The sequence below is a fragment of the Neoarius graeffei genome, chromosome 13, assembly GCF_027579695.1.
Source record: "Neoarius graeffei isolate fNeoGra1 chromosome 13, fNeoGra1.pri, whole genome shotgun sequence".
Classification (NCBI taxonomy): Eukaryota; Metazoa; Chordata; class Actinopteri; order Siluriformes; family Ariidae; genus Neoarius; species Neoarius graeffei.
The window spans coordinates 73,446,584-73,590,762 of NC_083581.1; the positions used below are offsets into that span (position 1 = coordinate 73,446,584).

At 42.8% G+C, this 144,179-nt stretch overlaps 4 protein-coding genes across 4 annotated transcripts in view; 3 read left to right on the forward strand and 1 right to left on the reverse strand.

The window, feature by feature from the left end:
- Positions 1–6,817: 6,817 nt before the first annotated feature.
- Positions 6,818–49,303, forward strand: masp2 (MBL associated serine protease 2). Its single transcript, XM_060936688.1, has 11 exons — positions 6,818–6,828; positions 6,915–7,131; positions 10,048–10,225; positions 19,896–20,027; positions 24,177–24,373; positions 36,801–36,948; positions 40,099–40,217; positions 40,317–40,395; positions 40,608–40,730; positions 44,481–44,555; positions 48,525–49,303. Exons 1-11 carry the CDS (start codon positions 6,818–6,820, stop codon positions 49,301–49,303), a joined length of 2,058 nt encoding a protein of 685 aa, XP_060792671.1.
- A 9,446-nt stretch (positions 49,304–58,749) lies between these two features.
- dffa (DNA fragmentation factor, alpha polypeptide) lies at positions 58,750–89,584 on the reverse strand. The gene is made up of 7 exons (XM_060938507.1): positions 89,570–89,584; positions 88,924–89,201; positions 71,810–71,968; positions 71,573–71,727; positions 64,452–64,635; positions 63,034–63,161; positions 58,750–59,468 (listed from the first exon to the last, which is right to left on the reverse strand). The coding sequence occupies exons 2-7, from the start codon at positions 89,015–89,017 to the stop codon at positions 59,253–59,255; spliced, it is 936 nt and encodes a 311-aa protein (XP_060794490.1). The 5' UTR covers positions 89,018–89,201; positions 89,570–89,584; the 3' UTR covers positions 58,750–59,252.
- An 18,298-nt stretch (positions 89,585–107,882) lies between these two features.
- Positions 107,883–110,800, forward strand: LOC132896273 (uncharacterized). The gene is made up of 7 exons (XM_060937006.1): positions 107,883–107,978; positions 108,086–108,391; positions 108,503–108,829; positions 108,986–109,042; positions 109,356–109,466; positions 109,582–109,613; positions 110,514–110,800. The coding sequence occupies exons 1-7, from the start codon at positions 107,936–107,938 to the stop codon at positions 110,778–110,780; spliced, it is 1,143 nt and encodes a 380-aa protein (XP_060792989.1). The 5' UTR covers positions 107,883–107,935; the 3' UTR covers positions 110,781–110,800.
- Positions 110,801–133,923: 23,123 nt separating this feature from the next.
- Positions 133,924–144,179, forward strand: part of LOC132896274 (uncharacterized) — an 18,391-nt gene continuing 8,135 nt past the window's right edge. The window contains exons 1-5 of the mRNA XM_060937007.1: positions 133,924–133,999; positions 134,106–134,405; positions 134,518–134,844; positions 138,599–138,706; positions 138,822–138,853. Of these exons, the coding sequence (XP_060792990.1) occupies positions 133,957–133,999; positions 134,106–134,405; positions 134,518–134,844; positions 138,599–138,706; positions 138,822–138,853 (810 nt within the window). The 5' untranslated portion in view covers positions 133,924–133,956. The remainder of the gene's footprint in view (positions 134,000–134,105; positions 134,406–134,517; positions 134,845–138,598; positions 138,707–138,821; positions 138,854–144,179) is intronic.

Here is a 144,179-nt window from a genome sequence, read left to right on the forward strand (position 1 = left end):
CACCAGCTACAGCACAGAGAGGAGGCACACACACACCTGGACCACCCAACACCCCCCACCAACAGTCTTATCAGGCCAAGTACACAAAGCTCTGAGGAGGATCAACCCCAAGAAGGCAGCAGGACCAGACAACATCCCTGGGCGGGCCCTCAGAGTATGTGCCAATGAGCTGGCTGATGTTTTCACCACCATCTTCAACCTTTCCTCAGCCAGAGCACTGTTCCCTCCTGCTTCAAGAAAACAACCATCGTCCCTCTTCTCAAGACGAGCCCACCCACCTGCCTGAATGATTACAGGCCAATAGCACTCACTCCAATCATCTCAAAGTGCTTTGAGAGAGTGGTACTTGCCCACATTCAGAACAGCATACCAGAAAACCTGGACCCCCTGCAGTATGCCTACAGGCCCAACAGGTCCACCTCAGATGCCATCACTGCTGCCCTCCATTATGCCCTCTCCCACCTGGAAAACAAAGACTCTTACATCAGGATGCTCTTTGTTGACTACAGCTCTGCCTTCAACACGGTCATCCCCCACAAACTCATCCATAAATTGTCCACACTTGGTTTGCACCCCACCCTCTGTGACTGGCTCATCGACTTCCTGACTGGCAGGCCCCAGACTGTCAGGATTGGTAATATGACTTCATCCAGCATCATCACAAACATTGGCACCCCATAGGGATGCATCCTCAGCCCCATCCTCTACACTCTGTTCACCCATGACTGTGTTGCCTCCCACAAGGACATCATCATGCTGAAGCTCTCGGACGACACTGCAGTGATAGGATGCATCACTGGCAGTGACGAAATGGCCTACAGGAGGGAGGTGGCCAGTCTGGTGTCATGGTGTGAGGACAACAACCTCACCCTCAACACAGACAAGACGAAGGAGATGATAGTGGACATGAGGAAGGAGAGGAGACCTCATCAGCCACTGTTCATCCGGGAGCTTGAGGTGGAGAGGGTGAGCAGCTTCAAATACCTGGGTGTTCACATCAGTGAGGACCTCACATGGACACAACACCACACAGCTGGTTAGGAAGGCTCAACAGCAGCTGTACTTTCTGAGGAGGCTGAGGAAGTTTGGTATGTCACCCAAGATCCTCAGCAACTTCTACAGCTGCGTGATTGAGAGCATCCCGACCAACTGCATCACTGTGTGGTATGGCAGCACTACAGCTATGGACCGCAAACGCCTGCAGAGGGTGGTGAAGACTGCTGAGAGGATCACCAAAACTCCACTGCCCTCTCTGTAGAGCATCTACCACTGCAGAGTCCACAGGAGAGCTGCCTCCATCCTCAAAGACCCCACCCACCCCCAGCACGGACTGTTCACAGTCCTATCCTCAGGCCGGAGGTACAGAAGTGTGAAATGTAAGACTGTCAGACTAAAGAACTCTTTCTTTCCCATTGCCATCAGACTCCTGAACAGCTGACAGGAGTCTATAACCATGGACTACCTCCCTGTAAACTGTCCTTGACTGTTTACATCTGTTTACATTTGTTTGTACATTACTGTCCTTTTTGCTGCTGTTCCTTGACCGTTTACATCTGATTACATTGTTTGCACATATTTGCACATTACTGCCATTTTGCTGCTGTTTCCTTGACTGTTTATGTCTGGTTACGTTGTTTGCACATTTGCACATTACTGCCCTTCTGCTGCTATATCTGATCATTGCCTTATTTTTGTATTACACTACCTATTTTGCACTACATTTAACCTTTATTTTGTACTACACTGGGTGTTTTTGTTGCTTTTGCTTTTCTTTGCTTTTATTTTTGCACTATATTGCCTTACTTTGTATTACTTCTTCCACCTATTTATTTATTTATTTGTAATTGGCATTCATGGTGGACAGCAAATTAAGAATTTCACTGTGCAAGTGGACATGTCCTTACTGTGTATATGCCAATAAACATTTTGAACTTGAACTTGTAAACCAACAACCTGTGATCACTCGAGCCAACAAGAAGTGTGAGGTCGCCACATTATAGCACATGCACAATCATCTAGGGTTTTTGGAACTGGAAATTACGATTGCCATTTATGAGGATAATTATTATAATTCGTCACTTACATCAAACCATTACCAGTGTAGTGTATCGGAAATAAGGGCTCCATTAAAAGCTTGCTTGTAGAACATTTATTGCATTCACTCACTCTCATGCTCACTCTCTGAGAGCTTCCACCTTTTTTAAATAACTAAAACAACCACTTACTTCTACGGCAATATGTAGATATGAATGAGACGGGGACATGACAAAAGCCTCAAATCAATTTTGCTCTTAGGATAATTGGCACATGGTGATGCAATCTGGTCTCATTCAACGCAGACGTAGAGCTTGATTATCAGGCAGACACGCCACTCCGCTTGGATCTCTTTTTTGTCTAACAACTAGGTGGGAAAAAGTTGTACATGAGCATTTTGAATTCTTTTACACTTCAGTTTCAATATTCTATAATTATTATAGATTACCAAAGCCTTATCAGTGGCTAAGGCCCTTGAGCTGTGATGGTCTCTTAAGTTTCAAACTGCTTAGATGAATAGTTGGATTGTATTCTGGTTAAATTATTTTAATCAAATGAAACAGGAGTTAACAGTGACCTAAGAGACCCAAGTATGTCTTATAAGTCCTTTTGTATGCTTGATGGTCTGAAATCAAGCTATAAGGCTACAAGATGAAGATTTTTCTTACAGAAGTCTGTACATGCTCATTTTGTGCTGTTCGTTACTTGGATTATTATGGTTCATTGCTAATAAATCAGTCAACAATTTAATAAAAGATATTGCAAGTTTTATATAATACTTGTTACATCTAAGAACACAACTTAGAATCAAGTTAATATTTATGTGGTAGTCTGGGAAAACACATTAGATGTTGCTGTGGTTGAATCAGGTTTTGCCCAAATCTTTTCTCTTTTATGTGGATATAGTAAAAGATAAGCAAAGTACAAAGACATAAAGGATGCACACCATTAGTTGCTGACAGCCTGTCTTTCATTACCGTGTCTTGCAAAAATATTCATCCCCCTTGGTGTTTGTCCTGTTTGTTGCATTACAAGCTGGAATTAAAATGGATTTTTGGGAGGTTAGCACCATTTGATTTACACAACATGCTGACCACTTTAAAGGTGAAAGTTGTTCAAGTTAGATGGGTTGCGTTGGTGTACAGCAATCTTCAAGTCATGCCACAGATTCTCAATTGGATTGAGGTCTGGGCTTTGATTAGGCCATTCCAAGACATTTAAATGTTTCCCTTTAAACCACTCCAGTCTAGCTTTAGCAGTATGTTTAGGGTCATTGTCCTGCAGGAGCATGAACCTTCGTCCCAGTCTCAAACCTCTGGCTGACTCAAACAGGTTTTCCTCCAGAATTGCCCTGTATTTAGTGCCATCCATCTTTCCTTCAGTCCTGACCGGCTTTCCTGTCCCTGCAGATGAAAAACATCCCCACAGCATGATGCTGCCACCACCATGCTTCACTGTAGGAATGGTGTTCTCAGAGAGATGGGAAGTGTTGGATTTGCGCCACACATGGCATTTCCCATGATGGTCAAAATGTTCAATTTTAGTCTCATTTGACCAGAGAATCTTCTTCCATGTGTTTGGGGAGTCTGCCACATGCTGTTGGGCAAACTCCAAACATGTTCTCTTAATTTTTTCTTTAAGCAATGGCTTTTTTCTAACCACTCTTCCATAAAGCTCCGGCCACTCTGTGGAGTGTACAGCTTAAAGTGGTCCTATGGACAGATACTCCCATCTCTGCTGTGGATCTTTGCAGCTCCTTCAGTGTTATCTTTGGTGTCTTTGTTGCATCTCTGATTAATGCCCTCCTTGTCTGTGAGTTTTGGTGGGTGGGGCCTGCTCTTGTCAGGTTTGTAGTAGTGCCATATTCTTTCCATTTTGCTATAATGGATTTAATGGTGCTCCGTAGGATATTCAAAGTTTGGGATATTTTTTATAACCCAACCCTGATCTATACTTCTCCACAACTTTGTCTCTGGCCTGCTTGGAGGCTCCTTGGTTTTCATGTTGCTTGCTTAGTCATGTTGCAGAGTCAGGGTCCTTCCAGAACAGGTCGATTTATACAGACATCATGTGACAGATCATGTGACACTTTGATTGCACACAGGTGGATCTTAACCTTCATCCTACCAAGTGGGGTCCATCTGGACCCCGCACCTATATGTTTGTTTGCCATTTTAAAAATATGTGACATACTGCCTCACCGTTTTATGAATTTGTCGGAATTTATGTCTTAATTAAAACACTAAAGCACCGGAAGATCAGCTTTTTGCATTGTGAAGGTATAATTAATTTGTTACTGGGGTCCAACCGGACCCCAGAGTAAAGTTTATCTGTCTTTCATTTTATAATTGAATAGCACACTGAAAGTTAACTTCTTTTATTTCTTTTATGTTCCATAATGAAACTACCAAGGCATTCCTTCTTGGGGTCCGTGTGGACCCCACTGCTGCAATAAGCACAGGCTGCAAAACAAAAGCCCTAAATTATTTTACAATTACTTTTTTGTTTTAAATTCTGTAAGAAAAGACCTAAGTTGTAATCCAGAATGTTTTACAGCTGCATGAGCTGCAAAAATCATGTATATAATGCCAATTTTTTTTTGTGGCGCTATAATTTGCTACATGTATGCTAGTTATTGCAATATTATTGCAATGTTATTGCATTTATAATACATCATTGATATTCAGCCATAGTGGATTTTGTTCTTCAATAAAGTTATGTCTGTTTGCTGTATTGAATTGGTTCTTACTGCATTGATTTCAAGGTATTCCCTCCTGGGGTCCATACGGACCCCGCCTGGTAGTTTGTGTATGTAAAATTGGCTGGTAGGATGAAGGTTAAGTGTGTTCTTTATGCCTTGGGCCCTTTAGTGTATTGCTGTTATTAATACAAGATGTTCTGAACAAAACTTATCTGGTGATTTTGTCTTTATAAGCTTTAATTTTAAAGAAAAGTATTGGGGTCCAAACGGACCCCACATGGTAAGATTAAGGTGTAAAATAGCATGGTAGGATGAGGGTTAATCAACTAATTATGTGACTTATGAAGTGAATTAGTTGGAGCAGCTCTTATTTAGGGGTTTCATACGAAAGGGGGTGAATACCTATGCACACTCCAGATTTCTGTTTTTTCATCTTAATTATTTTTTGTGTCACAGTTAAAATTAACAAAATTGGTAGGCATGTTGCGTAAATCAAATGGTGCGAACCCTCCAACAATCCATTTTAATTCCAGCTCGTAATATGACAAAACAGGACAAACACTGAGGGGGATGCATACTTTTGCAAGACACTGTAGTATACACTCACCGGCCACTTTATTAGGTACACCTGTCCAACTGCTCGTTAACACTTAATTTCTAATCAGCCAATCACATGGCGGCAACTCAGTGCATTTAGGCATGTAGACATGGTCAAGACAGTTCAAACCGAGCATCAGTATGGGGAAGAAAGGTGATTTGAGTGACTTTGAACGTGGCATGGTTGTTGGTGCCAGAAGGGCTGGTCTGAGTATTTCAGAAACTGCTGATCTACTGGGATTTTCACGCACAACCATCTCTAGGGTTTACAGAGAATGGTCCGAAAAAGAAAAAATATCCAGTGAGCGGCAGTTCTGTGGGCGGAAATGCCTTGTTGATGCCAGAGGTCAGAGGAGAATGGCCAGACTGGTTCGAGCTGATAGAAAGGCAACAGTGACTCAAATAACCACCCGTTACAACCAAGGTAGGCAGAAGAGCATCTCTGAACGCACAGTACGTCGAACTTTGAGGCAGATGGGCTACAGCAGCAGAAGACCATGCCGGGTGCCACTCCTTTCAGCTAAGAACAGGAAACTGAGGCTACAATTTGCACAAGCTCATCGAAATTGGACAATAGAAGATTGGAAAAACGTTGCCTGGTCTGATGAGTCTCGATTTCTGCTGCGACATTCGAATGGTAGGGTCAGAATTTGGCGTCAACAACATGAAAGCATGGATCCATCCTGCCTTGTATCAACGGTTCAGGCTGGTGGTGGTGGTGTAATGGTGTGGGGAATATTTTCTTGGCACTCTTTGGGCCCCTTGGTACCAATTGAGCATCGTTGCAACGCCACAGCCTACCTGAGTATTGTTGCTGACCATGTCCATCCCTTTATGACCACAATGTACCCAACTTCTGATGGCTACTTTCAGCAGGATAATGCGCCATGTCATAAAGCTGGAATCATCTCAGACTGGTTTCTTGAACATGACAATGAGTTCACTGTACTCAAATGGCCTCCACAGTCACCAGATCTCAATCCAATAGAGCATCTTTGGGATGTGGTGGAACGGGAGATTCGCATCATGGATGTGCAGCCGACAAATCTGCGCCAACTGTGTGATGCCATCATGTCAATATGGACCAAACTCTCTGAGGAATGCTTCCAGCACCTTGTTGAATCTATGCCACGAAGAATTGAGGCAGTTCTGAAGGCAAAAGGGGGTCCAACCCATTACTAGCATGGTGTACCTAATAAAGTGGCCGGTGAGTGTATAAATTAATGTATCTCCTTTTTTGCTTGTCATGTAAAGCAGGCTAATGCTAACTAAAAATACCACACAGACTCGGAGATATTCCTAAACCTGAACAGCACTCACACTGTCAACATTTGGGAAAGTCAACTCTTTCACTCGTCACTATTTGCACAGACCTTGTTACTGGATTGCTGGTTCAGTAACCTGAAGTGCACGATGTGGTCATCAGTGTCGTTTGACCAAATGTGAAAAGAAGTTGGTTATCTTCAGTGAATGACAAGGTGAAAAATGATAAAAGGGTAAGCAAAGTCAAAGAAGAACTTGATTTTTTTTATTGAATTTGTTTTTTTATTGAAATGTATGTGTTTTGAATGTGTGGCTACAGTTTGTTAGCAGCTGTGGTTGGCCTGCTGCCTCTGTCTTTGAGCCTGGAGTTAACAGGATTGTTTGGAAGCTTCACTTCTCCCAACTTTCCAAATGTGTATCCTAATAACCAACTCATCATCTGGAACATCACAGGCCCAGTGGGTCACAGACTTCGGCTGTACTTCACCCATTTCGGCCTGGAGCCCTCTCTTCACTGTGAATATGACTACCTACAGGTAATCTACTAAAACATGACCTCAGTGATATAGAACACTTATAACTGTGGTAAATGTATGCTGAAAACCAATGAACAATGACTCTGGTTCCAATGCAAAACTATTACCTCGTATGAATACTATTCATTTGTGATCTTGATGTGAACATGTGAGCATTAGCACTGCACATACAGAGTTATAATCACTAAAATTGCATTAGGTCCAATAGACATAATCTTGATGGGGTGAATGAAAGAACCTAATTCCATGCTTGCAAACCTAAACATGTGTAATCAAGTTTTTAGAAAAACAACTACTTCACAATATGTGTTTATGTTCTATATAGCTGTACAACCGCAAACGTTTACACCCTTAGGAAAAAAATAATATTTAATTTAAAGGTTCTGACTGCAAAGTTGAATTCTGGGCAAAATGTTCTATTACTATTGCTGTTGGAGTTTCGAGATGTTCTGCTGCTGCACGCACACACCGTGTATCCTGTGTGTAAATGTTTCGCCAAGATAAAAAGTAGCCCGCATTTTACGATTCTGGAGATTGCCGAAGTAAGTGAGCAACAATATCACGTGACCACTGTGGGGCATGTTTGACCTACTTTTAACCAAAACAAGTCGGTGTGGGCAAACATGGCAGACTCGGCTCTCCTGCCAGTGGAAAAGAAATGGAAAGCTTATCTTGCCTAGTGAGTGCAACTGCAAGATAGAGCAAGGTTAGATGATGTCAGTTTTCTGGACAGTTAACTAAATCATTCTAGCTAGCGCTTAGCTATCTTAGCCTTAGAATGCATAGACTTGACTCCACAGTAGCAAGTATGGAGTTATACACCGAATGTTTTGATCTGGGTGGCACGGTGGTGTAGTGGTTAGCGCTGTCGCCTCACAGCAAGAAGGTCCGGATTCGAGCCCCGTGGCCGGTGAGGGCCTTTCTGTGCGGAGTTTGCATGTTGTCCGCATGGGTTTCCTCCGGGTGCTCCGGTTTCCCCCACAGTCCAAAGACATGCAGGTTAGGTTAACTGGTGACTCTAAATTGAGCGTAGGTGTGAATGTGAGTGTGAATGGTTGTCTGTGTGTATGTGTCAGCCCTGTGATGACCTGGCGACTTGTCCAGGGTGTACCCTGCCTTTCGCCCGTAGTCAGCTGGGATAGGCTCCAGCTTGCCTGTGACCCTGTAGAACAGGATAAAGCGGCTAGAGTTAATGAATGAGATGTTTTGATCTTACAGAGAAAGAAATGATAACACAAAAGCAGTAACAGAGAAAAGATATAAATATTTGTCTTTTGTTTCACGGATCTATTTGCAAATCTCAACCACAAATTACATCCCTGCAACTCAACACTCTCTGAGGGCGATACAGAGTCACGATGTTTTCCACGTGTCATCATCTTGGTGCGACGCAGTTCCATAGTTATGCTAATTAGTTAAAGCTCCTCACGTCCGGCTGTTTCCGTAGGGCCAAAGTGTTTACCTCAAGAGGTAGGAAAACGGTCCCAAAATGGAGAAAAGTGACCCTCAGGACATCAAAATGATCACATCCCGTTCGTCTGCATGATATTGTTCTTGCGAGACATAGGAAAATGCCATGCACAAAAAAAAAAAGTGTGAAAATTTCAGATGACTTTGCAGTCAGCACCTTTAAAGGTAGACTGCTTTCAGATTTTTCAAGTTTATGTAAGCTATTTCCCCGAGACCCAGTTATTTTTGTTTAGTGGACTGAAAGCTACTGAATTTGAATCACAGACTTCCAATTTTATTAGGTTTTTTAAAAATAGAACAATTAATGAATTTGGGGCCATGTGGCCCTAAATTCTCCGCTATTTTTTTTTCTGCTTCTCCATGACCCAATTCAAGATACTACGTTGTGCATCATGTGGTGGGTTTTCCCCGTTTGCGCAAGGCATTGTGGGATACAAATTTGAAACAGGAAAGAAAACTGGAGGACGTGAGTGTGCGAATGAAATGTCAAAGACCAACTACAGTAATGGAAAGTGAGAAGAAAAGACGTTATGTTATATACAAAGGAAAGGAAATGCAGGACCAAACTAATAAATATCGGCGCTCAGCGAGCACCTCGGTGTGATCAGCAGTTCGTTTAGCGACAGAATGATGGAACTGTCAGTGCACGCTCAAAGGTAAACCTGTAGATGGCAGTAATGCAACACTGTGGATGCCAGCTGCTGTAAAACCCAAAAGAAGAAGAAGGTGGTAAACGTGCGCATGCACACATGGACTTCCTCTGTCTGCTTGACTGCACGAAATGAGCAGTTTTTTGCACATTATTTACTTTAATCCTCAAATTAAATAACTTCCCAGCCACAGAATGTCCTGATATTTTGTGAGATATTACAGAAATAAACATATATGACCACATTTCAGACGGAACTAAATTTCACTGATTTTATGAAATTGAAAGGCCGTCTAGCTTTAAAGCAAGAAAGAGAGAGAGAATTATAATTGTCATGTTCTTTTATCAGCACAAATAAAATATAGTGCAGGAGTTCTCAAAGTTTTTGTAGCCAGGAACCCCTTTAACTGTAAAATAAATTCCATAGACCCCCTCAGTACAGATTCATTTCATGAACCTTATTTAAATGTGTACAATAATATCTTATTTATTTCAGTCCTTGAGCTTTTTCTCTATTCCTGAATCTTCCATCAACAGAACACGAGGTCTAAACGGAGATTATTTACAGGCCAACCTGTTTTTTTTTTTAGCTCTTGAGATTTGGAGATTTACTGACGTTTTTGTAACCCATTCAAGTTAAGTGAACAGGCTAATAACTATAAGAATTCAGTAATAAATATAATAGGTTTGTTCATGGTGGGTTGTGATTTCCATCACTGTAACCAAATTAAAAATCATGAATGAATCTGAATGCTATATAAACTCATTTATCTGTCTTTTTCTTTCTGGTGTTACAGGTGATTTTAGAGGGCAATGATACAGTCAGATTCTGTGGCGAGGATGAGAAAAATTATGATGATTCGCCAAAGGGCACCAATCTCTACTCTTCCACCAACAAAATGTCTGTGATTTTCAGATCAGATTACTCCAATGAGGATCGATTTACAGGCTTCCAAGCTTATTACACTGCAGAAGGTGAATAACTTATTGCTACATTGCTATGGGGAAGCTGTGGCCTAATGGCTTTAGAAGGAGCTTTGGGACCAAAAGGTCACTGGTTCGGTTCAGCAAGAATGGCTGAAGTGCCCTTGAGCAAGGCACTGAGCCCCCAACTGCTACCCAGGCTGCTCTGGGTATGTTGTATGTTGTTCTGAATAAGAGCATCTGCTAAATGCCATTAATGTAATTTACATCTGGGGTTTTGTAACTGTACTATGCAACCTAGTCTACAGATCTATATACATATATATAGTCTACAGATCAGAAGCACAAGAAGGAAGATGTAGCCATGGTTCTTGGCAAACAAGAATGATATTAAATTAAGACAATATTAGTGTGTGCTGCTGCAGCCTTACAGCATGTTCCTCAGTTCAATCCTGAGCTCGGATTACTGTCTGTGTGGACTCATGCATGTGTCTGACTGGCGGCCCATTCACACTCGCTGAAAACTATACATTTTCCGCTACTATGCTAAAATGGTATTGTGTGGGAATGGGAGAAAAACGGTAATGTTGCAACAATATTGTCTCCCCTGGTGACATTGTAACATGGAAATCTTTTGCCATGGGGTCCAGTAGGAATTGGAACCACTGGATTTACATGTTGTGATTGGTTGTGATGTTGCTGGTGCTGACATAAATGATGTAGTAATATTATTGCTATGGGTGGCATGGTGGTGTAGTGGTTAGCACTGTCGCGTCACAGCAAGAACATTCTGGGTTTGAACCTCACAGCTGACAATTTTCCTTTCTGTGTGGAGTTTACATGTTCTCTCTGTGTCTGCGTGGATTTCCTCTGGGTGCTCCGGTTTCCCCCACAGTTCAAAGGTACAGTGGTGCTTGAAAGTTTGTGAACCCTTTAGAATTTTCTATATTTCTGCATAAATATGACCTAAAACATCATCAGATTTTCACACAAGTCCTAAAAGTAGATAAAGAGAACCCAGTTAAACAAATGAGACAAAAATATTATACTTGGTCATTTATTTATTGAGAGAAATGATCTAATATTGCATATCTGTGAGTGGCAAAAGTATGTGAACCTCTAGGATTAGCAGTTAATTTGAAGGTGAAATTAGAGTCAGGTGTTTTCAATCAATGGGACGACAATCAGGTGTGAGTGGGCACCCTGTTTTATTTAAAGAACAGGAATCTATCAAAGTCTGATCTTCACAACACATGCTTGTGGAAGTGTATCATGGCACGAACAAAGGAGATTTCTGAGGACCTCAGAAAAAGCGTTGGTGATGCTCATCAGGCTGGAAAAGGTTACAAAACTATCTCTAAAGAGTTTGGACTCCACCAATCGACAGTCAGACAGATTGTGTACAAATGGAGGAAATTCAAGACCATTGTTACCCTCCCTAGGAGTGGTCGACCAACAAAGATCACTCCAAGAGCAAGGCATGTAATAGTCAGCGAAGCCACAAAGGACCCCAGGGTAACTTCTAAGCAACTGAAGGCCTCTCTCACATTGGCTAATGTTAATGTTCATGAGTCCACCATCAGGAGAACACTGAACAACAATGGTGTGCATGGCAGGGTTGCAAGGAGAAAGCCACTGCTCTCCAAAAAGAACATTGCTGCTCATCTGCAGTTTGCTAAAGATCACGTGGACAAGCCAGAAGGCTATTGGAAAAATGTTTTGTGGACAGATGAGACCAAAATAGGACTTTTTGGTTCAAATGAGAAGCGTTATGTTTGGAGAAAGGAAAACGCTGCATTCCAGCATAAGAACCTTATCCCATTATGTGAAACATGGTGGTGGTAGTATCATGGTTTGGGCCTGTTTTGCTGCATCTGGGCCAGGACGGCTTGCCATCATTGATGAAACAATGAACTCTAAATTATACCAGTGAATTCTAAAGGAAAATGTCAGGACATCTGTCCATGAACTGAATCTCAAGAGAAGGTGGGTCATGCAGCAAGACAACGACCCTAACTACACAAGTCGTTCTACCAAAGAATGATTAAAGAAGAATAAAGTTAATGTTTTGGAATGGCCAAGTCAAAGTCCTGACCTTAATCCAATCAAAATGTTGTGGAAGGACCTGAAGCGAGCAGTTCATGTGAGGAAACCCACCAACATCCCAGAGTTGAAGCTGTTCTGTATGGAGGAATGGGCTAAAATTCCTCCAAGCCGGTGTGCAGGACTGATCAACAATTACCGGAAACATTTATTTGCAGTTATTGCTGCACAAGGGGGTCACACCAGATACTGAAAGTAAAGGTTCACATACTTTTGCCACTCACAGATATGTAATATTGGATCATTTTCCTCAATAAATAAATGACCAAGTATAATATTTTTGTCTCATTTGTTTAACTGGGTTCTCTTTATCTACTTTTAGGACTTGTGTGAAAATCTGATGATGTTTTAGGCCATATTTATGCAGAAATATAGAACATTCTAAAGGGTTCACAAACTTTCAAGCACCACTGTATGTAGTTAGGCTAATTGGCTACTCTAAATTGTCCATGACCAAAAACAGTGCAGCAGAGGAGTGGCTAGCTGGTTGTACTTACTTAGTCAAGAATCTCTAGGGAAGGTACCCAACCCAGAACACACTGGGTGGGTAAAGAAGAAGAGAATATTGCTATGTATCTTGTTAGCGTAGTGTAGCTGAAGGATTTGCAGGTGAGAACACCTGACAGGGACCGCAACATGAACGCTCCTTCAGTGGCCCCCTACCAAATCCCTGCACTCAAGAAGACCTGGAAGCATTGTCCTCCTGTGCGAAATAATGCATCCAACACCTGATAGGGACAGTTTAATATAAAGCTGTTGCGTAGTGACTCGAGAAGATGATGATGATTGCTATGTATTGCCTGAATATAAAGCAACTGGTGGCAAACTCAAAACAACAAGCAAAGAACACATTGGCAATTATAAGCAAAAATCTTATAAATAGCCTTTGCTTGAACAAAACAAATGTTCAGAAACTGGAAGAGAACTCTCTCAACAGAGACATGGTGCAGCTCGACTGGTGCCATGTTGCTAACTAGTTAATGTGCCAGCTTGGGCTCATCACAACAATGGACTTGCTGCCTTGTGAATTATATGTCGTATCTGGTAGCATTCTGTTAAAACAGTCAGGTGGGAACTGGGAATACACAATATCCATTACTTTTCCATTATGGAAGATAGAGTGGGAATGAAAATTTGTTATCTATCCTGAGTTGTTTTTACCTCATACACTAACAGGTTTTGTACATGAAAAGGGCTTGGGTTTTCTCTCATCATCCTAAATACTTATGTGCTAAATTACCTCTAGGTGGAAACGTGTGTGCATGATACCATGCAATGTCCTGGTGTCCCATCCAGAATGTATTTCCAACTCACACCTTGTGTTCTTGAGATAGGCTCCAGATATGGAGCAGAGATGAAGCAATGCTGAACCTGACACTATGTTTTCCATCCCTTTGACAGCCAGCACAGTATTGCTAATGAATCATATCTTCCATTGAACAATGTGTTAATGACCTTTGCTACAAAGTTCCTGGGCAATCTTCACAGCAAGAAATCTGCAGTTTACAGCCAGTATTGAAAACATCTCATTTTGAAGAAAGGAAAGCCAATTAAAATGGTTAGGTGATGTCCTGGGAACTTTACAATAAAAAAATTGCATCAAGTTGCAAGATTAATGTCAGAGGGTGGGGAAATGCCTCCACCAAAGGAAGCATTGTAGCAATTAACAACTGTAAGGTTACATTAGATGGATAACATCCTGGCTGTTAAACATCCAGCTTGAAAACTGGACTATTAAAGACTAGGTGATGTTTTTCCAAACTTCAGCATCCAGTTTGTACCCAGTATTGCCTCAGATTCCTATTCTTGGCAGCCAGGAGTGGAACCTGATGTGCTGTTCTGCTGTTTTACTAGCAATCTGATGTCTTATGCATTCTGAGATGCTTTTCAGTTCACCACAGTTGTAAAGATTGATTGATTGTTTTTTGTTACGAGTAATGACAGTGCACTGCTGGGTTGATGAACTTTTCAAAAGTTTGCATGGGAGAACAGCATATTTTCGTTTGGCCTTTAAAGACATTTAAAAGTGTTTAACCTACATAAAACTAGTGTCAATTCAAGAATAAACAAAAAGACAGAGTCATCTATATCCCCCGCCCTATATACCAAGTTTCAAGATATTATGTGTCACATTTTTCAAGTTCTGCTGCAGGAAACCAACCCGACCTCTTTACACTGACCTCAGCAGCCCATGATATAAACCCACTGGACCTTTGGTCCAGGTGAGCTAAAAATTAACATTTCTCACATTTCTTAGTATCAAAAGACACATATACATTAATCAACACATATACCAACTTTCAAGACCATACCAGTTTTCAAGTTCTGCTCCAGAAACAAAACCTACCCCTAAGACTAACCTGATAGACTAAGTCTGAAATTGTTTCCATGGAAACATGAAAAATTAAAATTTCTCAAATTATGCATGCATGCATGTATGTATGTATGTATGTATGTATGTATGTATGTATGTATGTAAAGGCACATCTACATCACCTTGTTAACATCTCACCCCCTACATGAGGCTGTGGGGGTTTTAAGCAGCTCTTTTAGGCCAAGTTTACATTAGACCGTATCTGTCTCGTTTTCTTCGCGGATGCACTGTCCGTTTACATTAAACCGCCTGGAAACGCCGGGAAATGGGAATCCGCCAGGGTCCACGTATTCAATCCAGATCGTGTCTGGTCCGGTGCTGTGTAAACATTGAGAATACGCAGATACGCGGATACGCTGTGCTGAGCTCTAGCTGGCGTCGTCATTGGACAACGTCACTGTGACATCCACCTTCCTGATTCGCTGGCGTTGGTCATGTGACGCGACTGCTGAAAAACGGCGCGGACTTCCGCCTTGTATCACCTTTCATTAAAGAGTATAAAAGTATGAAAATACTGCAAATACTGATGCAAATACTGCCCATTGTGTAGTTATGATTGTCTTTAGGCTTGCCATCCTTCCACTTGCAAGTGGTAAGTGATATGCACTGGGATCACACACACAGCGGCTCAGTCCCGAATCACTGCTCGTGCGCTATACTCGCGCGCTCTGTGAGCTGCGCAGGGCCGGAGTGCGCACCCTCCAGAGGGCACTCGCTGTTCAGGGCGGAGTGATTTGGAGCGCAGGATGCCTGCGGAGCCGAGCGTATTCGTGTATTGGTGTTGCTGTGTGCACGCGAATCGTGTATTGGCGTTGCTGTGTGCACACTAATCGTTTTAAAAACGTTAATCTGATGATCCGCTGATACGGTCTAATGTAAACCCCACCTTAGTAGTAGACTGCTACACCCACGGTGTAAGAAGGAGAGATACCTGCTGCTGTCAGACTGTATAACACCCACAACTTGTAATGTAACATCAAGAACCTGTTTGTCATTATATTTGCACTACTTCACCACTACTACCTCTGCCATCTGTCATCGATGCAATTATTATGTGCAATAATATAGGCCTTTTAAACTATATATATATAAATTTTGGAAAAATTGCACATTACAGGTTGACTCTCTCTCTCTCTCTCTCTCTCTCTCTCTCTCTATATATATATATATATATATATATATATATACACACACACACACACACACACACACACACACACACACACACACAGTCTACCTGTAATGTGCAATTTTTCCGAGCCTCTCAATAAGGCAATATTTCTATACTTTTTCCATGGTAGATAATGCAAATGGCCCTCTGTATTAATCTTTCATTTGTCTAATTTTTATTTTTTATTTCAGTTTTATTTGTTATCTGTATGACATTTTCTTGCTACTGTAACACGTGAATTTCCCTGATGTGGGATGAATAAAGTGAATCTAATCTAATGTAATCTAATCTAACATGTATACCAAGTTTCAAATCCATATCATGAATAGTTTTGGATATATGCTTTGGAAACGAACATTGCTCTTAGAAACTAAGTCAAAATCTATTTTTTATGTAAAAATTTGAAAAATAAATTTTTTTTTCAAAAATCCAAAATAGCAAACAGCACCAGTTCAGATGTTGCTTGATATGTATACAAAGTTTCACAACGATATCTTCAGTAGTGTTAAAGATATGGACTGGAAACGAAAATGTGACCGGATGGCCAGATGGAACCCGTTTCTATAACCCCCGCCAAACTTTGTTTGGGCAGGGGTTAATAACATATTTATGGAATATATTGTTCATTTTGTGTGGCGTTGTGATGAGCTTTTACTTTAAGCATTTTTTAACATTGTGTAATGCAATACACCAAACTCACGGGCACCGCCATCTTGGGTTTTTTAGTGATCTTCGTCACCGGTCCGTGTGTTTTGTTGTTGCTTCCAGCTCGCTCACTCACTGTTGGTTCAGTCAGCTTGAAACTCATGATTCCCCCACTTAGCGGGTGAATCTCTCATGTTGACTTGTGTTTCCAATAAAATCAACTGAACACCTGCTGTCTCGTGCCTGCAAAAGATCGGATCACTGGGGAAAATTTTGTATCCTTAAAAAAAAAATTTCCTAATATATATTTTTTCATAGAGAAAAAAACGAGAAGGCGTATAAATATCAGTAATACTGTTTTCAAGAGAATTAACAAAATTTTGACCCTGTTATACGCAGCACATTCGAGCACCACCGTCATTAGTCATACTTGGTGTCCACAAGTTAAAGTGAACATACCCAATCAATTCTGGCTTTTATGTTTAAAGACAAAGGTTTATGACCAGGGCAACAGACAGAAATAGAAATTTGAAAGAGAAACAGAAATAGAAATGAAGTGAAGAATTATTAGAAAAAAAGAGCTCATCTACACTAAACCTCCAGTTTCTTTCTTTCTTACTTTAAATAGAGAAAAAAAATAACAACCCCTTTCCAAAAACTCACATTATGAACATATGGTCATAATTAGCTGTTGCAAGTAAGGCATAACTGATTAATATTTGCAACGTTAATAGTAATCGCAATCTTCATTATGAGGATGGCTTACTCATTACAGAGAATATAGTGAGTAGATAAGCTGGTATGTTGTACTTTACCTTATTATATACTTTATTATTATATATACTTTTATGTACCTACTTACTTATATATTATACATACTGATATACAGTATATATATATATATATATATATATATATATATATATATATATATACACACACAAACTTGATATTTATATACTAACTTAATATTATATATCATATACTATCACACTTTTACATATACTATATGTACTGTATACTTTAACTATGCCTATCATGTAATATACTATACTTTTTATCTACCATATACCACTAAACACACTGCACATGTATGTAACTGTCCACAAAGTATTTGCACTGCTTATTTGCATTGTGACTGGTGACTGCCAACTGCACTACCTCACTACCTCCCACACTGAGAGCTGTATATTTTATTACTTGCTCTTATTGGTAATATTTTGTTTCTTTTGGTATTTTGTTTTTTGTATTTTAGTTTTTTTTTATACAGATAATGCTATTTAGTTTTTGTATTGATCTTGTGCAATGCGGAAATGTTACTGGATACCTTGAATTTCCCTCTGGGATTAATAAAGTATCTATCTACCGTATCTACAGTGCTCAGTGTAAATGAGTCCACCCCTTTTGAAAAGTAACATTTTAAACAATATCTCAATGAACACAAACAATTTCTAAAATTAGATTAGATTAGATTCAACTTTATTGTCATTACTCAGTATAAATACAGGGTAACAAAATGCAGTTAGCATCTAATCAGAAGTGCAAATAGCAGAAATGCAGTATAATACAAATAAATACAGTATGTGCAGATAAGCAATATGTATAGATGAATGCAGCTATGTACAGCTAGTGCAAATGAGACGGTTATAGTGAGTAGAGAATGTACAGATAAATAAATAAATAGGATGTTCAATAGTTCTGTGCAGTATATGTACGGTAGTTAAGGGAGAAGTAACTACAGGTAGGGCTATAAAAAGGGTGGTTATAATTATAATTATCCTTAAAGCTATATACAGAAGTAGCTAACTTGCTATGCAGATGTCTTGTGAATATAAAATGTTGAAAAGACAAAGTTTAATATAACATCTGTTTAACTTATAACGGGAAAGTAAGGTTAATAATATAACTTAGATTACACATTTTTCAGTTTTACTCAAATTAGGGTGGTGCAAAAATGAGCACACCCCACAACAAAAACTACTACATCTAGTACTTTGTATGGCCTCCATGGTTTTTAATGACAGCACCAAGTCTTCTAGGCATGGAATGAACAAGTTGGTGACATTTTGCAACATCAACCTTTTTCCATTCTTCAACAACGACCTCTTTTAGTGACTGGATGCTGGATGGAGAGTGATGCTCAACTTGTCTCTTCAGAATTCCCCATAGGTGTTCGATTGGGTTCAGATCAGGAGACATACTTGGCCACTGAATCACTTTCACCCTGTTCTTCTTCAGAAATCCAACAGTGGCCTTAGATGTGTGTTTAATCATGTTGGAAAAGTGCACAACGACCAAGGGCACAGAGTGATGGTAGCATCTTCTCTTTCAGTATAGAGCAATGATACCATCAATGAAATGCAGCTCCTTGACACCAGCAGCACTCCTGCAGCCCCACATAAGGACACTGCCACCACCATGTTTCACTGTAGGCACCATGCATTTTTCTTTGTATTCCTCACCTTTGCGACACCATACAGTTTTGAAGCCATCAGTTCCAAAAACATTTATCTTGGTCTCATCACTCCAGAGTATAGAGTCCCAGTAGTCTTCATCTTTGTCAGCATGGGCCCTGGCGAACTCTAGGTGGGCTTTTTATGCCTGGGCTTTAGGAGAGGCTTCTTTCATGGACGGCATCCATGCATGCCATTCCTCTGCAGTGTATGCCGTATTGTGTCACGGGAAATAGTCACTCCGGTTTGGTTTTCTACTCCTTTAGATAACTGCAGTGAACTTGCATGCCGATTTTCTTCAACCCTTCTCATCAGTAGACGCTCCTGTCGAGGTGTTAACTTCCGTGGATGACCTGGACGTCTCTGTGAGATGGTTGCAGTTCCATCTTTCTTAAATTTTTATACCACTTTTGCTACAGTATTCTGACTGATAAGTAAAGCTTTGCTGATCTTCTTGTAGCCTTCACCTTTGTGGTGGAAAGAAATTATTTTCTTTGGGGAATTCTGAAGAGACAAGTTGAGCATCACTCTCCATCCAGTCAATAAAAGAGGTCACTGTTGAAGAAGGAAAAAAGATTGATGTTGCAAAATGTCGTCAACTTGTTCATTCCATGCCTAGAAGACTTGGTGCTGTCATTAAAAATCATGGAGGCCATACAAAGTACTAGATGTAGTAGTTTTTGTTGTGGGTGTACTCATTTTTGCACCACCCTAATTTGAGTACAACTGAAAAATGTGTAATCTAAGTGATATTATTAACCTTACTTTCCCGTTATAAGTTAAACAGATGTTATATTAAACTTTGTCTTGTCAACATTTTGGAAATTGTTTGTGTTTATTGAGATATTGTTTAAAATGTTACTTTTCAAAGGGGGTGCACTCATTTATGCTGAGCACTCTATCTATCTCTCTCTAGAATGAAACTTTGTCAGCAAAAACACAAATACTAATTGCTTGCTTTCTCTCTGTGCACAGACATTGACGAGTGCGCGATTACAGTGGATGGAGAGCCTGTGTGTGACCATTACTGCCACAATTACGTGGGGGGCCATTACTGCACTTGCAGACTGGGATACCAGCTCCATGCCAATAAAAGGGATTGCACTGGTAAGGATGCAGAACGAGCGTGAACAGTGTGACCTTCAATTAATTTGGTGGCTGATCACTGAAGCAAACGAGGAGCGTTTATATTAATACTGGAGGCAATGGATTTTCAATTTGCTTTGTTTGTTGCATTTGTAACAATTTGCATTTGTTATAAACAACAATGCTGGAATTGCGCCGAAGATTTTTCACTGTTATTTTAAATGTCATTTGTGCAAACAGACTGTAGCATTACTTTTATATAAATCTTCACACACACACACACACACACACACACACACACACATTTTATATATATATATATATATATATATATATATATATATATATATATATATATATATATCTAGATACTGTAGCAATAAAACTTCTAAAACAAACGTGTCCATGACTCTTATGTCCATGCATAGATATTTCAGAATGCTCCTGTCTGCCTTTCAGATTGGTGCACAGTATGCAGGGCACCATCGATTATTTTTCAACGTTGAACTTTGCTTCTTTGGCAATTCGCTCGAGACAGTTGTTTTCTTTTTATCATCAACATTGCTATAGACCTATTTAGTGTGTATCACCATCCCGGTGCCCTGAAGCCAGCACATACAATTGACCCTGTTAGAAGCTACTGATTATAATAGCACAGGCCACAACAGAGTAAGGAAAAAAAAAAAAAACATTGCAAGGATTCCTTTTTAACTGAAAGAGATACCTCAGAGTGCTCAGCATGGGACAAGCAGAGAGATTGTGCACCCATCTGTTACATTAATCCATTTTGTAATGTCAGTTATGCAAAAATAATGTAGAATGTAGCCTCGATTAAAGTTGGCCTGAAAGCAATGAGTAATCCATAATGCAGTTGTTTATTAAAGTGGATTCTCTGAAGCAAAGCCAAGGTGGTTATTATATATAATTATTGAGTTCTTATAGTTATTAGCTGGTTTGACAGGTCACTTACTATAAAAAGGCACCAAAATATTATTGTACTCATGCAAATAATGAGTCTAATATTTGAATAGTAGGATTATGTTTGGAGTAGGTCTGCAAAATTTATTTTACAGTTAAAGCTAGACGTCCTTTCGATTTCATAAAATCAGTGAAATTTAGTTCCTTCTGAAATGTGGTCATTGTGATATATGTTTATTTCTGTAACAACTCACAAAATATCAGGCCATTCTGTGGCTGGGAAGTTCTTTAATTTGAGGGGATTCCTGAGCAAATAATGTGCATGAAATCATTCACTTCACACAGTCAAGCAGACAGAGGAAGTCCGTGTGTGCATGCGCAGGTTTACCTCTGACCGTGCACTGACGGTTCCATCATTCTGTCGCTAAACGAACAGCTGATCACACCGAGGTGCTCGCTGACCGCCGATATTTATTAATTTGGTCCTGCGTTTCCTTTCCTTCGTATATAACATATCTTTTCTTCTTGTTTTCCATTACTGTAGTCAGTCATTCACATTTCATTCGCACACTCACGTCCTCCATTTTTCTCTCCTGTTTCAAATTTGTATCCCACAATGCCTTGCTTGAATGGGGAAAGCCCACCACGTGATGCAAGACGTAGTATCTTAAATTGGGTCATGGTGAAGCAGGAAAAAATAGCGGAGAATTTAGGGCCAGGTGGCTGTAAATTCATCTCATCTCATCTCATTATCTCTAGCCGCTTTATCCTGTTCTACAGGGTCGCAGGCAAGCTGGAGCCTATCCCAGCTGACTATGGGCGAAAGGTGGGGTTCACACCTACGGTCAATTTAGAGTCACGAGTTAACCTAACCTGCATGTCTTTGGACTGTGGGGGAAACCGGAGCACCCAGAGGAAACCCACACGGACACGGAGAGAACATGCAAACTCTGCACAGAAAGGCCCTCGCCGGCCACGGGGCTCGAACCCGGACCTTCTTGCTGTGAGGCGACAGCGCTAACCACTACACCACCGTGCCGCCCCTGTAAATTCATTAATTGTTCTATTTAATTTTTTTTTTTTTATAAAATTGGAAATCTGTGATTCGAATTCAGTAGCTTTCGGTCTACTAAACGAAAATATTTGGGTGTCGGGAAAAATTCTTTTTATGACCGACACTTGAAAAATCTGAAAGGCAGTCTACCTTTAAAGGGGTGCAGAAAGTTTGAGAACCCCTGGCTTCAGGTCCTTAAATAAATAGTGAAAATTGTCTTGGTTGGACAGTGTGCTCATTACCATGCCTGCATATGAAACACTCCATATCTTTATCAGTCTGAGGCTAAGTTAATCACTAAGTTCCTGATGGAACAGCAGGATGGCGAGCAAGGGGGGGAAAAAAAGCTACCTGTTTGCTGCTTTAATAGAGTGATGATGGTGGGTAATTAATCACAATTACCAGCTTTGACATGCCTCTTAATTATTGTTCTCCACTGAAGAAAGTGACATCGCATTATGCTGAGGAATGGGGACAAATAGCTGCATCTGGGTCTGCCTAATTATATAAATTACCTAACCTTTGTTACATTTGATAGAGCTTCTCTCTTTGTCACATTCGAATACATTTGATTTGCTTGAAAATGAATTGCAGCAGCTGGCAAAAACAGACAAAACGCATGAGTCTATTAAGTAAAGTTTTGTCATGAAAAGGAAATGAAGAAAAAATACTGGTGGATCATTCATTTACAAATGAATTCATATTAAGCACTGCGATTTCTCAAATCTGATTGGTCAGAGGGTGTTAGTCTTACAGCAACTCGAACAGTAAAGAAGATGCTTCACAAAATCCAAGACTGATAAGAAGATTAAAACCCATGCTGTTATTTAACAAAGAAATACATATTATCGTTAATATGTTGAAATGCTCTGTAAGCAAAGTGTCATTTATTTAACAATGATGGAAGGAGCCTCCAGTCAACGCTTTGCAACAGTAAGTACATTTTCTGCCACAAAGTTTTCAGGACAAAGGAGTTTGTAAAATATCCAGTTTCTCAGTAGCATGTGTGTTTTTGTGTGTTTTAAATCTTATTAACTTCTAGACTGAGGGGAAAAAAAAAGAGAGGCGGGTAAGAGAATGACTGTTTATAGCTGCTATAACATTCCACAACATTAAATTAAACTATGAATAAATACATTTAAAGATAGACTGCCTTTTAGATTTTTCACATGTTGGTCATAAAAAGAATTTTCCCCGACACTCAATTATTTTTGTTTAGTGGACCGAAAGCTACTGAATTCGAATCACAGACTTCCAATTTTATTAGTTTTTTTTAAATAGAACAATTAATAAATTGAAGGCCATGTGGCCCTAAATTCTCTGCTATTATTTCCTGCTTCACCATGACCCAATTCAAGATACTATGTTATGCATCACGTGGTGGGCTTTCCCCATTCGCGCAAGGCATTGTGGGATACAAATTTGAAACAGGAGAGAAAAATGGAGGACTTGAGTGTGCAAATGAAATGTCAAATACCGACTACAATAACGGAAAACGAGAAGAAAAGACGTTACGTTGCATATGAAGGAAAGGAAACGCAGGACCAAACTAATAAATATCGGCACTCAGCGAGCACTTTGGTGTGATCAGCTGTTCGTTTAGCGACAGAATGATGGAACTGTCAGTGCACGCTCAAAGGTAAACCTGTAGATGGCAGTAATGCAACACTGTGGATGCCAGCTGCCGTAAAACCCAAAAGAAGAAGGTGGTAAACCTGCACATGTGCACATAGATTTCCTCTGTCTGTTTGACTGCGTGAAGCGAGTGATTTCATGCACATTATTTGCTTTAATTCCCTCAAATTAAATAACTTCCCAGCCACAGAATGGCCTGATATTTTGTGAGATATTACAGAAATAAACATATCACAATGACCACATTTCAGAGAGAACTAAATATCACCAATTTTATGAAACCGAAAGGCCATCTAGCTTTAAAAATAACATAAATAAATAGAAAATTGCTAGTGCTGGCACATTAGTCATGCGTCATGTAAGAGGAATAAAACACTAAGATGTATTGGTATATAAAATAACCAGCTTTGGGGATGTAACAGTATCTCTGCTTCACACTAGACCACATCACATCATCCCAGTCTAAATTTTGCATGTGTAGAGAAAGATAATAATATTGCACTTGCAATAGTGCAATGTTGATGATGATGACATCAAAATGAATGACTTTTTCCTTTCTATAGTGGAATGCAGTGGTCAGGTGCTTTTGGACAGGTCAGGTGAGCTGACTAGCCCAGAGTATCCGCTTCCATACCCCAGAATGAGTCAGTGTGACTACACCATCCGCCTGGTGGAGGGCTTCAAAGTGAGCCTTGACTTTGTGGATATCTTTGATATGGAGACTCATCCGGACGTTCGCTGCCCTTATGACTTCCTCAAGGTTGGTACACTTGGACAGGAGGTACTGTTTCTTCAAGTCAAATCAAGCTTGAAATATCAATGAATTTTACAGCACTGAAAAAAAAAAAAGTCATATTGGGGCACCGTAAAAAGATTCCAGATGAAATCCATGCCATTTAAAAGGAAAGTTAGTGGTTTAAGTAATGTTGTTATCTCATATGTGCATTAAAAAGTTAATACTGTAATTCATGTAAAGATGTTGACATGATACATAATTTATTTTATAACTATTTTCCTAATTTATCATTCTCAAAAAGTAGAATTTTAGGAGATAAACTGGCAAATGAATTAAACATAATATTAAAATAGTCAACGAAGAGTAACTTTTACATCCATTATTTTGCAATTAAAAAGAAATCAATGAAACTATGACATTTGTTTGCAGTATTGATGCTGATTTGGGCTGTGAAACTTGTTTGCTGCTTTTTTTTTTTGAGATATTATAACTCTATAGGTCAATGTCCAAAAGTTATATCACAGTGATTTAAATGTTTGATGTGTCAAAAGAAAAAAAAAAAGACAGAAAAACTATTTTCTACACATCAGAAATCAGCAGACTCGTTATCATGCAAATGTTTATATTTATATATATTTTTGTTTCGGATATTTGCACTGTGAAATCACACTTGGTCTTAGACCTATGTTAAAATATAGCTGTTATGCTAGGAATGAAACACTTTCGGTGCATGCGGTTAGAGGAAAACAATCAACAGTGGAGTTGACAAGTTGATTATTTTGCAAAACAGCATATGTGTGAACTATTTGTGAATGATTAAAATGAAATAATGTATAGATTTAGGCACTGCCTAAAAGTGGAGCTCCCATCTGTTTCTGGGTTGTAGAATTTTCTTATATCATAGCCAGCTTCAGGCGGCACGGTGGTGTAGTGTTTAGCGCTGTCGCCTCACAACAAGAAGGTCCGGGTTCGAGCCCCGTGGCTGGCAAGGGCCTTTCTGTGTGGAGTTTGCATGTTCTCCCCGTGTCCACGTGGGTTTCCTCCGGGTGCTCCGGTTTCCCCCACAGTCCAAAGACATGCAGGTTAGGTTAACTGGTGACTCTAAATTGACCGTAGGCGTGAATGTGAGTGTGAATGGCTGTCTGTGTCTATGTATCAGCCCTGTGATGACCTGGTGACTTGTCCAGGGTGTACCCCGCCTTTTGCCCATAGTCAGCTGGGATAGGCTCCAGCTTGCCTGCGACCCTGTAGAACAGGATAAAGCGGCTAGAGATAATAGCCAGCTTCTTTTGTTTTATTTCTTTACCTGCCATAACACTGGCCACTAGATGATGTGTATGACTGGTAATTACTAACACTGGCCACTAGGCGGTGTTTAGGACTGGTAATTACTAACACTGGCCATTAGGCAGTGTGTAGGACTGGTATCCGATGATGACAATCCGATGATGACGATCCTGCCTCTGCTACTTGTGAGTTCTCATGTGACTATAAATTCCAATCCATGAGCCACACTGCCTGCTGCAGACAGCACAGTTAAGGGCACTGACTGGAGGTATGGGTGTGGAACTGGCTTCACATCTCTTCAAGCATCTCCTGGTCTGTCGGTCTCCTCAGTCCTCCTTGAGCTTCTGCACCCCTTGCTGACAGAGCTGCTGCCAGATGGAGCATTGGGTGGCAATGTCCTCTAGCTGGCTTGGGTTCAGACCACACTTTTTCATAGTCATCTTCAGCTGGTCTTTGTAATGTTTTTTTCTGGCCCCCTGCCAGGTGGTGGCCAACATGTAGCTGGCCATACAGCATCTTGCAAGGTAGGCATTCCTTCGACATCCTGATGACGTGACCAACCCAGCAAAGTTGGTGCTGGGTGATGATGGCCTCCATACTGACGCAGTTGGTCTTGCGGAGGATTTCAGTATGGGGCACTCTGTCACTCCAGGTTATTCCCAGGATGCATTGGAGGCATCTGATATGGAAAGCCTCAAGCATCTTGAGGTGGCAACTGTACAGGGTCCACGCCTCACCGGTGTAGAGGAGAGTTGTGATGATGACTGCCAGATAGACTGATATTTTGGTCTGGAGTTTGAGGTCTTTATTTCGGAAGACCCTTTTTCTGAGTCTGCCAAAGGAAGATGACACATGTTTAATCCAGTTTTGTATTTCTCTGTCGATGCTGGAGTCATCAGAGAGGAAACTGCCCAGGTATTTGAAGGATTCCACTGTTATAAGTGGTTTGTCGGAGACTGTGAAGGTTGGTGAGTGGAGTGGAGGAGTAGAGGCTCACTGGCATATTACTTCAGTCTTGGCCACATCCTGCCATACGCCTTTGCAGCAGCTGCAAGGGTGACTTGCATTGCTTCTGGTGTATGGGCCACGACTGCACAGTCATCGGCATACTGTAGCTCAATGATGTGCTCAGATGTTGTTTTTGTGGCCGCTTGGAGCCTTCGGATGTTAAACAGATTCCCATCAAGTCTGAAGTCCAAGGTAATTCCGCTGTCTCTCTCGATGTCCTTATGGAGCAGTAGTGTCACACACAGGAGGAAAATGTTAAAAAGAACTGGAGCAAGGATGCACCCCTGACATACACCAGTGCATACCCTGAATGGCTCGGATTCCTGGCCTCCAATGGTCACACGTGCCGTCATGCCTTGATGAAACTGCTGGAGGATGTTAACAAACCTTTGTGGGCAGCCAAACTTCAGAAGAATTTTCCATAGGATCTCCCTGTTGACTGTGTTGAAGGCCTTTGACAGGTCAATGAAGGCTATGAAGAGGTCTTGATGTTGCTCCCTACACTTCTCCTGGAGTTGCCGTGCTGTGAATACCATGTCCACAGTACTCCTGTTTCTCCTGAACCCACACTGAGACTCAGGCAGCAGCTCCTCTGAGATGTTTTTCACCAGCCTCTGTAGCATAACTTTGGTCAGGACTTTTCCAGCAGCAGCCAGGAGTGATATGCCATGGCTGTTGCCACAGAGGGACTTGTCTCCTTTGCCTTTGTATATGGGGATGATGTTAGCATCCTTCCACTGCTGGGGGACGGTTTCGGTCTTCCATATGTGTGAGATAAAGAGGAAAAGTGCATGGGTGCAGAGGTAGCCTCCCTGTCTGAAGATCTCCACAGGGATATTGTTAGGGCCAGGGGTTTTGTTGTTCTTTAGCAACCTTACTGCACGATGAACCTCTTCAAGGGTTGGAAGATGGTCAAGGTCTTGGATGGTGGGGTGGACAGGTAGTTCATCCAGGACTGAGGGACCTACTGGGGAGGGCTGGTTCAGCAGAGCTTGAAAGTGCTCTGCCCACCTTTTTGAGATCAGATTCTGGTCCTTTATGAAGGTGGTACCATTGCCAAATTTCAGGGGGAAGATGGAGCAGTTTCTTGGGCCATAGATCGTTTTCACTGCATCATAAAAGTTGTGCATATCATTTCTGTCGGCATGAGATTGTATTTCATTTGCCTTTGATATCCACCACTCATTCTGCAGGGCACGCAATCTTGATGGCACCTCTCTCCTGGATTCTTGCCATTTTTGCCAGAGAGCAGTTGATGTAGGATTTGTGAGGACAGCACTATGTGCTTTGTGCATGCCTTTCAGTATGGAAGTTATTGTGCCCATGTCACTGAACCAGTCCTATTGCTTTCTTCCCTTGTACCTGATAGATTGGGAAGCTGCCTCATTGAGCCTAGAGCTCACAGAAGACTACTTCTCATCTATGGAGTCATCTGTGCTCAGGAGAAGCTCAATGTCTTCCAGGGTTTCAGCCAGAGCCAGATGGAGGCTGTTCCAGATCTCAGCCTTTTCTAGCTGGATACAGTCCAGCTTCTTCTTTCTTGGCTTCTGGAGATGGACAGCAGGGCGTACTTTCACCAGGAGCCTGGTCATGATGAGCCGGTGATCTGTCCAGCACTCAGCACCTCTCATTGCATGAGTGAGTAAGACGTCTTTTATCTCAGACGGTCTCACAATGATGTAGTCCAGCAGGTGCCAATGTTTGGAGTGTGGGTGCATCCAGGATGTTTTGTGTTTATTTTTGAGCTGGAAGAGTGTGTTTGTGATGGTCAGGCCATGCTCAGCACAGAGGCTTAGCAAATGCAGACCGTTTGCATTGACACGACCAATGCCATGCCCACCAATGACACCACTCCATACCTTGTTGTCTTTCCCCACTCTAGCATTGAAATCGCCCAGCAAAAATATCTTGTCTTCCTTGGGTATACGATGGAGAGCCTCATCTAGTGATTGATAGAAGCAGTCCTTCACGTCATCCCCTGATGGTAGTGTTGGTGCATAGGCACTTAGTAGGGTAGCATAGCATTTCTTAGCCAGAGGGATCCTGAGTGACATGAGCCTTTCGCTTATGCCAGTTGGTGTTTCAGTGAGTCTTGGTAGGAGGCTATTTTTTATTGCAAGTCCTACACCAATCTGGTGTCGTCCTCCTGCAGGGTATCCCTTCCAGAAGAAGGTGTAGGTATCCTTCTTCAGGGATCCTTCATCCAGGAACCTTGTCTCACTCAGAGTGGCAATGCCAATGTTGTAGCGGTTGAGTTCTGCTGCAATGAGTGCAGTTCTTCACTGAGGTCTTTTGCCATTGGCGTCCAGCAGGGTTCAAATGTTCCATGTTGCCAATTTAAGAGGGACAGTTTTCTCACATTTATTTCGACCACAGAGTGGAATGTCCTGATAGGTGTGGTAGCCTATCCAGGATACTCTGAGTGGGCAATGTTTAGGCCACCTTTTCTAGGCCTCTCCCCACTTGGGGTGAGCAGTGTGACTCCTAAATAGGGCTGCTCAGTCACACAGGGGTCTGCCAAGAGCAGCTGCCACTCAGCCCAGCTGCCGGCGACCATAAATAGCCCTGTGCCGCTGGCGTGCAGGTATCTGACTAGGAGCTCCCAGTGCATTCAAACCTGCTCCCATCACCAGACACCCTATCGCCACCAGACTTTCCGTTTCCGTTTGCTGGTCTCACCGAGGCAGAGGTGGATACCTGCGCAGAGACATTATTTAGAGTGCTGTTGGGGGTGCGCATGTCCCAGCAGCACTTCTTCACCATGAGAGGGTGAAACCTGGTGGCAAGGGAAAGCCCAAGATGACCAGCACTCTTCCACACCCACAGGAGGCTGCTGGAACTCCAGTCTTTCAGAGAACCCCCTGTCGCTTGCTGCCACACACGTTGCTTTTCTCTCAGGGAGTGCTCCCCTAGCCTTTGTCATCCTCGACTTACCCACAAGGCAGCGGGACAGTGATTGGCCAATGCAGGGCATGTCACTCCATGTGAGCCTGTGCATTTGTCCTCTGGGGACCACTGTAGCCCCAAAGATCCCCTACAGTTTAGCCTGAGACCGCAAAGTACCCAGTTTCCGTGCGTGGCCACATGGAGGCACTGCAGGAGACTTGGCGGAAGAGAGGCTATGTACTGGCAGGAGGAGACTTACACACTCTGCTCCTCTTTTCATCCCCAAGGGGGCTAGCCAGCAGCAGTAGCTGGAAGCAGAAAGTAGCATGCAGCATGCACTAGTTACAAGCACTACTACCCCAGTACTACTGCACTGACACATCAAACACCCTGTGCAATAATGTACACCACACACATGACTGGTAATTACTAACACTGGCCACTAGGCGGTGTTTAGGACTGGTAATTACTAACACTGGCCACTAGGCAGTGTTTAGGACTGGTAATTACTAACACTGGCCACTAGGTGGTGTTTCTCATCTCATCATCTCTAGCTACTTTATCCTTCTACAGGGTCGCAGGCAAGCTGGAGCCTATCCCAGCTGACTATGGGCGAAAGGTGGGGTACACCCTGGACAAGTCGCCAGGTCATCACAGGGCTGACACATAGACACAGACAACCATTCACACTCACATTCACACCTACGGTCAGTTTAGAGTCACCAGTTAACCTAACCTGCATGTCTTTGGACTGTGGGGGAAACCGGAGCACCCAGAGGAAACCCACGCAGACACGGGGAGAACATGCAAACTCCACACAGAAAGGCCCTCGCCAGCCCCGGGGCTCGAACCCAGGACCTTCTTGCTGTGAGGCGACAGCGCTAACCACTACACCTAGGTGGTGTGTAGGACTGGTAATTACTAACACTGGCTACTAGGTGGTATGTAGGACTGGTAATTACTAACGCTGGCCACTAGGCGGTGTGTAGGACTGGTAATTACTAACACTGGCCACTAGGCGGTCTGTCTCATCTCATTCTCATCTCATCTCATTATCTCATTCTCATCTCATCTCATTATCTCATCTCATCTCATTATCTGTAGCCGCTTTATTCTGTTCTACAGGGTCGCAGGCAAGCTGGAGCCTATCCCAGCTGACTACGGGCAAAAGGCGGGGTACACCCTGGACAAGTCACCAGGTCATCACAGGGCTGACACATAGACACAGACAACCATTCACACTCACATTCACACCTACGGTCAATTTAGAGTCACCAGTTAACCTAACCTGCATGTCTTTGGACTGTGGGGGAAACTGGAGCACCCGGAGGAAACCCACACGGACACGGGGAGAACATGCAAACTATGCACAGAAAGGCCCTCGCCGGCCACGGGGCTCGAACCCGGACCTTCTTGCTGTGAGGCGACAGCGCTAACCACTACACCACCGTGCCGCCCCTAGGCGGTGTGTATGACTGGTAATTACTAACACTGGCCACTCGGCAGTGTGTATGACTGGTAATTACGATGGGTTTCTTTATATCCACACTTTATGCCTATGGAGCTCCGCTAATTAATGAATGACACCATATTTTATCATTTTATAGTTCCGCTTAATGTTGTGAAATGTCCACAAAACAATTTTAGTTCCTGATATGACTTATAAAGCAGTTATAAACACTCATTCTCCAGTCTGTCTTTTTCATGAGACAAAAAAGAAGCAATGTTATATTGAGAGACCGCAAAATGCAAAGTCTTGAAGACTCTCCCCGGTGGAAAACTTACATTTGATATACAAAGTGCTAACACTGGACACTTCCTCCAAAAAATGTTAAACAAATATCTCCTTCCAGAAGCTTCCACATACCAATGGTTACATATTTTTCTTTGATAAATAACATTGTTAGTCTTAGATTATTGTGGAACATCTGCCATAAAAGTCTTTGTGAATTACACATTAATATAGAAGGGCGGCACGGTGGTGTAGTGGTTAGCGCTGTCGCCTCACAGCAAGAAGGTCCTGGGTTCGAGCCCCGGGTCCGGCGAGGGCCTTTCTGTGTGGAGTTTGCATGTTCTCCCCGTGTCCGCGTGGGTTTCCTCCGGGTGCTCCGGTTTCCCCCACAGTCCAAAGACATGCAGGTTAGGTTAACTGGCGACTCTAAATTGACCGTAGGTGTGAGTGTGCATGGTTGTCTGTGTCTATGTGTCAGCCCTGTGATGACCTGGCGACTTGTCCAGGGTGTACCCCGCCTTTCGCCCGTAGTCAGCTGGGATAGGCTCCAGCTTGCCTGCGACCCTGTAGAAGGATAAAGCGGCTAGAGATAATGAGATGAGACATTAATATAGAATGAATGGGTGCATATAATATAATATAATATAATATAATATAATATAATATAATATAATATAATATAATATAATATAATATAATTAATCCCCTGGTTTGAGTTATAGCTGGTGCTACTGTCTGAGCTGCTGTTATAGAAAAATATTCAATTTAACTCAGTTTTATTTGTGTAGCGCTTTTAACAATGGACATCGTCACAAAGCAGCTTTAAAGAAATATATAAATTCCAGATGCAAATTTTACATATATTAATTGATACATAGTATAACAATACGAAATTTAAGTTTAGAATAGTGAAAGCATATTTCACGGGTGAGTGAAGCAAACGAGTGAAAATATTTTCAAACACGAGAAGGTAAACTTCATATCTTCACACCACTGTGTAATGTTCTTTATATAATATGGACACATCCACACACAAATAAATAAATAAATAAAAAATAAAAAACACACAAAAATGAATCAAAAGCATTTTAATTTTGAACTGGTTCACCATTTTACAACACGCGTCTCGTCAGTGGGAAAATACTGGGCGTGACATCATCGGAGTGAAGTATCAGGAATTATTACACATACAGCACACTTTTTCGATGGAATAAAAACGTGTTCTTCTAGCAGGTTTCATCCATTTGGTTTGATAGCATGCAATATTGTTAGCATATCGCTTATCTTGCATGTATTACATCACTCTACCCAATGGAGAATGAGCGTTGAATATAGTTTGCGATAATGCATGGTTGTCAAGACATGACGTCACACGTCGGAGATGTAAAACTGCCGCACTAGTGAGCGACTGACAATATGTAAATAAACATGGCCGCCAGGCTTGCTTCGTTAAAAATGGAAGATTTTGAGAGAATTTTGAAAGAGAAAGACACATTGAATGCCCGAAAGGAATGTGCATGTATAATAACAATAATAATAATAAATATTGGCTGACATTTTTTTTCATGGTCTATCAGATATATTCCATTCAGCTACTCATCTTTGACTCGTTCAATATCATTCTAGCTGAATGGAATATATCTGATAGACCACCAAAAAAGCCAGCCAATATTATTTAAATATGTCACTCAGATCCATGATGCAGTTTATATAAAAAAGAACAACAACTTTATTTGTCACATGTACACTTGTGAAATTCCTCTCTGCATTCAACCCATTGAACCAGCGAACAAACACATGCACACACAAGTGAGCAATGAGCATATACACATACCCAGAGCAGTGGGCAGCCATGCTACAGCACCCAGGGACCAGTTCAAGGGCACCTCAGCCTAAGGCCACTCCACATTAGCTTAATCGGCATGTCTTTGGACTGTAGGGGAAACCGGAGCACCCGGAGGAAACCTACACAGATACGGGGAGAACGTGCAAACTGCACACAGAAAGGCCGCCGTTGACTACTGGGCTCAAACCCAGAACCTTCTTGCTGTGAGGTGACAGTGCAAACCATTACACCATCGTGCCGCCCGAAAAATGCAAGTTTTTCAACATGAGAAGATAAACTTCATATATTCAAGCCAGTGTGTGATTTTCTCATTATTATATCAACACATTCGCAAACAAAAATTACCTGAATTTATCAAAACAATTCAATTTCTTCATGAGCGATATATAGAGAAACATGTCACGGTTTTGGTTCTCCATGTCCTCAGATGTAGCTTGTATGAAAAAATACGAGCGGCATATCTCCCTAAAACACTCATTATATATATATATATATATATATATATATATATATATATATATATATATATATATATATATATACACAGTGGGGCAAAAAAGTATTTAGTCAGCCACCAATTGTGCAAGTTCTCCCACTTAAAAAGATGAGAGAGGGCTGTAATTTTCATCATAGGTATACCTCAACTATGAGAGACAGAATGGGGGGAAAGAATCCAGGAAATCACATTGTAGGATTTTTAATGAATTAATTGGTAAATTCCTCTGTAAAATAAGTATTTGGTCACCTACAAACAAGCAAGATTTCTGGCTCTCACAGACCTGTAACAACTTCTTTAAGAGGCTCCTCTGTCCTCCACTCGTTACCTGTATTAATGGCACCTGTTTGAACTCGTTATCAGTATAAAAGACACCTGTCCACAACCTCAAACAGTCACACTCCAAACTCCACTATGGCCAAGACCAAAGAGCTGTCAAAGGACACCAGAAACAAAATTGTAGACCTGCACCAGGCTGGGAAGACTGAATCTGCAATAGGTAAGCAGCTTGGTGTGAAGAAATCAACTGTGGGAGCAATTATTAGAAAATGGAAGACATACAAGACCACTGATAATCTCCCTCGATCTGGGGCTCCACGCAAGATCTCACCCCGTGGGGTCAAAATGATCACAAGAACAGTGAGCAAAAATCCCAGAAGCACACGGGGGGACCTAGTGAATGACCTGCAGAGAGCTGGGACCAAAGTAACAAAGGCTACCATCAGTAACACACTACGCTGCCAGGGACTCAAATCCTGCAGTGCCAGACGTGTCCCCCTGCTTAAGCCAGTACATGTCCAGGCCCGTCTGAAGTTTGCTAGAGAGCATTTGGATGATCCAGAAGAGGATTGGGAGAATGTCATATGGTCAGATGAAACCAAAATAGAACTTTTTGGTAAAAACTCAACTTGTCATGTTTGGAGGAGAAAGAATGCTGAGTTGCATCCAAAGAACACCATACCTACTGTGAAGCATGGGGGTGGAAACATCATGCTTTGGGGCTGTTTTTCTGCAAAGGGACCAGGACGACTGATCCGTGTAAAGGAAAGAATGAATGGGGCCATGTATCGTGAGATTTTGAGTGAAAACCTCCTTCCATCAGCAAGGGCATTGAAGATGAAACGTGGCTGGGTCTTTCAGCATGACAATGATCCCAAACACACCACCCGGGCAACGAAGGAGTGGCTTCATAAGAAGCATTTCAAGGTCCTGGAGTGGCCTAGCCAGTCTCCAGATCTCAACCCCATAGAAAATCTTTGGAGGGAGTTGAAAGTCCATGTTGCCCAGCGACAGCCCCAAAACATCACTGCTCTAGAGGAGATCTGCATGGAGGAATGGGCCAAAATACCAGCAACAGTGTGTGAAAACCTTGTGAAGACTTACAGAAAACGTTTGACCTCTGTCATTGCCAAAAAAGGGTAGATAACAAAATACTGAGATGAACTTTTGTTATTGACCAAATACTTATTTTCCACCATAATTTGCAAATAAATTCTTTAAAAATCAGATAATGTGATTTTCTGGATTTTTTTTTTCTCATTCTGTCTCTCATAGTTGAGGTATACCTATGATGAAAATTACAGGCCTCTCTCATCTTTTTAAGTGGGAGAACTTGCACAATTGGTGACTGACTAAATACTTTTTTGCCCCACTGTGTGTGTGTGTGTGTCTGTCTGTCTGTCTGTCTGTCTGTCTGTCTATCTATCTATCTATCTATCTATATATTAGTGCATGTGTAAAATAATTCAAACAGTAATTTCATACAGCACAGACCAGAGCGCAGCACTAATCATAAATTAAGTTTTTAATTAATCTTCTTCAGCGGGTGGCCATATCTATCTATATTGCAAGACACTTCTTTGTTGATATGCACTGTACATCATGTCCTCTCTGAAGCTTTGATTCTCAGTAAATCTCCAGATGTAATACTAAATGTGAAGTCAGGCTGCACTTAACTCTGATATCTTATTTAAAACTAATTAGCCATCTATGATAATAATTAAGAGATGTCATGCTCTGGTAAATGAATGTGTTGAAATGAGTGGGAGGATTTTTTTTTTTTTTTAATTCAGTTAAAGTCTCTATTAAGGCAGAGACAGCCAAGTGAAGAGTTATAACTTCCTTGCATCAGGGAGCTACAACAAAATACAATCAGAAGGCCAAGTAAGAATATATTTTAAAATGTCAATAGGAGGAGGAGGAGGAAATGTTCATAAAAATATCAAAAGATAAAATGACTAGTCAGCAATAAGCAAATGTATTCTGACTTTCACTTTTACAATGCTGATTAAATAAAAATAAAATAAAAATAAACAGACAAAAACTACCAAAAAAAAAAGTTATTGTGCGATGAGAATCTTCCAAGCCTCACATCCCAACACACTGCTTTCTTACTAAGGGTTTTGGAAATAGAAATCCCATTTCTCCAACCAGTCAGTGTTGTGTAACAGAGAAAATTATGTAGCTGGGATTTATAAAGTAATAATAAATTATGCTGAAAAAAAGATGACCTGTGTACATTTCTGTTTTTCATTTGAGATGTGAGGGTTTTTTTCTTTTTTTTGTGCCTTACTGAACCCCTCAAAAATTTTCAAGGCATCTTCAATTAACCTGTCACATATTTCATGTTCGAGTTCTGAGCTGATAACAGAGCTATTGAAATACTCTTTATTCTGAACATTATTCTGAACGCACTAACCAAACATCATTAAGTGAAACATCTGATGAGTCACATAAAACAAGCAGTTAGATGGACCCAGGCATTATTATTGTGAGCGATTTAACTGTGTACTCTCACAAATATTAATTGCAGGTTCAGTTAAAATAATTAGCAGTTTGTCCATCTCTAGCTTGTTGTGCCTTACTTCACTTTTATAACTAAGCAGTATTTATCTCTGTATGCAAATGAACTGTCTTTATATTCATTCAATTGTGCCTCTCTCAGGCTTCTGTCTGCTCTTTAAAACAAACATGGGTTCATCAGGCATGATGACAGCCATTAGAGTGCTCCCCAAGCCCCACTGATCAATAACCCAAAGGCACATGAATAAACAATATATGCTTTCTCATGCCTCTTTAAACTGCCCATCTTTATTTCTCCCAATGGATGAGTAGATGTGCTTTTCCCCAGCATTTATCCTTGAAACATTCATGTTCTGCTGGCTAAAACAAAGTCTGCTTTCTCTCTGATTGAAAGATCGCTGCAGGTTCAAGGGAGTATGGCCCATTCTGTGGAACCAGACCACCAGCTACAATCGAAACAGGGACTCACAAAGTGCGTGTGACTTTCCACTCAGATGGCTCGGGAAAAAACAGAGGCTGGAAGATAAAATACTCCAGTACAGGTATAGCCTCTGAGCCACGAGGACATTAATAATGCTTTCAATATTCTTTAGAGTCACTTACACATATTTATACCACAGCGCTGTTGAATTCTCAAATCTGATTGGGCGGAAAGCGTTGATTAATTTTGCTAAATATCAGCAGCTACCGTATGACAGTAATCCTGCTACAAGGCAAAACACAGGCTTCTATTAACGTGACATGATCATTCTAATACAGTGGTGCTTGAAAGTTTGTGAACCCTTTAGAATTTTCTATATTTCTGCGTAAATATGACCTAAAACATCATCAGATTTTCACACAAGTGCTAAAAGTAGATAAAGAGAACCCAGGTAAACAAAAGAGACAAAAATGATATACTTGGTCATTTATTTATTGAGGAAAATGATCCAATATTACATATCTGTGAGTGGCAAAAGTATGTGAACCTTTGCTTTCAGTATCTGGTGTGACCCCCTTGCGCAGCAATAACTGCAACTAAACGTTTGCGGTAACTGTTGATCAGTCCTGCACACCGGCTTGGAGGAATTTTAGCCCGTTCCTCCGTACAGAACAGCTTCAACTCTGGGATGTTGGTGGGTTTCCTCACATGAAGTGCTCGTTTCAGGTCCTTCCACAACATTTCGATTGGATTAAGGTCAGGACTTTGACTTGGCCATTCCAAAACATTAACTTTATTCTTCTTTAACCATTCTTTGGTAGAACAACTTGTGTGCTTAGGTTCATTGTCTTGCTGCATGACCCACCTTCTCTTGAGATTCAGTTCATGGACAGATGTCCTGACCTTTTCCTTTAGAATTCGCTGGTATAATTCAGAATTCATTGTTCCATCAATGGCAGCAAGCCGTCCTGGCCCAGATGCAGCAAAACAGGCCCAAACCATGATACTACCACCACCATGTTTCACAGATGGGATAAGGTTCTTATGCTGGAATGCAGTGTTTTCCTTTCCCCAAAAATAACGCTTCTCATTTAAACCAAAAAGTTCTATTTTGGTCTCATCCGTCCACAAAACATTTTTCCAATAGCCTTCTGGCTTGTCCACATGATCTTTAGCAAACTGCAGATGAGCAGCAATGCTCTTATTGGAGAGCAGTGGCTTTCTCCTTGCAACCCTGCCATTCACACCATTGTTGTTTATTGTTCTCCTGATGGTGGACTCATGAACATTAACATTAGCCAATGTGAGAGAGGCCTTCAGTTGCTTAGAAGTTACCCTGGGGTCCTTTGTGACCTCGCTGACTATTACACGCCTTGCTCTTGGAGTGATCTTTGTTGGTTGACCACTCCTGGGGAGGGTAACAATGGGCTTGAATTTCCTCCATTTGTACACAATCTGTCTGACTGTGGATTGGTGGTGTCCAAACTCTTTACAGATGATTTTGTAACCTTTTCCAGCCTGATGAGCATCGACATTGCTTTTTCTGAGGTCCTCAGAAATATCCTTTGTTCGTGCCATGATACAATTCCACAAACATGTGTTGTGAAGATCAGACTTTGATAGATCCCTGTTCTTTAAATAAAACAGGGTGCCCACTCACACCTGATTGTCAACCCATTGATTGAAAACACCTGACTCTAATTTCACCTTCAGATTAACTGCTAATCCTAGAGGTTCACATACTTTTGCCACTCACAGATATGTAATATTGACCAAGTATAATATTTTTTGTCTCATTTGTTTAACTGGGTTCTCTTTGTCTACTTTTAGGAATTGTGTGAAAATCTGATGATGTTTTAGGTCATATTTATGCAGAAATATAGAAAATTCTAAAGGGTTCAGAAACTTTCAAGCACCACTGTACCCTGAAAATTTGAAGTCAGTCGGTGCAACTGTCTAGATGCTAGATTGTTAATAGACAGACACAAAAACAAACAGACAGCCAATTGAAAAGTTGTGCAGAGCACGACACTTGCGAAAATCACAAAGAAATGGAAGTTATGGCCGATTCGGTGTTTTTACAAGATTTGACCTTGGTGACCTTGACCTTTGACCCACCAAAAACTAATGGTATCTTTGTGTGACCCTAGCGAGTTGTCCTGTGTATTTTGGTGAAGATTGGTCAAGAAATGACGATGCTAGAGCATCAACAAACAAACGGACAAATCCACATACTTGCAAAAATCTCCGATTTTCACAAGTAACAAAGCGCACTGATTACAATACCTCGCCCCGCTTACTCTGTTGCAGGCAAGGTAATAACCTGACCAGTATGAGAATACATCAATGATTGCAGGTGCAACTGTCAAACAGAAAAGTTTGTATGCCTTTTTAAAATGTGTAATGGATGGTAGTGTTCTAATGCGATAGCGGATCTCATTCCGGATTTTGGTGCGTGCATGAAAAAATTCTCTCTGGCCATAGGTGTTTTTATAAGCAGGTACTGAAAAGTGTGTGTGTTACTGATCTAGTAACACGCCCCTGTTGTATGTTGGAAGCAAAGCAGTAAGTGCTGGTGAGGGACAGTTGGTTTGAATCAGAAAATAAAATGTAATAGCATGACTGATTATGTAGTTCTGAAAAGTCATGGCATTTGAATGTGAAAGTGCAGTGCAGTGATGAGTCCAACTAGGAAGTTTACGGTGGATCTTCTTATACACTCTCTTGTATTGTCTTGCTATTGGTTCAATAATTTCCTATAATACCAGGAACTAACTCATCACACATAAACATCGTATTGTATACACAACAATAAACTGATTAAAAAACGAATAAAACGTACACGATGTCATTTCTATAATTAATAGAAAATGCAATTGTTGGGAAATTTCTGGGGCACATGAGGAATAAAACCCATCAGGATGTGCCGTTAAAGGAAAATAATCAACTTTGGGATGGGATGTACTCTGATTCATGTCAGGGTGCATCACACCACTCAGTTGTTGATTATTTTCTTTTTAACAGCATGTCCCATTGTTTTATTACTCACATAGCAGATGAATAGCTCCTGAATTTTAGTGGCAGGAAACATCTTGGTGATGACAGCTCTGGCACCAAACTATTTTACATTTTAAGAAAGTGCACATTCAAACAAACATCAGCAATTCGAATGAAGATGCTAACAGCTTGGTTTCCTCAGTACCCATCTAAATGTGTACTGCCATTTCCAGCTATGTTTGATGACTTAATGTTGATCATTCTTCTCGCTCAGCCAAACCTTGCCCAAACCCAGTGACCCCTCTCCATGGCCGTATTCACCCGCAGCAGGACCAGTACATCTTAACCGACACTTTCAACGTTACTTGTGACCTTGGTTATGAGCTAACTCTGGTATAAAAACTCTGAGTTCACATTCTGAGTTTGAAAAGTGAGTACATGCATTCATCTTCTTTGCTCTTTTGGAGGTTAAAGTAACTTTTGTATCTTTAGGGTGATGACAACTTACCCGCTTATCAAGCCACATGCCTGAAGGGTGGATTTTGGGATGGTCCATTGCCTCTCTGTACATGTAAGCAGATTGAATTCAAAACAGCATGAAGTGTACAAAATTGTCAATGGGACTTTACTAACGGAGCCTTTACACCTTAAAGCCTGGTGTGGAATAAACCAACAGATTCAAACCAGATCTTAAATCCCATAAATATACTAAGATTTTATTTGCATCAAACTCTATTTAATCTAATATATTTGGATTAGTAGTCATTTTTCTTTCTCTGCCAGTGGTTAACTGTGAACCTCCTGAGAACATTAACAGTGGGAATGTTGAATTCACCACAACCACATATCAGTCCAAGATTAAGTACAGCTGTGAAGAACTCTACACCATGAAGAACAGCTCCAATGGTGAGAGCTGATCACATAACACACTAACCATTGTCAATACAGTGCCTTGCAAAAGTATTCATCCCCCTTGGTGTTTGTCCTGTTTTGTCGCATTACAAGCTGGAATCAAAATGGATTTTTGGAGGGTTAGCACCATTTGATTTACACAACATGCTGACCACTTTAAAGGTGCACACTGTTTTTTATTGTGACACAAACAATAATTAAGATGAAAAAACAGAAATCTGGAGTGTGCATAAGTATTCACACCCCAAAGTCAATACTTTGTAGAGCCACCATTTGCTACAATTACAGCAAATCTTTTGGGGTATGTCTCTATTAGCTTAGCACATATAGCCACTGGGATTTTTGCCCGTTCCTCAAGGCAAAACTGCTCCAACTCCTTCAAATTAGATGGGTTGTGTTGGTGTACAGCAATCTTCAAGTTAAGCCACAGATTCTCAATTGGATTGAGGTCTGGGCTTTGATTAGGTCATTCCAAGACATTTAAATGTTTCCCTTTAAACCACTCCAGTCTAGCTTTAGCAGTATGTTTAGGGTCATTGTCCTGCTGGAACGTGAACCTTCATCCCAGTCTCAAACCTCTGGCTGACTCAAACAGGTTTTCCTCCAGAATTGCCCTGTATTTAGTGCCATCCATCTTTCCTTCAGTCCTGATCAGCTTTCCTGTCCCTGCAGATGAAAAACATCCCCACAGCATGATGCTGCCACCACCATGCTTCACTGTAGGAATGGTGTTCTCAGGGTTTGCGCCACACATGGCATTTCCCATGATTGCCAAAAAGTTCAATTTTTGTCTCATTTAACCAGAGAATGCTCTTCCATGTGTTTGTAGAGTCTGCCACATGCTGTTGGGCAAACTTCAAACATGTTTTCTTAAGCAATGGCTTTTTTCTGGCCACTCTTCCATAAAGCCCTGCCCACTATGTGGAGCGTATGGCTTAAAGTGGTCCTATGGACAGATACTCCCATCTCTGCTGTGGATCTTTGCAGCTCCTTCAGTGTTATCTTTGGTGTCTTTGTTGCATCTCTGATTAATGCCCTCCTTGCCCGATTTGTGAGTTTTGGTGGGCGGGGCCTTCTCTTGTCAGGTTTGTAGTGGTGCCATATTCTTTCCATTTTGCTATAATGGATTTAATGGTGCTCCATGGGATATTCAAAGTTTGGGATATTTTTTATGACCCAACCCTGATCTATATTTCTCCAAAACTTTGTCTGTGACCTGTTTGGAGGCTCCTTGGTTCTCATGTTGCTTGCTTAGTAGTGTAGCAGAGTCAGGGTCCTTCCAGAACAGGTTGATTTATACAGACATCATGTGACCGATCATGTGAAACTTTGATTGCACACAAGTGGATCTTAACTAATTCTGTGAGTTATGAAGTGAATTGTTTGGACCAGCTCTTATTTAGGGGTTTCATATGAAAGGGGGTAAATACTTATGCACACTCCAGATTTCTGTTTTTTTTTTTTACATCTTAATTATTGTTTGTGTCACAATAAAACAACAATGTGCACCTTTAAAGTGGAAGGCATGTTATGTAAATCAAATGGTGCTAACCCACAAAAAAATCCATTTTAATTCCAGCTTGTAAAGCAAACAAGACAAACACTTTTGCAAGGCACTGTATGCACAACACGTGTAGCATCATGGGAAAACCTTCAGACAGTAAAATGCTGACATTTTCTAATCACAAGTCAATTTTAGTTCTCACATTTTAACGTCTGGTTACCTGCAAAAGTGAAAAGGAAGAAAATGACATTTTAAAGATTTCATTCTAATTGTGGTAGAGGAACATCATGGACATTTTGACAGCCAGTATCTTCATTAATGACTCGTAGCTATCCAATAACTTGATCAAAGCATGACATTTACAGTGTGTGGAAATCTTACTTAGCTCGCAGGACTTGACATTCTCAGGTAGATTCACCAAGGCCATGTCCATACTAATGCATTTTAGTTTTAAAAAGAAAATCTCTGTCCAGACAAGCCTCTTAGCTCTGTATCAGAAATAATCTCCATCCATACTAATGCCATCCATTCATCCATTATCTGTTAACCACTTATCCTGTGCAGGGTCGCGGCAAGCTGGAGCCTATCCCAGCTGACTATGGGTGAGAGGCGGGGTACACCGTCGCCAGGTCATCGCAGGGCTGACACATAGACACAGACAACCATTCACACTCACATTCACACCTACGGTCAATTTAGAGCCTCCAATTAGCCTAACCTGCATGTCTTTGGACTGTGGGGGAAACCGGAGCACCCGGAGGAAACCCACACAGACACGGGGAGAACATGTAAACTCCAGCCAGAAAGGCCTCCATCGGCCACTGGGCTCGAACCCAGGACTTTCTTGCTGTGAGGCGACAGTGCTAGCCACTGCGACAGTGCTAACCACTACACCACCGTGCCGCCCCTGATATAAACAGCTGATGCTGTTTGTTTTCTTCTATATTAGGGTCAGACAATAGGAACATGATGAATCAGGAAAGGATCCGTTGTGACTAATAAGACCCTATTAGGATGCAAACATGGGTGTCTGCTTCATCGTCAAACATCACTCTTTTCACCTGTCTACACTGAAACGCTACCCCAGAGTTTTCAAATTAAAATGAGGTTTCCAATAGTCTTAGGTTTTGGGGCTCAAAAGCTCCAGAGTAGTGCAGCTGTAAATGTAGCAAAAGTCACGTTTTAAAACAAAAATATTAGTGTGGACGTAGCCTAAGAAGCTGATTTTGTTAAATTGTCTCTGTGCCCGGCGTGTGGTGGGTTTCCCAAAAGCCTCTTAAAGCTAAGATCATCTTAACTAGGAGAGAGAGTGTTCATTGTGATGCTCGCTCTACCACTTAACAATGACCTTTGTGCTACAATGCTTTTGGGAAACCTACCCATGATTTTTGCAGGAAAATAGTCTTGGCAAAATTCAAAAGCAAATAAAATCATTTCCATGTCATATTGGTAAAACAGGGCGGTACGGTGGTGTAGTGGTTAGCGCTGTCGCCTCACAGCAAGAAGGTCCGGGTTCGAGCCCCGTGGCTGGCGAGGGCCTTTCTGTGTGGAGTTTGCATGTTGTCCGCGTGGGTTTCCTCTGGGTGCTCCGGTTTCCCCCACAGTCCAAAGACATGCAGGTTAGGTTAACTGGTGACTCTAAATTGACCGTAGGTGTGAATGTGAGTGTGAATGGTTGTCTGTGTCTATGTGTCAGCCCTGTGATGACCTGGCGACTTGTCCAGGGTGTACCCCGCCTTTCGCCCGTAGTCAGCTGGGATAGGCTCCAGCTTGCCTGTGACCCTGTAGAACAGGATAAAGCGGCTAGAGATAACGAGATGAGATGAGATTGGTAAAACATATTTGTAGTTTCGAATATTTAAGGCAAAAAAAAAAAAAAAGCCAAGCACCCAGCAGTGTTCTTTAATGTTAACATTTGGTTGTTGCTTGATTATTTTTTGGGAACCAGTTCACATTCTGAGAGTATTCTCTGAACCATAATGTGTGATGAAACGTGACTGTTATAAATCCATAAAGAAACATTTTGTGGAAAACCAAATGGGAGCTTAAAAAAAAAAAAAAACCTTCTTGTTCAGAAACCCTAATCAAACATTCCCAAAACATTTCAAGAACCAAAAAACAAATTTTCCCAGCATGTTCAATTAATAATAATTTTTAGCTGGGAATTGGCCAAAATCAGTTTTTCTAGGCCACCTCACATTTGTGAATTGTTTTTTAAAGCTTGTTCCCTCGCTATTTAGGAGTCTATACCTGTGCTCATGATGGTTACTGGAGAGATGCACTGGGTAGAAGAAGTCCTCCTGACTGTATACCAAGTAAGCAAGCTAATTAAGTTACAAGCTTGATTCCAAAAAAGTTGGGACACTGTATAAAACATAAATAAAAACCAGAATGCAATTATTTACAAATCCTTTTCAACCTATATTCAATTGAATGCATTAAAAAGACAAGATATTTAATGTTCAAACTAATAAACTTTATTGTATTTTGTACAACTTCAAATCAGAAAACGTTGGGACAGTATGCTAAAATTGAAATTAAAACTGAAAACAATGATTTGTAAATAATCTTTGACCTGTATTGTATCCAAAGCAATACAACAGCACGTTATTTAATGTTTTCTCTCATTAATATTATTCATTAAATTTAAAAAAAAAAAAAACACACTTTGAAATGTTTTGCAAGAATCAAAATTATAATAAAAAAGTTGGGACATTAAAGCATTTACCACTTTGTAATGTTGCCATTGCTTCTCTCAACATGAAAAGATATTTAGGGACCATAAACACCAAGTGATGAAGTGTTTCAGGTGTTATTTTGTCCCATTCTTCCTGCAAACAGGTCTTAAGGTGTGCAGCAACAATACGGGGTTGTCGTCATCATATTTTTCTTTTCAAAATTCGCCACACATTTTCTTTTGGGAACAGAGGGGACAGGCACCCTCTTCTGCCACAGCCACACCTTTGTAACGTGAGCAGAATGTGCTTTTGCATTGTCTTGTTGAAATATCCCTGGAAAAGACGTCGTCTTGAAGGCAGCATATGTTGCTCCAAAATCACAGTGTACTTTTCTGCATTGATGCTCCATCACATAAGTCTAAGTTATCTTCGCCAAGGGCACTGACACAACCCCATACCATGACACACCCTGGCTTTTGGACTTATTGCTGGTAACAGTTTGGATGGTCCTTTTCATCTTTGGTCCGGAGAACACGGCATCCACTTCTTCCAACAAAAGACCTGGAATACTGATTCATCTGACCACAATACGTTTCCACTGTGTGATGGTCCATCCCAGATGTCTCTGGATCCAGAGAAGTCAATGGCACTTCTGGACACAGTTAATATCATTTTTTTCACAGTAAAGTTTTAACTGGTGTTTGTGGATGTAACTCTGTATTGTAGCTTGATAAAGGTTTGCCAAAGTAATCCTGAGCCCATGTGGTTCTATCAGCTGTAGATGAATGACGGTTCTTGATGCAGTGCCATCTGAGGGATCACGGGTGTTCAGATTAGGCTTGAGTCCTTGCCCTTTACCCACCAAAATTCCTCCAGATTCCTTGAATCATTTAATGATATTATGCACTGTAGAGGGTGAAATATCCAAAGAACTTCCTCTCTTTCTTTGAGGAATATTGTTTTAAAACATTTAAATTATTTTCTGATGCATTTGTTGGCAAACTGGAAAGCCTCCTGCCATCAAAGCACCTCAAAGACTCGGCCTTTCCTGGATACTGATTTTGGACCAAATCATGGTTACAATCACCTGTTGAAATCAGCAGTTTTAAATTACATCATTATGAAAAAGTTTTTCCTCGTTACTAGCCCTAAATCGCCCCGTCTCAACTTTTTTTTTTGGGGGGGAATGTGTTGCAGGCCTGAAACAAAGGAAAGAATGTAAATTAACAAATGAAATGAAGTTGACCAGACAAAACATGAAATATCTTGGGTTCATTCTGTCTGCAATGAAATACAAGTCAAAATAAATTTAGAAAATCACTGCTTTCTTTTCTTTTGTATTTTCCAGACCATCCCAACTTTTTCTAATTTGGGGTTGTAAATATACACCCATTCTGAATGTCATGCATGCAACACATTCAAAAAAATGTTGGGACAACAGGGGCAGCAAAAGACAGGGAAAGTTGCAGAATGCTCAAAACCCACCTGTTTGGAACATTCTACAGGTAAACAAGTTAACTGATAATTGGAAACACTCAGTAGTTCACAAGCAAGGGGCGAGGTTCACCACTTTGCGGAAAACTGTGCGGGCAAATAGTCCAAGAGTTTAAGAACAACACTTCTCAACAGACAGTTGCAAGGAATTTAGGGTTTTCACCATCAAATGGTCCATATCATCAGAAGTTTCAGAGAATCCAGATAAGTCTTCACACATAAGAAGCAAGGCCAAAAACCAATATTGAATGCCCGTGAGCTTCAATCCCTCAGGCGTCACTGCATTAAAAACTGACATGACTGTATCAAGACAACATGGCAACATGGGCTCGGGAACACTTTGGAAAGTCGTTGCAAGTAAACACAGTTTGTTGTTGCGTCTACCATACAAACAACATGCAACAACATCCAGAAACACCACCAAATTCTGTAAGCCTAAGCTCGTCTGTGATGGATTGCCTGACAAGTCCGCATTTGGAATTGTTTTTAGAAATCATGGAATGTTGTGTCCTTCAGGCTAAAGAGGAAATGGACCATCCAGATTGCTACCAGCACAAAGTTCAAAAGCCAGCATCTCTGTTGGTATGGGGGTGTGATGGCACCTATGGTATGAGTAACTTGCACATCTGTGAAGGCACCATTAATGTTCAAAGGTGCATACAGGTTTTGGAGCAACATATGCCATTATTCGGACAATACCTTTTTCAAGAATGTTCCTGCTTATTCCAGCAAGATAATGCCAAGCTACATTCTGCATGTGTTACAACAGCGTACGTGTCATAGTAAAAGAGTATGGATGTTAAACTGGCCTGCCTGCCTTCCCTTGAAAATGTGTGGCATGTTATGAAGTGCAAAATATGACAATGGAGATCCCAAAATGCTGAGCAACTGAAGTCGTATATCAAGCAAGAATTGGAAAGAATTTCACTTTCAAAACTTCAGCAATTAGTGTCCTCAGTTCCCAAATGCTTAAGCCTAGGTCACAACCGGCTGCACATGCTCCTACGGCCAGTCTACGTGCAAAAAACGCAAGAAACGCTGGGCGCTCGTGTGACGTGCTGATTTTCAAGCCATAGACTGGCCACAGAGGTTCTTTGTCATGTCAAACAAACTCTACGGGCGCTTATGTTTTTTTCAGGTTGCAAGACAAACTTACGGCCAACGTGCGTCTTTCTCCACGAACAAAAAAACCGCAGCGATTTGGGAAACACCAAAAATCGCACGGCCAAAAAATCATACGTCCGGTTGTGACCTAGGCTTTACTGAGTGTTGTTAAAAGAAAAGGTGATATGTAACAGTGGTAAACATCTCATCTCATCTCATTATCTCTAGCCGCTTTATCCTTCTACAGGGTCGCAGGCAAGCTGGAGCCTATCCCAGCTGACTACGGGCGAAAGGCGGGGTACACCCTGGACAAGTCGCCAGGTCATCACAGGGCTAGTGGTAAACATGCCCATCCCAATTTTTTTTGGAACATGTTGCAGGCATCAAATTCAGAATGAGTGCATATTTTAAAAAAATAAAAAATAAATAAGTTTATCAGTGGGCGGCACGGTGGTGTAGTGGTTAGCGCTGTCGCCTCACAGCAAGAAGGTCCGGGTTCGAGCCCCGTGGCCGGCGAGGGCCTTTCTGTGTGGAGTTTGCATGTTCTCCCCGTGTCCGTGTGGGTTTCCTCCGGGTGCTCCGGTTTCCCCCACAGTCCAAAGGTTAGGTTAACTGGTGACTCTAAATTGAGCGTAGGTGTGAATGTGAGTGTGAATGGTTGTCTGTGTCTATGTGTCAGCCCTGTGATGACCTGGCGACTTGTCCAGGGTGTACCCCGCCTTTCACCCGTAGTCAGCTGGGATAGGCTCCAGCTCGCCTGCAACCCTGTAGAACAGGATAAAGCGGCTACAGATAATGAGATGAGAAGTTTATCAGTTTGAACAATAAATATCTTGTCTGTGTTGCATTCAAATGAATATAGGCCATAAAGGATTTGTAAATCATTGCATTGTGTTTTTATTTACATTTAACACAGCGTCCCAAATTATTTTTGGAACAAAAGGGTTGTATATCAGTGAAATTAAATGAACAGGTTTCTTATATTAACTAGTGTATCATTTGTGAAAGTCTGCGGGAAACCTACAGGGAGAGTGGCTAAGGTGATTGGAGGAGAGAATGCAGAGAAGAACGAGATACCCTGGCAGGCAATGATCTTGAAGGGAGGTCGTTTAAAGGGTGGTGGCGCTCTTCTCAGAGATGACTGGGTCCTGACTGCAGCTCATGTCCTGCATGGTTATGGAGAAGTGTCCAAGCTGGCAGTGAAACTAGGCTTGGTCACGCGCTCCGATCCTGAAGCAGTGGTTGCCGTTCCAGAGGACATCTTCATACATCCGAGCTACCATCATGATGGGATTAACTTCAACAATGACATTGCTTTAATCAAACTGAAGCAAAAAGTTCCTATAAGCGGAGCTGTTATGCCAGTGTGTTTACCAGGAAAAGAAGAACGATTTGTCCTGAAAACTAATGATTATGGGACTATAAGTGGGTGGGGCGTATGGCAAAAGGACAACTATCGTGGCTCTCATACTTTAAAGTTTGTAGAACTACCTGTGGCTGACTTTGGAGAATGTAAGGCTAAGTATGATGCCCTAGTAACACCAAAAGGGAAGCTAGTAGTAACAGACAATATGGTGTGCGCAGGTTTGGTGGAGGGGGGTGTGGATTCATGTCAAGGGGACAGTGGAGGGCCATATGTATTCTTGGACAGGCAAAGTAGTAGCTGGTACATTGGTGGCATTGTGTCCTGGGGATACACTTGTGCTGAACCAGGGTATTATGGGGTGTATACAAAAGTGACTAATTATATTACTTGGATAGAACACATCATGTCACAAAACAGTTAAATAAACAATCATTACAGTCCAACATGTACCAGGCATCCTGGTACCGCTTGTTTATTTTAACTGACTTTTTTTTCAGCGTTACAGCTTTGTTGAAGCATGGCCATGATCACCGCAAGTTATTGCTAGACACTTAAAGGGATCCTCCAGCGGATATACTGTATTTTCATACTTATTTTAAGTAAAAGTAGTCGCAAATTTCAAAGATCAAACTTTCATTTTCAGAGACCAAATAACGTTCAGGAAAAATGATATATATATTTTTTAAAATGTCAGACGGGCTTCCTGCGGTTGTGATGTATGTGATGACATCAGGTAGCGGTCTCTTGGACCAACTTAGCTGTTTATATTCTCTGTTTACATCATAGTTTTGCTAGTTTTACAAGCAGTTCACCGAATGTGTCAGTTTTTAAATAAGTATGCCTCATTGTGTAGCATATAAATGCCACAGTGATGCTAAAAAGAAAACGCAAGCCGGAACTAGACTGCATTTCCACAGAGAAAATGCAAAGTGTGCTTGATCAGCTGTGGCAAAGTGTCACCAACAGAAACTTGATCAGACATGAGACCTCACGCTGCAAAATCTGGAGGACTGGATGCTGGAGGATCCCTTTAAGTGGAATAATGCCAGATGTATTGTTTGGAAACCATAACTGCTCTTGAGGGACTTGGCAAAACCAACAACGACCTGTTGCATTTGAGCGGATCTCAAACACTGGATGTAATTTAAAAGGCAAATGAGCTGCCTGAGGATTCCAGCTTCAGCATAATCATTTACACTCGTTTAACTCTTATGCATTATGCTTTTGATGCCAGTTTTGCAACACACGCTTTCTCGGTGTGACCCATTCAGACCTCTTAACTTGGGTGTAATTGCCTCTCCAATGGCTTCTAGCCTTGTAGACATAGGCCAAGTTTACATTAGACCGTATCTGTCTCGTTTTCTTCGCGGATGCACTGTCTGTTCACATTAAAACGCCGGGAAACGCCAGGAAACCGCCAGAATCCACGTATTCAATCCAGTTCGTGTCTGGTCCGGTGCTGTGTAAACATTGAGAATACACGGATACGCTGTGCTGAGCTCTAGCTGACGTCGTCATTGGACAACGTCACTGTGACATCCACCTTCCTGATTCGCTGGCGTTGGGATCTCACACACAGCGGCTCAGTCCCGAATCACTGCTCGTGCGCTTCACTCGCGCGCTCTGTGAGCTGCGCAGGGCCGGAGTGCGCACCCTCCAGAGGGCACTCGCTGTTCAGGGCGGAGTGATTTGGAGCGCAGGAGGAAGCGCTGAGCTGCACTGAGGTTTATTTACACATTTCAACCTCCTTCAGGCGCTTAAACTCAGTGAGAACATGAACATCACAGCCAGGTGTGTTTATTTGCTGGAGAAGGTGTTCGCTTGCCATCCTTCCACTTGCAAGTGGTGAGTGACTTGCGCATGCCCGATATGCACTGGGATCATGTGACGTGCCGTCTAATTAGTCATGTGATTAGCGTATCCGTGTATTGGCGTTGCTGTGTGCACGCGAATCGTGTATTGGCGTTGCTGTGTGTACGCAAATCGTTTTAAAAACGTTAATCTGATGATCCGCTGATTCGAAATAATGTAAACAGGACCATAGTTATTTCTCCACTTATATTGTCCGTCATCAGAATTTTAGCAGTAATGTATGATCCACTGTTAAACTACAGAGTTACAAAATGACGAAAGAAAAGAGGCTGTGAATCTGCTGAGTGTCTGATATTAGGTGTATGCTTTGTTGGTGGTGGGCGGTAAATAACACAAAGTTGATTTGTTTGCCTTTGGCAAAATCAGAATTCGGTGATGCACAGGTTGATATGGCTTCAGCGTCAGACTCTTTTGACTACAGGGACCATGCTTGGGAAAAGAACCAGAGTATTAACATAGAAATAATAACAGATAAACAAGGCGATCAATGACGGCGTAGCTCACTCTGGCCCCGTCTAGTCCATAAGGAACGATCTAAAGTGGGCCACCTTGTGCAATAAACAAACACCTTGTTGCAAGCTATATATAGAAGCTAAATCCACCCTAGGAATACAGCCTATTTGCCAGAAAGAATCCAAAACAGTGAGGAATTGACAGAGAAGAAGCAATTTCTGTTGAACTGCTCGCTCATTAAGGCTTAATTAGTCCATAACTTCATTAATAATTGTAATGAAGCAAATCAGGGTAGAAGTTCTATGCACCCTAGGTTCCCCTACCTTCATGCCAGAAAGAATCAAAATCGGTGAAGAATTGAGGGAGTAGAAGCAATGCGTGTGGAAACTGCTCATTAGGGATTGATTAATTACTCCATATCTTCATTATTAATTGCAATTATGCAAATTTGGGTAGAAGCCATATGCACCCCAGGCAGACTTACCTTCCTGCCGAAAAGAATAAAAATGGGTGAAGACTTGAGAGAGAAGCGATTTTCATGAAACGTGGACAACAGACAACACATGATGGCATAAACTCATCACCTGTCGGCCAGATGAGTTAATAAGATCATATAATAATTATATTAAATCATGCAAGTGCAAAATAAACAGTTATAAAAATAATAGAATTTCTATAAAAGTAAAACAAACAAACAAAAAACACCGTGAATACCAGTCGACTCTGTTGTAGGAGCATTGATGGAGATAAAGGCAGCATTTAGACTATAATTCAGTGACAGGGGGTTTGATCTACCGTACATGCTGCAGAACTGAGTTTCAGCCTGCTATTAAAGCTTTCAAGACAGGAAGACTTATGCCACCGGAACTACACCCCAGTCACAGCCCCCATCCACAGCTGTGATGCTGCATACAGAACACCATACACTGAATCCTTAATCAATATAGCAGCATGCGGCATTTCACACGTACGCTCATGACTAAGAAGCGAACCATGTCAAAAGGTTGTGGCAGTTTCAGGGTCACTGGTTTGTGTTCATGCATGCAGTCAGGCGTCCCGGTCAAGCTCTTCTCCAGCACCATGCTGTGCTCATTACCCTGTAAGGCGGAGCTACGTCCTCAGGAGTGACCTCGGTGCTTTTAACAAGACTATTCCACTCAACCAGTGTCCAACCAGTCCAGACGTTCTAACAAGCCAAGTCTGTCTTTTGTGGATTCTTGTAAAATCTTTTGACTGGATAAAACAACGTGACATCCTTATATGGAGATATGAAATGAAATATGAAGATTGAGACATGAAATTAAGACATAATGTTTTAAAAGAGGAACAAGATTTCTTTCATGAACCTTTTAGTAAAAAAGTTTTTCCATTTTTTATTTCCACCGAGGTTTAAATTCAGTAGCAGAAAGTGAAATATGTCAGATATTATTTGCTCAGTGATGATAAATTGGATTTCATGTGTTAAGGTTAGAAAAAGAGATTAAGCTTATGGCCCTGGCCACACAATTGGTCCCACTCCAAAAAATGTCATGTCTCAGCTCCTATTAGATCATGTTAGATATTTATCACCAAAAGCACATTGTGTGCTAATACTTGGGTTTCAATCACATGACTTTTCTTAGCGATTTCACTTCCGATAAAACAGCTGGTGGTCAAGCAAACCAAAATGGCTGCTGCCGCAGTGCAAACAACTAGCGATAAGTTATCAGAGTATGCTCGTAATCTAGAAGCCAGTGCCGTGGCTTCTATTCAGAAGATTGCTATGTGCAATGGAATCGACCCCTACAGTCTGGGAAAGGAGGATTTGTCATACGATCTCGGAAACTACCTTAAGTCGAATTCCCCGACATCTCTAACTATCTGGTGTTGCAGACGTCCTTCTACACCACAAAACAGATGAAAGCGTGGAAGAGTATGGAGGCTTACAACTTTTTTGTACGTGGCTGGGTAAAGGACCTCGCTATCAAGTCGCTGCCCAATGAATCCTGTATTGTTTTTGCCCGTGTATGTATTTTTTTTTTAAACTTTTTGTTCGTGTCTTTACAACAAAGTACTGTAAGTTGAAGTGTAAACAAACAGTTGGCTTGATTCTCATTTGTGTTGACTCTTATCCCTCAGGTAAATCATTCACAAAGATCATCAGAAACCCCTTTAAAGACCTGGATCTTAGTTAAACAAGACAGAGAAGTGATCACGGCGCATTGTAACTGTACGGCTGGGGAAGAATTTTGTCGTGACCTTCATGCATCTCATCTCATTATCTCTAGCCGCTTTATCCTGTTCTACAGGGTCGCAGGCAAGCTGGAGCCTATCCCAGCTGACTACGGGCGAAAGGCGGGGTACACCCTGGACAAGTCGCCAGGTCATCACAGGGCTGACACATAGACACAGACAACCATTCACACTCACATTCACACCTACGCTCAATTTAGAGTCGCCAGTTAACCTAACCTGCATGTCTTTGGACTGTGGGGGAAACCGGAGCACCCGGAGGAAACCCACGCGGACACGGGGAGAACATGCAAACTCCACACAGAAAGGCCCTCGCCGGCCCCAGGGCTCGAACCCGGACCTTCTTGCTGTGAGGCGACAGCGCTAACCACTACACCACCGTGCCGCCCACCTTCATGCATATGGACTTTATTATTCGTGGTTTTTTGATCACGTGAACTTGCTGAAAGACTTGTTGAAAAGACCACTAGGACACCCTGTTAAAGAAAGCAAGACAAGCGTTGTTTTCAGTATGGAGGCCATTGAGTGAGGAGTAAACAAAGAAACAGCTGGGGAATTTAGCACTTTGTGACTAAAAAAAAAAGTGCCATAAAATAACGACACGCAGCAAGAAAAGTACTTGGAAAACACTAAGGGCCTCTGCATGCTCTTGTGACAAGGCTTTCGCAGATAGCTTTTCGCAGACAGTTGTAATTTATCGTTGAGCGGGGAGTAATAGGCGTGCGCGATGTTATTCACCGCCACAACGCAAGGGGGCGCGAAGTCGCGAAATCGCTAGGAGTAGTTGGTGGGTGTGGTTAGTGGAGTGTTTATCCTCCGGTTACTTATAATGACCAGAACTGGAGTCGTATAGATGTACGTACTGTACTTCCTCACTTCCTCGATCAACCGCTCTTCGTGCTGCTCCATCTTCGCTCGTGTTTTTAAAAATGGCGGTCGTGAAAACAAACCAAACCGGGAAAGTAGGGAAGCGGAAGTGCATGTACAGCGGATGTAGAGTGGACCAATCAGAGCCCTCTTGTCTGCGAGGCTTCTGCGGTGGTCACAATTTTTGGGAGGTGCGCGCAGAGCGTCTGCGAAGGTGGGGGGGCTACGTAGATGTCATCTGCGACGCTATCTGCGAGGACTGGGTTGTCAGCATAAATTGGCCTTAAGGCTATAGCTGAAAGGGAAATACAAACTAGAGCATGCTTCAACTCTGCTCCCTTTGATTTCAGTGAGACGTTCAAAAGCCACCTTTCTCCACGTCTTTTTGTGAAATCCTGTGTTTATTCACCCTTTTTTATTAGTTCATGGGAAACCCTGAAGAAACTTATCAGTTTCACAGTTTGATCGATTTGACTAACCCAAAACAACACAAGTGTAAGGCATTTTTCATGCGAGCAATGCACCTTCTTCATACAAATGTTTTGTCAACTGAGCTTTGGTAGACCACCAGCTAAAGTTTTGAATAACTAATGAGGCGGATGTGATGTCACATGAAACCCAAGAATAGTGTTCATATAGGACTTGCTTGGGTAGCATCATGTTTTTTTTTTTTTTCTGATCTATTTCCAGGTGGCGACAGTCACCCAAAGCCTCCCATTTGGCCACATGCCGTGTTGAATGCAGATATAGGACCAGATAGGAACTGTTCATAGTTTTTGCCTGTTTGGCATAGCTTCTAAATTTCCTGTTGGTTGGACAACTAGCAGTTGATAGTTTACAAGTGTAGTGAGATTCAAGCTGCATGCTGAATGTCAGTCTCACCAGATGCAATGCAAACGCATGGTTCTGTATGTGACATTTTCCGTAAACAACTAAGTTATTCACTAGTCTGCACTGCCGATGATCAGCATGCCCAGGCTCCCACCTTTGCCTACCATCTGGCTCACATTGTCCTTGCGGGCGGCGGTTCCATGTAACTTCTTTGGGCTGTGCCCGGCCGGGCCCCATGGGCCAAGGGCTAGCCACCAGATGCTTGCCGGCGAGCTCCCCTCCCAGGTCTGGCTCTAGGAGGAGGCTTTGGTTTCCCGCTAACCGGGTGAGGTGCTGCAGCTCCTTTTTTGCTGTTTCATTGGGGTCTTGAATAACTAGGTTGGGAGCGAGTTGCTGCCCCAAGTGAAGGAGTTTAAGTATCTCAGGGTCTTGTTCACGAGTGATGGCAAAACAGAGTGTGAGATGGATAGGTGGATTGGGGCGGCGTCAGCAGTAATGCGGGCGTTGTACCAGTCCGTCGTAGTGAAGAGGAAGCTGAGCCGGAAGGCAAAGCTTTCAATTTACCAGTTAGTCAATCTACATTCCAACCCTCAACTATGGTCATGAGCTTTGGGTAGTGACTAAAAGGATGAGATTGCGGATACAGGCGGTTGAAATGAGTTTTCTCTGTAGGGTGGCTGGGCTCACTCTTAGAGATAGAGGGATCTCGGAGTCAAGCCCCTGCTCCATCATGTCAAAAGGAATTAGCTGAGGTGGTTCGGACATCTGAATAGGATGCCTTCCGGGGACCTTCCTTTGGAGGTTTTCCGGGCACGGCCAACTGGGAGGAGACCTCAGAGTAAACCCATGATGCGCTGGGTTGATTATATTTCTCATCTGGCCTGGAGGCACCTTGGGATCCCCCAGGAGGAACTGGAAAGTGCTGCTGGGGAGAGGGATGCCTGGCATACCCTGTTTAGCCTGCTGCAACTGCAACCCGACCTCGGATAAATGGAAGAAGATGGATGGATGGACTAAGTTATTTCTTGTAGGCTGCTGTGTCCCAACAGGTAAGAACTGACTGGAGTTATTCAAAATGCTCTCTGAGAAGGCAGAGTTGAACATATATATAGGTGTAATACAGACTTCTGAAACACTGAGAATTTTAAGATGTGCTATTCGGTTGAAGTTCATTCGACTATTTTCCATAAACATTTATGTCACATACAGAATTTCAATCACCTCTGTAACTGGTGCTCCAATTCTGCTGAAATTTTAAAGTTTTGCCATAAAGTAAATGTGTTTACCGTGCTTGGCTCATTCACCAGCCTATGTAAAGTGAACTTTAGAAACACTGAGTTTACACCATCTTATTTGAAGCAGAAGAGCCTTCTTGTTTCTTCAGTCAGATGCCTGGATAATGTGCACTAGGTTCCATTGAGCTCTCACTCCCTGCGATTTGCTAACTTTAGGGTATTAGGAAATCAGAAAAAGTATAGCACTGCTGGGTACAGTGCCTTGCAAAAGTATTCATACCCCTTGAACTTTTTCACATTTTTCCACCTTACAACCACGAACTTAAAAGTTTTTTTATTGAGATTTTATGTGACAGACCAACACAGAGTAGCACATAATTGTGAAGTGAAATGAAAATGATCTTCAAAATTTTAAACAAATAAAAATCTGAAAAACGTGATGTGCATTAGTATTCAGCCCCCCTGCGTCAATACTTTGTAGAGCCACCTTTTGCTGCAATTACAACTGCAAGTCTTTTGTGGTACAGTATGTCTCTACCAGCTTTGCACATCTAGACACTGAAATTTTTGCCCATTCTTCTTTGCAAAATAGCTCAAGCTCAGCCAGATTGGATGGAGAGCGTCTGTGAACAGCAATTTTCAAGTCTTGCCACAGATGCTCAATGGGATTTAGGTCTGGACTTTGACTGGGCCATTCTAACACATGAATATTCTTTGATCTAAACCATTCCATTGTTGCTCTGGCTGTATGTTTAGGGTCATTGTCTTGCTGGAAGGTGAATCTCCTTCCCAGTCTCAAGTCTTTTGCAGCCTCCAACAGGTTTTCTTCCAGGATTGCCCTGTATTTAGCTCCATCCCTCTTCCCATCAACTCTGACCAGCTTCCCTGTCCCTGCTGAAGAAAAGCATCCCCATAGCATGATGCTGCCACCACCATGTTTCACAGTGGGGATGGTGTGTGCAGGGTGATGAGCAGTGTTGGTTTTCGGCCACACATAGCACTTTGCATTTAGGCCAAAAAGTTCAACTTTGGTCTCATCTGACCAAAGCACCTTCTTGCACATGTTTGCTGTGTCCCCTACATGGCTTCTTATGCCTGTCTTTCAACAATGGCTTTCTTCTTGCCACTCTTCCAAAAAGGCCAGATTTGTGGAGTGTACGACTTATAGTTGTCCTGTGCACAGATTCTCCCACCTGAGCTGTGGATTTCTGCAGCTCCTCCAGAGTGATCATGGGCCTCTCGGCTGCTTCTCTGACCAGTGCTCTCCTTGCTCGCTCTGTCAGTTTAGGTGGACGGCCATGTCTTGGTAGGTTTGCAGTTGTGCCATACTTTTTCCATTTTTGAATGATGGATTGAACAGTGCTTCTTGAGATGTTCAAAGCTTGGGATGTTTTTTTTATAACCTAACCCTGCTTTAAACTTCTCCAGAACTTTATCCCTGACCCATCTGGTGAGTTCTTTGGTCTTCATGATGCTGTTTGTTCTTCAGTGTTCTCTAACAAACCACTGAGGCCTTCACAGAACAAGTGTATTTATGCTGAGAGTAAATTACACACAGTAGGACTCTATTAACTAATCAGATGACTTCTGAAGGCAATTGATTGCACTGGATTGTATTTAGAGGTATCAGAGGACAGGGAGCTGAATACTAATGCACATCACATTTTTCAGATTTTTATTTGTTTAAAATTTTGAAGACCATTTATCATTTTCATTTCACTTCACAATTATGTGCTACTCTGTGTTGGTCTATCACATAAAATCTCAATAAAAAACTTAAGTTTGTGGTTGTAAGGTGGAAAAATGTGAAAAAGTTCAAGGGGTATGAATACTTTTGCAAGGCACTGTACATCCAAGGATGTTTCAATTTTACCCCTTGTGCAACATAATTGGGACCAACAGCATGACCAGGACCTTATAGTGCAAAAATATGCTTTAATAACCAGTACTTGAATAATCTCATGTGTGTATAAATCCTAGACACTTGACATTAGACTGCAGTTATGCGATGTTAGAGGTGAAGAGTCAATACCTCAAATGATTTGTTTGAAATCTGTACTTTCAGTCTCTCACAGCTCCAGAGTCAAGTGTCACTGTGATTAAACACACACCGAAACCTTTGACAAGACACTGCCATGTGATGCGGCATATTCCAAATGACGCAAAAATTTGTTGAGTACAATTGTAACTGATGAGGTTCAGCTAAATCAATACTTCATTAGGTCACCTTTAACATCTGGTATTTTTTGTGTCTAAACATCTCATATGGTTCCTTGGAGTCTTGGTGATCCTGTGCCTGAAAAGTTATAATTATGAGAGAATTTCTCCAAATAATTCTAACCAATTCTGAACTCTGTATTGAAGAATTCACATCAACCACATTAAAATTTGTTTTTTTAATAATTTCTAAAAAAAAAAAAAATCACATCAGTTGTTTAGCTACTTCTAGCATCTTATTATGGATCATTGTATAAAAATTGTCAACATAACAGTAAAGCAAAAATGTAAAAAAAAGAAATGTGTCACAGTTGCAATATAAAACATTTCCTGCTTGGTTATAAATTTTAGTCATAAATGGTATTTTCCAAGTGCGTCAAATCGAAGGAAGAATTTACACCAGCAGGGAGTTGTTTGTGCTAATATCATGTCATTGTTTTGCAGGTAAACAAGTATCCAGCTTAGCACTATAAGCAGAAATTACAAAAAACACATACGAGAAATTTGTCTGACACCAGATAACAAGAGGATTCTTCATGCATATATCGTCAAAAATGACATCCAATCAGCCAGGACTTGTATCAGAAAATTTTTGGAACTAGACTTAAATCAATAACCCTGAATACAGGAGTGCATCACTGGTGAGTCTAAACGCAGCTCAGACTATTTTCTGCGTTTAGCTACAGTCTCCTTTTTATGTGGCTGCGCCGTGGAGGTGGAACTGCTGCGCTGTGTGTGAGCTCTGAGTGACTGCATGGCTTGGACTTGCTGCAGACGTTTACTTAGCTCTCTCTCACAGTCCTGTAATAACACCGCCGTCCTGTCTCTGTCCCAGCCCAGCTCGTCCGTCATAGTCTCCACTCCCTGCTTCAGCACCATCTACAAATGCAGTGGTTCATCAGAAAAAAAAAAAAAAAAAAAAAATCAAATCAAGGCACTGTTCATTCAAAACTCACTCGCAGTCGACGTGCGGGAGCAAGTCTGTGTCATGTGCAGTTATAATTTTCTGCAGCTAAACAATCTTCATTTCCATGCTTTAATGCAGTTTTGAATCAGATCAATTGTGTAAATTAAAGTAAGTTATAACTGAAGAACAATGTAAGCAGGAATAGTCTGTTCATGTTATAGAATGACAGAGAGCTAGTGCCCCCATGTGGAATGTAAACATAACTGCGATAAAAAGATTGTGTTGTGGGGAAAGAAAATGTTCTGGACCACCCAGCAGGCAGCCAAAGCCATTTCAAATATATGTGCGTGCGCATATTTTTATTTATATATCAAATCACATGCACCGTGACTGGATATGAGCAATTGTGTGTGCCGATTGGCTACTCTACTAGTAGGCTATCAGTTCATATACCGTGAGTAGAGAAAAACAAAACGGCAGAGTGTGTTGCTGAACCAACCGAGGATGAAATAACAACTCTACTCGAAAACAAAAACGGCAAAAATTGGTAATGCATTTAAAAGAAACAGAAGTAGCTAAAAGAATATAGGTGTTTTTTTTTTTTTTGGTTGTCGGGGCGGCACGGTGGTGTAGTGGTTAGCACTGTCATCTCACAGCAAGAAGGTTCTGGGTTTCAAGCCCAGCGAGGGCCTTTCTGTGTGGAGTTTGCATGTTCTCCCCGTGTCCGCGTGGGTTTCCTCCGGGTGCTCCGGTTTCCCCCACAGTCCAAAGACATGCAGGTTAGGTTAACTGGTGACTCTAAATTGACCGTAGGTGTGAATGTGAATGGTTGTCTGTGTCTATGTGTCAGCCCTGTGATGACCTGGCGACTTGTCCAGGGTGTACCCCGCTTTTCGCCCGTAGTCAGCTGGGATAGGCTCCAGCTTGCCTGCGACCCTGTAGAACAGGATAAAGCAGCTACAGATAATGGATGGATGGATGTTTGGTTGCCCCCCCCCCCCAATATCTCCTGTTCCACACTCCAGCCCAGTCGGTGGCAGTAATGCACTTTTAAGTTGGTTTGCCAACTGCCAAAAAACCCTGAAGAAGGAAACCCCCAAAAATACAAAAAAAAAAGCAACAAAATATGGAATAAAAGTATTTGATGGTAAAAACATATGTTTATTTTTCAATAATTATTATTCGCATTTTTCACAAATTGCTCCTGTCATTTCGCCGGCTTGTTTACATTCTAAGCAGAAATGATTTTGTTGGATGTTTTGTATCAAGTTTTTATCAGATTTGCAAAACGTAAAAATGCTCCGTTTCTCAAAATCCAGTGAATGTGGATAGAATAAAACAGTTATTCCACTCAATCTCATCGTACATGGCTTATAGACAACTCAGTGCTACGCGCCTCGTCAGCTATCAGCTCATGGATGACTTGATTTCTTGGAATAACTATATATATTTTCCAATATGAGAAATTGTTATCAGTCAAATACCTTGACAAGAAAGCAACAGCCACAGAGGTTGACAAATCATTAATTTGTCAACTACCCCACAAGAGAAGAAAAGCTCCAGTGATTTAAAAGCTGATGCCCAATGCCCAGAAACAACTGACTAGGTTCATCTCATCTCATTATCTCTAGCCACTTTATCCTGTTCTACAGGGTCGCAGGCAAGCTGGAGCCTATCCCAGCTGACTACGGGCGAAAAGCGGGGTACACCCTGGACAAGTCGCCAGGTCATCACAGGGCTGACACATAGACACAGACAACCATTCACACTCACATTCACACCTACGCTCAATTTAGAGTCACCAGTTAACCTAACCTGCATGTCTTTGGACTGTGGGGGAAACCGGAGCACCCGGAGGAAACCCACGCGGACACGGGGAGAACATGCAAACTCCGCACAGAAAGGCCCTCGCCGGCCACAGGGCTCGAACCCGGACCTTCTTGCTGTGAGGCGACAGCGCTAACCACTACACCACCATGCTGCCCACTGACTAGGTTAAATAAATAAAATAAATTAACAATGTAATATCATATAGTGAGCTAATTGGCTAGTTAAGTGTATCAATACAAATAAAAGTATCTGATAAAGTATTTAATGTAGCACATTGTGTTTGTATCCTCAATAAACAGTCACCAAGTGGCTGCCAAGTGTTTTGTCTAAGAGATGCATCAAAATATGATTTGAGTCTATTTTTTTTTCTCAATATGTACCTGCGAAGTGATGGCGTGTTGTGCTAAGCTAGCAGGATTACTTTACGCTGCATTTTATTTATTTCATCATGTCTACAGCAATTGTGCCTCAGTCAGTGTGTGTTGTGCAGCACAAAATAGGATTTGGAAGGAGTCGTGCACGCTATATTTACGTCATCAAGGTGGCTCGCTTATACCACTGTGAAAAGACACGCACTTACTTTCTGTTTGTTGAACCTACTTTTCTATCAGGCAGCTATGAAAACAACTAAATAGCCCAAGGCATGAAATCAGTTTATCCCTGGAAACCCAGCTAGTGAGTTATCCACCCATGATAACCAGTTGTGCCATACTTTTTCCATTTTTGAATGATGGATTGAACAGTGCTTCTTGAGATGTTCAGAGCTTGGGATATTTTTTTATAACCTAACCCTGCTTTAAACTTCTCCAGAACTTTATCCCTGACCTGTCTGGTGAGTTCTTTGGTCTTCATGATGCTGTTTGTTCTTCAGTGTTCTCGAACAAACCACTGAGGCCTTCACAGAACAAGTGTATTTATGCTGAGAGTAAATTACACACAGTAGGACTCTATTAACTAATTAGATGACTTCTGAAGGCAATTGATTGCACTGGATTGTATTTAGAGGTATCAGAGTACAGGGGGGCTGAATACTAATGCACACCACATTTTTCAGATTTTTATTTGTTTAAAATTTTGAAGACCATTTATCATCTTCGTTTCACTTCACAATGTGCTACTCTGTGTTGGTCTATCACATAAAATCTCAATAAAAAAAAAACTTTTAAGTTCGTGGTTATAAGGTGGAAAAATGTGAAAAAGTTCAAGGGGTATGAATACTTTTGCAAGGCACTGTACAACTGTTGGTTTACATTTTTGAATACTGACCATGGAGATTTTGCTGTCTGCTAAAACCACTTGATGTGAGGTTTGTTCTGATATTTTCTAAATCACTCTTTTTAAAGCATGTCGTTTGCTTTATATGTTAATAAAATGTTAAACTAATCTCTGGTTTCTTCCGGCTTCAGTCCAGATGCTTTCAAACTGGCAGTGCCGGGGGTCATGATAAAAATTGATATCGTTCAATATGGGAAAATAAATCGTGATAACTTTTTTTTGCCATATCGCCCAGCCCTAATTTCAAGCCTCAGTGACTTTCCTTTTCTGAAAACCTTCCCTGAATTTCCATATTCCACCTACGTAAAGGAGTGCCTTAAAGAGTGCACACAAACCCTAAACAGCCCGACACCCCTCTTTTAAACTGTTCAAGCTGTAGATATTAATCTATATGCAGTGTAAAAAAGGCCTATGAAGAGACTGGTCCTGTACCTGCAGCTCCTCATTGGAGAGTCTCGTTTCAGGACTTGTTTTGCTCTTCAGAACCAGCAGGGTCCTCGCGTTAAACCCTACAGCTGAGTCCACCTCAGTCCCATCAACCACATCCAGCCCTGTTTCACCTGGAACAGACAAGACCTATAAAAAAAAAACCCCTGCATAATCTATGGAGCACTTGCATGTGACGTCACAGCCGATTCAGATTGTGACAGACGCCATCTTGTCGGTCAAACGCCATATTCCGCCTTCTACTTCTACCTTTTCTTCTGGAAAACCCTACTATATACAATTCTACTACAACGGCTGCGGCTACAAGCTCTCCCTACCTGTGCACGTTTTTTTATGTTTTTTGTGTGTATTTTTGCGTGTTGTTCGTCTGTACCGGACTTCAATATCCACTACAACCGTATGGACTTACTGGACATTGGTTTCCAGCAGAAAATGACGGTTTGTAGCGATTTCCATCACATGCACAACATTCCAGACGAGACAGCGAGACCAGCGGGGTCTCCGTGGATTGTTATCGGAAGCAAAGCGAAGGAGGCGGCGCCGGGAGCGGAAGCAAAAGCGAGGCTGCAGGCAGAGCCGGCCTGTTGACTAAGCTCAGAAAACAGCCACTCAAATCTCCACTGCTAAGCCTCTACCTCTCCAACGCCAGAGATGGACGATTTGGAATTACAGCTGGAATTACCTTATTCTATAATCGGCTGGTCAGTGCTATACTCAGTACTTAAGTGACTTACCCGTCCAATGAGGATTCTTGTTTACAAGATGCCACATCTGAGTCGCTGACAAATCCTGAATTTCTGTAAAGATAACTGTCCAGAGATTTATAGGCACGCAGTGCTTCACCACTGAACAGCGAGGGAAAGTTGATGAGGTAATTATACACGTCCGGGTATTCCGCTGGCAGTTCAAAACCCGGTCGTGAAAACTCCGTCCGGTAAGCCATAAGGGTCACTAATCTGTAGATCGTTTATTTTAGACATATATCTAGTTATCTGTTCATTAGAAAAATGAGCCGTGTAGTCCGTCGGTTGAAATTGATCCATTCTGTACACGAGTGCAGCAATATTCAGCGGTGTTTTTGACCGACAAGATGGCGGTTGTGTACTTTCCGGTCACGTGACTGCAAGATCTCTATTGTGAATAAAACCTGTTTCAACACCATGGATCATATAAACGGTTCTCATATTGCCACCACCATCTGCTGTTTATTCCCTGAAAGGCACCCTTTTATTTTTTCCTGAACAGTATTAACTTTCACAGAACAATGGCACCACCTTTTGGCTGCAGGCTTTCTCCAAGACATCAATCTCTTCTACATTTTTCCCCCCCAGAGAGTGTCATACTACTACTACTACTACTACTAATAATAATAATAATAAATGTCCATAAAATCAGATTCCTACCTTGTTGCGAATCCTGGCGCTCTTTCTGCACAACTTTGAGATAGAGCTGCAGCAACTCTTTAGACTGCCGCTCCTCTTCTCTGCGGTCCAGCACTCTCTGCAAGGTGTCTTGTAAATCCTGAGTTTTCTGCACTGGGAAGGCAAGCGCTGAGGCCAGGTCTGCACAAGGTACAGCCACTAGACTCTACAGTGAACCGACACATGAAAAGCACACATTTGGAGAAAGAAAAAAACAAAAAACACATCCAAAACCCCTCACTTAAAGTTCTTACACGCCAGGGGTAGATTTCCCAAAAGCCTCAAGGCCAAGAGTGTCCTTTAGTTTGCTCTGAATAGCCCCCAAGCATAACTACGTCATCACTTGTTTACCGCAATGCATTATGGGGGATAGCCGGGGTCGGTAGTTGAGCGGTATAGCGGATGTTAGATTAATTTTACGTGAGGGCGATGTGAGAGGAGCGATTTTGCCGTGCCCTATCGTTGAAGACAATGAAATTGGTGATTTAAAGAGGTGGAGAACATGTCGAGGGTTTACAGCAGGAAAATCGGAATCCAAATCAAGCTGGGTGAGAAGGTAAAAGTCTAGAACGAGTCTACCACACTGTACAACAACAAATCTCAATGTCTTATCAAAACATTTATAAATAAGTGATAGTTTTATTTAAGTAATCAGGAAACATTACCAAAAAAAAAAAAAAACCCAAAACCCACACAACACTTTGGAAACCCGCTGATCTGCCGTGTCATGTTCAGTATAAATGCGTTTTCTTCAGTAAACGCCGCTCTTGAGGTACACTGAACGTTACGCAGACCCGAATGAGAACCCTTCATGGTTTGGGAGTTTTATCGGTCCGACAGGCTCGTTCGGCTGCCGAGTGCTTCGGTACGTCGAGAGGCGAAGGCTGAAGAATGCTTCTTTGTTTTACAGGCTTTGGAACGTCGCTAGTTTCAGACAATGAACCGTGTCGATTGTTATAATCTTCTATAACCGAAGGCCGTTCCGTAGACCATGGAAATATTGCTGGGTCACAGTTTAAGTACGTGTTTCTCCCACCAGAGAAACGTAAGCTACAAACATTCGTCTGTTTCAATTCAGTTCGAAGGTTTTCGTTGCGGATTAATTAATAATTATCCATTTCTTTCTTCTCGACTGGCAGCTGACAAAAGCTCAAATTAGGTGGAGTTCTCTTTGTTGTGGAGACACAGTAAGACACACAGCAATTCACTTTAGGCGGCATGGTTAAAACCGGTTCAGTGGTCGAAATCCTTTTTTTCCAGTGTTCTGCAATATTGCAGAATGTCAAAATTTTGTTCTGCAATTTGGAAATATTTTCTGCAAATACACAAACCTCCATACTGCACCCTTCTCAACCTAATAATGCCTATATTTACATCATATCTAGCTTTACAACGCGTAGCATTACTGTAATTCTTTATTCTCTCACTCTATTTTTAATTTCAGTCTTCACAGATCCTTCTCTGCAGCAAAGTTATCATTCCATAATACCTCCACAGGTCTTTCATCCCCCTCGCCCTGACACTACGGGCTACTACAACTTGAAGCATACCAACTAATTCATAAATGTACTAGTTATCACACCCACACATTATCCTTCCACACAACATACTAATAAAGGTATCACCACAATAAAAAATAGAACACAACTGTTCTTCAAGAAACAAAACATTCATTTTCATGTTACACGTCATGTTACATTTTGTCAAGATTAAGTTTCGAGCTTGAACAATAGATTGTTACCCAAAATGTACTTCATTCAGTGTTTGCATCTGCAACCTGTAGTTTTAAATTGAAAGCAAGGTTTCAATTCTACACTCTGTTACATCTTACGATGATGCAAAGAATTGATGCCATTAAGGAATAAAACCCAAATGGAGAGATGTTTGGGTTCATTGTGTTCGCCTGGCTTCTAAAGTGCAAGGTCATGAACTGAACTGAGAACGACTGCAGCGGCTTCACTGCTCTAAACTAACAACAGAGACCTGGGTACAAACTAATCATGGCAGAACCGAGAGCTACAGAACTACTGAGAGCTACAGAACTGAACCTAGGAGCTTTGTCTTACAGGGCAACTGTTTTACTTTGTGCTCGTCTGCATCACAGGCAACACAGCACTAGTAAAAACAACAGAACCTGTACACAAAACATGTATTAGTGTAGCTTGGTATGAGAAAGCAAAATATTCAAAAGTATCTATGAATAAAGGTAAAATGCTGTTGCTGTCTTCAAAAGGGACATAATATCAGTATAATTTTGCATGATTCAACAATATGATATATACAAACCTATACAATTTACCAATATACAGAGTGCTTCGAGGTCAGCGCGCACCCGGCGGCGGCCATATTGGAAGTCAAAGCGCGCTGTGTCGGTGCATTGTTGTTGTCCAGCGAAGCAAAAAGGGGTGACAATGCCGAATACGTGTGTCATTGTTGGCTGTAGTAACCGAGGGGAAAAGGGTGGCAAAAGCTTCCACAGACTCCCCAAAGTCGTGACTAACCAGGGAATTGCAGCACAGGAGACGACAGTGGCTGGCTGCCATTAACCGATCAAATTTAGGACAACTTGACTGTATCCGGATTTGCTCTGATCACTTTGTGACAGGTAGGTTAATATTGTCTTGAATTTCATAGTTACTAAAATAGTTATTTTAATTTCATAGTTACCGGTAGCATCCAGTATGCCGGCTGTAGTGTGACCGTCGTTCTTTCCCTCAGTCTCGTGGCCGCTTCAACATAAAACAACAGGGAAGCAACATTCTCCAAGTCCAGCAATGCAGTTGCAACGTGCACACAAAATAGCATGTCTCTTGTCAACTATTATCCAGGGGTGTAGACTAGGCTGGGATAGACTCTGCGAGTGTAACACTTTCCCTCTGATCACTTTTGTCTCTCCGTCTTCAGCAGTAAACACCGACACATCGCGGACCCAACCGGACACAAATCTATCGTATGCTTCCATACTCTTGTAGTTCTGGAAATCCTTTAGTTCACAAAATGGACTTGGGTGAAACACTAGATAGTTCACAAGATCTATGCATGTTAAATGCGGCAACAAGCTGGGGTCAGCTTTCCATTCCTTCTCACTAACCGTGTATGGATCTACATTCCCAATGAAACGTACCTTCTCAGCACAACGCTCCCGTGCCTGCTTATCCAAACTTTCACAGTAGTGCTCCATCACTTCAGATGTCTAAATCCTTAAAAAATCCAAGCTTCTAAGCCCTCTAACGCGGAAACGAATCGGTGAATGTGTACTCTATGATGTGTACTCTATGAGCGCTCTGGACCGAGTGACTTCCAAGATGGCCGCGCACGTGCAGTGTTACTATTTTTAGCATCATCTCGGAGCCCTCTATATGTATGCAACTATAACAGCGACCGTCTTCATTTTTGTCACCCTCGCGGACGCGCGATCTGTCGCTGTTGTTGTTGGAGTCACGCTGGCTGCCGGTTTTGCCGAGATACGATAAAATAGTCCTCGCTTTCTTGCCGTTTTTGTCGGACTCTTGCCCCGAAGAAACAATCCTCTTCTTGGGAGCCATGTTTGTTGTGCCGCATTGAATTCTGGGAGATGCATGGCGTAAACTGCCGAGGTAGTTGTCGGGTCCTCCCGTCGGGTATTAAAAGTGACGAAATCTTACATCGGAAAATGGCAACTGCCCTTATTTGGTTGTCGTCGCCTTTCGTCGGTATTACGTAAATATCGCTCAACTTTGACCTGGAAAACGCCGTCAGGTTCGCGCGGCGCAGGTTTCAGTTTATTTACAGCGCTGCTAGTTTGCTAAATTGAGAACCACTGAATCCCGAGCAGGGTTAGATCTTAAGGTTTTTCTGCACTAGCCAGCCGGGCTAGTGGCTTGCAAATTGCACTAGCCCGCAGAGTGTTGCACTAGCCCGCTATTTTAAGCCCAATTCAATTTAAGCCACATGCTGCAACTGTTGTGTGTAGAGGATGACAACACAATTCTGCTTTATTCAGACTTTATTTGCTCTATGCGCATTGGCTAGTGGTGGACCTGGAACCAAAACTGCAGTAAATTAACAACAAAAAATCTGGTAAAGAAAGCTGGCCTTAACATGTCTCTATTTCAGGCATATCAACTTTGATATTTACCTCTATGCTCATAATATACTGACAATTTATAGGTAATAAAATAAATTTAACAGCCACAATTTTTAAAAATTCTGTTCCATTCCTGCAAATTAATGAAATTACAAGTGAGCAAACATTGTGAATGCACTCTTCAAAATACAAAATGATAAACTACTGATAACAATACATTGCTTTAAACTGTATGTTATGGCATTAATGCCTTGCCATACAAGCACAATGTGACATGTATTTCAATTCTAAAAACTGACTGATTTGGAGTCATCTTGAATTTTCATACTCACAAGGTTATGCTTCATTCACTCAGAATCACTGGCCATATGGATAGGCCAGTTAAAAACTATGCTGTCTTGCAAATTCAGTGCAAATCTCCTCTTACTCACATCTCAAAACTTTTCAAACATGGCTGACATCAGCCCCCACTGCCCTGCCACCTACTCTTACAGAATATTAAATGTGCTGAATGGTGGTGCCACCTTGTGGTAGGTCTGGCAAATTAGGCACTCATCATGGTACACAGTGACAACCTGTGTCAATGAACTGTGACAGTAATGTTCAGCAACAATGCATTACACCATGTACAATAAATAGAATGAGTTAAAAGATTTTGTATCAGATTTTGCGTGATTCAAGATGGCCACACCCATGTCAAGTTATTGCACTAGCCAACACGGGCTAGTAGCAGAGATTTTGCACTAGCCCGTGGCTATCTGCACTAGCCACGGGCTAGCGGGCTAGTGTTAAGATCTAACCCTGCCGAGCCTGATTTTTTCATTCTGCAAAATTGCAGGTTGTTTAATTTTTCTTCTGCAATCTTGAAAATCATTCTGCAAAATGCAGACTGCAGACGGGTATTTTGAACACTGCAGTTAGAACAGAACAATGCAGTGTTTAAACAATATGGTGGCGCTGACTCCAAGTATCGCCCATAATGCATTGCGGTAAACAAGTGATGACGTAGTCGGGGTTAGGGTTATTTACAAGGGACACGGACCACTCGTTCAAAACAAAGAGCGACTCGCTCACAGCCGAATACACAGAATGCACTGCACTTCCAACGGACTCTTACAGTCAACGGGCAGAGACTGGTGTTGAATCTGCTGCCGGTGTTCAATTATTTTTCTTGTACATTGCAAGTACATGGAGGAGTTCATTATTAAATAAATATACAAGAAACATTATGAATATATTTCAATATGTTATGGAATTACGTATGGATATCGGAATGTCACATTGATATCGCCATATTTTTAATCAAATTTAACTCTATTAGGCGAGTGATTATTTCATTTAGTGTCATAAATGAGACCGTGCGTGTGTGCCAGAGAGAGAGGTTTTGATCTGTCTCTACGTTGAATTGACGACCTTATCTCTCTCTCTCTGCACGCATGCACATATAAGGAAGAACATTGCTAACTCAGCATTGTGGATAACAGCTAAAATAATCCTGACTGCACGTTTGAGTAACAGTGAAATGAGCAGGCACAGGGAACACATTTACTGAATTATTTAGCTTATTATTTGCTCATTCCTTCATGTGAACGTTTTCATTTAATTAATTAAAAAAAAAAAAAAAACACGCTTGGAATTAAAAAAAAAAAAAGACTGCCCAAAAATGTAAAATCACTTCAATTATTCATTACCACATTATGTCATGCTTAATGACAATACAATATATTAGCATGTTTTAAACACTTTATATTTCATTGTTTTTTGGTAAAAGATGAATATCATGTGACCTCATCGACTGGATTTAGCAACTACTAATGCCTGTATCGGGGGCGCGCGTTGCAAAGAAGCTCTTCAGACTCCTTTTGATGACCGAGTTTGGGAAAATCACGTACAGAGAGAACGTTCGTTGCTTCAGACAGCCTCTCAACTCGCTCTTTAGCCCTAAAGGGCAATGTTATTGAAAAACCCACCCCATCTCTGTTGAATTCTTAAATATGATTGGTCAGAAGGTGTTGATTAATTTTCTATAACAGCAACTCTGATCGTAGTTCCGGCTAGGCAGCAAATCCCAGGTTTATATTAACGTGCTTCCTTTGATAGTAGGCATGTAACGATTCACCCAATTCACGATTCGATTCGACTCATGATGCTGGGTTCATGATTCGATTTTCCTACAATATTTTGGAAAAAAGTATTAAATGCAGAAAGTTTTATTACAAAAAATAAAAAGCAACATCTCATCTGATTACCTCTAGCCGCTTTATCCTGTTCTACAGGGTCGCAGGCAAGCTGGAGCCTATCCCAGCTGACTACGGGCGAAAGGCGGGGTACACCCTGGACAAGTCGCCAGGTCATCACAGGGCTGACACATAGACACAGACAACCATTCACACTCACATTCACACCTACGGTCAATTTAGAGTCACCAGTTAACCTAACCTGCATGTCTTTGGACTGTGGGGGAAACCGGAGCACCCGGAGGAAACCCACGCGGACACGGGGAGAACATGCAAACTCCACACAGCCGGCCACGGGGCTCGAACCCGGGCCTTCTTGCTGTGAGGCGACAGCGCTATAAAAAGCAACGTTTACTTTCCTATTCTTTATCAACTTAAATATTCTTTTTGTTAAATTAAAATAAATAAAACCCTTTTGTTCCATTTTCTTAATAAGCAACAATAATTATATTTACCCACATTTGTAAAGGTTGGAGTAAAATAAAATAGCCTTTTAATAAAAACTGAAAAGTTAACAAATAGGCCCTTTCTTAATAATCCTTTTATAAACATTTGTACTACCTCCATTTTCTTCTCTTTTCTTTAACTTTCAGTAGTCTGTAAAAAGAAAGAGTTCCAATTTCTTGTTAAATCTACACTTGCTGGCCACTTTAATAGGAACTTGTTCTTGATTCTAAGATTCCTGTTCGTGGCTGGCAGGAGTGGAACCCAGTGTGGGCTTCTGCTGTTTTATTCCTGAGATAACTCGCTCTATCTTGCCCCCTTTCTTTGTCTGGATTGAGGAAAGGTTTTTAACGCACCTGTAGATCTGCCTCGGACATGAGAATGATGCTGGCCAGGTCCTGTCTCAGCTGGTCAACTAAACCCCGCCAGGGTTCTACACCTCCACGCACGCCGTCTACTGCGTCTTGGCCGACGTCAAAAGACTCCCTGAGCCACGCCGTGCCTCCATCAACTACAGAAAACAACAGTCCTGATCAGGTTTTGAGATTAAGACCGGCACAAAAGAAAAGCTTTTCACCCACAGACATTCATACATCGCTTTGCAGGCTTCCACATCTCTTTATCTTGCAAGAACATGAATTTGGTGTCCGGGGGCAGACATAAAAAGTAGGCGTTATCTTCCACAATGGTTCCATCATCGTCAAGTACGATGGACACTGACGTGTTGGCACTGTAACCCAATGCTTCATTACCTACAGGACAAACACAAAATGAGTTTGGTTAAAAACTGGACCAGAATCTCTGAAAAAAACAGGACACAGAAGACCTGTGCTAGTGCCAGAAGAAGAAATATGGGTCATCTGTGGGAAAGATTATCTAAAAGTAGTCAAGTCTCTACTTGAATTAAAATAGTTACTCAGACAAGCAGCAACTAGCATTGGACATTCCAGCTCTCAGTCAGATCATTTGGCTCACGTTACGATTAAGAATCCTCTCAGGATCATGAATGAATCATTTCCATTTTTCTCTACATTTTCTGACCCTTGATTGTTGTTCTCTCTGTACACAGTTTCAGCCACAGATAATGAACTCTCATTTTATTGATTACACGGTAACGTATCATTAATTTAAACAGGAATGCAACATAATTGAGATTGGACCTGGTGCCAATATTTTCTGTAACATCCCATCCCAAACATAAATGCATGCTCGTGCGCACACATACACGGACACACACTCCAGACAATAGCTCTCAAGCATAACTACATCACTTGTTTACCGCAATGCATTATGGGGGATAGCCGGGGTCGGTAGTTAGATTAATTTTACGTGAGAGGAGCAATTTTGCAGTGCTCTGTCGTAACAAACAATGAAATTGGTGAGTTAAAGAGGTGGAGAACATGTCGAGGGTTTACAGCAGGAAAATCGGAATCCAAATCAAGCTTTGGTGAGAAGGTAAGAGTCTGGACCGAGTCTACCACACTGTACAACAGCAGCAAATCTCAGAATGTCTTAGGATGTATAGTGCACCAGCTAAACTTTATCGAGAAAACAAATCTATCTGAATATCGTGAATTGGCGTGGAGCAGCAGTGCTCTCGCAGGGGATTCGTGGGCAAATAACAGTCCGAGTGATAAATGAGTGATTAGTTAAATAATAATAATAATAATAATAATAAAGTTAAATGTATACAGCGCCTTTAAGAAACCCAAGGACGCTTTACAATAGTAGACAAAGAAAAAAAAAATATAAAAAAATATAATAAGAAAAAATAAATAAATAAAAAGTCCACCAAGTAGGGGTCAGGATGTAATTCCCGTGGTGTAGCAGCCACAGTCCCACCAAAAGGCGCACGAAAACAAGTCCCACATCTCCAGCACCGCCGTCGCCAGCAACATCGCTCAGAACACCACGCCATCCACAAAGCGAGCAGAGAAGCTCCGCCACGCAAAGCGCTGGCGTGTCCCAAACCGCCTGCACAGCTGCCGCGACACCACCGAGCAACATCGCTCGGAACATCACGCCAAGCGTTAAAGCGCAGAGCGCTGAACAACCACGATGTAAAATGAGCAACGAGCTCACTGCAGTCCACAACTGGGCGCGCAGGCATCACCCACAGCGAACCAAGGCCTGGAGGGAACCGACGCCCAAAACTAGGTCCGGAGCTACACCACAACCGGTGGACAAAACACTCTTAAATAAAACTTGATAATCAGGAAACATTACCAAAAAAAATAAATAAATAAATAAAATAAAATCTTTGGAAACCCGCTGATCTGCTGTGTCATGTTCAGTATAAATGCGTTTTCTTCAGTAAACGCCGCTCTTGAGGTACACTGAACATTATACAAACCTGAAAGAGAACCCTTCATGGTTTGGGAGTTTTATCGGTCCGACAGGCTCGTTCAGCTGCCAAGTGTTTCGGTACGTTGAGAGGCGAAGGCCGAAGAATGCTTATTTGTTTTACAGGCTTTGGAACGTCGCTAGTTTCAGACGATGAACCACGTCGATTGTTATAATCTTCTATAACCGAAGGCCGTTCCGCAGACCATGGAAATATTGCTGGGTCACAGTTTACGTAAGTACATCTTTCTCCCACCAGAGAAACATACCGTAAAATACCAAATAATAGCCCGGGCGATTATTTGTCTCAATCACGTAAGAGACCCGGCGCGTATTAGAGACTAGGCGGCTATTTGGAACAGGCGATTAATTCCTTCTTCACAAACACCTTCCCCAAAATCTACCTCAAAACGGGGAAAAAATCATTCTCAGATAGGCCTACTTTTAACCAGTATAACTTACAGTTTGTTTAGAGTTAGATTACAGATAGCACGGTGCCAACTTCGGGGAATTTTGAAGACGCAGAATGCATCTTCGCATGGCACAGTCGGGGTGGATAAAGGATAAATCACACACCTTTTCCTGTTAATGACTAGTTAAGCGCATGCTTTACAAAATAATCAAGAAACCACACCATTGTCTGTGCGCAGCACTGTGATTTAATTACTCTGCAAAGTTATGGTCACTTGCTATCACCCTCACCCATGCAGCCTCCACCCTTTGCGCTTCGCGATGTCTGTCAATCTGAAATTGCATGGAGGGCGCGACGTTGAAGCAACATAATTAGGGTGCGAAGTGTCAAACCAAAGGGTTTTTTCTTATGCTGAAAAATAAGTGACCTGCAGTGGCTACATACTGTCATCTTGCATCACGTTTCTCTCCAAGACGTCTCCCTATTTGGCGGATATGAGCCTATTCCCCGAGTGAGTTGGTACGGTGGCTCGACCCCGTAGAAAACTTAAAGTTCGGATGAAAGTTAGTTGAATAGGTTACTGACTTGTAGGCCTACATGTTGCCTGCCTGACGCGTGCTTCTGCCCAACTTGCACGACAGATTACTTGTTGAAAAGGCCCCTTGGATTAGATTGGCCGCGAGCAGACTGAAATGCATGTTAGAACGCGCTCACCTTTTTTGTAAAGCGTCTTCCAGATCCGAATGGGTAAGGGCAAGTGAAATGGTATAAGGTCTTTAATAAAACTCAGTGTGTGCTTTGACGCATGCATTCGGCAATTTAGGTCGTTTAACAGAAGCAGCAGTCCAACCTTGGAAACCCGCAGTCCTCAATGTCACCACACACGCTGGCTTTCGTTGGGTATACCCAAAGGGGTGGCTAAGACATCTGTCAAAAGTTACGGAGTTGCATTCCTCAAGAAATATTACGGTAGACCAAGATTATAACATTGAAATGGCATGTTTATTATCACGTAACAAAATGTTGTAAACAGTATTATAGAAATAATTTCATTCATTCATTCATTCATTCATTCATATTGTTTCGGTAGAAAACTATGCAATGCAAAATCGTTTAAACACCAGAAAACCAGAAAAGTGCTGGGCCTCAAGATTCTAGATAGAACGTTCGGACGCTTTTTTTTTTTTTTTAGACCCCGGCGAGTATTCGGAACTGGCCTTTGTCACAACACACGCGTACACCCGGCCGTTAAAGGGAACTCGGCGGTTAATTGGAACTCGGCTATTATTTGGTATTTTACGGTAAGCTACAAAACACTCGTCCGTTTTGATTCAGTTCGAAGGTTTTCGTTGCGGATTAATTAATAATTATCCATTTCTTTCTTCTCGACTGGCAGCTGATAAAAGCTCAAATTAGGTGGAGTTCTCTTTGTTGTGGAGACACAGTCACTGCGTTTACATGCACATAGAGAAAATCGAATTTCTGCCGTAGCTCGTCTGAAATCGAAGCTCTAAATGGCATGTAAACACCTTAGCTCGGCTGAAATTGAATCGAACTTGATTTCTCGCAATCGAGCTACACGACCTAGATTATGCGATTTTTGCCGAGCTACTTAGTGCATGTAAACCCTATCGAGCCACGCAGTCCAGCTACTTACTTCAGCACCGCCCCTTCCGGAAGTGACAAGACCACAAGCGGGAAACACAACAGCCTCGGTCGGCATGACACTTCACCTTAGCCGCCCACTTTATTAGGAACACTTCTGTTCGTACATACAAACTACAAACACTCTTCTTAGAGTTTAGCGTTTATTTTATTTTTAAAAGGGACAGTGTACAAATTAAACATTATCCTTGTGGTAAGGACAGATGTCTGTACCAGGTTATAGCAGTACATGCTAATTTCCGCCTGTAGTCACTTTGTTTATACTCTTGAATAGCTCTTCTTCATGACGACAACCGGAAGTGTACCAACACGATGGGGCGTGTGGCGCCACCTGTGGCTCGGGTGCACAATGCACCTCATAACAATAGCTCGATTTAAACACTGTGCATGTAGGATTGGATTTCTCTGGCACCCCTGCTGGGACCCTTTGCTCGATTACTGACAGTAGCTCGATTTGGATGTGCATGTAAACGTAGTGACTAAGGCACAAAGCAATTCACTTTAGGCGGCATGGTTAAAACCGATTAGACAGAACAATGCAGTGTTTAACAAAGGCGAAAGTAAACGTTATGGTGGAGCTGACCCCAAGTATTGCCCATAATGCATTGCGGTAAACAAGCGATTATGTAGTTATGGGTTAGGTCTATTGCTATGTTACCATGGAGAGGCGCATCATGCAACTTTCATCCTGCACTCCTGCCTTGTTCCCCCCCTTCTTTTGAGTAATGCTTTTTTGTTTAGGTTTGCTTATTTATGCTGCCAGCTTACTGTCCATTAGTTGAAGAATACTGATTCGTCCTAAAAAGCTTAACGTTTGAGAGGAAAAAACAAAACAAAAAACCCAACACCACTATGTCCATACAAGTTAACCCAAATGACAAGGGGCAAGGTCATTCAATAAACAAAATAAGCATTTCCCAGCAAGCCTTCTTCCTTCATAACTTTCATAATAAAGTGGTGGGTATAAGTGATATTTACTTTTAATGAAACATGTAGTTTTGGAACATTTCAATAAGGACAAATAAAACATAAAAATAGGCTATGATGCAAAACCATAAGTGTTATACACAAGGTAGGAAGGTGGTAAATATCTCATCTCATTATCTCTAGCCGCTTTATCCTGTTCTACAGGGTCGCAGGCAAGCTGGAGCCTATCCCAGCTGACTACGGGCGAAAGGCGGGGTACACCCTGGACAAGTCGCCAGGTCATCACAGGGCTGACACATAGACACAGACAACCATTCACACTCTCATTCACACCTACGCTCAATTTAGAGTCACCAGTTAACCTAACCTGCATGTCTTTGGACTGTGGGGGAAACCGGAGCACCCGGAGGAAACCCACGCGGACACGGGGAGAACATGCAAACTCCACACAGAAAGGCCCTCGCCGGCCACGGGGCTCGAACCCGGACCTTCTTGCTGTGAGGCGACAGTGCTAACCACTACACCACCGTGCCGCCGGTGGTAAATATACCCATCACAATTACAAATAATTGCAGTGATATCGTTGAATGGGTACTTTTAAAGAACACGTGAAAGTCAATCTGTGAGAGGGCCCAAAGACAGACAATAGCAAAGCTCAAAAAAAAAAAAAAACCCACACCTTCGTACATGAGCCCCTGACAGCTGAGCCTCTGAGCCCACTGTCGAGATTTACTCCAGTGACTGAAGTTCACAAGGCACTAACGTGCATCGACTATTTGTATTTCTGCAGTAGTTTAGTTTAATGAATTCGTCACCAAAAATGCATTACAATGCAAACAAAGGAAAGAACAATAATTATGGACTCCAATAGATAATTCAAACTAAAACGGGGTGTGACGGGGGAAAGAAACAGAATTTGCATCCCAGTTGCAATCTAACCCCCTACAATACTACATACATTAAAAATATACTCTAAAAGTACTTTTATATATTATATATTTATATCACACACGTGTATATTTATGTACAGTGCTGAGCGTAAATGAGTGCACCCCCTTTGAAAAGTAACATTTTAAACAATATCTCAATGAACACAAACAATTTCCAAAATGTTGACAAGACAAAGTTTAATATAACATCTGCTTAACTTATAACGTGAAAGTAAGGTTAATAATATAACTTAGATTACACATTTTTTCAGTTGTACTCAAATTAGGGTGGTGCAAAAATGAGTACACCCCACAACACAAACTACTACATCTAGTACTTTGTATGGCCTCCATGATTTTTAATGACGGCACCAAGTCTTCTAGGCATGGAATGAACAAGTTGGTGACATTTTGCAACATCAATCTTTTTCCATTCTTCAACAACGACCTCTTTTAGTGACTGGATGCTGGATGGAGAGTGATGCTCAACTTGTCTCTTCAGAATTCCCCATAGGTGTTCGACTGGGTTCAGATCAGGAGACATACTTGGCCACTGAATCACTTTCACCCTGTTCTTCTTCAGAAATCCAACAGTGGCCTTAGATGTGTGTTTAGTCATGTTGGAAAAGTGCACGACGACCAAGGGCACAGAGTGATGGTAGCATCTTCTCTTTCAGTATAGAGCAATACGTCTGTGAATTCATGATGCCATCAAAGAAATGCAGCTCCCCGACACCAGCAGCACTCATGCAGCCCCACATAAGCCTCACTGCCACCACCATGTTTCACTGTAGGCACCATGCATTTTTCTTTGTATTCCTCACCTTTGCGACGCCATACAGTTTTGAAGCCATCAGTTCCAAAAACATTTATCTTGGTCTCATCACTCCAGAGTATAGAGTCCCAGTAGTCTTCATCTTTGTCAGCATGGGCCCTGGCGAACTCTAGGCGGGCTTTTTTGTGCCTGGGCTTTAGGAGAGGCTTCTTTCGTGGACGGCATCCATGCATGCCATTCCTCTGCAGCGTACGCCGTATTGTGTCACAGGAAATAGTCACTCCGGTTTGGCTTTCTACTTCTTTAGATAACTGCAGTGAACTTGCATGCCGAATTTCTTCAACCCTTCTCATCAGAAGACGCTCCTGTCGAGGTGTTAACTTCCGTGGACGACCTGGACGTCTCTGTGAGATGGTTGCAGTTCCATCTTTCTTAAATTTTTGCACCACTTTTGCTACAGTATTCTGACTGATAAGTAAAGCTTTGCTGATCATCTTGTAGCCTTCACCTTTGTGGTGGAAATAAATTATTTTCTTTCTCAGGTCTTGTCATTTCTCTTCCATGTGGTGCCGTTGCTGACAGCATGAAATGGGAAGGGGTTTTCTTTAAGTAACACCCTTTTATAGTCAACTGTCTGCTGGACACCTGTGTAATGATTAATTAGACTCACCTGTGATTGTATTCTTGTTAAATTAGACATTTGTAGTCTACAATTTAGCTTTGCTCCAGAGACTTTCAGTGGGGTGTACTCATTTTTGCACCACCCTAATTTGAGTAAAACTGAAAAATGTGTAATCTAAGTTATATTATTAACATTACTTTCACGTTATAAGTTAAACAGATGTTATATTAAACTTTGTCTTGTCAACATTTTGGAAATTGTTTGTGTTTATTGAGATATTGTTTAAAATGTTACTTTTCAAAGGGGGTGCACTCATTTACGCTCAGCACTGTATATATGAGAGAGAAAGAAAAAGTGCGAGTACATACATACACACACACACACACACATATATATGGTGGAAGTCAACTCGTGACAGAGTAAGACCATTTCTTGTACTCAAACTTTTGGAACATCTTAAAGATTATTTTCTTGTCACTGATGATCTCTCCAATGGCTTTTGAGACCTACAAGAGTCTTGCAGTTCTTTCCACATTGCTGACATGTCAATCTTCCTGCAGCAGCTTGTCTTTCCAGATGTTGACTTTGATGATGGCGCTCGAGTCCGCTGGCTGATCGACACACTTTATGGCAGATCGTGTATGTATGATCATCAGGGATGTTATATTGTTAATTGACCTCCTGATGACTCCGTTTGTGGCTGAAAAGACCTGCTTTTGAGAAGCAGATGTGGCCACAGTGATCACACGTAAGAGACTCCTTTGAGGAGAGGGTTGACATCTCTCATATATCTGCCTGCACGCTTTTGTTGTGCATACTCTACTCTATTGTTCTCGAAATCTTTTACACCAGTATCAATCAGATTTCTCCACACCTGCCGATCTGATGCAAGGTCTTTCCAGGTGTCTACATCAATATGTGTCTATCACTACGTTCAGACTGCAAACTGAAACGACCCATATCTGATTTGTTATGAAATCCGATTTTTTTGTTAGGCCGTTCACATTACCAATTATATGAGACTTGTATGCGATCTCCAATATGAACGGAAAACGACCCAAAAGTGTCCCGCATGCGCAAATTGACACGTAATAAGCACATCTACGTAATACGTAAACAAAACAAAAGCGCACTCTTCATGTTTAATGATTTCTTTTTTGTTTGTTTGTTTAATTATCTGGTTAAAGTGTGAGGTCTCGTGTGCGTTTTTGTTTCTGAACTGAAATGAAAACGTGTAGCCTGGTAACGAGGGTTGACTCCTAAATGTCTCTCTAATTTCTATACAAGTGCACTACATGTTACTAGGAAGTAATGGATTTTTAAACTCTATATAGTGCACTCGAGCTTCAGTAGGCAGTCATTTGGGATGCGGCCACTGTATTACCAAACTCTTAATTCAGGCTTAATAATTTGCACATATTTATTTCGTCATATTAATAAACTTTTTCTACATTTTTATAAATATTTATTTAGATTGTTTATAGCCAGCTGAATTCTGCAACTTCTCTCAGCGCTGGCTCAAGGTGCAGAAACACCAGTGCAGTTTGCTATGGAGATGAGGCGAGACCTGGCGATGTGGTTTTTGTGGCGGCGGCGGAACTCACACAATAATCTGATTAATGTGGGCAGCAGAGTAATGAGACCGAAGGTGTCAAATTACTGGAAATTTCCAGAACAATCTTATAATCTTGTAATACAGGATGGTTTAAGTTATAAATCAGTTATAGAAACTGTTTTATTTAATCAGGCTAACAGATCAACATCCAGGTCCCGACCAAATCCACCATTAGCTTGATCAATTCTATAAAAGTCTATTTAAATTCTGAAACCTGTACAAATGTTGTTGTTTTCCACCAAAGAGGCGGGATTAGCCAACGCAGAATAGTGACGTTTGTCTCTTGTTGATGACGTGTAGGTCGCATGAATGCGACCTGTCCGGTCAGACTGCAGTCGCATGTGAAAATAACGGATATGCATCGGATTTAGGACCACATATCCAAGCGACCTGGGTCACATGTGGAAAAATCGGATCTGTGTCGTTCAGATTGTCAATAACAAATCGGATACAGGTCGCATATGGGCAAAAAAATCGGATATGGGTCGTTTCAGGGTGCAGTCTGAACGTAGTCTTTGAGACTGTCTTTAAAGCGCTTACGGGGCTTGCACTGCGGTCATTTTCCTTGCGCTAACTCACCAAACATAACCTGTTTAGGCATGCAAATGTCTTCTAGGCGAACAAAGTGACCGGACCATCCAAGCTGATGTTTCATAACCATGGACTCAATACTTGTGTTCGCCAACTGCAGCACTCTTGTATCAGGCATATGAGATCGCCATGAGATCTTTAGAATATTACGTAAGCAACGCTGATGAAAATGCTCAAGACGCTGTATATGCCTGCGGGCAAGTTGTCCATGTCTCATAGCCATACAGCATGGTTGTTAACACACGTGCATGATACACATCGACTTTTGTTGCTGTTTTGATGTCCGACTGTGACCAGAGCCTTAATTCCAGTTTACCAAATGCATCACATGCCTTCGAGAGTCTATAAGAGATCTCTCTGTCAAGTGTGTTGGATCTAGATAATGTGCTACCAAGGTACACAAACGTGTCTACAACTTCTAGTCGTTTACCCTTGACGTATATCGATGGCGGGGTGTATGGCTTGCCTGGTGCTGGTTGCAGCAGAACGACTGTTTTCTTGAGACTGATAGTAAGTCCGAATTCATCACAGGTGGTTGAAAAGCAGCCCATAAGGAGCTGCAAATCTCTCTCACTGTGAGTAACAAGGTCATAGTCGTCAGCATAAAAGAGATCATGAATCAGACCCACGGACGCCTTAGTTACAGCAGCGAATTGACGGATGTTGAAAAGCCTTCCTGTTGTGCAATATCGAATGCATATGCCAACACTGCTTTGTGAAAAAGCCTGCATAAAGATGGCAAATAGCATAGGTGCCAGAATATCACCTTATTTCACTCCAGATTCGACTGGGATAGGTTCTAAGAGCTCACCATTGACACAGACCCACTCTTTCATATTGTCATGAAGAGCCTGAATGAGCCCCGTGAACTTCTCTGGACACCCAAGCTTAAGAAGAATACCCCAAAGAGTTGGCCTATGCACAGCGTCAAAAGCCTTCGTGAGGTCGATGAAACACTGATACAAATCAAATTGTTGTTCTCTACACTTCACCACCGTGGAGGAAATGTGCCCGATGGCAGCCATGGGAACCCTGTCCAGCTGGCGGCCACCCTCCTCCTCCCTGCACACCCCCAGAGGGGCGTGGCGGGCACACGCGGAGCTGGAGGGGACAACCGGAGACCGTCGGGTTGAATCCCCCAGGCGATGAAACACTGATACAATATACTGAGATATAAAATGTATATCGAGCTAAATTATTATCTAACCTGGATGACTATAAGGTCCTCGCTTAGACAAGTATTAATTAAATTGTCCTTAAAAGTAGAAAAAACAGATTAATTTCCTTAATACTAGATAGCAACAAGTTCCACAATTCAGCAGTCCTGACAAAGTATGATTTCCTATAGTAATCCTGATTATGTTCGTAAATAAAATTACAATTATTGAAGTCATAATTACGTGTACGATATATGGTTCAAAAGTACGCAGGTGGTTTCTAATATCAGTAGATATAAGGCCATTTCTAGACTTGAAAAATGGAAGTAAATCTGATATTTCTCTACGACATTCTAAAGGCAATAAATTAAGTTTAATTAGTCTCTCTGTTCCTGTGTGTCATGTTTTGGGGATAGTTTAATACGAATTTAGTTGCTCTTTGCTGGATGTTCTCCGAGACGGCTCGATGCCTAGTAGTGTAATGTGACCACAAACTACTACCATATTCCAGCTTCAGTTGAACCAGTGCACAGTATAGCAGCTTTCTGGTGCTGGAGTCTCGTACATCCCAGTAGGGTATTAGGCAGAAAAAGAAATTTACCAGTCAAAAATAATATTTTATATAATCCTGATAAGTGCCGCAGGTGCGAAGACGAGCGCCGCAGGCGCGAAGTCCCTCTAGGGGGGTCTGGGGGCATGCCCCCCCAGAAAATTTTTGAAATTTAGACTTCATTTCCTGCATTCTAGGACATTTTCAGGGTGAAATGGCGTGTAATTTTTGATCAGAAATATTGCATATTTTTACTTTGTATTTTTTTCAGTTTCACTCCTGAATGTATCAGATGTATGTATGGTGTCTGATTTGGTAACAAAAGTGAAAAGAAAATAAACAACAATGAATTGTATATAATCTTTTGATCTAGTTACAGTATTTAATAAAAAAAAAAAAACAACAGTATTCTATTTTACCATACCCCAATGAACCCCCCTTGTTAATCAATGTATCACACATACCTTTTCTGTCTTTTTGTGGAAAAACGAATCAGTTTTTGTCACATTCAATTTGGGGCGTTTGTTGGGATTCATCTTGATCCAGAAGAGTGAGTCAGCAAAAAAAAATGCGGTTCTCCCGCCAAGAAAGAGGAAACTACAACGCAGGGTGTTTGGCAATTTTCGACCAATCAGAATTCGCGATTTATTCAGTCCGCATGTTACAAGATTCAGTGCGGGCCAAAATGGCGGAAACGATGAAATATTCTGATTTTTCATTTCAAGTTTTCAGTATTTTTCGTATTAAACTGTGTTTCTTACGATTTGTAAATGATGGCGGAACCACACACGGACTGGCCATCGGGAGTAGCGGGAGTTTTCCCAGTGGGCCGGTGGTTCAGTGTGGGCCAGCGGAGAAAAAAAAAAAAACAGTTGCGCGCTGGCCTTTAATATGATAAGCAATGTTAACAGTTTCTTTAACAAACTGTTAACATTGCTTATCATATTAAAGGCCAGCGCGCAACTGTAATAAGCAATGTTAACAGTTTGTTAAAGAAACTGTTAACATTGCTTATCATATTAAAGGCCAGCACGCAACTGTTTTTTTTTTTTTTTTTTTTCTCCGCCGGCCCACGCTGAACCACCAGCCCACCGGGAAAACTCCCGCTACTCCCGATGGCCAGTCCGTGTGTGGGCGGAACATAACTGGATTTATCGGATGACATGTGGGAGTATTCATGTGCGAAAATTTTCAGCATTATCGTCCGTTTCAGTATCCGTCTGTGTGTATACTTGCCCGTTGAAATCGGCAATCGCCCGTCAAATTTACGGGTGGACGGGTCTCTGCCTAATACCTTACATCCCAGCAGACTCTCTTAAGGAGACCAAGAATTTTGTTTGCTTTAGAAACAGTGACTTCTATGTGCTTTGACCAGAACAAATCATTGGAAACCATTATGCCAAGGTCAGTGATGAAGGATACACTTTCAAGCTGTCGGCTGTCTAGGGTGTAGTTCCTGATGATTGTTGAGGGAGTTTTCTTCTTGGAGATCTTCAACACTTTACACTTGGTTCCGTTAAAATCCATTTTGCAGTCTTGACTCCACTTCTACAAAAAGACCAGGTCTTATTGGGGAAGCTTGCAGGCACCAGGATGATCAATAGCTCGATATAGTTTGGAGTTATGCGGAAAGAGGGCAATAGTTGAATTAGAGCAGATGTAGTCGGGAGCATCGTTTATGTAGACAAGAAACATGATTGGGCCGAGAATAGACCCTTGTGGCACACCAGACATCACGGGAAGCCAGTCAGAGAAGCAGCCATCAATGACGACTCTGATTCCTGTCAGTAAGATAACTACAAAACCAAGAAAGTAATGTGCCGTCGATTCCGCACATTAACGCGTTAATGGTGGTGTGCTGCTGTGTTTGTGGTTCATGAGGAAGATTTATTCCCACTTTATCCTGATAATCGATCACCTTCCCTAACATACTGACTACATACAGGAGATTTTCAACATGCACAGACAGAAAAGAAAAACAGCAGGAAGGAAAGACAGACAAGGAGGAAGGAAAGGGACAGACCGACCGACCAAAGGACCGACAGACAGAAGTAAATAAAGAAAGACAGGAAGCAAGGAAGAAAGGAGACATGCAGACAGACAAAGAAGGAAAGGGAGGGAGGGAGGGAGGGGAAAAAAAACAGACAGGTGGAGGGAAGAAAGGAGGAGAGGGAGGGCCCTTCCTCTCTCCCTCCTCCCCGTCACCCTTCCTCCTCCCTTCCTCTCTCCCTCCTCCCTTCCTTCCTCTCTCCTGTCGCCCTTCCTCTCTCCCTCCTCCCCGTCGCCCTTCCTCTCTCCTTCCTCCCCGTCACCCTTCCTCCTCCCTTCCTCTCTCCCTCCTCCCTTCCTTCCTCTCTCCTGTCGCCCTTCCTCTCTCCCTCCTCCCCGTCGCCCTTCCTCTCTCCTTCCTCCCCGTCGCCCTTCCTCCTCCCTTCCTCCCTCCCGTCGCCCTTCCTCCTCCCTTCCTCCCTCCCGTCGCCCTTCCTCCTCCCTTCCTCCCTCCCGTCGCCCTTCCTCCCTCCCGTCGCCCTTCCTCCTCCCTTCCTCTCTCCAGTCGCCCTTCCTTCCTCCCCGTCGCCCTTCCTCCCCGTCGCCCTTCCTTCCTCTCTCCAGTCGCCCTTCCTTCCTCCCCGTCGCCCTTCCTCCCCGTCGCCCTTCCTTCCTCTCTCCCATCGCCCTTCCTTCCTCTCTCCCATCGCCCTTCCTTCCTCTCTCCCATCGCCCTTCCTTCCTCTCTCCCATCGCCCTTCCTTCCTCTCTCCCATCGCCCTTCCTTCCTCTCTCCCATCGCCCTTCCTTCCTCTCTCCCATCGCCCTTCCTTCCTCTCTCCCATCGCCCTTCCTTCCTCTCTCCCATCGCCCTTCCTTCCTCTCTCCCATCGCCCTTCCTTCCTCTCTCCCATCGCCCTTCCTTCCTCTCTCCCATCGCCCTTCCTTCCTCTCTCCCATCGCCCTTCCTTCCTCTCTCCCATCGCCCTTCCTTCCTCTCTCCCATCGCCCTTCCTTCCTCTCTCCCATCGCCCTTCCTTCCTCTCTCCCATCGCCCTTCCTTCCTCTCTCCCATCGCCCTTCCTTCCTCTCTCCCATCGCCCTTCCTTCCTCTCTCCCATCGCCCTTCCTTCCTCTCTCCCATCGCCCTTCCTCCCTCTCTCCCATCGCCCTTCCTCCCTCTCTCCCATCGCCCTTCCTCCCTCTCTCCCATCGCCCTTCCTCCCTCTCTCCCATCGCCCTTCCTTCCTCTCTCCCATCGCCCTTCCTCCCCCCTTCCTCTCTCCCATCGCCCTTCCTCCCCCCTTCCTCTCTCCCATCGCCCTTCCTCCCCCCTTCCTCTCTCCCATCGCCCTTCCTCCCCCCTTCCTCTCTCCCATCGCCCTTCCTCCCCCCTTCCTCTCTCCCATCGCCCTTCCTCCCCCCTTCCTCTCTCCCATCGCCCTTCCTCCCCCCTTCCTCTCTCCCATCGCCCTTCCTCCCCCCTTCCTCTCTCCCATCGCCCTTCCTCCCCCCTTCCTCTCTCCCATCGCCCTTCCTCCCCCCTTCCTCTCTCCCATCGCCCTTCCTCCCCCCTTCCTCTCTCCCATCGCCCTTCCTCCCCCCTTCCTCTCTCCCATCGCCCTTCCTCCCCCCTTCCTCTCTCCCATCGCCCTTCCTCCCCCCTTCCTCTCTCCCATCGCCCTTCCTCCCCCCTTCCTCTCTCCCATCGCCCTTCCTCCCCCCTTCCTCTCTCCCATCGCCCTTCCTCCCCCCTTCCTCTCTCCCATCGCCCTTCCTCCCCCCTTCCTCTCTCCCATCGCCCTTCCTCCCCCCTTCCTCTCTCCCATCGCCCTTCCTCCCCCCTTCCTCTCTCCCATCGCCCTTCCTCCCCCCTTCCTCTCTCCCATCGCCCTTCCTCCCCCCTTCCTCTCTCCCATCGCCCTTCCTCCCCCCTTCCTCTCTCCCATCGCCCTTCCTCCCCCCTTCCTCTCTCCCATCGCCCTTCCTCCCCCCTTCCTCTCTCCCATCGCCCTTCCTCCCCCCTTCCTCTCTCCCATCGCCCTTCCTCCCCCCTTCCTCTCTCCCATCGCCCTTCCTCCTCCCTTCCTCTCTCCCATCGCCCTTCCTCCTCCCTTCCTCTCTCCCATCGCCCTTCCTCCTCCCTTCCTCTCTCCCATCGCCCTTCCTCCTCCCTTCCTCTCTCCCATCGCCCTTCCTCCTCCCTTCCTCTCTCCCATCGCCCTTCCTCCTCCCTTCCTCTCTCCCATCGCCCTTCCTCCTCCCTTCCTCTCTCCCATCGCCCTTCCTCCCCCCTTCCTCTCTCCCATCGCCCTTCCTCCCCCCTTCCTCTCTCCCATCGCCCTTCCTCCCCCCTTCCTCTCTCCCATCGCCCTTCCTCCCCCCTTCCTCTCTCCCATCGCCCTTCCTCCCCCCTTCCTCTCTCCCATCGCCCTTCCTCCCCCCTTCCTCTCTCCCATCGCCCTTCCTCCCCCCTTCCTCTCTCCCATCGCCCTTCCTCCCCCCTTCCTCTCTCCCATCGCCCTTCCTCCCCCCTTCCTCTCTCCCATCGCCCTTCCTCCCCCCTTCCTCTCTCCCATCGCCCTTCCTCCCCCCTTCCTCTCTCCCATCGCCCTTCCTCCCCCCTTCCTCTCTCCCATCGCCCTTCCTCCCCCCTTCCTCTCTCCCATCGCCCTTCCTCCCCCCTTCCTCTCTCCCATCGCCCTTCCTCCCCCCTTCCTCTCTCCCATCGCCCTTCCTCCCCCCTTCCTCTCTCCCATCGCCCTTCCTCCCCCCTTCCTCTCTCCCATCGCCCTTCCTCCCCCCTTCCTCTCTCCCATCGCCCTTCCTCCCCCCTTCCTCTCTCCCATCGCCCTTCCTCCTCCCTTCCTCTCTCCCATCGCCCTTCCTCCTCCCTTCCTCTCTCCCATCGCCCTTCCTCCTCCCTTCCTCTCTCCCATCGCCCTTCCTCCTCCCTTCCTCTCTCCCATCGCCCTTCCTCCTCCCTTCCTCTCTCCCATCGCCCTTCCTCCTCCCTTCCTCTCTCCCATCGCCCTTCCTCCTCCCTTCCTCTCTCCCATCGCCCTTCCTCCTCCCTTCCTCTCTCCCATCGCCCTTCCTCCTCCCTTCCTCTCTCCCATCGCCCTTCCTCCTCCCTTCCTCTCTCCCATCGCCCTTCCTCCTCCCTTCCTCTCTCCCATCGCCCTTCCTCCTCCCTTCCTCTCTCCCATCGCCCTTCCTCCTCCCTTCCTCTCTCCCATCGCCCTTCCTCCTCCCTTCCTCTCTCCCATCGCCCTTCCTCTCTCCCTCCTCCCCGTCCTCCTTCCTCCCCCCCATCGCCCTTCCTCTCTCCCTCCTCCCCGTCCTCCTTCCTCCCCCCCATCGCCCTTCCTCTCTCCCTCCTCCCCGTCCTCCTTCCTCCCCATCGCCCTTCCTCTCTCCCTCCTCCCCGTCACCCTTCCTCCTCCCTTCCTCTCTCCCGTCACCCTTCCTCTCTCCCTCCTCCCTTCCTCTCTCCTTCCTCCCCATCGCCCTTCCTCTCTCTCACTCTCCATCCTCTCTCTCATCTTTCCTCTCTCTCTCACTCACACACACACACACACACACCCCTCTCTCTCCGTCTGTGGAAAGAGGAAAAAAGAGAGGGAGGAAGGAAAGAAGGGAAGAAGGAAAGAAAGAAAATAAATAAGGAACTACAGGAATCAGTGAAATACAAAAAAGCAGGCAAAATCACCAGAATGAATGAATGAATGAATGTTTATGCGAGTCAGAGTCGATTCAAAGAACCGACTCGTTCGCGGAGAACGACACACAAACAGCAACAATTCTCTCACACAATTCAAATGTAGCCCTTCATAAAATTCATTAGAAATTATTATAAGATGCTATAGTTAATTGTTGAATTGTAACTTTACTAACGTATTTCACAATACTACCATGTTTAATAATTATTGTATTGCTTGCATTGCCTTTATGACACTTAGACGACACAGATATGATTTTATTATAAAGTTTATAAAGCTTCAGAGTAAATATAGCTGCACACTTCACAGTGACACTGCAGGCTTTACCTGTGTTTATCTGGATAAATATAAACAAACATGTCTAATGTGAACCGTGTATTTATTTATTCAGAAGTCAGTCTTTATCCTACCTTTGACTCTGAGCTGGTCCAGTGAAACCACCACCACGCCATAAGACTTCTGACGGGTGAAGTTACAGACTTTACAAGGCTTTATCTGTGACATTACAGCATCCACACTGAAAATCCTCCCTCAGCTGTATTCGTGTTCAGAGACGGTGTCCGAGTTCACTCTGATTTACTTTCACTATGAGATTCGACACTTTCCTGTGAACTGACGTTAACTGTTTGGTTTAAACTCCTCTCCGGCTGCGGCGTTGTTTCTCTGCGCCTCAGAGATCTTCAGTTATCTACAAAGATAAGTTGTAACTTCCTTGAATCCCAATTTGCTTCATGTTTTATATGTAGTACACTACATAGGTTATAACCGCCATTATATTTCACCCTCAGTAGTGTATTACAGAAGGAAGTATCAAGTCATTTGGAACTTATCACGTGACCGTTCTGGGCTCGGTTAGTTTGGTCTGAGAAAGGCTCGAGTTCGAGTAGAATAGCTGCAACATCGAGTTAGCTTAGCTACCTACACAGTCTGATAGTAATGTCTTTAAAAAAACATATAAAAGGCACATATCAATTAGAACAGCAGACTAAGCAGCACATCAGGCATACAATAGCTTTTGGCTGCTTTTCTAAACATGGCAAGCTACAACATACTTACTGTGAATAGATTAGTCGTTGTTACTTATACTACATAACGGCAGCTCGTCCGCCATATTGGAAAGGGCGTAATTTTAATTGCAACTCGATGAAGAGATGCGGGTCTGTCCTGATAAAATATCTTGGACCTCAATTTTTTTTTTTTGTACAACGATATTCAGAAAATTCACACTTGTTACGTTCGTCATAAATATGTGTATATCTGAAGCGATTATACATGTTAGTAAACACGCATAATCAATATTCTTTATTGCTGAAAAACAAAATATTCAACTCAACTTTATTTATATAGAGGATTTCGACGTGGGCGGCACGGTGGTGTAGTGGTTAGCGCTGTCGCCTCACAGCAAGAAGGTTCTGGGTTCGAGCCCCGGGGCCGGCGAGGGCCTTTCTGTGTGGAGTTTGTATGTTCTCCCCGTGGGTTTCCTCCGGGTGCTCCGGTTTCCCCCACAGTCCAAAGACATGCAGGTTAGGTTAACTGGTGACTCTAAATTGACCGTAGGTGTGAATGGTTGTCTGTGTCTATGTGTCAGCCCTGTGATGACCTGGCGACTTGTCCAGGGTGTACCCCGCCTTTCGCCCGTAGTCAGCTGGGATAGGCTCCAGTTTGCCTGCGACCCTGTAGAAGGATAAAGCGGCTAGAGAAATTTTGACGTCACAGGTCACGTGATGCCCCGGTGTCCGCCATTTTGAAGGTCAAGCTAGCTAATGTCAACAACATAGTAGCTGGTATGTTACTGTAGCAATGTTTACGTTCAGTCATTTGGATGACTGTTAAAACCTTTCAGTCTCAAGTTTTTCCTTTACTGTATTTACTAGTTTACTGAGCTAGCGCGCTCGGGCAGGCTGGGAGCTAGCGCGCTAGGAGCGAGCGCTAGCGCGCTAGGAGCGAGCGCTAGCGCGCTAGGAGCGAGCGCTAGCGCGCTAGGAGCGAGCGCTAGCGCGCTAGGAGCGAGCGCTAGCTCCCAGCCTGCCCGAGCACACTAGCTCAGTAAACTAGTAAATCCAGTAAAGGAAAAACTTGAGACTGAAAGGTTTTAACAGTCATCCAAATGACTGAACGTAAACAATGCTACAGTAACATACTAGCTACTATGTTGTTGACATTAGCTAGTGCTAACAGCTAGCTGCTAGTGCACTGCTACAACTACACCGACCCTAATAATACAGTTCTTGGTCATTGCCTGGTAACAGCAAATTTATAACAGGCCATGTCTCAACAGACTAAGAAGTTATTTCAATGACATTTAATAACATTTTGTTTATCCTGAGGACCAAAAGTAAACGAAAATGTGAACAAACCTTAGCTGTAATAAGATGGCGACCACCGGCTCCAGGGACGACCCGCTGATGTAGGCATGTTACCCAGCCTGGTTTTTAACGACATAGGTATACAGGTCATGTGGGCCGAAGTCAGGTAAAGACGAGGGCTTGGTGTACTTCCGTACGTCAGTGAACAATCCTGGTGGAAGCAGGTAAACGTCGTTCTCTAAGCCTGCTAACCTCAATTTTTGCAAATACCTCTCCCTCTGCTCGCCCTGTAAATGCCCTACGTCGCTGGATAGTGAAGGTGTTTTCTGCATCTCGCTCCTTTTTCTTTTATGTTTTTTCCCTGGTATTTCCCACACGCCTGACTGCAGGTCAGGAAGATCACCCACGCTGCAAAGCCAGAAAAAGATAGCCTGGTAACGTGTACGGATCACGTACACCAGCATCATTGATTTTCTGGTGATATCGCTTCTTACTCGCGTCATCTAGGCTGGATAAAATACTCGACAATGAGACTTCATCATGATCAACAGTGTATCGCTATCGGTAGTCGCCATATTTGTGACCGTCAAAATGGCGCCGTCTACTTGTTGACATGGCAACGGTCACGTGGGTCGAAAACCTCTATAGCACTTTAAAACAGCCGTAGTTGAAAACAAGGTGCTGTACATAAAAGACATAATTTCAATTCAATTCAATTCAATTCTTTATTCCAGACCCAGGGGGATCCATATCACAATAAAAACATAACAGAGTAAAAAGTAAAACAGACAGACCTAAAGAAAAAAGAAAGAAAAAAAAAACATGTTGCATAAAACAATTAAAAGCAATGAAATAAATAAAAACAAACAGTCGGACAGTTGTTTAATTGTTTTTAAAAGCAATTAGAAACAATAAATAAAAGCAAACCATAAAACACTAAAACAAGAGCAGAGTCTCATGCGGAGTTAAAAGCCAAGGAGTAAAAATGGGTTTTAAGACTAGTTTTAAAAATGGACAGTGAGGAAGCTTGCCTAATGTGCAATGGTAGCTCGTTCCATAATTTTGGAGCAGCAATGGAGAAAGCTCTGTCCCCTCTGAGCTTCTGTTTGGACCTCGGTACCTCCAGGAGCAGCAAGTCAGCTGACCTGAGGCACCGAGCAGGAGCGTAGGGTTGAAGGAGCTCAGAGAGGTAAGGGGGGTGAGACCATTTAAAGACTTAAAAACAAATAAAAGAATCTTAAAATGGACTCTAAAGTGCACAGGCAGCCAGTGGAGGGAGGCCAGGATGGGAGTTATGTGCTCCCTCTTACATGCTCCAGTTAGGAGGCGAGCGGCTGCATTTTGCACCAGCTGGAGACGTGCGAGGGAGGACTGGCTGACTCCAAAATAAAGTGCATTACAGTAATCCAGCCGAGATGTTATGAAGGCGTGGATTACTGTCTCAAAGTGTGTTTGTGCAAGGAAAGGCTTCACCTTTGCCAGCTGCCTAATTTGAAAGAAGCTGGACTTCACTACGGAACTAATTTGCTGATCCAATTTAAAATCACTGTCCATCTTAAAACCCAAGTTTGTGACTGTTGGCTTTACATAGTCTGCCAAAGGGCCCAAATCAACGGGCGAGGGTTCACAAGAGCCGCTGGGGCCAAACACCATCACTTCTGTTTTATTTTCATTAAAATTTAAAAAGTTCAAAGCCATCCAGGCCTTGATGTCTTCGAGACATGACAGAAGTGGTGTGAGGGAGAAAGCATTTTTTTTTCAGTGGCACATATATCTGACTATCGTCTGCGTAACAGTGAAAGGAGATGCCATGCTTTAAAATACATTTAAGGGAGGAAAATAATGTTAGTTAAAGCTATATGTGCCACTATTATTGGCATCCCTGGAAATTATAGTGATCACAATGTAACTGAAGCATGTTTCCCATTTAAATTGTACATTTTTGAGTTGATTGGAGTGTGTAGGAACTTTCAAGCTGGAATCCATGACTTCCTGAATAACTGGGGAACGAATATGAGGTGACACAGAGGCCAAATTCCTTTAGTCATCCATCAACAGAGGAAAGATTAGGGAACACACAAACCAAATGACGGAGAGAAGTCTGTTGACCTTCATAAGCCAGGGGATATACTAGTGCATCTCAAAAAATTAGAATATTGTGAAAAAGTTCAATATTTTCCATCAGTTATTTAAGAAAGTGAAAATGTAATATTATAGACTCATTACACATAAACTAAAATGTTTCAAGCATTTTTCTATTTTAATTTTAATCAGTATGGCATACAGTACAAAAATAAAAAAAACATCTCAAAATATTAGAATATTTCATTTTGAGTTTGAGTAAAACAGTATGAACACAGTGTATCTCTCGGTCTAGTTTAGTACACACAACGACAATCATGGGGAAGACTGCTGACTTGACTGTTGTCCAGAAGATGATCACTGATGCCCTCCACAAGGAGGGTAAGCCACAAAAGGTCATTGCTGAAAAGGGTGGCTGGAAAAGGTGCACAAGCAACAGGGATGGCCGCAGTCTTGAGAGGATTGTCAATAAAAGTTGATTCAAGAACTTGGGAGAGCTTCACAAGGAGTGGACTGAGGCTGGTGTCAGTGTATCAAGACCCATCACGAACAGACATCTTCAAGAAAGGGGATACAACTTTCACATTCCTAGTATCAAGCTACTCCTGAGCCAGAGACAATGTCAGAAGTGTCTTATCTGGGCTAAGGAGAGAAAGAAATGGACTGTTGCTCAGTGGTCCAAAGTCCTCTTTTCAGATGAAAGTACATTTTGCATTTAATTTGGAAATCACGGTTCTAGAGTCTGGAGGAAGAGTGGAGAGGCACAGAATCCAAGGTGTTTGAAGCCCAGTGTGAAGTTTCCACAGTCTGTGATGATTTGGGTGCCATGTCATCTGCTGGTGTTGGTCCACTGTATTTTATCAAGTCCAAAGTCAACACAGCCATCTACCAGGAGATTTTAGAGCACTTCATGCTTCCATCTGCTGACGAGCTTTTTGGAGATGCTGATTTCCTTTTCCAGCAGGACTTAGCACCTACCCACAGTGCCAAAACTACTACCAAATGGTTTGCTGACCATGATATTACTGTGTGTGTTTGGCCAGCCAACTTGCCTGACCTGAACCCCATAGAGAATCTATGGGGTATTGTCAAGAGGAAGATGAGAAACACCTGACCCAAAAATACAGATATGCTGAAGGCCACTATCAAAGCAGCCTGGGCTTCAGGAACACCTCAGCAGTGCCACAGACTGATCACTTCCATGCCACACCGCATTGATACAGTAATTCATGGTAAAGGAGCCCCAACCAAGTATTGAGTGTATAAATGAATATACTTTTCAGAAGTTGGACATTTTTGTATTGTAAATCCTTTTTTTGATTGATCTTAGGGAATATTCTAATAATTTGAGATACTGGATTTCTGATTTTCATGAGCTATAAGCCATAATCATCAAAATTAAAACAAAAAAGGCTTTAAATGTTTCACTTTACGTGTAATGAATATAGAATATATGAAAGTTTACCTTTTTGAATTAAATTATGAAAAAAAGGAACTTTTTCATGGTATTCTAATTTTTTGAGATGCATGAGTATATGAGTCATGCAAGAAAGTTTGTGAACCCTTTAGAATTTTCTATATTTCTGCATAAATATGACCTAAAACATTATCAGATTTTCACACAAGTCCTAAAAGTAGATAAAGAGAACCCAGTTAAACAAATGAGACAAAAATATTATACTTGGTCATTTATTTATTGAGGAAAATGATCCAATATTACATATCTGTGAGTGGCAAAAGTATGTGAACCTTTGCTTTCAGTATCTGGTGTGACCCCCTTGTGCAGCAATAACTGCAACTAAACGTTTGCGGTAACTGTTGATCAGTCCTGCACACCGGCTTGGAGGAATTTTAGCCCGTTCCTCCATACAGAACAGCTTTGACTCTGGGATGTTGGTGGGTTTCCTCACATGAACTGCTCGCTTTAGGTCCTTCCACAACATTTTGATTGGATTAAGGTCAGGACTTTGACTTGGCCATTCCAAAACATTAACTTTATTCTTCTTTAACCATTCTTTGGTAGAACGACTTGTGTGCTTAGGGTCGTTGTCTTACTGCATGACCCACCTTCTCTTGAGATTCAGTTCATGGACAGATGTCCTGACCTTTTCCTTTAGACTTCGCTGGTATAATTCAGAATTCATTGTTCCATTAATGATGGCAAGCCGTCCTGGCCCAGATGCAGCAAAACAGGCCCAAACCATGATACTACCACCACCATGTTTCACAGATGGGATAAGGTTCTTATGCTGGAATGCAGTGTTTTCCTTTCTCCAAACATAACATTTCTCACGCCTCTTTAAGATGATCTTAGCTTTAAGAGGCTTTTGGGAAACCCACCACATGTCGGACACAGACAATTTAATAAAATCAGCTTCTTAGGCTACATCCACACTAATATTTTTGTTTTAAAACATGACTTTTGCTACGTTTACAGCTGCACTACTCTGGAGCTTTTGAGCCCTAAAACCTAAGACTATTGGAAACACTGCTTGGCCTCATTTTAATTTGAAAATTCTGGGGTAGCATTTCAGTGTAGACAGGTGAAAAGAGTGATGTTTGACGATGAACGATGAAGCAGACACCCATGTTTGCATCCTAATAGGGTCTTAGTCACAACGGATCCTTTCCTGATTCATCATGTTCCTGTTGTCTGACCCTAATATAGAAGAAAACAAACAGCATCAGCTGTTTATACCAGGGGCAGCATGGTGGTGTAGTGGTTAGCACTGTTGCCTCACAGCAAGAAGGTCCGGGTTTGAGCCCTGTGGCTGGCGAGGGCCTTTCTGTGTGGAGTTTGCATGTTCTCCCTGTGTCTGTGTGGGTTTCCTCCGGGTTCTCTGGTTTCCCCCACAGTCCAAAGACATGCAGGTTAGGCTAATTCAGGGGTTTTCAAAGTGTGGGAGAGTCAGCCCCCCCTCAGAGAGCAAATAAACAACAGCGCCCCCCCTTACAATTTTTGTTGTTGCTATACTTAAATGTTTCATTCGTATTTAAAAAAATGGTTGTACACTTTTTTTCTTTTACACATTTTAAACATCTGTGCTTTTTGAAAACATCTTTTTTTTACACATTTTAAACATCTGTGCTTTTTTTAAAAAACATCTTGTTTTATACATTTTAAACATCTGTGCTTTTTTAAAACCTCTTTTTTTTTTACACATTTTAAACATCTGTGCTTTTTTAAAACCTCTTTTTTTTACACATTTTAAACATCTGTGCTTTTTTTTTAAACATCTTGTTTTACACATTTTAAACATCTCATAGCATCGTTAGCTAGCACCTCTTGGCAGACAACACACTGTGGCAGTGGAGCATCTTCAGATCCAGTCCATGAAAATCCAAACTTTAAAGGTCCCATGGCATGAAATTTTCACTTTCTGAGGTTTTTTAACGTTAAAATTAGTTCCTCTGACCTTCTTAAGTCACCCCAGTGGCTAGAAATTTCATAATGTGTAAACCAAACTATGCCCAATATTTGAGAATGGCGCGTCAAAACGGCTCGTTGAGAAGCTCTTCCCTTGCCGACGTCAGTGTCAATGGTTGTCTGTGTCTATGTGTCAGCGCTGTAATGACCTGGTGACTTGTCCAGGGTGTACCCCGCCGCTCACCCATAGTCAGCTGGGATAGGCTCCAGCTTGGCTGCAACCCTGTAGAACAGGATAAGCAGCTACAAATAATGGATGTGTGTGTGTGTGTGTGTGTGTGTGTGTGTGTGTGTGTGTGTGTATATATATATATATATATATATATATATATATATATATATATATATATATATATATGTTTGTGTGTGTGTATTTATTTATTTATTTAAAAGGTTGGGGTTTTTTTTCTAATTTTTTTAGTGTGAGATGAAGTGACTTCACCACGTGGCCCGAAATTCATTAATTGTTCTATTTTTAAAAGACCTAATAAAATTAGAAGTCTGTGATTCGAATTCAGTAGCTTTCGGTCCACTCAGCAAAAATAACTGGGTTTCAGGGAAAATTCTTTTCATGATCTACACGTGAAAAATCTGAAAGGCAGTCTACCTTTAACTCTTGAAAATAAATTAATCTTACATATATCTTAAGACAGAACACAGATACAGATTTATTTATTTACCTACCTACCCACCCAACCACCCATTTGTATAATCGACAGATTCTTGTTTCGGGGGATAAAAAAGAATGACCACTTATCCTCTCACAATAGGTAAATGTAAAAAGGAATAGCAAAAGTCAGAAAACGAGAGGCATCAGAAATAACAAGGCTTGTTATGAACTAGAAAGAGCAGAACAATACTTCACACTGGAGCTTCTTCTTCTTCTTCTTCTTCTTTTTGAATGGCGGTTGACAACGACTTCGGTGTATTACCACCACCGCTGGACTTGAGTGTGGAACAGTAGTTGCCTCTTCTAAAAAATTAAATGCGTCTTATTAGATCTGTCTCTTTCAAAAAAGTCTCGTCTCATCTTGCCTTCTTCCGCTTATCCGGGACCGGGTCGCGGAGGCAGCAGTCTAAGCATGGAAGCCCAAACTTCCCTTTCCCCAGACACCTCGGCCAGCTCCTCGGGAAGAACACCGAGGCGTTCCCAGGCCAGCCGAGAGACATAGTCCCTCCAGCGTGTCCTGGGTCTTCCCCGGGGCCTCCTCCCAGGGGGACATGCCTGGAACACCTCCCCAGGGAGGCGTCCAGGAGGCAACCAAAAAAGATGCCCGAGCCACCTCAGCTGATTCCTCTCGATGTGGAGGAGCAGCGGCTCTACTCTGAGCTCCTCCCGAGTGACTGTGCTTCTCACCCTAAGGGAGTGCCCAGCCACCCTGCGAAGGAAACTCATTTCGGCCGCTTGTATCCGCGATCTTGTTCTTTCTGTCATTACCCAAAGCTCATGACCATAGGTGAGAGTCGGAACGTAGATTGACCGGTAAATTGAGAGCTTCGCCTTTTGGCTCAGCTCCTTCTTCACCACGACGGACCGGTAAAGCGACCGCATCACTGTGGAGGCTGCACCGATCTGCCTGTCGATCTCACGCTCCATCCTTCCCTCACTTGTGAACAAGATCCCGAGATACTTAAACTCCTCCACTTGAGGCAGGACTTCTCCACCAACCTGGAGAGGGCAAGCCACCCTTTTCCGGTCGAGAACCATGGCCTCGGACTTGGAGGTGCTGATTCTCATCCCAGCCGCTTCACACTCGACTGCAAACCGCCCCAGTGCATGCTGAAGGTCCTGGTTTGAAGAAGCCAACAGGACAACATCATCTGCAAAAAGCAGAGATGAAATCCTGTGGTTCCCAAACAGGATTCCTTCCGGCCCCTGGCTGCGCCTAGAAATTCTGTCCATAAAAATTATGAACAGAACCGTTGACAAAGGGCAGCCCTGCCAGAGTCCAACAGGCACTGGGAACAGGTCTGACTTACTGCCGGCAATGCGAACCAGACTCCTGCTCCATTCGTACAGGGACCGGACAGCCCTTAGCAAAGAGCCCCGAACCCCATACTCCCGAAGCACCCCCCACATAATACCACGGGGGACACAGTCGAATGCCTTCTCCAGATCCACAAAGCACATGTGGACTGGTTGGGCAAACTCCCATGAACCCTCGAGCACCCTATGAAGGGTATAGAGCTGGTCCAGTGTTCCGCGACCAGGACGAAAACCGCATTGTTCCTCCTGGATCCGAGGTTCGACTATTGGTTGAATTCTCCTCTCCAGTACCCTGGAGTAAACTTTCCCTGGGAGGCTGAGAAGTGCGATTCCCCTATAATTGGAGCACACTCTCCGGTCCCCTTTCTTAAAAAGAGGGACCACCACCCCAGTCTGCCACTCCAGAAGCACTGTCCCCAACCGCCACGCAATGTTGCAGAGGCGTGTCAACCAAGACAGCCCCACAACATCCAGAGACTTGAGATACTCAGGGCGGATCTCATCCACCCCCGGTGCCTTGCCACCGAGGAGCTTGCAAACCACCTCACTGACTTCGGCTTGGGTAATGGACGAGTCCACCTCTGAGTCATCAGCCTCAGTCTCCTCAGTGGAAGACATGACGGTGGGATTGAGGAGATCCTCAAAATATTCCTTCCACCGCCCAACAATGTCCCCAGTCGAGGTCAACAGCTCCCCACCCGCACTGTAAACAGTGTTGGCAGAGTACTGCTTCCCCCTCCTGAGGCGCCGGACGGTTTGCCAGAATTTCTTCGAGGCCGACTGATAGTCCTTCTCCATGGCCTCCCCAAACTCCTCCCAGTTCCGAGTTTTTGCCTCCGCAACTGCCCGAGCTGCAGCACGCCTGGCCTGCCGATACCCATCGGCTGCCTCAGGAGTCCCGGAGGTCAACATGGCCTGATAGGACTCCTTCTTCAGCTTGACGGCATCCCTTACTTCCGGTGTCCACCACCGGGTTTGGGGATTGCCTCCACGACAGGCACCGGAGACCTTGCAGCCACAGCTCCGAACAGCTGCGTCCACAATGGAGGTAGAGAACATGGTCCACTCAGACTCAATGTCCCCCACCTCCCTCGGAAGCTGGGAAAAGCTCTCCTGGAGGTGGGAGTTAAAGACCTCCCCAACAGAGTGCTCGGCCAGACGTTCCCAGCAGACCCTCACCATACGTTTGGGCCTGCCAGGTCTGTCCAGCTTCCTCCTCCGCCAGCGGATCCAACTCACCACCAGGTGGTGATCAGTTGACAGCTCAGCCCCTCTCTTCACCCGAGTGTCCAAGACATAGGGCTGGAGATCAGATGAAACGACTATAAAGTCGATCATCGACCTCCGACCTAAGGTGTCCTGGTGCCACATGCACTTATGGACACTCCTATGCTCAAACATGGTGTTCGTTATGGACAAACCGTGACTAGCACAGAAGTCCAATAACAAAACACCACTCGGGTTCAGATCGGGGAGGCTGTTCCTCCCAACCACACCCCTCCAGGTGTCACTGTCGTCGCCCACGTGAGCATTGAAGTCCCCCAGTAGCACAATGGAGTCCCCAGTCTGAGCACCCCTCAGTACCTCTCCCAGGGACTCCAAGAAGGCCGGATACTCTATACTGCTATTTGGCCCGTAGGCACAAACAACAGCAAGAGCCCTCTCCCCAATCCGAAGGCGCAGAGAGGCGACCCTCTCGTTCACTGGGGTAAACAACACATGGCGGCTGAGCTGGGGAGCTATAAGCAAGCCCACACCAGCCCGCCGCCGCTCACCACGGGCGACTCCAGAGAAGTGGAAAGTCCAGCCCCTCTCGAGGAGCTGGGTTCCGGAGCCCAAGCTGTGCGTGGAGGTGAGCCCGACTATCTCTAGCCGGTACCTTTCAACCTCCCGCACAAGCTCAGGCTCTTTCCCCCCCAGCGAAGTGACATTCCATGTCCCAACAGCCAGCCGCTGTGTCCGGGGATCAGGTCGTCGAGGCCCCTGCCTTCGACTGCCACCCAATCCACACTGCACCAAACCCCTACTGCTACCTCTGTGGGTGGTGAACCCACAGGAGGTCGGGCCCACGTCACCTCTTCGGGCTGAGCCCGACTGGGCCCCATGGACAAAGGCCTGGCCACCAAGCACTCGCATACGAGCCCCAACCCCGGGCCTGGCTCCAGGGTGGGGCCCCGGCTGCGTAATACCAGGCGACGTCACAGTCCTTGCTTTTTTCTCCATAGGGGTTTTTGGTGAACTGCTCTTGGTCTGGCCTGTCACCTAGGACCTGTCTGCCTTGGGAAACCCTGACAGGGGCATAATGCCCCTGACAACATAGCTCCTAGGATCATTCAAGCACACAAACCCCTCCACCACAATAAGGTGGCAGTTCTAGGAGGGGTTTCAAAAAAGTAAACAAAAAAAAAATCTTCCCATTACTTCTTTGTAAAATATTTTTTAGTCTGAATGTTGTATCATTGGCCTCTACGTGTTCAATAAAAACCTGTCTCTCTTGCTGGTATTTCCTACAGTGAATCAGGACATGCTCTACAGTTTCTGGGCTTCCCATGCAGAATTCGCAGTTACCATCAGCGTGCCTGTTCATTTTAGCGAGAGTGCTATTCAGCTTTGTGTGCCCCATTCTCAGTCTGGCCAACACCACTTCTTCTTGCCTTGCACCCCCATCACCGACAATTTTCGAGACTTGAGGCTGAATGTTAAAAAGATGCCTCCCAGTGGGCCCAGTCTCCCAGAGCTGCTGCCATTTACTGTTAATTTTGGTTTTAATTATGCTCTTTACTTCTGCCTTGCAATACTTTATGTGCATATCTATATTCTCTTTGCTTGCTGCTCTTTTGGCATATTTATCTGCCATCTCATTCCCCTCAACCCCTATGTGAGCAGGAACCCATAAAAAAGAACACTTAAAACCCGCCTTTAGTAATGCACTTGCCAGCTGAAGAATCTCAAATAGAATGTCATCCCTCGTTGTTGAGTGAGAGAGCTGAATACTTTGAAGGGCTGAACTAGAGTCAAATGCTATAACTATTTGCCTGTTTCTCATGTCATTACCCTCTAACCAAAGCAGGGCAAACCATATGGCTACCAGTTCCGCTGTGTATACCGCCAGATCGTCTGTCAGCCTCTTATATATGGCCAACCCAAGTTCAGGGACCACATGCGCCACTCCCACCCTTTTGTCTGTGCCCTTTGAGGCATCTGAGTACAAAATCATACACTGGTTGTAGTGTTCTGATATGTACCCACTCACTCTCCATTTGTCCACTTCACCCTCTTGCCTTTCCTCAAGCAGCCCAAAGTCCACTTTTAATTCTTCCAAGGTCCAAGGGGGAACTATAGGGTATGACACTGTTGGGGCGATATCAAGTCCACTTAACCCCATGCTCTCGACCCTGTCCTTGACAGTCCACCCAAAGCTCCTCCCTCCCTCATGTAGTCGCTCTTGATAATGAGTCAGGACTGGCTGTACTATGTGACTCTCATCATGACCCCCGAGATTAACCCAGTATACCAGGGCAAGCTGCTCCCTTCGCAACTGTAAGGGCATTTCCCCCACCTCAACCTGAATTGCGTTCACTGGTGAGGTTTTGACTGCTCCACATCATATTCTTAAGGCTTGATTATGCATTAGATCCAACTTGTGCAACATTGGCTTAGAGGCCGACCCATAGGCTATACATCCATAGTCAAATACTGACCTCATTAGTCCAGTATAAATTGCTCTCAGTGCTCCCCTTGATGCTCCCCATTCAACCCCACACAGACATCTCATGACCTTTAGAATTTTTTTGCACTTATCCACCATTTTCTGGATATGGAAGGCCCAGGTCAACTTCTTGTCAAACCACACCCCCAGATATTTAAAAACATCCACTCTTTCCAACTCACTCCCTGACAGGAGGATTTTTAGCTCAGGATTTACACTTCCCTTAGAGAAAATCATCACTTTTGTCTTCTCTACTGAGATTCTAAATCCCCACTGAACTGCCCATTGATGGACTTCATTTACAGCTTCCTGCATTTTCTTCATAATGAATTTCAAATTCCTCCCCCTCTTCCACATGGCTCCGTCGTCAGCAAATAAAGCTACCCCATCAGGCCCCTGCACATTTTTAAATATTTGGTCAATCATGATGTCGAACAATAGGGGACTAATTATGCTCCCCTGAGGAGTGCCATTTTCGCCAATATAGCTGGAACTTCCCCATTTATTTTGACTCTTAATCGTCTTTCAGTCAGGAATGCTTCTACCCATTGGAGCATCCTGCCCCCCAGCCCCTATTGCTGCAGCTTCATTACCAGGCCTCTTGTCCAAAGCATCTCATCTCATCTCATCTCATTAACTCTAGCCGCTTTATCCTTCTACAGGGTCGCAGGCAAGCTGGAGCCTATCCCAGCTGACTACGGGCGAAAGGCGGGGTACACCCTGGACAAGTCGCCAGGTCATCACAGGGCTGACACATAGACACAGACAACCATTCACACTCACATTCACACCTACGGTCAATTTAGAGTCACCAGTTAACCTAACCTGCATGTCTTTGGACTGTGGGGGAAACCGGAGCACCCGGAGGAAACCCACGCGGACACGGGGAGAACATGCAAACTCCGCACAGAAAGGCCCTCGCCGGCCCCGGGGCTCGAACCCAGGACCTTCTTGCTGTGAGGCGACAGTGCTAACCACTACACCACCGTGCCGCCCCTGTCCAAAGCATATCATATGCTTTTTCAATATCAAAATACACTGCAACCACTGACTCTGTTTACTTGGGCTCTCCTAATAGCATCCTCTAAACAAATGACTGGGTCCATGGTGCTTCTTCCTCTCCTAAAACCACTCTGATAGCTTTGGAGAATTCCCTCAGTCTCCGCCCAATAATTCATTCTTTCAGGTTATCATCTTTTCCATGGTTTTCCCCACCTGGGAGGTTAAGGCTATTGGTCGGTAGCTACTCGGATTATGAGGGTCCTTCCCAGGTTTCCTGATGGGTACTACTAGAGATTCTTTCCACTCCCTAGGAATTACCCCCTCTACCCATATTCTATTGAACAGCAGCTGTAGCTTTTCTTTTCCCTGATCACTCAACTTATTTAGCATTTCATAGCATATTGTGTCCTTCCCTGGGGCAGACTTCTTTACCTTCCTTAGCACCTTATTTAGTTCTGCTTTTGTAAACAGGGCATCCATCCTCCCTCCTGCCTGATCATCACTGACATTCACACCGGTGTGTCGTAAAATTGTATCCTCCCTTCCTTTCTTCTCCTCCTGCCTCAGGTTTTCAGAACTATGCATTTTGGCTAAAGTTCTTGCAATAACTTCTGCCTTGTCATGACTTGTAACTGCCACTTCCTCTCCATCCCTGATCAAGGGATAGTCATAACTTTTTTGTATACCTTTCATTTTCTTAATTGTACCCCACACTCTCTCAATGGGGGTTGTACGCCCCACCGAGTTACAAAAATTCTTCCAATACTCCTTTTTTGCCTTTCTCACTGCTCTTTTCACTAGAGCTTGTGCCATTTTGTACTCAATCAAGCACTTATAGTTATGGGACCTTTTCAACAACCTAAACATTCTGTTCCTCTCCTTAACTGCCTCCTGACATTCTTTTGTCCACCATGGCACTATTCTGTTTAGGGGCCTTGGTACTGACTTTGGGATAGCTCCCCCTGCAGCAGCCACTATACCTGAGTTAATTTCCCCCTACAACTCTTCTACACTCCCATTCTCATCAACCAATGATAAGAATTCATCGCTCAATTCTGTATATTTCTCCCAATCAGCTCTTTCCAGTAACCATCTGCCCCCTCCTGTAACCCCTTCATTTTGCACCTCTACCCCAACCTGAACCCTAATGGGGAAGTGGTCACTCCCCATTGTGCTCCCATTTAAAACCACCCACTCATACTTGTCAGCCATATTCCTGGACACTATGGTTACCTAAATCTATTGCTGATTCTGTTCCTCTAGAGATGTCAACCCTGGTGGCTGACCCATCATTTAGGCAAACTAATCCTTCTTCATCCATGTAATCTTCCAGCACATTACCATTAACATCATTCTTGTCACCCCACAATGTGCTATGTGCATTAAAATCTCCACACCAAATTATTTTTCCAGACATTTCCTTACCAATTCCTTCAAGTGACCCTAATTCCAGCTGCCTACAAGGGTTATAGAAGTTCACAATCAACACTTTCCCTTCTTTAGACCATACTTCAATAATGACGTATTCCAGGTCTTCCCCTTTCCTTACCTCACTAAACTGAAGACCCCTCTCAATGAAGGTGATAACCCCTCCACCCTTGCCAGAGTCCCTGTCCCTCCTTACTGCAATAAACCCCTTTATAACAAAGTCTAGCTTGGGGCTCAGCCATGATTCTTGAATGCATATAACATTAGGCCTCACCTCCAGCTTCTCAATATACCTCTTAAATTCTTGCCCATTAGCAATCAGACTCCTTGCATTCCATTGAAGGATATGCAGCACCATCAAAATGTAACTAATGACTCTAAGCATGATTGCGATTGAGATGTGTTCACGTCATTACCAACAGTTGGCTCATTAAGAGCTTCTACAACAGTTTCCCATTCCAGACCTTCAATATCCAAGAACTTTTTGGCAGACTTAACTATAATCTTAATCCTGTCAGTCCTGCTCTTATACTGAGCAGTTCCGTTAATAACATCAGTCATAAAGAGCACAAAATCAAGTTTCTTAACAATAAGAGAATCATCTTGTATTTTTTTTACATGTCGTGCACTCTACCTCCTTCCTGTTGTTGTCGCTCTTTGTCGTAAGCACTGGTCTGGGAACTTGCTTTACTGCTTCTGCATATGACATTCCTTGCTCCACTTTAATTCTCTGAACTTCTCTCATTCGCTTAAACACCTCGCATCCTCCATACGCTGCACTATGATTGCCCCCACAATTACAGCATTTTTGAGTTGTCCCCTGTGCACATTCTCCATACTTGTGTTCACCTCCACACTTGCTGCATCTCGTTTTACCATTACATACGGCCGCTACATGCCCATACCTTTGACATTTGAAGCACCTCAGCGGAGGAGGGATATACATCCTAACATCATAACACATGAAACCAATAAAGACCTTTTGCGGGAGCCTCATTTCATCAAAAGTTAGTAACACAGACAGGCTGTCCTTCAATACACCATCCCTCTTCATCTTCAGGCGCTTTGCCTCTTTTACTTTGACATTTCTTATGCTTGCAACCAATTCCTCCATTGAATCATCTACTGGGATTCCCGTTATTACTCCTCTAATCAGCTCCTTATCTCGGCCAACCACACATTTTACATTCTGACCGCAAAACTCGGTTATCTTTACTGCTCTCGATTGTTGTTCTTCATCCACACACTCTACCAAAAGTGCCCCAGACCTTGTCTTACCAGCACGTACAACTTCGCCCAACTCTTTATGCACCTGTTTTGTCAATTGGATGGGACTCCAACCCGCAAAAGATTCCCCCTCATTTACAAAACTGAAAAATACCTTGCATGATTCCTTCCTCACAGATGTATCCATATCCTCCGTAATTATCCTTTGATAATAATTCCCTTTTGATTTTTTACGCTTGGGTCCCCCATCCTCACCATACCCGCGCTCAGGTTCGTCCATCCTACACTTCCTACTCCATCACTTCCTACCGGCAACTCCTGACCATTCACAGTCCAGCGGCCACTTCTCACCCAGCCACCTTATCCACTCTTCACACTGGAGCTGAGTTAGTGAGTGGCTTAAGTAGGGAGAGAGGCGATTAGGTGGATGCGTGACAGCTGTAATCAGTAGTCAGGAGACAGAGGGCACTGTGACTCTTGGGGAATGTAGTTCAAAGTGTCCATGTTTGTAGTCTGAACATTCTCAGCAGGTTTACTGACAGGTACAATAATTACAAATGCTAACAGAATCAGCACATTCCAGTGGTAGCTATAGTCATACATTAACTATAATCATCTTTGTAATGATAATTTCAATAAACGATAAATGTTCAGTTCCCTCTTCATTTATTCTCTGTTCAAAAAGCACAACTGAGTCACACAGGTTGATAAGTGTGTAACAGGCAATAAAAATTTTATCCCAAAAAGTTTTTCCTGCCTTAGTCGATTTATTTCCGTTTCACATGCATGCAGCTGTTGTAAAGTTCAGTGTGTTTGTGTAGAACACTCTCAAACTGTAGGTTCATTACTACACTCTGGCTCCATGGTGACATTTTGAACAGGACTGGGTTCCTCTGATAACAGAAACAAAGCTTCAGCGCTGGGCGGCACGGTGGTGTAGTGGTTAGCGCTGTCGCCTCACAGCAAGAAGGTCCTGGGTTCGAGCCCCGGGGCCGGCGAGGGCCTTTCTGTGTGGAGTTTGCATGTTCTCCCCGTGTCCGCGTGGGTTTCCTCCGGGTGCTCCGGTTTCCCCCACAGTCCAAAGACATGCAGGTTAGGTTAACTGGTGACTCTAAATTGACCGTAGGTGTGAATGTGAGTGTGAATGGTTGTCTGTGTCTATGTGTCAGCCCTGTGATGACCTGGCGACTTGTCCAGGGTGTGCCCCGCCTTTCGCCCGTAGTCAGCTGGGATAGGCTCCAGCTTGCCTGCGACCCTGTAGAAGGATAAAGCGGCTAGAGATAATGAGATGAGATGAGCTTCAGCGCTCTCTGCGCTTAATCTTTTCTGTTCTTTCAGGATATATTGTGCATGTCGCTCCTTGTTGGTTTTTTTACTGAATTATGTCCGAGTTGTTTGTTTGGTGCCCAGTCTGGGTTTTCCGTGTCGAATAAGGAAATTGGTTCACCTGTAAGAAAATCATTTGATTTTGTATGAACACTTTCATGAAGAAGCTAACTTGAATGCGAGCAGAAATAAAACCAGATTCTTAAGCAAACTCTTCCATACTCACTTCCCACTTTCTGTTTAAAAAAAAAAAACATTTTAAATACAGTCATGAATTTCTCTGGAGTTTTCAGGCTTAGCTCCTCTCCTTGCATTCTCTTTAACCACTCATTTCTTCGCTGTTCTTGAAGCATTTGCTTCTCTTTGTTCACATTTTTCTTGATAGCGGGGAGACGGTAATACCTTTTATCTATCTCTCTGTTTGAACTATTTGAACAACAAAAACAGTGCAAAAATGAACCATATTGAAGACAGATTAAGCCTTGCTTACACGAAAGACGGTGTCTGTTTGACCTCCAGGTGTAAATGCGTGATGTCATGTGCAAGGGGTCTAATGTGAATGCTGAAAAGTGGAGTCTTGAGTGCAAGCACGTGCAGATGTGAAATGCAAGTTCAGTTGCCAGTAGACTGACAGGTACTGACAGGTAGTATAAATTTTTAAGCAAGTTTTAGTGAACAGACTTGGAAAAGACAGCGACAATGACCAAGCCCAATCACATACCATAATAAAGAGGAAGTTAGCAGTGTGTTGCAGATGGTGTTGAGAAAGTGTAAATTTAAAAACACCATCGCAGAACATGCTGTCTAAAGAGGAAATTCCTGAGAACATGCAGACCTCGTGGCCACAACAGCTAAGAGAAGTCCACAAGAGCATTTCTCAGTGTAGTAGAAAGAGCAAAAGAAGAGAAGTGAAGTGAAGCTTCAGTCCATGATGAAGATCCTCCTCATCTTCACCCTCTCCCTAATATCAGGTCAGCTATTCATTTTTATTCACCACGTATGAAGTTATTTGTCATGGATTGTGAGAGTATTAACTAGAGTTATAGACATATTAGTAAGATTTCCTTTTGATTGACAGGTCCAGTGGGCTGTGTTGATGTACCCGTAATTGGCTACTCAGGAGGAAGCATCATTATAATCTCTGATCGGTACTGGAGTTCAGTAAATAGTAATTATATTTGTAAGGTGGAAATGAGTAAGTGCACAGAAATAAAAAAGACAAACAATGGAATGGACCATGTTCAACTGGAAAGATTCATCCTTTTTAAAAACAAGGGACGTTTGGCAGTGTTTATCAGAAAGCTGAAGCCACAGGATGCTGGAACATACAGAATGGGATGGGGAAGGTCAAATTACACTGATGTGAGCCTGAAAATTGTTAAAGGTTATTATTAATACTGAAACATTTTATCCCGACAACACAAAATTATTGCATCATTCAGGCACAGAGCTGATACTGCTATTTAACTTTTTCTTTTTTTTGTATAACTGACAGATTCTTGTTGTGTGGGGACAAAAATAATGAACAGTGATCAAGGACAGCAAACCAACATCATCTGTAACTATCCAGCGGAGTACGAGAGAAACTACAAGTATTTCATGAAACTTGGCAATGACAGTATTGAAAGCATTCTGAATACTGGAACACAGTCTCAGAAGGGCAGATTCTCCATTTCTGATGACAGAAGTGCTAAAGTGCTCAGTGTGCACATCAGTGATGTGAGAGAAGCTGATGAAGGAGTTTATTATTGTGGAGCGGCGGACACAGTGGGCTCAGTCCAGTATTACTCCGACTTCACGAGGATTCAGCTGCATGTTAGAGGTGAAACTTTTATTTTTGTTGTTGTAAAGATTAATGAAATTTTACACTAAGAGATCTCACAAACACTAAATATGTGTGATTTTACTGGACAGTATTAAAGTCATATCTAAATTGTAGAAGATTTACTGTGTAATAGTTTTTCTTTCATGTTTTACACAACCACCACCTCCATAGTGACATCAGCAGCACCAACAGAAATCCCATCTGATGTAGAGTATTTCAGGAAGAACTTACTCATTATACATAACTCTCACTCTTTTACTCTGTGTTGCTTTTTTTAAATCCTTTTATTCTGTGTGCTCCTGGTTGATCTCAGTCTGGTACCAGGATACTGCAGGTTCTAATGCACTTCTTCGACAACATGACATCATTACACCAGCACAGAGAATTTCAAAAAAAGCAGGAAGGAAGCAGCTTTACTGTACACACTATAACATTCAGGACATGATAATGATTATGCATCAAGATTATGATCATGTATATGTTTGTGCATATTTGTTCCTCTTCTGTATTGTCTCTTTTCTGTCCACAGGTTCTTCCAATGTCATCATCATCAGTGTGTGTATCTGTGTGGCTCTGCTGCTGATTGGAGGATTTACACTGATGATCTACAAACTGAGACACAAGAGAGTACAAGGTAGAATTTCTTCTCTCTAACACACCCAAATTATCTCATTTAACACTGATAAGATTTTATAACCGTCAGTGTCAGGTGGAAGAAACTGAGCCATTTCCTTTGTGTATCATTGCAGGTTCAACACGTTCATCCAAAGACAATGAACAGGTCAGTGTTTATATCTGAATGTGCTCTGTGTGCGTGTGTGACAACAGATCTTATTTATCAAGCTGAATATGAAGAGATTAATTCAGAAATTATTCACAGGACTATTTATACAAAACTGTTTTCATCTCATCTCATTATCTCTAGCCGCTTTATCCTTCTACAGGGTCGCAGGCAAGCTGGAGCCTATCCCAGCTGACTATGGGCGAAAGGCGGGGTACACCCTGGACAAGTCGCCAGGTCATCACAGGGCTGACACATAAACACAGACAACCATTCACACCCACATTCACACCTACGGTCAATTTAGAGTCACCAGTTAACCTAACCTGCATGTCTTTGGACTGTGGGGGAAACCGGAGCACCCGGAGGAAACCCACGCGGACACGGGGAGAACATGCAAACTCCACACAGAAAGGCCCTCGCCGGCCCCGGGGCTCGAACCCAGGACCTTCTTGCTGTGAGGCGACAGCGCTAACCACTACACCACCGTGCCGCCCACAAAACTGTTTTATTAATGAAATTACAGTTAATTCAGAAAAATGTTCATATTCAATAACTCATGAATTGGTGTAAATTTACATATAAGGAAAATCAGTAATTGGAACCTTGCCTTTTATCCACAGTTCATGTTTCTGGTTCTTGGTTTCACAGTTTTTAGCTGATTTGTGTGCATTTTACATAAGAAATGATCCACACTTGCATCCATCTATGCTACTAATCCCTGACAACAGCCAGTCTTCCCCAAATTATTGACTCAACCTGTGGATGAAAAACAAACAAGACAGAGCAGGGCATTAAAATAATACTGTACAACTGTTAATGCTGTTTGTTTTGGAGTGCTAGATATTCTAACATTGTACTACACTAAAAAATAACAGAAATTTATTTCTCTTATTGTAGGTTCCTTCTGTTTATGAGAATGTCCTGGCTAATTTACCCTCATGGGAAAACTTGAACACCATAATGAGATTGAACCATCAGACACCGGAATCATTTACAGGCCAATCAGATTCAGCATACCAAACGCTGGACCCCCTCACCATCCAATCTGATTCAGACTACACGTCCCTGATTAACACCACTGAACAACTACCAATGTCTTCTCACTACCAATGCCTGAATCCTAGAACTCTGACTAACTCGGTTTACCACACCCTTCATTCTTAATGCTTCCTTTTTTATTTATTCTTTTTATTGTGATGTAAGATTGATTTTAAAAAAAATGTAATTACTATGATATAAGTTTGGACATGTTGTTTTTGGAAAATTATCACCTCAGGGTGGTAATAGTAACTCTTGATAATTGATTATTTCCCTTTAACAGCACACTTTGTTGTGTTTTGTTTGACACTTAAGACATCACAGCTTCTATTTCCTGTTTTATTTATGCGAACAATGTTACAATGTTAATGTCAAAATGTAATATATATATATATATATATATATATATATATATATATATATATATATATATATATATGTAATGTGTGTGTGTGTGTGTGTGTGTGTGTGTGTGTGTGTGAATGAAATGTTTTTGACATGGTGAAATGATATATAGCTGAGTGAAACACCTTAGTGAAACTATATGTCATAAATATCAGCATTATGAGTTTGTGTATTAAGTGAAAATTTGATTGTGAATTCATATTAAGGACAAAAACCCAATAAACTATTGTTTATGTTATGGGTGGTGAGATGTGGTGAGTAGGATCCAAGAGTGGAACACAGACCAGTAAATCCAATAATAAAAGAGATTTCATCTCATCTCATTATCTCTAGCCGCTTTATCCTTCTACAGGGTCGCAGGCAAGCTGGAGCCTATCCCAGCTGACTATGGGCGAAAGGCGGGGTACACCCTGGACAAGTCGCCAGGTCATCACAGGGCTGACACATAGACACAGACAACCATTCACATTCACACCTACAGTCAATTTAGAGTCACCAGTTAACCTAACCTGCATGTCTTTGGACTGTGGGGGAAACCGGAGCACCCGGAGGAAACCCACGCGGACACGGGGAGAACATGCAAACTCCACACAGAAAGGCCCTCGCCGGCCCCGGGGCTCGAACCCAGGACCTTCTTGCTGTGAGGCGACAGCGCTAACCACTACACCACCGTGCCGCCCCTAAAAGAGATTTAATAGGATTAAAAAAATAAATAAAATAAAAATAATCCAGAAAAAACTAGGGACAAAAAATGAAGCAGACAAGGACAAAAAGGCTAGCATAAAAAAAAATAGTTCAGACAAAAAACTAGACAAAAACATAGCACAACAAACACAAAAAAGACAAAAATGTAGAGCAAAAAAACTGTGACAAGAATAGGCAAAACAGAGAGCAAAAAATCCAAGAGCCAATAATGACACAGAGACGACATGAAAAAACAACAAGACATTCTGGCAAGGGCCCCTTCTGTGATTTTTATTGGCAGCTTGCAAGCTTAGTGCTTTACCGCCATCTACTGGACTGAGGTGTGCTCATATTGGGACATCAGTAAATAACTAAATTAGCAAAACAACAACAAAAACAACAACATCAACAACAAAAAGCTAAATTATTCTTGCTAGTTGTGTTTTTTTTCAGAAAATCTATTACTGCTTTGGCTGTAAACTGTGTTCCAGGTAGACTCAGGAGGTTGCTCAATGTGGCAGAGTTCTTTGTTACCCTCTTAAGATTATCTCTCTCTTCAGAGTACTGCCTACATGTCAGAAGTACATGCTTCACAGTTTCTGTTTCTCTGCAGTATGGGCACATTCCCGTCTCATGCTTCCCTATTGTGTATAGACCGCTGTTCAGTCCTGTGTGTCCTATTCTTAGCCTGGTGAACCAGGTTTCCTCCTGTCGTGTGAATGAGCTGATCTTTTTAACTGTTACCGCTTGTTGAATACCATATAAATGCCTACCTTTCTCCCCCTTATCCCATTTGTCTTGCCAAAGTTTCTGAATACCTTCTTTGATTATTGCTTTAAATTCTGATTTGCTAAGTGGAACCTCTACTTCTACTTGCTCTGATTTAAGTGCTTCTTTTGCCAACTTGTCTACCTTCTCATTGCCCTCAATACCTGTATGTGCTGGAACTCAAGTGAACTGTAAAATGAGTTTTAGCTGAGTTATTCTGAAAATCATCTGATGAACTTCATCTAAAAGATCCTGTCTGCATGCAGATTTCCCAGTCTGGATGCTTGTTAGGGAGGACATAGATTCTGAACAGATAGCGGTTTTATATGGTTTAACTTCTACCCACTGTAGTGCCATTATGATGGCCATCATCTCTGCAGAGAAGATTGAGAGGTGGTCTGAGGTTCTTTTTTGAAGTGTAACATTGTATTTAGGAATATATACAGCCACCCCTGTTTTACCTGCTGGTTTTTTTGGATGCATCTGTGAATATTTGTACTGTATCGTCATATATTATTTCTAAATACTGCTGTATACTTTGATAAAATGTTGTCTTGGCTATGTTTTTAGTTTCTAGCTTAAGTACAGGAGAGCAGAAAAACCAAGGTGAAATTGTACTCAGGTTGACGGTTTTGCTGCAAGGTATAGTACTGATTCCAATGTCATCTGCCTCTTTATTGCTGTTCCATCCAAAACTACAGTTCGCAGTGCACCCATATTCCCAGCATTCCTCTAACACCAGTTTTGTAGGATGTGCAGCTTCATGCCCTTGTAGATTTATCCAATATGCTAGAGAGAGTTTTAACCTCCTAAGACCTAAAGACATCTCCCCTGCTTCTACTTGCAGTGCTGGGATTGGTGAAGTTCTGAAGGCTCCACAACACAGCCGGAGAGCTTTGGTCTGCACCCTGTCCAGTTCAGCTAATGTGGATTTTGCTGCTGACTTGTATACTATACATCCATAGTCAAGCTCTGGCGGCACAGTGGTGTAGTGGTTAGCACGGTCACCTCACAGCAAGAAGGTTCTGGGTTAGAACCCAGCGTCCGGTGAGGGCCTTTCTGTGTGGAGTTTGCATGTTCTCCCTGTGTCTGCATGGGTTTCCTCCGGGTGCTCCGTTTTCCCCCACAATCCAAAGACATGCAGTTAGGTTGACGTGGGGCGGCCTTGGGCTGAGGTGCCCTTGAGCAAGGTACCTAACCCCTGACTGCTCCTCGGGCGCTCTGGTGTGGCTGCCCACTGCTCTGAGTGTGTGCGTGTGTTCACTGCTTCAGATGGGTTAAATGCAGAGGATGAATTTCACTGTGCTTGAAGTGTGCATGTGACAAATAAAGGTTTCTTCTTCTAAAAACAGCAGAAGGGATTTCATTCAGAATGTATTGTTTGAGAATAAAAGTAACTGTATTACCAGCATGGACAGTATGTCCCCCCCCCCAAAAAAAAAAGGGCAAGCTGACAAGAGGAGTCAAGTTTATTTGTATAGCGCTTTTAACAATAAACATTGTCACAAAGCAGCTTTACAGAATTTGAACAACTTAAAACATGAGCTAATTTTATCCCTAATCTATCCCCAATGAGCAAGCCTGTGGCGATGGTGGCAAAGAAAAATTCCCTCAGACGACATGAAGAAACCTCGAGAGGAACCAGACTCAAAAGGGAACCCATCCTCATTTGGGCAACAACAGACAACATGACTATAACATTAACAGTTTTAACATGAAGTCAGTTTCATTGATATCATAAACTCTTCATTGATGGAAACCTGAGTGCAAAACCGTTCACGACAACTGCAGTCCTAAAGTTACCAAGTGAACCGTAGTCCTCAGCCATAAAAGCATTACTGTAAGTGTCCAGAGCGTCCTCCAAGTGTGACTTTCAACTGTCCACATGGGGCCATCCTCCACAGGAGCGATGCGATGAGACTCCAACCAGACACAGGGCACCAGGATGGATCAGGCAGGTCCGAGAAGCAGAAGAGGTCAGCATCTCGATCCCAGAACCAACATGTAATTCAGAGGGACAGATTGGGGGGGGGGGAGAGAAAACACAGGTTGTTAGGTATGCTCAATGTCACCTGAATAAGTAGGAACAGTATACATATTGCACTGAGTACAAGCAGGGATTCCGGCAACTAACTACGACAGCATAACTAAAAGGGGAGAGCCAGAAGGTGACATAGGCATGAGGGAGCCCCGAGACATAAAGCAGCCAGCCACTACACCGTCAACAAACTCGAGTGAGCAAGCAAGTGGGGGACTGACAGCATCCAAACATCCCAGTTTACCAAAACACTCTATGTCTGAGGACCCTCCAGATCTACTCCTTTACCTCATAAACACCATTAACAAAAGGCTTGACTAAACATATATGTTTTCAGCCTAGACTTAAATGCTGAGACTGTGTCTGATTCCCGAACATTACTTGGAAGGCTGTTCCATAACTGTGGGGCTTTGTAAGAAAAGGCTCTGCCCCCTGATGCAGCCTTGACTAAACGAGGTACCAGAAGATAGCCTGCACCTTTTGATCTAAGTAGGTGTGGCGGGTTATAGAGGACCAGAAGTTCACTCAGGTACTGTGGTGCGAGACCATTCAGTGCTTTAAAGGTCAATCGTAGTATTTTATAATTGTTGGGGTTCACCTAGTCGGAAACGGTCAACTTACTTCTCGGGACCCCCGCCCTCGTACCACCCAGAGCTCTGGGGGGTTAGTCACAAAGAAAGACAGGAACTCCAATGTAGTTCACATCTTTATTCACAAGTTCCCCCCTAAATTGGAGAAGAATACAGAGGGTTATTATATACAAGTGTTATCTGTGTGTAAATGACATCACTGTTTGATATCTATGTGTGTGTGTGCATGAATGTGTGTATGTGTGTGTCTATGGGGGGGGGGTGAGTGAGTGACATCATTTTGATATCTGTGTCTATGTGTGTGTGTGAGCAAGTCACATTTTAATTACATCACTGTTCTGATGGAATGTTCAGATGTATGTGTGTGTGCTTGACTTGCGTGCAAGTGAGCAGCTTGATCTTGGGGCAGGTCAAATAATCTCCATCAGTGTGTGTGTAAATCATAACATAATGACATATTTCTGATGATATGACATGATAGCAAGGTACAAACAGATTTTAAAGGTCATTGCTTATGTACACCCCTTCAGGTCAGATATAACATAGGGCAATATGTACTTAAGATGGTGATGGAATTTTTAAACACAGATATGTCTAGTCTACAAAGTCAGAAATTAATGCCAAGTTAAATAGTTTAAAGGATCTAAAAGCTAAAGGATGAAAAGATCATAAATTCTTAACACATGAATGTGTGCTAAGTCAGCAAATTACATCTTGATTTCATCAATATGGATTAAGACAATCATAAGCAAAATAATAAATAAGAATATGTCTTTAACAATCCTAAATTATATTCTGTAATTATAAAACTAACTTAAATCATTGAATGCATCTTAGATCTAACAATTAAATCTAAATCACTGCCATAGTACAGTGGGGCAAAAAAGTATTTAGTCAGCCACCAATTGTGCAAGTTCTCCCACTTAAAAAGATGAGAGAGGCCTGTAATTTTCATCATAGGTACACTTCAACTATGAGAGACAGAATGGGGGGAAAGAATCCAGGAAATCACATTGTAGGATTTTTAATGAATTAATTGGTAAATTCCTCAGTAAAATAAGTATTTGGTCACCTACAAACAAGCAAGATTTCTGGCTCTCACAGACCTGTAACTTCTTCTTTAAGAGGCTCCTCTGTCCTCCACTCGTTACCTGTATTAATGGCACCTGTTTGAACTCGTTATCAGTATAAAAGACACCTGTCCACAACCTCAAACAGTCACACTCCAAACTCCACTATGGCCAAGACCAAAGAGCTGTCAAAGGACACCAGAAACAAAATTGTAGACCTGCACCAGGCTGAGAAGACTGAATCTGCAATAGGTAAGCAGCTTGGTGTGAAGAAATCAACTGTGGGAGCAATTCTTAGAAAATGGAAGACATACAAGACCACTGATAATCTCCCTCGATCTGGGGCTCCACGCAAGATCTCACCCCGTGGGGTCAAAATGATCCCAAGAACGGTGAGCAAAAATCCCAGAACCACACGGGGGGACCTAGTGAATGACCTGCAGAGAGCTGGGACCAAAGTAACAAAGGCTACCATCAGTAACACACTACGCTGCCAGGGACTCAAATCCTGCAGTGCCAGACGTGTCCCCCTGCTTAAGCCAGTACATGTCCAGGCCCATCTGAAGTTTGCTAGAGAGCATTTGGATGATCCAGAAGAGGATTGGGAGAATGTCATATGGTCAGATGAAACCAAAATAGAACTTTTTGGTAAAAACTCAACTTGTCGTGTTTGGAGGAGAAAGAATGCTGAGTTGCATCCAAAGAACACCATACCTACTGTGAAGCATGGGGGTGGAAACATCATGCTTTGGGGCTGTTTTTCTGCAAAGGGACCAGGACGACTGATCCATGTAAAGGAAAGAATGAATGGGGCCATGTATCGTGAGATTTTGAGTGAAAACCTCCTTCCATCAGCAAGGGCATTGAAGATGAAACATGGCTGGATCTTTCAGCATGCCAATGATCCCAAACACACCGCCTGGGCAACGAAGGAGTGGCTTCGTAAGAAGCATTTCAAGGTCCTGGAGTGGCCTAGCCAGTCTCCAGATCTCAACCCCATAGAAAATCTTTGGAGGGAGTTGAAAGTCCGTCTTGCCCAGCGACAGCCCCAAAACATCACTGCTCTAGAGGAGATTTGCATGGAGGAATGGGCCAAAATACCAGCAACAGTGTGTGAAAACCTTGTGAAGACTTACAGAAAATGTTTGACCTCTGTCATTGCCAACAAAGGGTATATAACAAAGTATTGAGATGAACTTTTGTTATTGACCAAATACTTATTTTCCACCATAATTTGCAAATAAATTCTTTAAAAATCAGACAATGTGATTTTCTGGATTTTTTTTCTCATTCTGTCTCTCATAGTTGAAGTGTGTCTATGATGAAAATTACAGGCCTCTCTCATCTTTTTAAGTGGGAGAAGTTGCACAGTTGGTGACTGACTAAATACTTTTTTGCCCCACTGTATATGCAATAGTCCAAAATAATAAAGGATCTTAACCCTTTGTGCAGCAATAAGGCTACCATTACATCCAACATTCAATCATTTCAACTTCAGATTCAACATTAAAGAAACTGGTTAACTCTAACACTCTTAAATCACAATCCTAGCTATAAACTATAAAACTAACATGAATCACTTAATGCAGCTTTAAATCTAACATTAACGTTGGATATGCGGCTGTGGGTGTGTGTGATATCAAAGGCCATTGTGAGTGTGTGTGATATCATCGCAGACCCTGTCGCCATCTAGACACATCTCTGATCAACAATACACATTTCATATCAAAATAAACAAAATGTTCCCAAACAATGTCCAGCCGAGACATAAGGTCATTTTAACTGAACAAAAATTAATCCTTAATTTTGTCACAAAAATAAATTGCTGCCTTCTTGGTCAAGAATAATACTTATATAAACCTAACAATAATCAATACCAAATTTGATTGGGAGCCAATGCAGTGTGGATAAGACAGGGGTGATGTGGTCATATTTTCTAGTTCTAGTAAGGACTCTTGCTGCCGCATTTTGAACTAACTGGAGGTTGTTTATGCACTTATTGGAACATCCAGACAGTAAGGCATTACAATAATCCAACCTGGAGGTAACGAAAGCGTGAACTAGTTTTTCCGCGTTATGTAGTGACATTAAATTTCTTATCTTAGCAATATTTCTGAGATGAAAGAAAGCTATCCGGGTAATGTTATTAATGTGAGTTTTGAATGAAAGCCTGGGGTCAATAATCACTCCGAGGTCTTTTACTGCTGCACGTGAAGAAACAGAAAGGCCATCCAGAGTTACTGTGTAATCAGAAAACTTACTTCTAGCTGCATGTGGTCCTAGTACAAGTACTTCAGTCTTGCCAGAGTTAAGCAGAAGGAAGTTAATAAGCATCCAGTGTCTAATATCCTTAACACATTCCTCAATTCTATTAAGCTGGTGTCTCTCATCAGGTTTTGCAGAAACATACAACTGTGTGTCATCAGCATAACAGTGGAAATTAATACAATGTTTACAAATAATATCACCCAGAGGTAACATATATAAAGAAAAAAGCAGTGAACCCAAGACAGAACCTTGTGGAACACCAAACTTTACCCCAGTATGTCTAGAAAAATCACCATTTACATCAACATACTGATAACGATCAGTTAAATAAGACCTGAGCCAGGAGAGGGCTGTTCTCTTAATTCCCACAACATTTTCTAGTCTATCCAGAAGAATGGAATGATCAATGGTATCAAATGCTGCACTAAGGTCAAGCAACACAAGCAGCGAGACACAGCCCTGATCAGACGCCAACAGTAGGTCATTTACTACTTTAACCAGAGCTGTCTCTGTGCTATGATTAGGTCTAAATCCTGAGCATAACTGCTGTGCCACAGCTTTTTCAAGGATCTTGGAGATAAACAGGAGGTTGGATATTGGCCAATAATTGGACAGCTGACAGGGATCAAGGTCAGGTTTTTTAATCAGGGGTTTGATAACTACTAGTTTAAAGGATTTGGGTACATAGCCAATCCTAAGAGAAGAATTTATCATTTTTAGAAGCGGTTCAGTTACTTCAGGTATTATCTGTTTGAATAGAAGTGTTGGTAAGGGATCTAGTACACAAGTTGAGGCTTCTGCTGCGGAGATTAATGAAAGTAATTAAATTTCTCTAAGGGGAGTAAAACATTCAAATTGCTGATCTGATAGAATTATATTGTTAACTACAGGGTCACTTACATTGTCTGACCTTAAATTAGTAGTTTGAATTTTTTGTCGGATATTCTCAATTTTGTCATTAAAAAATTTCATGAAGTCGTTGCTACAGGTCTGCATGTATCTATAGTGGACTTATTCCTGGTTAATTTTGCTACAGTATTAAATAGGAATCTAGGATCATTTTTGTTATCTTCTATTAGGGAGGAGAGATATGTTGATCTAGCAGCACTAAGAGCTTTTCTATACTTCAAGAAGCTCTCCTTCCATGCTAATTTGAACGCTACCAATTTTGTTTGACGCCATTTACGTTCCAATTTTCGAGTGGTCTGTTTTAAAATGTGAATGTCATCATTATACCAGGGTGCTAATTTTTTGTCACTGACCATTTTCCTTTTAAGAGGAGCTACATTATCTAAAGTATGGCGGAATGTTGACTCTAAGCATTTATAAAGCTCTGTGCAGTAGTGGACGTGAATGTATGTTTAATACAGTAGCGTGGTGAGGTGCACATATTATTACTCAAACATATTTTGAATGAGATGAGATAATGATCTGAGATAACTTCAGATTGTGGAAGTATGACTATATTTTCTACGTTTAACTTGAATGTTAGTATTAGATTGAGAGTGTGACCACCATTATGGGTTGGTCCTATGACATTCTGATTAATCCCTACTGAATTTAAAATGGACACAAACACTGTTTTCAAAGGTTCTTCTGGGTTATCAAAGTGAATATTAAAATCTCTGACAACTAAAGCTTTGTCTAAGGAAATAACCAGATCTGAGATAAAATCTGCAAATTCCGAAAGAAACTCAGAATATGGCCCCGGGGGCCTGTAACTAATAAGTAATGGAATTAACTGGGTAGACCTATTTTTTGAGGTTACATACATTATATGAGTATGAAGAACTTCAAATGTATTAAATGTATAACCAGGTTTTTGTGTTACACCTAGATAATCATGATAAATAACCGCGATGCCTCCTCCTCTGCCAGTTAGACGAGGCTGGTGTATGTAACTGTATCCAGGAGGACTAGCTTCATTTAATGCTATATATTCATTTGGCTTAATTCATGTTTCAGGTAAACAAAGTACATTAAACTCCTGATCAGTAATAAGTTCATTAACCATTAGTGCTTTAGATGTAAGAGATCGAATATTTAATAGCCCCACCTTTAGATCAAAGGTACTGGCAGCAGCTGTACAGTTAGTATGATCTAATTTTACATTGATTAGTTTACTGGAACAAACTCTCTGAATATTTCTACTTTTTTGTTGAGCTCGGGGAACAGACACAGTCTTGATGTAGTGGACCCTGAGTGACGACTCTGTGTAGTTAGCAGACAGTTGGTTTAGCCTGTTCGTCTGCTCCCTGGCCTTGGCTCTGGATTGTCAGGAATTAACTAGGCCTGTTCTGAGACTATGACCTATGCTGCAGGAAATGAGAGCAGCACTTTCCCAAGTGGGATAGATACCGTCCCGCCCAAACAGGCCAGTAGTGCCCTCAAAATTAGCCCAATTATCTATAAAGCCCACACTATTTTCAGAGCACCACCTGGACAACCAGCAGTTCAGCGACCATAACCTGCTGTAAGCTACATCGTCACGTCGCATTGGGATGGGGCCAGAGCATACTACAGCATTGGACATCGCCTTCGCTAATTTAAACACCTCTACAAAGTTACTCGTGGTAACCTCAGACTGACGAAGGTGTATATCATTAGCTCCTGCATGGATAACTATCTTTGAGAACTTGTGCTTGCCTCAGAACCTAAGATTACCTGCTATGTCCGGCACCCTGGCTTCCAGTATACACCTGACTAAAGCTGCTGGTGCCCCTAAAGTCTGAGCTAATTTCACATGCCATATGATAGAGTCCCCTATAACCAGAGCTCTTTCAGGTTTCTCAGTGGGTGCATCACTAAGTAGAGCAAACCTGTTCGACACGTGAAGCGGAGAGTAGTGGTGCTCCCGTGGGCGAGCCTCAGCGGTAGCTTTGGCTCTATGCTTATGCTGCTGAGTTGTCTCCCATTCGCCCCGCTATAAGGGCTCTAATGCCGGAGTTGGGGGATAACTAACTCCATCTAGGGCATCCAGACTTTCCCCTACAGAAAGTACACTGTTCTCATTCTCACTGGCCTTCTCCAAAGCCTGGATATGCACTTCTAACACTATAATTTTCTCCATCAGAGAGCTAAGTAATCTGCACTTATCACAAGTAAAGCTATCGCTAGTGACAGAGGAAGAATGACTAAACATCCTGCACTCAGCACACTGAACAGGCTGAAGGTGTGCCATGATGAAAGGATTCATGTACCTTAATCAAAGATCTGTTGATATTAAAGTAGATCTGATGTGGATGGCCTCTGCTTGTGGTCTTTACGCAGGAGGAGAAAAAAAAGAAAGCTTCTGGTCTTGGCATTCTTCTGAAAAAGAGAGAGAAAAAAATGGAAAAAGGAAAGAGAAAGTGGAAAGTACAAAAAGGAAAGTGAAAGTACAAAAAAAGAGGAGTGCCAAGATCAAACTTAACTGCAGTCTTTCATGCATCTAGACTGGTACATCTACAGCATGCACACACTGGCCACTTTAATAGGAACTTGTTCTTGATTGTTTATTTCCAAGACGGCGGCACAGGTGTTTTCACGTTTGTCTCTGTGTTTGTTTGTGTAGCTAAACTGTGTTTATATACGTTTGAATGGGCTACCAGATCTGATAAACTTATATTCTGGGACTTCAGAACTTAAACCGCAGCAGCATTCACAAACAGCAACATAATTAAGCCTAATTAACAAACGCGCAACTTGGATAACATCAACATCATGAAAGCGGTTGGCCTGCTACTCCTGCTTGCTTATATGCTGAGCTTACCTGAGGAGTGTGTTCTGCGATGTGGTGAGCAACTGAACATATTCCGGATTGTTTTTCCGAGTTCTGGCACTATGGTGCTTCTTTCAAGAAGTACTGCTTTCCACCTGACTTCATCCACTACCTCCACCGAGGCCCCGTTGGGACTGCTGCCCCGATGGACAGAGATACGACCCATGCCCACCTCTAAGCATGAGCAGGGATCCTGGGCTACCCGGTCAACAAAACCAGCAACCCTATGGATTATTCTACTCCTGTTCCTCTCAGGTAACATTCACCCCAATCCAGGCCCAGAGTGGATTGAATTCACGAACCCCGATGAACAAAAAAACAGTAGTGGGTTGCGGTTTTTTCATGTTAATGTACGTAGCCTGGTGAATAAAATTGATGAAATTCGCCTGTGGGCGAAGTTGACAGAAAGTGACATAATTGTTCTCTCTGAGACATGGCTTAAACCTTCAACTACTGACAGTATGCTCCATATCGATGGATATAATCTCTTTCGGGTGGATCGTACGCATAAAGGAGGAGGAGTAGCTATTTATGCCAAAGCATCATTGGACTGTTGTTCCGTTGAAACAATATCCAAACCAAAATGTTTTGAATTGTGTGCCATCAAACTGAACCTTTCCAACAACGCAAATCTGACAGTGGTGGGTTGTTACCGCCCACCTTTGGCTGTGGTTGGAGCGACTGCTCTACTGACAGACTTACTAATGCACCATATAAGTACCCTGCTGTGGGTGTTTTCTCCAACGATGTTAGTGATCACTGTGCAGTTGTCTGTGTAAGAAACTCATCTCATCTCATTATCTCTAGCCGCTTTATCCTGTTCTACAGGGTCGCAGGCAAGCTGGAGCCTATCCCAGCTGACTATGGGCGAAAGGCGGGGTACGCCCTGGACAAGTCGCCAGGTCATCACAGGGCTGACACATAGACACATTCAAACATTCACACTCACATTCACACCTACGGTCAATTTAGAGTCACCAGTTAACCTAACCTGCATGTCTTTGGACTGTGGGGGAAACCGGAGCACCCGGAGGAAACCCATGCGGACACGGGGAGAACATGCAAACTCCACACAGAAAGGCCCTCGCTGGCCCCGGGGCTCGAACCCGGACCTTCTTGCTGTGAGGCGACAGCGCTAACCACTACACCACCGTGCCGCCCTGTGTAAGAAACTGTAAATCAATTAAAGTGAAGCCACGGTTTATTTTTAAAAGGAATTATAAATGTTTTAATGAGCAGGCTTTTTTGCATGACATCCATCTAAGTGACTTAAATAGAGTGTGTTATATGGATGATGTAGAACTGGCATGGGATTATTTCAAAAACACGTTTTTATCTATAATAGACCAACATGCGCCTCTTCGAAAATATAGAGTGAAGGGTAGGGATAACCCTTGGTTTAACGACACTCTTGTAGTAGCCATTAGAGAAAGAAATGAAGCTTGGGCTAAAGCTAAACGGTTTAATGACGAGAAACACTGGTTATCTTATAGAGTTTTAAGAAATAAATGTACTAGATTAATAAAAAATACAAAAAGTGAGCGGGCGGCACGGTGGTGTAGTGGTTAGTGCTGTCGCCTCACAGCAAGAAGGTCCGGGTTCGAGCCCCGTGGCCGGCGAGGGCCTTTCTGTGTGGAGTTTGCATGTTCTCCCCGTGTCCGCGTGGGTTTCCTCCAGGTGCTCCGGTTTCCCCCACAGTCCAAAGACATGCAGGTTAGGTTAACTGGTGACTCTAAATTGACCGTAGGTGTGAATGTGAGTGTGAATGGTTGTCTGTGTCTATGTGTCAGCCCTGTGATGACCTGGCGACTTGTCCAGGGTGTACCCCGCCTTTCGCCCGTAGTCAGCTGGAATAGGCTCCAGCTCGCCTGCGACCCTGTAGAACAGGATAAAGCGGCTAGAGATAATGAGATGAGATGAGACAAAAAGTGAGCACTACCTAAATTTAATACAGGAAAACCTAAATGACCCCAAAACATTCTGGAAACTAGTTAAATCTACCTTGGGGGATGTACCACTCCCCACCATTCCTGAAGCTATTATAACAGGAGAAGTGAGGGGTAAACTAAATTTAGCAGAGGTTTTTAATAAATATTTTATCAATGCAGGAATGGTGACACAGTCGGTCCTCCCAACCTCCAATGCGGACAGTTAACCCCCTTCAGTCTCTTCTAGCTTTTTGAATGTGTTTAACTTTTCTTATATATCTGCATATGATGTACAAAAGGCACTTATAAATTTGAATTGTAAAAAGTCTGCTGGTTCAGATCAGATTGAACCATACTTTCTTAAGCTGGCTGCAAGATTGATAGCTGATCCTGTTTCTGCTATTTTTAATCTAAGTTTAAACAGCAGCGCTATTCCAAATTCTTGGAAATCTGCACTTGTCCTCCCACTGTTAAAGGGTGGTGACCCTACTAATTTGGACAATTATCGTCCTATTTCCAGACTATCCATCATGGCTAAATTATTTGAATCACTTATAAATGAACAAATAAAACATTTCTTAGCTGATCACAGTGTTTTAAGCCCCATGCAGTCTGGTTTTAGACAAGGGCACAGTACTATTACTGCCGTAACGTCAGTCACGAATGATATTATTACTGCTTTAGACCACAAAAAATCGTGTGCTGCTTTATTTATCGATTTGTCTAAAGCATTTGATACGGTTTGTCATGATCTTCTTTTGAACAGATTGAAAAGTATAGGTTTCAGCCCTTCTGTTATTAAGTGGTTCTCTAACTATTTGAGTGGTAGAACTCAGTGTGTAACTGTTGATAACTGCACCTCATCCTCTCTAGAGGTAAAAATGGGTGTGCCCCAAGGATCAATTCTAGGCCCCATTTTGTTTTCTATCTATATAAATAACTTGGGTGCGGGACTAAGTCCCACAAAAGTACCTTTATGCAGACGACACAATATTATACACTTTTGCTTCATCAGTGCAGGAGGCTGTGAACTACTTACAGTCTGCTTTTAGCAAGGTACAAAATTCCCTTATAGGACTTAAGTTGGTGCTAAATGCTAAAAAACCTAAATTCATGGTCTTCACACATTCACACACACCTTGTAATGACATTATTTGTACTACGAATGGAACACAGAAAAAGTATCCTCCTATAAATACCTAGGAATATGGTTGGATGATAAACTGTCGTTTAGTACACATATTGAGTGTCTCTTAAAAAAACTCAGACCCAAATTAGGATTTTATTTTAGACAAAGAAAGTGTTTTCCATACAAAGCAAGAAAAAGGTTGGTAGAGAGCACCTTCTTATCAGTATTAGACTATGGTGATATGATTTATATGCATTCCTCACAATTGCTATTGAAAAAATTGGATGTTTTATATCATTCTGCCTTGCGTTTTATCACAGGAACAGCAAATAGGACTCACCACTGCTTTCTACCTGTATATGAAATGGTTCAATGGTCCTCTCTCTCTCTCAGGAGAAAGTTTTACTTGTTGATTTTTACTTTGAAAGCATTAATGGGTAAATTACCACAGTACATCTCAAATCTGCTTTCTTATCACATTAGTATTTATATTACAAGGTCTACAAATAAGATACTATTAATCACACCCTCAATAAGAACTGAACTGGGCAAGACCTCTTTTTCCTACTATGCACCATACTTTTGGAACGAACTTCAGAACACACTACACCTAGAGACACTTCCTTCTGTTAATACTTTTAAAAATCTTTTAAAATCAGCTCTTACAGAGCAGTGCCATTGCTTTTAAATATGGTGCCCATGTGTCTACGTTTTTTTTAATCCTTTTATTGTTGTTTAGTTTGTGTTTTATCTTAGAATTTATGTGAGTCTTGTCTTCTTGTAGTCTTTTGTCTTTAGTGTCCTTGGCTGTACTGTCAATTGTTTTTGTTATGTTTATGAGATTTGTCTTGTTTTAGTTGTGTTCCTTTGACTTGGTGTATTTAGTGTATGTTACATGTTTAGTTACAGCACATATTCCACTGTTTTGTGTGCTTTGTAGTCTGATTTAGTCTTTAGTGTTTTGGTAGTGTTGTCCTCTGTCTTTGTGTTTTTTAACTTGCTGCCACTTGGCCAGGACTCCCTGGAAGAAGAGTCACTGTGACTCAATGGGACCTTTCCTGGTTAAACAAAGGTTAAATAAATAAATTTAAAAAAAAAAAAGATTCCTGTTCTTGGCTGCAGGACTGGAGCCCAATATGGTCTTCTGCTGTTGCATGCTGAGATGCTTTTCTGCTCACCACCATTGTAAAGAGTTGCTCTGAGTTACTATATCCTTCTTGGCATATTCTTCGAACCAATCTGGCTATTTTCCTCCGACCCTCTTATCAACAAGACGTTTCCACCCGCAGAACTGTCACTCACTCAATGTTTTTTTGTTTTTTGCACCATTCTGTGTAAACTCCAGAGACTGTTGTGTGTGAAAACCCCAGGAGTTCAGCAGTTTCTGAAATCAGTCCATCTGGCTCAAACCAACACCCATGGCACAGTGAAAGTCACAATTTGAGATCACAATTTTTTCCTATTCTGATGTTTGAACATTTTGGACATTAACTGAAGCTCTTGATTTGTATTTGCATGATTTTATGCATTGTGCTGCTGTCAAGGGATCGGCTGATTAGAAAACTGCATAAAACAGCAGGTGTATGGGTGTACCTAATAAAATGGCTGGTCAGCATATTAGTTATTTAAAAAAGAAACTAAACTTCAATTATTCACTACTACTACTACTACTACTACTACTACTACTACTAATAATAATAATAAGCAGAAGAAGCAAGGAATGCGAAACAATAAACAGGACAGAGGGAAAACATGAATATTAACTAAAAAGTAAACATAAGATGTAAAGCCATATGCTATGGATGGTCCATTTGGCACCTTCCTGACATGGCTATCTATGGATGGCCAGGGCTCACAGCTTTGAACTGGACCCAAAACAGCTTGTTCCTATGTTCTATTTGTAACTTTAATAATAACTACAGGGAATCACTTCACTAATAGTATAGTTTTACACAGATTATGTTCTTGATATATGAATCCCTGCTGTGTCCTGGAATAACATTTATACAACAGAATGATTTTAATGAGATAGTATAAAGCCAACTGCTATAAATGAGCTAGTAAGGCCCAATAACAAACAAACAAACAAAACAAGGTTTCATTCTTGCCATTCATACTGTCATGGAGGTTTATTTTTTTTCTTTTAAATGCCTTTGGTGGAAAAACTAGGAATAAACAGACTAAGCATATATAACCCAATCAATGTACAAATTACACAATTAAACTAATGTACATCTGGATTCTGTAAATGCTGAGCATCAAGCTCAACTACAACTATGTTTGCAGATGTAACAGTAACCGCATCACCAAGTTTGCTGATGAAATTATTGTTGTAAGGTTCATTACCAACATCAGTGAGAGGAAGTGAGGCAGCTTGCGGATTAGTGTAAAGACAATGATCTCTCTCTTAATGTCATCAAGACTTAAGTTGTTGACTTCGGAAGGACCTGAACTCAAGAGCGACAACATTTAGAGTGGCTAAGCCACTGCGTTAGAATGGACAATTCTGCCTTACCAAAACAGATGCTGTTCATGGTGCCTACAGCAGACCAAGGAAAGCGTCGACAGCCTGATCGGTGGTTAAGGATTGAAAGGGTCATTGGAATGGACAAGGGACAGTTGTTGAGAATGATGAAGGAATGTTCTGGATTCAAATGATGGATTCGTGACCAGTATGGGTGGTCAGACTCCTCAGACTCGGGAGGTCAAGTCTCTCATGAGTAAATGATGATGATGATGATGATGAACTCATCACTACATATCAAAGTTATCATAAACACATTGCTTGGTTTCTTTAATGGGTTTCCAGGTGTTAAGGATGTGAAACAAGATGAAGCAAGATCATGTTTTTGTTTGTTTATTTGTTTCTGTAATAAAACACGGAATGTCCAGACACAGGTTAAGTTGTGACTTCAACTTTATCCAGGAGCTCTCCGGTTCATGTCCACAACATACAGGTGAAGACTCACGTAAAAGCCCCTCCCACTGCCGTAACACCCGCCTTGAGTAAACAGCAACAGCTACATTACGACAGTCGTAAAGCAGAGTACCGTAAACACCCTAATACTCTGACATCTCCCCTTTTTAGTTCTACTTTCTTCAATAAAGTAAACAGATAAACATTCTGTAAAGAACAATGCTATTCTATAGCAATCAGCAGGAACACATTAAACATCCTGATGAAATGTAAACAGTGTCATTCTTCATTAAATATCAATAAACAATATTCAACCCTAGGTCTATCTTCTGTAGTACTTATATTCAATAAACATTTAGATTATCAAATTACTTTTCACTATAAGATCACAGTTTGCTTCCCTGAACTCTTTTTATATTAAAACACATCAGTTTACAACATTCTATGGAACTCATCTCATCTCATCTCATCTCATCTCATCTCATCTCATCTCATCTCATCTCATCTCATTATCTCTAGCCGCTTTATCCTGTTCTACAGGGTCGCAGGCAAGCTGGAGCCTATTCTATGGAACTCTTTTATATATATGTGTGTGTGTGTGTGTGTGTGTGTGTCTTTACCACCTGGAACTCTTTTATGTGGTTTGAAAGTTACCACCTGGAACTCTTTTCCCTTCTTTCCCCCCAAAGGCCATGAGTGTGAGGTCATGTTAACTCACAAGTCCAGTCTGATGACTGGCTTAGAGATCCGTCCAGACCTGGTCCGTGACAGATTTTCAGCACCAGCATACATGCTGACACTGGAGTCCCCCTGCTCTTGATTGATGTCTGTGCGAACAGGTAAGACAGGTGCTTTGCCCCCAGGTGGCTGTAGAGCAGGCATGTCCTGGAGGTGGCACCAGTTGCGCCTGAGTGTTGCCCCCTACTGCATCTGGATGATGTAAGAGCATGGTGTGACACTCTCAGTGGTCACTACTGCAGGAGCTGTCCAGGATTTCTGGTGGTTCAGCTTGGTGAGGACGTTACCACCAGGCTGAAGTGGGGGTAGGGGTCTGGCCCCATGGCATCGGTTGTAGTAGAAGGCTTGCTTCTTCTTCTCATCCTCGCCCTTCTGCCTGATGCGTTGCTTGTCGGGCCATGAGGGCTGCAGGTTTCTCTCGAGGGTAGGCAGCGTCATTCGAATCTTCCGGCCCATTAGTAGTTCAGCTGGGCTGGCTTCTGTTGTGCTGCATGGTGTTGACCTGTAGCACATTAGTGCGATGAGAGGGTCCTTCTGTTTCAATATTTGTTTAGCGGTCTGCACCGCCCTCTCCGCATGACCGTTGCCTTGTGGGCTCGAGGTGACGTGTTCGAAGTCAAGCTCATGGGCGAGGTCTTGAAACTCGGTGCTTGTGAACTGCAGCCCGTTGTCGCTGACGACCACATCTGGAATGCCATAATGGGCGCATATAGCTTTCAGCTTCAGAGAGACATGAGCGCTTGTTGTTGTTTTCATTTGCAGTATCTCGATGTATCTCGAGTAGTAGTCTGAGATGATTAAGTAGTTCTGTTTGTTATGCTCACATAGGTCCAGAGCTATGCGCTGCCATGTTCTGTCGGGGAGTGGGGTAGAGATCAATGTCTCCTTCTGCTGTGCTCTTCTCAACTCGCAGCGGGACTGACACGACCAGACCTTGTGTTTCAGCTGTGAGGAAATGCTGGGCCACCAGACAGCAGCATTTGCCCTGTCCTGACACTTTGAGAGCCCTTGATGTCCGTCATGGATTCTATCAAGGATGTCTGCCCTCAGCGTCCCTGGTATCACGATGCGGCTCCCTCTGATGACCATTCAATCATACTCTGAAAGTTCGTCTCTCATAGAGAAGTACTCACGTATGTTACTTGGTACTTGGTATGCGTGGTCTGGCCAGCCTGACCTGATGTACCTGATCACTGTCTGCAGCTTCTCATCAGCTGCAGTAGCTGCTCAGATGTTGTCCATCTTTTGCGGAGTAGCTGGCACACTGTCCATGACTGCTGCAATGTAGCACTCGACCTCAGAGTGTGTATCTCTCCCGTCCTCTGTGTGACTCAGAGGGCTCCATGACAGTGTGTCTGCATATGCAGCTACTGGCTTAAAGCACATGAGCTGCATGAGAAGTCTCTGGCACCTTAATGGGACATTGTCTAAGTCCTTACTGTTCATTAGTGGGACCAGGGGCTTGTGGTCCATCACGAGTTCAAAACTCTCAAGGTCGTAGAGGTATTTTTCAAACCGCTCACAGGCCCAGACACTCACCAGGCACTCTTTCTCTATTTGCGTGTATCTGGTCTCTGCGTCGGTCAGCCTCCTTGAGCAGTATGCAACTGGTTTCCAGTCTTGTCCATAGAGCTGCAACAGCACGCCACCGAGCCCATAGCTACTTGCATCAGCTGAGACAGCGGTGGGTCTGTTGACGTCATAAAACACTAACACGGGCGATGTCATCAGGAGCTCTTTCAGCTTCTCAAAAGTTGTGTGTTGTGCGGGCCCCCATGTCCATGCTGTCTTGGACCGGAGCAACTCGTACAGCGGCTGGCCCACTGTGGACAGGTTCGGCACATATTTACCGAGATAGTTCACCATGCCAAGGATACATTTGAGCTCGTGGACGTTCTCTGGTGCAGTGAGCTCCCGGATGGCTTGCACCTTTGCTGGATCCGGCCGCACGCCTGTGGCATTGACCACCCGGCCCAGGAAGTTGAGCTGCTCCTGTCTGAGCTTACACTTTTCCTTATTGAGCTTGAGCCCCGCAGACTTGACTCTCTCCAGGACCTTCTGGAGATGGAGGTCATGTTCTTCCATATCCTTTCCATACACAACAATATCATCCATATAAACTGAGATGCCCCGTAGGCCTTGAAGTGTCTCTGACATTTTCCTTTGGAAAATTTCTGGGGTGCTCATTATCCCGAACGGTAAGTGTCGGAAACAGTACCTGCCAAATGGCATGATGAATGTGGTGAGTCTGCTACTCCCACTGTGCAGAGGAATCTGGAAGAACCCCGAGGCTGCATCCAGGCTGGAGAACACCGTTGCTCCACACAGCTCCGCTGTAATCTCTTCTAGTGTGGGTAAGATGAATCTCTCTCTCTTTACCTGTTCATTTAGTTTCTTAAGATCCACACATATATGCACCTTTCCGTTCTTTTTGAGCACAGGCACCATGGGGGTGCACCAATCGGTTGGCTGGGTTACCTCCTCTATGATGCCGTTCTCCTCCATGCGGCACAGCTCCTCTCTGACCTTGGACATCAGCGGTATTGGGACCCTGCACGCGGTCTGCACCGCGTACGGGGTGGAGTTGTCCTTGAACTGTATCCTCACAGGCTCCGTCTTGAGCATGCCATGCTCTCCAAAGGTGCCATGGATCTCCTTGATCCGTTTCACGAGGCCCATCTCAGCTGCAGTGGATCTACTGAGTAAGTTGTTGACAGACTTTCCTCTAATAACATACACTGGGAATGAGTATGAGTTGTTCTTGTATGTGGTGTTAACTTGAAATTGTCCTCGACAGTCTAATTGACCCCCTGGGCTGGTCAAAGATACACTAGTCTGCTTCAGTTCTCTCTCTGGAATGAGCATATTGAAAGTCTCTTCACACATTACACTAGCATCAGCCCCTGTATCGATCTTAAACTTCACAGGGGTTGTACCCAGGAGAAGTTGCACTGTCCACTCATCACTCATGTTTGCATTCGCTGATCCCAGAAAGTATTCACTCTGCTCATCCGCCTCTGTTACTTCACTCACCGCTTTGGTTTTGCACTGGCTCTGCCAATGTCCGTTCCTGCCGCATTTGTTGCAAGCTGAATTGCAAGCGGGACATCTCTCTGGATCCTTGTGCTCCGTTTTCCCACACCGGCCGCACTTCCTCCCGTGCTCTGTCTTTCCCCCTCTCTTGGCGTTGCGCTGCCATTTTATATTCTTCTTTTGCGCGCCCCGCACCTCTTGTACGGATGCTGTGGCTACCGTGGCCTCTGCTGCCTGCGCACTGATTTGCATGTTCACTGTCTCTGACTGGCGAATGGACTGTATAGTCTGCGCCAACATAAGATCTGACATGAGCTGCAACTTACGAGACTGCTCTTTATCTCGAATCCCCACAACGATTCGGTCCCGAATATTTTCATCTCTACTCGCCCCGAACTCACAGTGTTCTGATAAATCATAAAGAGCCCTGATAAAAGTCTCTGCCTGCTCACCAGGCTGCTGCACACGCTGGTGGAAAACAGCACGCTCATGGATTACGTTCCGCCGTGGGAAAAAATACTCGTCGAACTTCTCCATCACTATTTTGTAATTATTCTGGTTTCCTGGGTCAGTAAAAGTAAACGACTTAAAAATATTTTCTGCTTCACTCCCCATTGCGTACACCAGGGAACACACTTGTACTTCATCCGACGTCTTGTTGAGCTCCGTGGTCGTTCGATATCTCTCGAACCGTCTTTTCCAGTCTGTCCACTCCGTTGGTTTATCAAAGCTGAAACTCTCTGGTGGGTTGAACTTTGCCATGATTTACACTCTTTGCAAAACATGGGCCACTTCTGATACCATGTAATAAAACACGGAATGTCCAGACACAGGTTAAGTTGTGACTTCAACTTTATCCAGGAGCTCTCTGGTTCATGTCCACAACATACAGGTGAAGACTCACGTAAAAGCCCCTCCCACTGCCGTAACACCCGCCTTGAAAACAGCAACAGCTACATTACGACAGTCGTAAAGCAGAGTACCGTAAACACCCTAATACTTTGACAGTTTCTAATTGAAAGCTACTGGCCAGCTAGCTATAATAAATTGTCTCATCTCATCTCATTATCTCTAGCCGCTTTATCCTTCTACAGGGTCGCAGGCAAGCTGGAGCCTATCCCAGCTGACTACGGGCGAAAGGCGGGGTACACCCTGGACAAGTCGCCAGGTCATCACAGGGCTGACACATAGACACAGACAACCATTCACACTCACATTCACACCTACGGTCAATTTAGAGTCACCAGTTAACCTAACCTGCATGTCTTTGGACTGTGGGGGAAACCGGAGCACCAGGAGGAAACCCACGCGGGCACGGGGAGAACATGCAAACTCCACACAGAAAGGCCCTCGCCGGCCCCGGGGCTCGAACCCAGGACCTTCTTGCTGTGAGGCGACAGCGCTAACCACTACACCACCGTGCCACCCTATATAATAAATTGTGAAAAAGAAAAACCCCAGTACCTTGAAAATTTAATGCATTAAAAATGTTAAAAAATCTCCACTCGAATGTTTTCAAACTTCTCTGCATTCATGCAACACTTCCTCTATTCACCGGTCATGTGGAGAGCCTTAAAGAAATATGATTAAAAAAAAGACTTAATGGATTAAAAGTGCTTTAATATAAACATACTTTATTATTGTTATTAATATGGAAAGTTAATTTACCAGTAGACTGATCGATACTGATAGATTGTATACATTTTTTGGCAGGTTTTAGGGAAACAGACTTGGAAAAGGCAGCTATAACCACCAAGATCAATCACATACCGTAATACAGAGGAAGTTAGCAGTGTATTGCAGATGGTGTTGAGAAAGTGTAAACCTGAAACACCAACACCCAACATCCTGTCTAAAGAGGAAATTCCTGATGACATGCTGACCTTTCGATAAAAACAGCTATGAGAAGTCCACTAGAGTATTTCTCATTGTGCTAGAAAGAGCAAAAGAAGAGCAGAAGTGAAGCTTCAGTCCATGATGAAGATTCTCCTCATCTTCACCCTCTCCCTAATATCAGGTCAGCTATTCATTTTTATTCACCACGTATGAAGTTATTTGTCATGGATTGTGAGAGTATTAACTAGAGTTATAGACATTTAATGAGATTTCCTTTTGATTGACAGGTCCAGTGGGCTGTGTTGATGTAATTGGCTGCTCAGGAGGAAGCATCATTATAATCTCTGATCTGTACTGGAGTTTAGTAAATAGTAATTATATTTGTAAGGTGGAAATGAGTAAGTGCACAGAAATAAAAAAGACAAACAATGGAATAGACCATGTTCAGCTGGAAAGATTCATCCTTTCTAAAAACAAGGAACGTTTGGCAGTGTTTATCAGAAAGCTGAAGCCACAGGATGCTGGAACATACAGAATGGGACGGGGAAGGTCGATTTACACTGATGTGAGCCTGAAAATTGTTAAAGGTTATTATTAATACTGAAACATTTTATCCCGACAACACAAAATTATTGCATCATTCAGGCACAGAGCTGATACTGCTATTTAACTTTTTCTTTTTTTTTGTATAACTGACAGATTCTTGTTGTGTGGGGACAAAAATAATGAACAGTGATCAAGGACAGCAAACCAACATCATCTGTAACTATCCAGCGGAGTACGAGAGAAACTACAAGTATTTCATGAAACTTGGCAATGACAGTATTGAAAGCATTCTATATACTGGAACACAATCTCAGAAGGGCAGATTCTCCATTTCTGATGACAGAAGTGCTAAAGTGCTCAGTGTGAACATCAGTGATGTGAGAGAAGCTGATGAAGGAGTTTATTATTGTGGAGCGGCGGACACAGTGGGCTCAGTCCAGTATTACTCCGACTTCACGAGGATTCAGCTGCATGTTAGAGGTGAAACTTTTATTTTTGTTGTTGTAAAGATTAATGAAATTTTACACTAAGAGATCTCACAAACACTAAATATGTGTGATTTACTGGACAGTATTAAAGTCATATCTAAAATGTAGAAGATTTACTGTGTAATAGTTTTTCTTTCATGTTTTACACAACCACCACCTCCATAGTGACATCAGCAGCACCAACAGAAATCCCATCTGATGCAGAGTATTTCAGGAAGAACTTACTCATTATACATAACTCTCACTCTTTTACTCTGTGTTGATTTGTTTATTCTTTTATTCTGTGTGCTTCTGGTTGATCTCAGTCTGGTACCAAGATACTGCAGGTTCTAATGCACTTCTTCGACAACATGACATCATTACACCAGCACAGAGAATTTCATAAAGAGCAGGAAGCAGCTTTACTGTACACACATACACACTATAACATTCAGGACATGATAATGATTTTGTATAAAGATTAAGCCTCACTCACAACCCACCATATGGGCTGCTACGGGCGGTCTATGGTAAAAAAATTGGCAAAACCTGGCTTGATACATGCGTGACACTTGCATGTGTTCAGCGCCGTAGAAAGTCGCAGACTGCCCGTGGAGACTTTTGGTCCTGCACATGCAAATTCTACGGGTCTTGCGACAAATCAAGAAAGCATACACTACGTACAGGACCCGTACTCCTTTTGTACAACTGAACCAAGTCAGCAGCACGGCAAGTAGGGGCTTTTTGCGATGACAGTAAGACTCATGAGTGACACATGGTCATTGTATGAGTGACGTGCCTCAGAAGTACTACACAAGTATTCCACACTTGCTATTTGTACGGTGCGCAAGACAGAAGTGCATCTCACTTTCTACCCCATGTGTGGTGTGCACACAGCGCACGCAACCTGCACACAGCGCATGTGATCTGCACGCAACACGAGAGACAAGTCTCTGGGTCAGTGGCGGCTGGTAGTCTTTCAAACAGGGGAGGCTCGTTGGTTACGATATTTCCAGATTTTAAAAGAAAAAAGAAAAAACACATCAATTTTGCCCATACTCTTGCCTCTGATCTGGCTGATTGTTGGCAGGGTCACAAACTGTCCAATATACATGATGGTGGTGTTGGGGGGGGGGGGTATATTTTAACATTTTATATTTCAAAATTGTGGCATGCTGTTTAAAAATTGATCATTATTGAAAGCAGCTCTTTGTCAGGAACCTCAGCAGTAACAGCAGAGTGTTCTGGAATAGGCACGAGCACTGACCTTGGGGAGCCAAACATAGAGCTGGGTGCCACACATTTCATTCAAACACACTTTCCCTATATTTTACTTATTTTGACTGAGAAATGTTTTATTGACAATTTTGATAACCCTTCACTTTTAATCCAGGTCTGTAGTGTGAAATGTTCTCGGCTGTGTTTTTGTTTAAAAATGTTTTCCAAATTGTAGCTGTGTTTAATTCATATCCAGAAAAATATATATTCCAATATAATATACTCAGCATAAACATTTTAAATAGATTCTATATTTTTGGTCCATCCATGACATATTACTAAAGTAGCCTATTTACTGTTGTTGATGTGGGTCACTTGCTGTTAGCCAATTCACTTTCTCGTACCAGGAGAGCTGAAAGGAACGAGTATTATTCCCTACCTTTTTCACCAAGTCAATTTGAGGCGTTGGTCTACCCTGCTCTTTAATTTTAATTTTTTCCTCAAAAGGAAGACTGGCAAATGGCTTCGCCAAAATTAAATCAACAATGCTTGGCATCCGTGCGCAGCTTTCTTGCTAGCTGACTAGCCCCCTCAAGTTCAAGTTCAGTCACTCAAATAAACAAAATTTCTGGAACTACGATAGCAAACTTGACAACACTATATTTACACTTTATTTACAATGAAAATATATACAAACTAAAAAAGCTGGTAGAAACCGTATGTAATGAATGAAATCGAAATGTAAGCTGATCTCTTACAATACACCACAGCACTTGCGAATCCGCATGGGACTGAACTGAAATTCACCGCTGCCTGTCTATATTTGAAATGAGCTGTCAATCAAAGAAAATATCCGGCTGTTTTCACCAATCACCAGTCTCCTCGCGGAAAGCTTTGCCATGTCCCTCCCACTGTGAGGCTGGGAGTCCGGTGGGCGGGCGTTTTCACAGTATTTGTCCAATAACCGTCTTGCATTTTGATATTGAAAAGCGCATAGCTCCCAAATGCCACTGAAGTCCACTGAGGCTGGGAGTCCGGTGGGCGGGCGTTTTCGCAGTATTTGTCCAATAATCGTCTTGCATTTTGATATTGAAAGCGCATAGCTCCCAAATGCCATTGAAGCCCACTGAGGCCGGGCTGCATCGCGTTGTCACGAGGGGGAAAAACTCACGCACAAATTAGGCGAACTGGGGAAAGCTATAACGGAATGATTTCGCACTGTAGTGGGTTGAGCACATATATTTCTATGATTCTGGATCTGAAATAGCAATGTTATAAGGTCGGCTATAACATAAGCCTAGCGCAGTTCATCCTACATGATGTTCGTCATTTTTAGAGGAGGCTGAGCCTCCCTCGTTGTCTTAGAGCAATCGCACATGCTCTGGGTATATATATATATATATTGGGGAGGAACCAAGGAACTGATCATGTAGCATTGTAGAAAGGAAGAAGACCACCTCATTTGCTGTTTTTATTTGAGTATATGTTTAATTTACCATGCAAACATCAAATAATAAAACGAGTCTAAGGAAATAACGCATTTTATTGCACTGTAAAAAAAATCCCAACTAAATAGCCCAACAGTTTGGGCACTGAAACACACTTTGACTCTGAGCTGCTGTCCTGCTCCTGCTGAGTGGTGGGATGGGGTGTCGGGATGTCCCTGTCCTCATCACTGAGCATGGCACAATGGCCTGACAGCGATGATGGGATTGCAATGTCCTCACTTCTGGGCATCATTAGCTGAAACATACATGAAAATCAGCATATATAATATTAATTACATAAGCATATAGATACTGAAATGAATGTTTCAAGCATGTGTATTTACCTGTGAAAATCCCTCTGGCGGGGTGCACTGCCTTCTGCCGGCATGAAGGCAAACTTCTCCCTGTCCGTGCAGGGCTCGCCGGTGCTGCTACCATCATCATCAAATTCTTCCTCCTCCTCCCCTTCTGCTGTTTCAGGCTGGGTTACTTCACTTTTGCTCACTTCTTCTTGGGTCCCATTTTCTAAACTTTAAACTGAATTTTTTTTTTCCCACAAAATATCCAATGTTCTTCAGCCGAAAGACAGATGCAGAATACTGCAGACATGCTGGTTTTATACCCACTCCTGGCTTGCATAACACGCAAGTAATGAGTGATTGTAACGTGCTAATCACATGCATCACACACGCTTCACAAGTATGGCCCGAACTCATAGTGCAGGAAACTAGTAAAATGCAAGTCTCACACACTCCACACTCGCTGAACACACACTGATCACGTGCGACAGACATATGCTTTCCACAGGCTAACGGCGCAATTTTTCCCACGCCTCGAGGAAGTCAGGTGTGCGACCTGTACTTGACAAGTACTTTGCCCGAACTCCTTCCCCAAACTTTCCCCCGGGTTCACCATGACCCTGCGGCACAGCTGTGAGCTACCAAACCCTGCGACCCATGCATGTCCAAAACACTTATGGCGGGTTGTGAGTGAGGCTTTCTGGTCATGTATATGTTTGTGCATATTTGTTCCTCTTCTGTATTGCCTCTTTTCTGTCCACAGGTTTTTCCAATGTCATCATCATCATCAGTGTGTGTATCTGTGTGGCTCTGCTGCTGATTGGGGGATTTACACTGATGATCTACAGACTGAGACACAAGAGAACACAAGGTAGAATTTCTTCTCTCTAACACACACAAATTATCTCATGTATCACTGGTAAGACTTGATAACTGTCAGTGTCAGTTGGAAGAAACTGGGCCATTTTCTTTGTGTATCATTCCAGGTTCAACACCTACATCCAAAGACAATGAACAGGTCAGTGTTTATATCTGAATGTGTTTTGTGTGTGTGTGTGTGTGTGTGTGTGTGCACGCGCAACATTGGGCCTTATTTATCAAGCTGAATATGAAGAGAGTTATTCAGAAATCACTCTCAGGAGCATTGACATAAAAATATGTGTGGTATTAATGCAATTACATTTAGTTCAGAAAAAATAATATTTAATAAATTATGAGTTTATGTAAACATACATAGAAGGAAACTCACTCACAGGAACCTTGAATGATTGGTTTCAAATTGTATGAATTACTGTAGCATGATAATTTTTTGATATGGATGTTTTGCACAGCATTTTGTGAATCATTTCATATTAATGACAAAAGAGCAACCCAAAACAAACCCATAAATTAAGAAGAATAAGACAATGCATTCAATTAGGAAAAAAAAAAAATATCACCCGATAAACGGAGGAAGAGTTAATGTTTGCCTATGATAGCTGATGTCAGTAATAGTACTGAAAGTCTAAGTTCAGAGCAGCTGCCAAACATGGCCATGATGGACTACAATTCCCAAGCGCCACAGTGCCCCTCCTCTCCAGAATATTAAGAACGCACCTGTTTTCGATTTCCCAGCTTCCCTATTTTAAGCACTGATCAGACCTTCCTAGCGAAGTATCACTCAGTGTGTCCCACCTGACCATACCAAGCCATTATTTCCAGTTTTAGTATTTCCATGACTTTGACCTCATTTCTTTTTATTTCTGACCTCAGCCTCCGTCTAGTCTCTGACACTCTGTTAGTACATCAACCGTTGCCTGACCCTGACATTGTCCTTCATCTCTAAATATACGGATTTGGCTGGCAGTTTGTGATGCACCCGCTCTCCCCTGTGCCTGCATCCATAAGTGCCTGCACCCTGACAGGATAGTTCACCACCATGGATGCAACAGAGAAGGCAAAGCAAACTGCTCTTAATGCACAGCACCGACTGTCAAGAGAACACCAGCAGATGTTAAGTGAACTAAATACTCGAATGTCACAACTAACAGCTGTTATCTAGCAGGCCCTCCTGACATGTCCTGCGTCCTCCACAAGTGCGGCCACAATGGTTCCTTGACCCGAAAGGTTCTCTGGAGAGTTATCAGAATGCAAGGGTCTCCTCCTCCAGTGTTTGTTGTATTTCACAACCCACATGGGTGCTACTGAAGAACATAAGATCACACAATTCATTAACCTTCTCACTGTCAAAGCAATGAAGTGGGCCAGTGCTGTATGGGAGCGTGGCGGTGAGCACACTACCTCTTCTGATTGTTTTGTTGAGTTATTTAAGTGAGTGCTTGATCATCAGCCTGAGGGCAATGGAAGTCAGAGAAAGGCTACTCACAATCTAGCAAGGAGAGAGGAGAGTGTCTGAATATGCACTAGAATTCTGCACACTAGCAGCAGGAAATGGGTGGAATGAACCAGCACTCAAGGCTACCTTCCACCAGGATTTGAGCCCCGATGTCCTCACCGAACTGGCATGTCATGATGAACAACTATCAGTAGACTCCCTGATTGATCTGGCCATCAGATTGAACCATCTACTCTACAACCGACCCTCCTTGCTACACTCACCTGTTCTTCCACAGCCTCCACAAACCCCCATGCCAATGGAAGTCTCCAATACACACATGTCTCATTCAGAGAGGGAGCGGAGGCATCAAGAAAGGTTATGTTTCTATTGTGGAGGACATGACCATCTCCTAGCACAGTGTCCAGTTTGACTGTCCCGTCCTAGAAAATCAGGCCACCCTTGTAATGAGTCTGGCTCTGACAGCCTGGTGAGTCACAGAATCACTTCAGTACAGCATTCTCTTAAAGGTCATATATTACTGAAATTTCCCAACTCGACCCATGTTATTTCTCCCCTCATGGACTCAGGGACAGAGGGCAATTTCATCTATCATGAGGTAACCCAAAGGCTCAACCTGCCCACGGAAAGACTCCAAAACCCATGAAGCTTGAAGGCCATAGATGGTGGACCCACTGGGGAGGAGCTCATCACTACTCATACCACACCCATAGAAATTCAGGTCGGGGCTCTTCTTATTGATCATATCTCCCTGTTTGTCACCCATACTGCTCATCAAGCCATAGTTCTGGTTTTCCCTTGGCTACAATGACATGATCCACTTATTTCCTGGCAGTACCATGAATACTTACGATAGTCATCCTCATGTTTTCATGAATGTTTACAGCTTCCATAAGTCACCGTGGCTTCCACTTCTGTGGAGAGCCCCTCATCTGGGGGCATCGAGCACGTTCCCGCCTGTTATCATGAATTCAAGGAAGTGTTCAGCAAAGTTAAAGCCAGTGGTTTACTGTACCTCTTCATTGTCCATATGACTGTGCTATAGATCTCTTCCCAGGCACGACCCCTCCATGTAACCACATTTACCCGCTATCCACCACAGAGCAAGATGCGATGGAAGAATGCTGTACGGTATGTCCAGGAAGCACTGAAACAGGCATATATTGACTAATGCAGTCAAGTGTCTTGATTGGGCTGCACATGTGCATTCTGTGCTACGCACTTCCTGGTTCCTGAGTTGTTTGTGATGAGTCCTTTTTTCCCACGAGTGTTGGCGTTAATTACTAATCTTTAAAAAAAAATTTCTACAAATAATTTTCCAGTATCATCTTCATTTTTATTGTACTGTCACTTTCCTTTTTGTACTTTCCACTTTCTCTTTCCTTTTTCCATTTTTTTCTTTTTTTGGAAGAACGCCGAGACCGGAAGCTTTCTTTTTCTTTTTTTTCTCCTCCTGCGTAAAGACCACAAGCGGAGGCCATCCACATCGGATCTGCTTTAATATCAACAGATCTTTGATTAAGGTACGTGAATCTTTTCATCATGGCACACCTTCAGCCTGTTCAATGTGCTGAGTGCAGGATGTTTACTCATTCTTCCTCCGTCGCTAGCGATAGCTTTATTTGTGCTAAGTGCAGATTAGTTAGCTCTCTGACAGAGAAGATTACAGTGCTAGAAGTGCGTGTCCAGGTTTTAGAGAAGGTCAGTGAGCATGAGAATAGTGTAGTTTCTGCACAGGAAAGTCTGGATTCCCTAGGTGGAGTTAGTAATTCCCCAACTCTGGCATTAGAGCCCTTACAGCGGGGCGAAAGGTTGACGGCTCGGCAGCATAAGCGTAGAGCCAAAGCTACCGCTGAGGCTCACCCACGGGAGCACTACTCCTCTCCGCGTCACGTGTCGAACAGGTTTGCTCTCCTTAGTGATGCACCCACTGAGAAACGTGAAAGAGCTCTGGTTATAGGGGACTCTATCATATGGCATGTGAAATTAGCTCAGCCTTTAGGGGCACCAGCAGCTTTAGTCAGGTGTTTACCAGGAGCCAGGGTGCCAGCAGGTACTCTTAGGGTCCTAGGCAAGCACAGGTTCTCAAAGATAGTTATCCATGCAGGAGCTAATGATATCTGCCTTCATCAGGCTGAGGTTACTAAGAGTAACTTTGTAGAGGTGTTTAAATTAGCGAAGGCGATGTCCAATGCTGTAGTATGCTCTGGCCCCATCCCAATGCGGCGTGGCGATGTAGCTTACAGCAGGTTATGGTCGCTGAACTGCTGGCTGTCCAGGTGGTGCTCTGAAAACAATGGGGGCTTTATAGATAATTGGGCTAATTTTGAGGGCACTGCTGGCCTGTTAGGGCGGGACGGTATCCATCCCACTCGGGAAGGTGTTGCTCTCATTTCCTGCAGCATAGGTCATAGTCTCAGAACAGGCCTACTTAATTTCTGACAATCCAGAGCCAAGGCCAGGGAGCAGACGAACAGGCTAAACCGACTGTCTGCTAGCTGCACAGTCCTCACTCAGGGTCCACTACATCGAGACTGTGTCTGTTCCCTGAGCTCAACAAAAAAGTAGAAATATTCAGAGAGTTTGTTCCAGTAACCTAATCAATATAAAATTAGATCATACTTACTGTACAGCTGCTGCCAGCACCTTTGATCTAAAGGTGGGGCTATTAAATATTAGATCTCTTACATCTAAAGCGGTAATGGTTAATGAACTCATTACTGATCAGGAGTTTAATGTACTTTGTTGAACTGAAACATGGATTAAGCCAAATGAATATATAGCATTAAATGAAGCGAGTCCTTCTGGATACAGTTATATACACCAGCCTCGTCTAACTGACAGAGGAGGAGGCGTTGTGGTTATTTATAATAATTTTCTAGGTGTAACACAAAAACCTGGTTATAAATTTAATACATTTGAAGTTCTTCATACTCATATAATGTATGTAGCCTCGAAAAACAAGTCTACCCAGTTAATTCCATTACTTATTATTTACAGGCCCCCGGGGCCATATTCTGAGTTTCTTTCTGAATTTGCAGATTTTATCTCAGATCTGGTTATTTCCTTAGACAAAGCTTTAGTTGTCGGAGATTTTAATATTCACTTCGATAACCCAGAAGAATTTTTAAAAACAGCATTTGTTTCCATTTTAGATTCAGTAGGGATTAATCAGAATGTCATAGCAATGACCCATACCGATGGTCACACCTTCGATCTAATACTAACATTCGGGTTAAACGTAGAAAATATAGTCATACTTCCACAGTCTGAAGTTATCTCAGATCATTATCTCATTTCATTCAAACTATGTCTGAGTAATAATATATGCACCTCACCACGCTACTGTATTAAACGTACATTCACGTCAACTACTGCACAGAGCTTTATAAATGATCTCCCAGAGTTATCAACTTTGACTGGGTCACTGTCAGCCCCTGCAGAACTTGATCAGGCAACTGAATGCTTAGAGTCAACATTCCGCCATACCTTAGATAATGTAGCTCCTCTTAAATGGAAAATGGTCAGAGACAAAAAATTAGCACCCTGGTATAATGATGACACTCACACATTAAAACAGACCACTCGAAAATTGGAACGCAAATGGTGTCAAACAAAATTGGTAGTGTTCAAATTAGCGTGGAAAGAGAGCTTCCTGAAGTATAGAAAAGCTCTTAGTGCTGCGAGATCAACATATCTCTCCTCCCTAATAGAAGATAACAAAAATAATCCTAGATTCTTATTTAATACTGTAGCAAAATTAACCAGGAATAAGTCCACTATAGACACATGCATACCTGTAGTATGTAGTAGCAACGATTTCATGAATTTTTTTAATGACAAAATTGAGAATATCCGACAAAAAATTCAAACTACTAATTTAAGGTCAGACCATGTAAGTGACCCTGTAGTTAACAATATAACTGTATCAGATCATCAATTAGAATGTTTTACTCCCCTGAAAGAAACTGAATTACTTTCATTAATCTCGGCATCAAAAGCCTCAACT

Coding starts and splice junctions, on each gene's coding strand:
- masp2 (XM_060936688.1), top strand. Junction 7,132..10,047: donor GTGAATATGACTACCTACAG/GTAATCTACTAA, acceptor CTGGTGTTACAG/GTGATTTTAGAGGGCAATGA. Junction 40,396..40,607: donor TCCATTGCCTCTCTGTACAT/GTAAGCAGATTG, acceptor TTTCTCTGCCAG/TGGTTAACTGTGAACCTCCT.
- dffa (XM_060938507.1), bottom strand. CDS start 89,017: ATGTCACAGATAAAGCCTTGTAAAGTCTGTAACTTCACCCGTCAGAAG. Junction 71,728..71,809: donor GTGGAAGCCTGCAAAGCGAT/GTATGAATGTCT, acceptor TGTTTTCTGTAG/TTGATGGAGGCACGGCGTGG. Junction 63,162..64,451: donor GCGCCAGGATTCGCAACAAG/GTAGGAATCTGA, acceptor TGTCTGTTCCAG/GTGAAACAGGGCTGGATGTG.
- LOC132896273 (XM_060937006.1), top strand. CDS start 107,936: ATGATGAAGATCCTCCTCATCTTCACCCTCTCCCTAATATCAG. Junction 108,392..108,502: donor GAGCCTGAAAATTGTTAAAG/GTTATTATTAAT, acceptor TATAACTGACAG/ATTCTTGTTGTGTGGGGACA. Junction 108,830..108,985: donor GATTCAGCTGCATGTTAGAG/GTGAAACTTTTA, acceptor TCATGTTTTACA/CAACCACCACCTCCATAGTG.